This window comes from Mustelus asterias, unplaced genomic scaffold, assembly GCF_964213995.1.
Source record: "Mustelus asterias unplaced genomic scaffold, sMusAst1.hap1.1 HAP1_SCAFFOLD_98, whole genome shotgun sequence".
In the NCBI taxonomy this organism is placed as follows: Eukaryota; Metazoa; Chordata; class Chondrichthyes; order Carcharhiniformes; family Triakidae; genus Mustelus; species Mustelus asterias.
Genome location: NW_027590146.1, coordinates 825930 through 930000, shown reverse-complemented (window position 1 = coordinate 930000; position 104071 = coordinate 825930). Strand labels below are relative to the sequence as shown.

Genomic DNA, 104071 nt, shown 5'->3' with positions numbered 1-104071 from the left:
TTCAAACTGGAGGCCTGTGATCAGCGGCGTCCTCTGGGATCAGTGCTGGGCCCACTGTTATTTGTCATTTATATTAATGATTTGGATGAGAATATAGGGGGCATGGTTAGTAAGTTTGCAGACAACACCAAGATTGGTGGCATTGTGGATAGTGAAGAAAGTTATCTCCAATTGCAACGGGATCTTGATCAATTGGGCCAGTGGGCTGACGAATGGCAGATAGAGTTTAATTTAGACAAATGCGAGGTGATGCATTTTGGTAGATTGATCCAGGGCAGGACTTACTCAGTTACTGGTAGGGCGTTGGGGAGACTTACAGAACAAAGCGATCAAGGGGTACATGTTCTCAGCTCCTTGAAAGTGGAGTCACAGGTGGACAGAGCGGTGAAGAAAGCATTCGGCATGCTTGGTTTCATCGGTCAGAACATTGAATGCAGGAGTTGGGACGTCTTGTTGAAGTTGTACGAGACATTGGGAAGGCCACACATGGAATACTGTGTACAGTTCCGGTCACCCTATTATAGAAAGGATATTATTAAACTAGAATGGTACAGAAAAGATTTACTGGGATGCTACCGGGACTTGATGGATTGAGTTATAAGGAGAGGCTGGATAGACTGGGATTTTGTTCTCTGGAGCGTAGGAGGCTGAGGGATGATCTGATAGATGTTTATAAAATAATGAGGGGCACAGATCAGCTAGATAGTCAATATCTTTTCCCAAAGGTAGGAGAGTCTAAAACTAGAGGACATAGGTTTAAGGTGAGAGGGGAGAGATACAAAAGTGTCCAGAGGGGCAATTTTTTCACACAGAGGGTGCTGAGTGTCTGGAACAAGCTGCCAGAGGTAGTAGTAGAGGCGGGTACAATTTTGTCTGTTAAAAAGCATTTAGATAGTTACATGGGTACGATGGGTACAGAGGGATCTGGGCCAAACGCGGGCAATTGGGATGAGCTTGGGGGTTTAAAAAAAAAGGGCAGCATGGACAAGTTGAGCCGAAGGACCTGTTTCCATGCTGTAAACCTCTATGACTCTAAGCCACGCTCGCTCCAAGACTTGAAAATCCCGCCCCGAGTGTCCAAAGATGCGAAGGTTAGGTTGATTGGCCGTGCCAAAATGATCTCTTCCTGTCCAAAGGTGGGCTATGTGTTCCCGTATTTAGTAAGGGTTTAAGATGATGAGATAGAAAGTTTGCCACAGTGCACACAAACAGGCAGCATTGGCAGCATTGTAGCTGGAAGCTTCAAATGACAAACAAATCTTCATGTCTGAAGTCAATGGATCAAAGAATCATAGAAACCCTACAGTGCAGAAGGAAGCCATTTGGCCCATCGAGTCTGCACCGACCACAATCCCACCCAGGCCCTATCCCCACATATTTTTACCCGCTAATCCCTCTAACCTACACATCTCAGGACTCTAAGGGGCAATTTTTAACCTGGACAATCAACCTAACCCGCACATCTTTGGACTGTGGGAGGAAACCGGAGCACCCGGAGGAAACCCACGCAGACATGAGGAGAATGTGCAAACTCCACACAGACAGTGACCCAAGCCAGGAATCGAACCCGGGACCCTGGAGCTGTGAAGCAGCAGTGCTAACCACTGTGCTACCGTGCCGCCCTATTATAGAAAGGATATTATTAAACTAGAAAGAGTACAGAAAAGATTTACTAGGATGCTACCGGGTTACACTGAGTGAGGATAGGGTGAGGGGAGGGCCTGGATAGGCTGCTCTTTCGGAGAGACAGTGCAGACTCGATGGGCGGAATGGCCTCCTTCTGCACTGTAGGGATTCTATGAAAGACCTTTGCATAGTCCTGCCCTGCCTGTTACAAAGAGTGAAAGATGGATTTCACTGGAGACAATTGTGTGGTCACCCACTTTAAAAAGGATAGAACACATTGCTTTATGAATGGGGAAAAGCTGGAAAGAGTGGAGGCCCAAAGAGACTTGGGGCGGTCACATCAACAGAGAAAATAGGAGGAGGAGGAGGCCATTCAGCCCTTCGAGCCTGACCCACCATTCAACACTATCATGGCCGATCCTCTGTCTCAATGCCATACACCAGCGCTCTCCCCATACACCTCGACACCTTTAGAGTCTAGAAATCTATCTATTTCCTTCTTAAATATATTCAGTGACTTGGTCTCCACAGCTTTCTGTGGGAGAGAATTCCACAGGTTCACCACCCTCTGAGTGAAGAGGTTTCCCCTCATCTCAGTCCCAAATGGCCTCCCCCGTATCCTGAGACTGTGACCCCTTGTTCCAGACACCCCCAGCCGGAGGAAACAATATCCCTGTATCCAGCCTGTCCAACACTGTCAGAATTTTATACCTTTCAATTAGATCCCCGCTCACTCTTCTACATTCCAGTGAATACAGGCCCAGCCGACCCAATCTCCCCTCAGACATCAATGCTGCCATCCCAGGAATCAGTCTGGTGAACATTCACTGCTCTCCCTCTGTGGCAAGTACATCCTTCCTCAGATAAGGAGAGGAACACTGTACACAAGACTCCAGGTGTGGTCTCACCGAGGCTCTGTCCAGCTGCAGTAAGACATCCTTGCTCTTCTACTCCAATCCTCTTGCAATGAAGGCCAACATGGGTGTCACAGTGGTTCGCTCTGCTGCCTCACAGTGCAACGGACCTGGGTTCAATTCTTGTCTCGGGTCACTGTCTGTGTGGAATTTGCATGTTCTCCCCGTGTCTGCATGGGTTTCCTCCGGGTGCTCTGGTTTCCTCCCACACTCCAAAGATGCGCGCGTTAGGTTGATTGGCCATGACAAATTGCCCCTTAATGCCAGGGGGATTAGGATATTGTGAGTGAGACTGTGGGAGTGTTCTCTACCTGTGTGTGTGTGTCTGCGTGTGAGACTGTGCGTGTACCTGTGTGTGTGTGTGTGTGTGTGCGCATCACTGCGTTTGTTGTCAGTGAGTTTGTGTGTGTTTCACTATCTTCCTGTCTCTCAGTCCCCCAGTCCCAGAATCTGCTTCTCTTTACACAGATGCTGCCTGTCCTGCTCAGTATTCCGGCATTGACTATTTCACAATCTGAGGAGTTGTGAATACTGCGATCATCAGCGAACATCTCACCTATGGAGGGAAGGTCAGTGATGGAGCAGCTGAAGATGGTTGGGGCCTCGGACACTCACCAAGAGGAACTCCTGCAGTGATGTCCCGGGACTGAGAGGATCGGCTTTGAGATAATCGGCACATTGGGGGAAAGCTTGGAAAGCAGAGGATGCTGATTTAAGGTAAATGGCGACAGCGGCAACATGAGGCAATAGCTGTGGCTTTGGAGTGATCCTTGTTGTACCCCACTATTAGCTGCTTGCCAACCTGAATATCTCACTGTTACTCTCTGCATTACTATCTCATCCCTATCTCTCAGTGACTCTGCCTCTCTCCATCTCTCCGGGGAAATTATAATGGGGAGCAAAGAAATGGCAGAAGAATTGAACATATACTTTGGTTCTGTCTTCACAAAAGAGGCACAGATAACCTGGCAGAAATGTTAGGGAACCAATGGTTTAGTGAGAGTGCGGAATTGAATTGAAGGAAATCAGTATTAGTAAGAAAATGGTGCTGGGGGAATGAATGGGGTTAAAGGCTGACAAATCCCCAGGGCCTGATAATCTACATCCCAGAGTATTAAAGGAAGCAGCGCTGGAAATATTGGATGCATTGCTGGTCATCTTCCAAAATTCTATGGACTCTGGAGCAGTTCCTACAGATTGGGGGGTGGCAAATGTAACCCCACTATTTAAAATAATCTTTTCACTTGCGTGTAATTTATCACAGAACACGGGCAGCATGGGCTTATCGAGAATGATGGGATAGTGTTGGGGTGGAGAAGTTATTCCTTCAAGTGGAAATCAGTGTAGTTTTGAAATGTGTTGAGGGTTTCTGCCTCTCCCCATTCAATCCTTCTTCACCCTGTCAACATTGTTCATCATTCTGAACACCTCGATAAGGTCACCTCTTAATCTTCTCTGCTCCAAGGAGAATAAGGCCAATTTCTCTCATCTTTCCTTGGATCTAAAATTTCTCATTCCTGGAATCATTCGAGTGAATCTCCTTTGCACTCTCTCTCTCTCTGCCTCTCTCAAGGACTTTAACGAACTTCCTTAAATATGGTGCCCAGAACTGATCACACTGCTCCGAATGTGATCTGTCCAATGATTTGTAGAGGTGTAGCATCACTTCCTTGCTTTTATACTCTATGCCTCTCTTTATAAACCCAAGGATCCTATCAGGCTTCTTAACAACTGTTTCATCTTGCCTGGCCACCTTCAGAGAATGAATCACTTGAAACCCAAGGCCCATCTGCTCCTGTAGTCCCCTCAACGTTGTACCATTGAGTCTGTATCGTCTCCCCATGTTTCTTCCACCTAAATGCATTCCCTCCCATTTCGCTGCATTGAAATTCATCTGCCAGGTGTCTGCCCATTTGGCCAACTTGTCCATGTCCCTCTGAAGTCGCTCAGTGTCATCCTCACAATTCACTCTTCTCCCGAGCTCAGCATCATCTGCAAATTTGGAGATTGTGCGTTCAACCGCCGTCGCTAAGCTGTTAATGTAAATCAGAAAAAGCAAGGATCCCAACACTGATCCCTGGGGAACACCACTTTCAACTCGTCTCCAGTCTGAGAAATGCCCATCTCTACCTCCCCTCTGTTTCCTATCTCTGACCAAACTTCTAATCCATGCTGCCAAGGAATCATCCATCCCAAATATTTCTCATTTGCTGATTTGCATGTTAGTGGAGCGGTGTAAGAGGCATGCGGAACGCTTGCCTTTTTCAGTCGAGGCATAGATTACAAAAGCAGGGTAGTCATGTTGGAGCTGTATAAAACTTTGGTGAGGCCACAGCTGGAGTACTGTGTGCGGTTCTGGTCGCCACATTATAGGAAGGGTGTGAATGCACTGGACAGGATGCAGAGGAGATTCACCAGGATGCATCTGAGCTGGAGTGTTTCAGCTATGAAGAGAGCTGTGGGCCACACGGTGGCACAGTTGTTATCACTGCTGCATCACAGCGCCAGGGACCCAGGTTCGATTCCCGGCTCAGGTCACTGTCTGTGTGGAGTCTGCACGTTCTCTCCGTGTCTGCGTGCCTTTCCTCTGGGTGCTGCGGTTTCCTCCCACAGTGTGAATGATGTGCTGGTTAGGGTGCATTGGCCGTGGTAAATTTTCTCTCAGTGTAACCGAACACCAGAGTGTGGCATCTGGGGAATTTTCACAGTAACTTCACAGTGTTAACGCAAGCCTACTTGTGACACTAATAAACAAAATTAAAAATGAGATGTTGAGTAGGCTTGTGTTGTATTCATTGGAGCAGAGAAGACTGAGGGGGCGACCTGATTGAGGTGGATAAGTTTATGAGAGACATGAAGAGTGTGGATCGGGAGCAGCTGTTCCCCTTAGTTGAAGGGTCAGTCACGAGGGGACATAGGTTCAAGGTGAGGGGCAGGAGGTTTGGGGGGGATGTGAGGAAAATCTGTTTTACCCACAGGGTGGTGCCAGTCTGGAATGCGCTGCCTGGGAGGTTGGCAGAGGCAAGTTGCCTCACATCCTTTAAAAAGTAGCTGGATCAGCACTTGGCACATCATCACATTCAGGGCTATGGGCCAAGTGCTGGTAAATGGGGTGAGGTCGGTATGTTAGGTGGTCCTCACGTGTCGGTGCAGACTCGATGGGCCGAAGGGTCTCTTCTGCACTGTATGAATCTGTGATGAGGAAATGTTTTTAACGTAGTGACTGCTGGTATCTGGAATGTTCTGCCTTGATTCGCTGTAAGGATTCGCATTCCAACCATTATCCATGTAAATTGAGTCTGTGTCTTTATCTGCCCTGTTTGTGAACAGAATTCCCACTCACCTGAAGAAGGGGCTTGGAGCTCCGAAAGCTTGTGTGGCTTTTGCTACCAAATAAAGCTGTTGGACTTTAAGCTGGTGTTGTTAAACTTCTTACTGTGTTCACCCCAGTCCAACGCCGGCATCTCCACATCATGTTCTGCCTGAGTCAGAGGTGGGAGAAGATTCCATCAAGAGGAAATTGAATGGGAAGCTGAAGGGAAAATATTGACAGGGTTACGGGGAGAGGGTGGAGGATTGGGAATAGTGAAACTGCTCTTGCAGTGTGCCGATCCAGGCTTGACGGGCTGAATGGCCTCCTGTGCTGTCCCCATTCTATGATTCACACACAAGTTAACTTCTCAGTGTCTATTAGGCCCCACTCGTTCCTCCATGATCAGTTCCAGCATTTCAAGTTCAGATCCCAGTACTTTTTAGTTGGGGCATTGAGGAGTAAAACAGAAATAGGAATGAGAGTGTCGGTGCGCTTATGTTTTTGTATTTCTGTGTGTGTGTGTGTGTGTGTGTGTGTGTGTGTGTGTGTGTGTGTGTGTGTGTGTGTGTGTGTGTGTGTGTGTGTGAGAGAGAGAGAGAGAGAGAGACAGTTTCTAAGTGTGTGCAAGTGTCTATTTCAATGTGTGTTTCTGTGTGTGTGTGATTGTGTTTCTCTGCGTGTGTCTGTGAGTGAGTGTGTGTCTGTGTGTGTGTCTCTCTCTGTGTCTTTGTGCGTGTGTGTCTGTGAGTGTGTGTTTGTGTCTCTCTGCGTGTGTGTCCGTGAGTGTCTGTGTGTCTCTCTCTTTGTCTGTGTGTGTGTCAATGAGTGTGTGTGTGTGTCTGTGTCTCTGTGAGTGCGTGTGCGTCTGTCTGTGTGTGCATGTGTGTCCGTGAGTGTGTGTTTGTGTCTCTCTGCATGTGTGTCTGTGAGTGTCTGTGTGTCTCTCTCTTTGTCTGTGTGTGTGTGTGTGTCTATGAGTGTGTGTGTGTGTGTGTGTGTCTGTATCTCTGAGTGCGTGTGCGTCTGAGTGCGTGTGTGTGTGTGTGTGTTTGTCATGATCTGTTTGAGTGGGGGAGCAGGCTCGATGGGTCAAATGGCCTCTAACTGCAGATATTTGAGATTCAAATACATTGACACACATGCATGCTGACACACACAGACAGACAGACACACACAGACAGACACACACACACACAGACAGACACACACACACAGACACTCACACAGACACGCACACAGACACACACAGACACACGCACACAGACACACACACACAGACACACACACACAGACAGACACACAGACAGACACACACACACACACAGACACACACACAGACACACACAGACAGACACACTCACACAGACAGACACACTCACACAGACACACACACACACACAGACAGACACACACACACAGACACACACACACACAGACACACTCACACAGACACACACAACACACACACACAGACACACACACAGACACACACACAGACACACACACACAGACACAGACACACAGACACACACACAGACACACACACAGACACACACACACACAGACACACACACACACAGACACACACACACACACACAGACACACACACACAGAGACACAGACACACACACACACAGTGAAATATATACACAGTATTGACATATTTGTTGACCATTTAATGTGACTGAATGCTACACATCCTGGTTTGCCAATGACACAAAACATTAGACAGCATTGTAAGCAGCGCAGCTGGAAACATCAGATTGCAAAGAGTTATTCATATTTTGTACATGGACAAAACTGGTGGAGAGGTTTCAGTGCAGGGAAATGTAATTTGACACAACTTAGATTTAAAAGGGATAGAACAACATACTTTAATAAATGATGAAATGACAGAAACAGTGGAAGCTCCAAATGTCCAGATATTTCACAGCTGAATTCGCACAATACACACAGCAATGGATCTGATATTGCGGAATTGTTGTAAATGTGGTTAATCTCAGTACGGAGGCTGTCTTCATGTTACAATGTTAATCTGATCACTCTCATCAAAACAGACTCAACATTTCTGTACAATGTGAGTGAATCATCAGCTCAAATAGTTCAGGTTCAATGTTTAAAATAACCAGTCACTTTTCTGTGGCTGTTTTGGGAATGTCAGTGGAATGTAGTTCACAGTAAAGTGTGAACAATTGTATTGGGGAATAATTGGAAGCAGTTTCCATTGAGAGCTTCCTGCATTCTGGAAATGTGTGTGATCCATTCAGAGATAGGAAATGGACGGATGAATAAAGATGCAGTTTGTTGTTAATTACATGAGATTGTCTGCCTTGAAGATTCACAAGTTCCATGTGCTGAGAGAAAGGAATGATTAAACAATGTCTATAATTCAAATCCTTCAGACAAGTGAAAAAGCAGGAGAACAACTGAATCCACAAACGCTGCCACAGACAGTATTCGAAGCTTCAACTTCATGTTTGAATGTGAAGGGCTGATTGAAATAAACAGGAGGCCACACTGGGATGCTGAGCAATTTGATTCCTGTTTTTCCTAAACTTCAAAATAAAAATCTGTGCTGAAACATTCCTTGGACAGAGCAGAGGGAATTTTACTCTGTATTTAACCCATTCCAGTATTTGTGTTGGGAACATTCGATGAACAGTGCAGATTAAACATTATTCTTAAACCGCTGGAATTTAAGTTGGGGGCTGATTTAATCAAACATTGAAAATAATGAGGGAAAGGGAGAGGCTGATAAAGAACAGGTTTTTCTGCTGGCTGGGACCTCCAGGATTTGGGAATATTTGAATGTTAGCCTCAGTTTAGAATTTTAGAATTGTAGAAATGGAAACATTGCCAGATGTGGTGTGGAGTTAGTTTGAAACAATCTTCTGCAAATGGCTATTGATGCTCAGTCACTTGTTATTATTTTAAACCTGGGGTTGATAGATTTTCCTTCGTCCAAGGGGTTAAGAGACAGAGAGTTAGATCACAGATCAGCCAGGATCTTATTGAATATTGGAACAGGCTTTCAGGAAGGTTGTTCCAGATTCCAAACACCCTCTTGATGAAGTGCTTTTTCTCACTTCACTTCTGATCCATTTCCCCATCATTTAGAATCTGTGCCCTCTAGTTCATGACCATCTCTTGAGAGGGAAGAGTTTCTCACTCTTTAACCTGTGGATATCCCTTAGGATCTTGAATCTCTCTCTCAAGTCTCACCTCAGCCTTCTTTTCTCCAAGGAAAACAGTCCCAACCTCTCCAATCTACCCTCGTAGCTATGGATCTTATTCCCTGGAATCATTCTTGTGAATCTCCTCTGCACTCTCTCCAATGTCTTCACATCCCTCCTCAAGTACGGTGCCCAGAACTGGGCGCAGTCTCCAGATGAGGCCTAACAAGTGTCTTATACAAGTTCAATATGAACTCCTTACTCTTGTCCTCAATTCCTCCATTAATAAAAGCTGGGATACCATATACTTCATTTACTGCTCTCTCAAAGTGCCCTGCCACCTTCACTGACGTATGTACATATTAGAATCATAGAATCCCTACAGTGCAGAAGGAGGCCATACAGCCCATCGAGCCTGCGCTAACAACATTCCCACCCAGGCCCTATCCCCGTGATGCAACGTATTTACCCTGATAATACTGGCATGAATTGAGAAATGGTTAACGGACAGAAAACAGAGCTTAGGTACAAATGGGTCATTTTCAGGGTGGCAGGCTGTGACCAGCGGCTTATCACAAGGATCAGTACTCGGGAGCCCAGCTATTCACAATCCATATCATTGATTTGGACGTTTGGGATCAAAAGTAATATTTCCGAGTTTGCAGATGACATGAAAGCAGGTGGAAGTGTGAGTTGTGAGGAGGATGTAGACTCTTCAAGGGGATGTGGGAGAGGCTGAATTAGTGGTGAAACCACACACGGAGTGTTGTGGACAGTTTTATCCTCTTACCTAAGGAAAGACATTCTTGTCCAAGAGGGACTTCAATGACATTTCACTGCATTAATTCCTGGGATGGAGGGATTGTCCCCTGAGGAAAGAAAATGGACTTTTACTTTCTGCACTTGAGAAGCATGAGAGGTGACCTCATTCAAACTTGGACAATTCTTACAGGGCTCAGCAGGGTCGAGTCATAGAGGTTTACAGCATGGAAACGCGCTTTGGCCCAACTTGTCCATGCCGCCCAGTTTTTACCATTAAGCTAATCACAATTGCCTGTGTTTCGCCCATATCCCTCTATACCAATCTTACCCATGTAACTGTCTAAATGCTTTTTAAAACATAAAATTGTACCCGCCCCTACTACTGCCCCTGGCAGCTCATTCCAGACACTCACCACCCTCTGTGTGAAAAGAATTGCCCTCTGGACCCTTTTGTATCTCTCCCCTCTCACCTTAAACCTATGCCCTCTAGTTTTCGACTCCCCTACCTTTGGGAGAAGATATTGACTATCGAGCTGATCTGTGCCCCTCATTATTTTATAGACCTCTATAAAATCACCCCTCAGTCTTCTACGCTACAGGGATAAAAGTCCCAGTCTGTGCAACCTCTCCTTAAAACCCAAACCATCATGTCCCGGTAGCATCCTAGTAAATCTTTTTTGCACTCTTTCTCGTTTAATAATATCCATTCTAAAATTGGGTGACCAGAACTGTACACAGTATTCCAAGCGTGGCCTTAACAATGTCTTGTACAACTTCAACAAGACGTCCCAACTCCTGTATTCAATGTTCTGACCAATGAAACCAAGCATGCTGAATGCCTTCTTCACCACTCTGTCCACCTGTGACTCCACTTTCAAGAAGCTATGAACCTGTACCCCGAGATCTCTTTGTCCTATAACTCTCCCCAACCCCCAAACATTAGCTGAGTAGATACAGGAAGGATGTTTCCCCCGGCTGGGGGGGGGGGGGGGGGGGGGCTGGGGGGGGGGGGGGGGGGGGGGGGGGGGGGGGGGGGGGGGGGGGGGGCGGTGGGGGGGGCGGTGGGGGGGGGCGGTGGGGGGGGCGGTGGGGGGGGGTGGGGGTGTCCAGAACCATGGCATAGTCGCAGAGTAAGGGGGCATGACATTTAGGACTGAGATAAGAACATATGAAATATGAGCAGGAGTAGGCCATCTAGCCCCTCGAGCCTGCCCCGCCATTCAATAAGATCATGGCTGATCTGAAGTGGATCGGTTCCACTTACCCGCCTGATCCCTATAACCCCTAATTCCCTTACCGATCAGGAATCCATCTATCCGTGATTTAAACATATTCAACGAGGTAGCCTCCACCACTTCAGTGGGCAGAGAATTCCAGAGATTCACCACCCTCTGAGAGAAGAAGTTCCTCCTCAACTCTGTCCTAAACTGACCCCCCTTTATTTTGAGGCTGTGCCCTCTCGTTCTAGTTTCCTTTCTAAGTGGAAAGAATCTCTCCACCTCTACCCTATCCAGCCCCTTCATTATCTTATAGGTCTCTATAAGATCCCCGCTCAGCCTTCTAAATTCCAACGAGTACAAACCCAATCTGCTCAGTCTCTCCTGATAATCAACACCCCTCATCTCTGGTATCAACCTGGTGAACCTTCTCTGCACTCCCTCCAAGGCCAATATATCCTTCCGCAAATAAGGGGACCAATTCTGCACACAGTATTCCAGCTGCGGCCTCACCAATGCCCTGTACAGATGCAGCAAGACATCTCTGCTTTTATATTCTATCCCCCTTGCGATATAGGCCAACATCCCATTTGCCTTCTTGATCACCTGTTGCACCTGCAGACTGGGTTTTTGCGTCTCATGCACAAGGACCCCCAGGTCCCTCTGCACAGTAGCATGTTGTAATTTTTTTCCATTTAGATCATAATCCAATTTGCTATTATTTCCTCCAAAGTGAATAACCTCGCATTTGTCAACATTATACTCCATCTGCCAGATCCTCGCCCACTCACTCAGCCTGTCCAAATCTCTCTGCAGACCTTCTACGCCCTCCACACGATTCACTTTTCCACTTATCTTTGTGTCGTCTGCAAACTTTGTTACCCTACACTCAGTCCCCTCCTCCAGATCGTGTATATAAATAGTTGAGGCCCCAGTACCGATCCCTGCGGCACGCCACTCGTTACCATCCGCCAACCAGACAAGCACCCATTTATTCCGACTCTCTGCTTCCTGTGAGGAGGAATTTCTTCCCTCAGAGTCATAGAGTGGTACAGTGAAGAAAAGGCCCTTCGACCCATTGAGTCTGCACCAACAGTAACTACCACTAAAGTTGTGCTAATCCAATTTTCCATCTCTTGTACCATATCTTTGAATGTTGTGATGTTTCAAGTGCTCATCCAAATGCTTTTGAAAGGTTGTAAGGTTTCCGACCTCCACTGCCTTCCCAGGCAGTACATTCCTGATTCCCATCACCCTCTGAGTGAATGTTTTTCTCAACTCTCCTCTGAATCTCCTGCCCTTTGCCCTAAAACTATGTCCCCTCATGATTGACCCCTCAACCAAGGGGAACAGCTGTTTCCGATTCACCCTGTCCATACCCCTCATAATCTTACACACCTCAATCAGCCTTCTCTGCTCTAAAGAAAACACTCACCTGAAGAAGGGGCTTAGAGCTTCGAAAGCTTGTGTGGCTTTTGCTACCAAATAAACCTGTTGGACTTTAACCTGGTGTTGTTAAACTTCTTACTGTGTTTACCCCAGTCCAACGCCGGCATCTCCACATCATGACTAAAGAAAACAATCCAAACCTTTCCAGTCTCTCCTTATAGCTCAAATACTCCTTCCCAGGCAACTTGCTGCTGAGCCTCCTCTGTACCCCCTCTAGTGCTATCATATCCTTCCTCTGGTGTGGTGACCAGATCTGCACACGGTACTCCAGCTGTAGCCTAACCAACACTCTGTACAACTCCAACATTAACTCTTTGCTCTTCTACTCTGCACCATGACTGATAAAAGCAAGTGTCTCATTTGCCTTCTTTACCACTTGATTCACCTGCTCTGCTGCCTTCAGGGATCTGTGAATAATTGCCCAAGATCCATATGTTCCTCTGAGCTTCCCAGTGTCCTGCAACTCATTAAATACTCCCTTGCCTTGTTACTGCTTCCAAAGTGCATCACCTCGCACCTATCAGGGTCAAATACCATCTGCCACTGCTCTGCCTATCTGACCAACCCAGCGATATCTTCCTGTAACCTACAACCTTCTTCACTATTAACCATCCTACCAATCTTGGTGTCATCTGGAACCTTGCTTATCATTGCCCCCACATTATCATCTGTCTCATTTATGTGTAACAATAATAAGCCCCCCAGCACGGAGCCTTGTGGTGCACCACTGGACACCGGCCTCCAGCCACTCAAATAGCCTTCCAACACCCACCCTTTGTGTCCAATTACTAAACCAGTTTCCCATCCATCTCGCCAAGTTTTCCTGAATCCCATGTGCTTCCAGGATGGTAAATCTTTGGAATTCCCTTTCCCAGAGGGCTGTGGAGGCTCAGTCATCGTTCACAGACTGAGATGGATAGGTTTCTACAGATTAAACATATTGCAAAGTTTCACCATCTGTGACCCCTTGTTCCAGCCTCTCCGCCCCCCCCCCTCTCCCCACCCCCTCAGCTGGAGGAAACAACATCCCTGTATTCAGTCACTCCAGCCCAGTCAGAATTTATACATTTCAATTCGATCCCCTCTCATTCTTCGGAACTCCAGTGAATACAGGCCCAGTCGACTCAATCTCTCCTCATACGACAATCCTGCCATCCCAGGAATCAGTCTGGTGTGCCTCCGCTGCTCTCCCTCTCTGGTAAATGCAGCATTTCATAGTTACAGAGACAAAAACTGTACACAATATTCCAGGTGTGGTCTCACCGAGGGCCTGTACAGCTGCAGTAAGACATCCTTGCTCCTTTCCTCAAGTTCTCTTGCAATGAAGGCCAACATATCATTTGCCTTCCTAACTGTTTGCTGTAGCTGCATGCTTGCTTTCAGTCTCTGGTGTACTAGGACACCCAGGTCCCTTTGTATATCAACATTTCCCAATCTATCGCCATTTAAATAACCCTCTGCCATTCTGCTTCTCTGTCCGAAGTAGTTAAATTCACGTTTGTCCACGTTATACAGCATCTGCCACGCATTTACCCATTCACTCAATTTTCTGAAGTCACTGTGAAACATTTTAACATCCTTCTCACTCCTCACATTCCCAACAAGTTTCATGGCATCAGCAAACTTGGAAATATTATTTTTGGTTCCCTCATCCAAATCATTGGTGTACATCTCGTGTGTGTCTCAATGTCAGCTCGGAAACATGTACAGCACAATCCCATCCTGTTTCTGTCTTTCTATGGCTCTGTATCTGTATATATCTCTCTCTGAAATTAGAATAAAGAAAATTACAGCACAAGAACAGGCTCTTCGGCCCTCCAAGCCTGCACCAACCATGTGTGAACTAAAAACACCGACCCTTCCAGGGACCATATCCCTCTATTCCCATCCTATTCTTGTATTTCTCCAGACGCCCCTTAAAACTCATTATTGTATCTGCTTCCACTACCTCTCCCAGCAGCGAGTTCCAGGCACCCACCACCCTCTGTGTAAAAAACTTGCCTCGTACATCTCCTTTAAACCTTGTCCCGAGCACCTTAAACCTGTGCCCCCTAGTAATTGACTCTTCAACGCTGGGAAAAAGCTCCTGACTATCTACTCTGTCCATGCCTCTCATAATCTTGTAAACTTCTATCAGGTCACCCCCCCTTGCCTCCGTCATTCCAGTGAGAACAAACCAAGTTTCTCCAAACTCTCCTCATAGCTAATGCCCTCCATACCAGGCAACATCCTGGTAAATCTTTTCTGTATCCTCTCCAAAGCCTCCACATCCTTCTAGTAGTGTGGCGACCAGAATTGAACACTATATTCCAAGTGCGGCCTAACAATGGTTCTATAAAGCTGCAACATGGCTTGCCAATTTTTAAACTCAATGCGTGTGGCGTCAAAAGTTTGCTTATTTCCTAAATAACACTGACAACATTTCAAAACCGCTCCATTGTCGGTCAAACACTTTTGGAAACCCTAAAGCCATGAACAGTACTTTACTAATGTCCATCCCCCAAGTTGCTGTGAGGACATTCAGAGTCAGTGTGTGACTTGGGTCAAAGATAGACCAGCGAGGTCTCTCCCTTACTGACATTGAGTGACTCTTTAGCTTTTTTATGATGAGCAGAAACCTTTCATCTCTCTTGTGTCTAATTCATTCCAATTCTGTCCCTGACATTAATCAGTTGTGACTTTCTGTAGGAGCTGGAATGTTCTCTCTGGCGACAGAGAATCCATTGAGAGGAGGATCAGGTGTGACCTTTCTCTCCTGGAATCCATCTTTCCTGTTTGTGTCTTGTAGATTGTGTGTGGAGAGAGCAGAGGGAAAAGGCTGAGTGGATTTGTAATGAACAGGGGTTTGCTTTCATTCACAAACTGGAGCTGAAGCCAACGTGTGCAGATGTGAAGAATGGAGATCAGAAAAGGACCATGGGTAGAATTGGAGACTATTCTGCCCATCCAGATGTGCTGTCTTTTTGGAAGAGAAATCGAGTTAATCTCTATTTACAGAGGGAGAAGGGATTCCTCCTCCATTGTGCAGGATATTCTAGAGGGTCTGAAAATAGATAAACCCCCTGGTCCGGATGGGATTTATCCAAGGATTCTCTGGGAGGCAAGAGAAGTGATTGCAGAGCCTCTGGCTCTGATCTTCAGGTCGTCGTTGGCCTCTGGTATAGTACCAGAAGATTGGAGGTTAGCGAATGTTGTCCCATTGTTTAAGAAGGGGAACAGAGACTTCCCCGGGAATTATAGACCGGTGAGTCTCACTTCTGTTGTCGGCAAGATGTTGGAAAAAATTATAAGGGATAGGATTTATAGTTATTTGGAGAGTAATGAATTGATAGGTGATAGTCAGCATGGTTTTGTGGCAGGTAGGTCGTGCCTTACTAACCTTATTGAGTTTTTTGAGAAAGTGACCAAGGAGGTGGATGGGGGCAAGGCAGTGGACGTGGTATATATGGATTTTAGTAAGGCGTTTGATAAGGTTCACCATGGTAGGCTTCTGCAGAAAATGCAGATGTATGGGATTGGGGGTGATCTAGGAAATTGGATCAGGAATTGGCTAGCGGATAGGAAACAGAGGGTGGTGGTTGATAGTAAATATTCATCATGGAGTGCGGTTACAAGTGGTGTACCTCAGGGATCTGTTTTGGGGCCACTGCTGTTTGTAATATTTATTAATGATCTGGATGAGGGTATAGTTGGGTGGATTAGCAAATTTGCTGATGACACCAAAGTCGGTGGTGTGGTAGACAGTGAGGAAGGGTGTCGTAGTTTGCAGGAAGACTTAGACAGGTTGCAAAGTTGGGCCGAGAGGTGGCGGATGGAGTTTAATGCGGAGAAGTGTGAGGTAATTCACTTTGGTAGGAATAACAGTTGTGTTGAGTATAGGGCTAACGGGAGGACTTTGAATAGTGTGGAGGAGCAGAGGGATCTAGGTGTATGTGTGCATAGATCCCTGAAAGTTGGGAATCAAGTAGATAAGGTTGTTAAGAAGGCATATGGTGTCTTGGCGTTTATTGGTAGGGGGATTGAATTTAGGAGTCGTAGCGTTATGTTGCAACTGTACACAACTCTGGTGCGGCCGCACTTGGAGTACTGTGTGCAGTTCTGGTCCCCACATTACAGGAAGGATGTGGAGGCTTTGGAGAGGGTGCAGAGGAGGTTTACCAGGATGTTGCCTGGTATGGAGGGGAGATCCTATGAGGAGAGGCTGAGGGATTTGGGATTGTTTTCGCTGGAAAGGCGGCGGCTAAGAGGGGATCTTATTGAAACATATAAGATGATTAGAGGTTTAGATAGGGTGGATAGTGATAGCCTTTTTCCTCTGATGGAGAAATCCAGCACGAGGGGGCATGGCTTTAAATTGAGGGGGGGTAGTTATAGAACCGATGTCAGGGGTAGGTTCTTTACCCAGAGGGTGGTGAGGGATTGGAATGCCCTGCCAGCATCAGTAGTAAATGCGCCTAGTTTGGGGGCGTTTAAGAGATCCGTAGATAGGTTCATGGACGAAAAGAAATTGGTTTAGGTTGGAGGGTCACAGTTTTTTTTTAACTGGTCGGTGCAACATCGTGGGCCGAAGGGCCTGTTCTGCGCTGTAATGTTCTATGTTCTATGTTCTATGTTCTATGTTCTATTCTATATCTGTTTAGTTTTAGGCTGTCTGAGTGTGAGTGTTAGTGTGTGTGCATATTTTTCTCAATCTGCCTGTCTCTCAGTCCCCCTGGTCCCAGAATCTGTTTCTCTCTCCACAGATGCTGCCTGACCTGTTTGGTATGTCCTTATTTTCTGTTTCAGTATCTGAGGAGTTGCGTATGGTGCTGAACATTGTGCAATCATCAGCGAACATCCCCACTTCAGACCTTGTGATGGAGGGAAGGTCAGTGTTGGAGCAGCTGAAGATGGTTGGGGCCTCGGACACTCACCCTGAGGAACTCCTGCAGGGACGTCCCGGGACTGAGAGGATCGTTTTGAGATAATCGGCACATTGGGGGAAAGGTTGAAAACCAGAGGATGCTGAATTCAGGTAAATGGCGACAGCGGCAACATGAGGAAATGTTTCTAACGTAGTGAGTGTCCAGTATCTGGAATGTACTGTCTGAGGGTGAGGTGGAAGCGGATTCCATCAAGGACTTCCAGGAGAAGTTGAATGGGAAGCTGAAGGGGAAATATTTACAGGGTGACGGGGAAAGGGTGGAGGAGTGGGAATAGTGACATTGCTCTTGCAGAGTGTCGCACTGGCTTGATGGGGCTGAATGGCCTCCTGTGCTGTCACCGTTCTATGATTCATATGCAAGTTATCTTCTCAGTGTCTATTAGACCCCACTCTTTCCTCCATGATCAGTTACAGCATTTTAAGTTCAGATCCCAGACGTTTTATTTGGGGATTTGAGGAGTGATTTGTTTTCCAGCCTGGCCGAGAATTTGATGCTGTAACTGAAGCCACAATCGAATGATTCTGAGGTCAGATTATGATCCACTGAGACACAGCTGGCTCCGAGCTTCCCTGAAAAATGTCGCTGTTGTGTTCCCGGCCAGATGATTTCTCCGTCTTGTGTCGGCCGGCTGTGCCACAAGGATCTGGACCTTTTTCCCAGATGTTCACAATGTTTATCAATGATTTGGATGTGGGGACCTAATGTAATATTTCCAAGTTTGCGGATGACACAAAGCTCGGTGGGAATGTGAGTTGTGAGGAAAATGCAAAGTGGCTTCAAGAGGATTTGGACAGACATTGTCTCTCAGTGCCTCTCTCAATCTGGCTCTCTCTTTCTCTCACTCTCCTTGACCCTGTCATCTGTTGGTCTCTGCATCTCTCGCTCTCTCTCTCTCTCTGGGAATCTGTAAAAACATATCCACTAACATGCACACAGACAGAAACATACATACACACACACACACACACACACACACACACACACACACACACACACACACACACACACACATACGCGACTGTGAGAATTGTCACAGATCAATCCCAATATCAGTGAGTAATCTCCAATGCAATAGTTTGTGACCAGGTTGTGCAACATGCATTGAAATGTGGCAATATGGAAGTTGGTTCACTCAGTTGGCTGGACAGCTGGTTTGAGATGCACAAAGTCTCCAACACGTCATGAAAGCCCAACCCTTTCAACCTTACCCCTGGCCTGAGGTGTGGTAAATCACCGCCAGTGAGTTCTCCCCCTCAAAGGGGAGAGCAGCAGATCGTCATCTGGGACTGTGGTCACTTTCCCTTTACCGATGTTCAACTTTATTTCCCTTCCTCAATTTCTGCTCATCTCCAAGAGACTCGAGCGAAATTCACCCAATCTTTCAACACCAATATTACACACACAATACTGGAGCAATTGGACATTTCACACAACACCCAATAGCTGGTAACAAGACCAAACAAAAACCGTTCCAAACAAGAGTGGTGGCACCAGCTGACCCACACAAATATATAACTTTAAAGGAATATTCGTCTATCCATCCAGCTGACTCTCTTTCTCTGTCTACCTAACAGAGAGATTTTTCAGTGCAGTAACAACTGAAACAGGGTAGAATGTAGGAATAAGAAAGACAGGAACTTGTGTAAAATAAAACTGAGACACAGGTGAGTTGAGTAATGAATGAAACAAGGCCGAACACAGCAGTATCTCCGATGATGCTGAATGTAAGAGAAACAGATCAAATCTATTCCTGGGGAAGTGCAGCAACAGCTTAGAAATTGTCGGGTGTGGTGCAGATAGAGGCATGGCTGCGTGCGTTAATAACTGTGACTTCACTGAGTGCATTGGAAACAGTGACAGAGTTGAGTGAAGCAATAACTAAGTAAAGACCAATTGTAGTATATACAGAGGGATGGCCCCATGCATTAAGAAGAGAAACTGTATCTAGTTTCTAGGGGTGGCACAGTGGTTAGCACTGCAGCCTCTCAGCGCCAGGGACCCGGGTTCGATTCCCGACTTGCGTCACTGTCTGTGTGGAGTCTGCATGTTCTCCCCGTGTCTGGGTTTCCTCCGAGTGCTCCGGTTTCCTCCCACAGTCTGAAAGACAAGCTGATCGGTGGATTGGCCATGCTAAATTCTCCCTCAGTGAAGCCGAACAGCGCCGGAGTGTGGCAACTAGGGGATTTTCACAGCAACTTCATTGCAGTGTTAATGTAAGCCTACTTGTGACACTAATAAATAACATTGAAACTGTATAAAGTGTTATATACACAGATACAGTGCTGAGGTAAAGAGAAATGGAGACATGCTCCACATTCATTACCCAGACATGGTCTAGTTTATTTTTTATAAAGAGTGACATGGTTAAATGCAGTGATAATTTAAGCAGGTTCCCTCCCTAACAGCACTGTGGGTGTACCTACACCACATAGACAGCAGCGGGTTCAAGACGGCAGCTCACCACCACCTTCTCCAGGGCAACTAGGAATGGGCAATAAATGCTGACCTAGCCAGTGACACCCACATCACAAGAATCAATAAATATTCATCGAACCCAGCACATTGTCCAATGAAATATCAATCCATACATGGTATTAATACAGTGAGAACTCAGAAAGGGTTGATTGTAGTGTCCACAGCAGCATGGTGTAATGTAGTATTCACTGAGACAACTGAGCGTATAAACAGCGACTGGGTTGAGTGCAGTGATAACTGGGAAAGGAGCTAATGTCCGGGATTCTCCGGCTGTTCACTCGTGGGGAATTCTCTGCTCTCGTTCCCCTGCCTCTGGTTTCCTGCTAGCGTGAGGTGACTTCAATGGGAAATCCCATTGACAGCGACAGGACCAAAAACTCCCTCTGCGAGTGAACGGTGTGTCACCTCTCACTGCCCAGAAAGCTGCTGAGGGGAGACTGGAGGATCCCAGAAACTATGTTAAAAATAGCCATATTGGCAGCAGCAGGAAAATATTAGATCCCAAACTCAGTAATATTCACAATGATATTCTCCAATCAGCTGAAGGGCAGAATTTACTGATACAAGACCGAGATTGTAATAACTGAGGGAGGTTTAGGGCAGAGATTACTGATACCAGGCCCAGATTGTGATAACTGAGAGGTTAAGGGCAGAGATTACTGATACCAGGCCCAGATTGTAATAACTGAGGGAGGTTTAGGGCAGAGATTACTGATACAAGGCCCAGATTGTAATAACTGAGAGAGGTTTCGGGCAGAGATTATTGATTCAAAACCCAGATTGTAATAATTGAGAGAGGTTTAGGGCAGAGATTACTGATACCAGGCCCAGATTGTAATAATTGAGAGAGGTTTCGGGCAGAGATTACTGATACAAGTCCCAGATTGTAATAACTGAGAGAGGTTTAGGGCAGAGATTACTGATACCAGGCCCAGATTGTAATAACTGAGAGAGGTTTCGGGCAGAGATTACTGATACAAGGCCCATATTGTAATAACTGAGAGAGGTTTAGGGCAGAGATTACTGACACCAGGCCCAGATTGTAATAACTGAGAGCGGTTTCGGGCTGAGATTACTGATACAAATCCCAGATTGTAATAACTGAGAGAGGTTTAGGGCAGAGATTACTGATACAAAGCCCAGATTGTAATAACTGAGAGAGGTTTAGGGCAGAGATTACTGATACAAAGCCCAGATTGTAATAACTGAGAGAGGTTTAGGGCAGAGATTACTGATACAAGGCCCATATTGTAATAACTGAGAGCGGTTTCGGGCAGAGATTACTGATAACAGGCCCAGATTGTAATAACTGAGAGAGGTTTCGGGCAGATTTTACTGATTCAAAACCCAGATTGTAATAATTGAGTGAGGTTTCGGGCAGAGTTTACTGATACAAAGCCCAGATTGTAATAACTGAGAGAGGTTTAGGGCAGAGATTACTGATACAAAGCCCAGATTGTAATAGCTGAGAGAGGTTTTTGGCAGAGATTACTGATACAAGGCCCATATTGTAATAACTGAGAGAGGTTTCGGGCAGAGATTACTGATACAAGGTCCAGATTGTAATAACTGAGAGAGGTTTAGGGCAGAGATTACTGATACAAGTCCCGGATTGTAATAACTGAGAGAGGTTTCGGGCAGAGTTTGCTGATACAAGCCCCAGATTGTAATAACTGAGAGAGGTTTCGGGCAGAGATTACTGATACCAGGCCCAGATTGTAATAACTGAGAGAGGTTTCGGGCAGAGTTTACTGATACATGATCCGGCAGGATTTACTGTTTGATAATCCAGCTGTTTGGCCCCGTTATGAGCACACCTTCCATGGCCATCAAGTCCGGAAGTCGGCCTTGAACCCTTGAAGAATGAGAGGCGACCCCATTGAAACAGACTTAAAATTCTTACAGGGTGTGACAGGGTGGATGTAGATTTAAACACTGAAACCTCTTGCCCTTGTTGGGAATATCACTGCGGTTTGAGAAAAGCAAACACTGATCCCACACTAAACACCCCCCCCCCCCCCCCACCCAACACAGGACTGAGCAGAGAGTGTGAAATGTGACTGGTGTCAGAGTGGATTGTCAAACAGAAGGGATTTGAAAAATCTCTAAATGATTCATTGATTAAAAACTCTAACATTAATGTCCCGCATCATAAACATCTGCTTCATTATTGTATCTTTCTTTTACAGATCAAGTGATGGGTTGAATTTTGGACGTTGTAGATTTCCCTCAGCTGATTATTAAGATTCCTGATTGACACAAATACAATATCTGCTGTCGGTGACTCCAACAGTGAAATTCTCTCAGTTTATCATTCTGAATCTGTCACTGAGACAATTGTGGGCGGTAGTTCAGTTTTCAGTGTGAAATGTAGAAGGTAACTTTTGTTGTAATGTAATTGTAGTCAATAGTTTTCCTGTAGTTTAAATCTCAGGTATAAATTAATAACTTTTCTCGTTCCTGATTCACAATTGTTCATTTCCCGTGATGTTGAGCTCTGGTTTTCTCTTTCTGGTGTCTGGTACAGCTGTACAGATATTGGGCAGCTCAGAGCGTCGGGGTTCAGATCTCATTGTGAAGCTCAAAGGTCAGATTCACTTTTGTTAACTTTAAAATCAATTTTCCTGTAAAATATTCTCTGAATTTTTAAATAAATATTGAATGGAAAATTAAATCTGACTTTGCCAAACTCTCTCTCTGTATTTCTCTGTTAGTGTGTTTATGTGTGTGTCTCTCTGTCTCTATCTCTCTGTGTATCTGTGTGTCTCTCTGTCTCTGTACTTCTCTGGATCTGTGTCTCTCTCTCTGCCTCTGTGTGTATATCTCTCTATGTATCTGTGTGTGTCTCTCTGTATCTGTCTCTGTGTTTCTCTGTCTCTGTCTCTGTGTTTCTCTGTCTCTGTGTTTCTCTGTCTCTGTCTCTGTGTTTCTCTGTCTCTGTCTCTGTGTTTCTCTGTCTCTGTGTGTCTCGATGCTATTTCAGGCTCTGAGCGAAGATGACTACATTGAAGGTGTGAGGCCTCATCACTTTCTGTCTGGTTTAGTTTTGTAATGTTTACATGTTTAAACACTGAAACCTCTTGCCCTTGATAAGTTGGGAATATCACTACGGTTTGAGAAAAGCAAACACTGATCCCGCACTAAACACCCCCCAACACAGGACTGAGCAGAGTGTGTGAAATGTGACTGGTGCGAATGTGGATTGTCTTTTAAAAGTGGGTGAGAAACACTTCATTTTCAAATCTTTACCCTGCTTCTGTAGCGTCTCAGATTCCACCTAATCTGCACATCTTTGGACTGTGGAAGGAAACCGGGACACCCGGAGGAAACCCATGCAGACACAGGGAGAATGTGCAAACTCAACTCCCAACCGAGAATTGAATCCTGGTGCTGTGAGGCAGCAGTGCTAAACACTGTCCACCATGTCGCCCTATCCCATGTATTGGGACACGGTGAAAAGTATTGTTTCTTGCACGCTACATAGACAAAACATACCGTTCATAGAGTCCATTCGGGAGAAGGAGAGGAGAGCGTGCAGAATACAGTGTTGCAGTTACCGATAGGGTGTAGAGAAAGATCAGCTTAATGTATGGTAGGTCCACTCAAAAATTAACATTCTGACCAAACACTAAAGCTTTCCACAAAACAAGGCTCACAAATTCAACACCACTTTCCTTTGTCCCCTCTCCCATCATGCTGTGTTCGGAGTCTCTGATCGATGCTAAGGGCCTAGTATTTGAGGCTCTGAGCTGAACCCACAATCTGTCTGATTCTGAGGGAAGATTACTGCCCACTCAGATACAGCTGGCTGCAGTATCCCCTTGAAATATATCTGTTGTGTAAAGAGCCACATGTTTTTTTTTCACTGTGTCTGCTGTCCTTGAAGAACTATTGAATAATCTAAACATCCGCATTAATTATCACAGAACAAGGCCAACATGGGGGAATCGAGTATCAGGTTTAAAAGTTTGTTTATTAGTGTCACAAGTAGGGTTACATTAACACTGCAATGATGTTACTGTGGAAAATCCGTAGTCGCCGTGCTCTGGCGCCTGTTTGGGCAACTTGGGGTGAATTTAGCATGGCTGATACACCTAACCAGCGCGTCTTTCGAACTGTGGGAGGAAACCGCAGCACCCGGTGGAAACCCACGCAGACACGGGGAGAATGTACAAACTCCACACTGACAGTGACCCAAGCCAGGAATCATACCCGGGTCCCTGGCGCTGTGAGGCAGCAGCGCTAACCACTGTGCCGCCCCTCATCGAAACATTGTGCAGTTGTGGAATGCACAGGATAGGAGGGATGTGATAGCACTGGAAAAGGTGCAGAGGAGATTCACCAGGATGTTGCCTGGCCTGGAGAGTTTTAGTTCATAGAATCATAGAACCCCTACAGTCCAGAATGAGGCCATTCGACCCATCAAATCTGCATGGACTCTTACCCAGGCTTACCCCGTAACCCCACGTATGTTCCCGCTAATCCCCCTAACCTATCCATCGTGGGACCCTCAGGGCAATTTTGCATGGACAATGCACCCGGAGGAAACCCACGCAGACACGGGGAGAATGTGTAAACTCCACACAGACAGTAACCTGAGGCCGGAATTGAACCCGGGTCCCTGGCGCTGTGAGGCAGCAGCGCTAACCACTGTGCTACCGTACCGCCACTCGAACTGAAGAGAGATTTTATAGACTGAGGGTGTGATCTTACCACCTGTTGACGCCACACTCCCGCTCAGCGAGGTCGGAGAATCTGGTGAGCAGCCAAATCTCCTTTCACTGCAGTGGGATGGGAAAATCCTGCCGGCCTGAACGGTGATAAGATTCCACCCTGGGGTCGTTTTCCGTGGAGCAGAGGAGGCTGAGGGGGAACATGATGGAGATGGATAAGATTATGAGGGACATCGATAGAGTAGACGGGGAGAAAGCTTGCCCCTTGGTGGTGGGATCAATGACCAGGGGGTATAGATTTAGGGTAAGGGGCAGGAGGTGGGAGTCTGGAACTCTCTGTCTGAAAGGGTGGTGGAGGCAGAGACTCTCAGAACATTTAAGAAGTGCTTAGCTATGCATTTGCAATGCCAAGGCTTACCAGGCCGTGAGCCAAGTTGGGTGATTTGTCTTTGACCGGCACAGATGCAATGGGCCGAAGGGCCTTTTCTGTTCTCTGGACCTCCATTGCTAAAACACAACCTCACTGACCCAGCTTCTGGTCATCCATCCAAATCTCTCCCTCCGCAGCTCGGGGACAAATCCTGCCGCGCAATCTTCCTTTGAAGTGGCTTTGGACATTTCATTCTCCATGAGGACTTGTCCGGATAGTGGCTGCTGTTGTTGTGTTTGTCTCAGTGTCAGCTCAGAAACATGGACAACATGTTAGAAATGGCCGTCTCCCAGTGAGTGTGAGGACAGGGCAGGCTTTGAGCGAGGCCTGGGCCGCTCCCTGAAGGACACAGGGCCACCATTGTGCTTTTTGCTGACAAACAGAAAGCTTTCACCCCCCTCTCTCTCTCTCTCTCTCTCGTGTCTCATCTCACTCACATTCTGCCCCTTCCATTCACTCTGTGCTGCTTTCTGGAGGAGGCTGCCAGCTTTATCCGCCACAGAGCATCTGCCAACAAGAACATCAGATGAAACCTTCCATTCCCCAAGTCCCTCTTTCCTCTCTGCTCCTCGCTGTTTTTCCGGAGGAAATGGGATGGGAAGCTGATGGGAAAAGATTTGCAGGGCTCCAGGGACAAGGTGGAGCAGTGGGACTGGCTCGATTGCTCTAGCAGAGAGTCGACACCAGCTGAATGGGCTGAATGGCCTCCTTCATTCTGTGGCTATTCTATGGTTGACACACAATAGATAGTCAATATCTTTTCCCAAAGGTAGGGGAGTCTAAAACTAGAGGGTTTAAGGTGAGAGGGGGGACATACAAAAGTGTCCAGAGGGGCAATCTTTTCACACAGAGAGTGATGAGCGTCTGGAACAAGCTGCCAGAGGTAGTAGTAGAGACGGACACAATTTTATCTTTAAAAAAGCATTTAGACAGTTACATGGGTAAGATAGATGTAGAGGGATATGGGCCAAATGTGGGGAATTGGGACTAGCTTAGGGGTTAAAAGAAAAAGGGCAGCATGACAAGTTGGGCCAAAGGGCCTGTTTCCATGCTGTAAACATCTATGACACTATGACAACTTGTCATTTGGGTCTCAACTTCAAGTTTCTAGGTGTCCAGATCACCAACAACCTGTCCTGGTCCCCCCATGCCGACACTATAATTGAGAAAGCCCACCAACACGTCTACTTCTTCAGGAGGCTAAGGAAATTGGGCATGTCAGCTACGACTCTCACCAACTTCTACAGATGCACCATAGAAAGCATCCTTTCTGTGTCACGGCTTGGTCTGGTTTCTGCTCTGTCCAAGACTGCAAGAAATTACAAAAGGTCGTGAATGTAGCCCCGTCCATCACGCAGACGAGCCTCCCATTCATTGACTCTGTCTCCACTTCCCGCGGCCTTAGAAAAGCAGCCAGCATAATCAAGGACCTCATGCACACATTCTCTCTTCCACCTTCTTCCGTCAGGAAAAAGATACAAAGTCTGAGATCACGTACCAACCGTCTCAAGAACTTCCCTGCTGCCCTCAGACTTTTGAATGGACCTGCTACACATTAGATTTATCTTTCTCTACACCCTACCTATGACTGCAACACTACATTCTGCACCCTCTCTTTTACTTCTCCCCGATGTACTCTATGAACGGTATGTTTTGTCTGTACAGCATACAAGAAACAATACTTTTCACTGTATCCCAATACACGCAACAATAATAAATCAAATCAAATCAAAATCCTCCCAACTCTTTCCTCCATGATCGATCGTAGCATTTAAAGAACACGCCCAGGGCCCAGTGCTGAGTCTGAGGGTATCTGACTACAGTAAGGTGAGTGATACAGGAGGGTCTCACTGTCTGAGGGAGGTGAGTCTTAGCCGGGGGTGCGTGAGTGACCCAGGTTAATCTGACACTCCAGGGACAGTTGGAATGGAGCTTTCCCCCGGGCTGTCCCCTCCCCGTGTCTGCGTGGGTTTCCTCCGGGTGCTCCGGTTTCCTCCCACAGTCTGAAAGACGTGCTGGTTAGGGTGCATTGGCCGTGCTAAATTCTCCCTCAGTGTAACCCGAACAGGCGCCGGAGTGTGGGCGACTAGGGGATTCTCACAGTAACTTCATTGCAGTGTTAATGTAAGCCTACTTCTGACACTAATAAATAAACTGAAACTGAAGGTCAAGGTGCTGCTGTGACAATGCACTCTTGTTTAAACACTCTGCAATGCTGAGACTGGGAGAAGTGACCAACAGGGGGCAGCATTGCAGCTTCTGTCCCCCTATTGAAACTGGGATTGTTGCTCCATCTGCTGCACAATCCCAACCCCATCCACTGGGGGCAACCTGGACAATGGCTGCAGACAGACCTCACTGCGCACGCGCCGCAATGACACCCCCACCGCCGGCGGCCATTTTGCGTTGCCAAGGGAGACGGCCAGCGGCCATATTCCCTTGCCAAGGGAGGCGGCGGCGGCGACCATCTTGCGGTTGCCAGGGGAGACGGCATCGATGCGGCGGCGTCCCGCGCGCTGACCTCTGGGAGCATTCCCGTCCCGCACATGCGCACAGGCAGCCCCCGGGAGCGTTACAGCGACGCCTGGTGGCCGGGAAGGGCAATAGCAGCAGCACAGTCTCTGCCCAAAGGCTTCCCCAGTTCAGCTGCTCAGAGACACTGGGAATGTCTTCAAGTGGAAACTTCAGCTTCTCACATTCACCCCCTGTGTTCAGTCATTGTTTCCTAGGCAACCTCTGTAGTCACATCACAAACAACCTGTTCACATTGAAGGCCATGGCAATCTGGACCATTCGGCTTCAAAGCCATTGAGCTTTGAAATTTCAATTGAAATGTTGGAGATGAGAGTTTATCGATGCAAGTCATGTTGCATGTGGAACGCTCATGATGCCACAATTAGAGCGGTGCAGACATCTCACAGGGTTGTGTGACTGGAGGAGATGTCAGAGACGGGCTGGTTAAATATAGAGGGACACGGTCTGAAGCTAAGTTTTGGGTAAAAGATGGCAGTAATGTTGTGACATTAATTTAGCTTCAGGTAGTTGCTGGGGAGGGGGGATAGAGAGGCTGGGGGGTGAGGTTTGTATTGGACCAAATAGTTTGCTTTTATCACGAGACGGCGATTTCATGGTCATTATTCCGGAACCTACGTTGTGTAAGGTGACCATGAAACTGTCGTCTGGTGTCATGAACCTCGGCTAACACTCGACAAAATACAGACTATTCCGCATTCCCCACCATATCGATGAACATGTCTGTCAAGCTGCAGCGGGAGGGAGTGAACTCCCAGGCGGAGTTGCATGTCTCACATCACAGGTTGAGTGAATCTAACAACTCAAATGAAAGGGAGTGAATTGTGAAATTCCATTGAGAATTTAGGTCGGCAATTGTTGAAATATAGACTGATTTAATAAAACTTCACGAGAAAACACACATGAATCCGATTATTAACTGGCTTTAACAGCACTTAATTGTGAATAAATACAGTTATACAGGTTGTAAAATGAGGAATATTCGCACCAATTACTGAGCAGCAGGATTAACCTTTTATTTACAAGACTCAATCGCATATAAAACACGTCACATGTGGAACAGATTTAACTTAAAACTAGCGCAGATCAGACAACAGAATCAAGCTAATTGTAAATGAAAATCACAGATAATACGAATGTAACTCCCCTCCCTCCTGTATTTTGTAGTTTGTGTCCAGCTCCTCTCCCCTCCACCCCCTCCACCACCCCCCGGGGGTCACTGTCCCCCGAGTCTTCAATCTCCAACAGTGCTCTTGCTCTCTTGCCGCCAGTTGTGGACATTTTCCTTCACTTGTCCTTTTCCTGGGGCACAAACACCTTGGTGGAGCGGGACAGCAGCTTCTGGCCACTGCTGCCATCTGGCCGCTGATCTTTCCCATGACTCCTTCAGCAATTGGAGCAAACTCCTCAAGACCAGAGAGATTGCGTCTGCGTTGACAGTGGAGACAAAGAACCAGGAGCTCCTCTTCCAGCGGATCACTTGTTTCTGCAACAACTTCCTTCTCATAAACTCTGTCAGCAAAGAGCCAGCCAAGATCTAGAAGCTCCTCTGGTGGATGGTCAGCGTATGTTTCTGTGTCTTCATTATCTCTGTTCCAGCCCGTCTGAGAAAGGAAGGTGAGAGACCTGCAATCTCCTCCTCTGGTCCAGTGGTTACCGGCTGCTCCAACCTTCTTGTGTAGAGCCAGGTTCAGTTATTTTCTCACTCAACGGGCCGATGAACAGATATTGGAAATAAAAAGATTGGCACAACATTAAACATGTGTTCAAAAATAAAGCTCAGATATAAAAAGAAACATCTTGCTGAGCAATGAACACAATTTTGAAGCAATGAATTGATAATGTTAAAACATGAGTAATAAATAATGATGACCATTCGGGGGAGAGTGTGTGTCTGTCCGTCTCACTCCCAATATCAGCGGGTGTGAGTGTGTGTTGGTGTGTGGCAATGAGGGTGGATGTGAACCCTCAGAGTGAGAGTTATCCAAAACATTATCACTCACTCACAAACACCTCCAACTTCCTCACATGTAAACACACACGAACACACTCTTACATTGCACATACAAAGAGATACACACGCAAACATACTTCTCTCTCTTACACACACACACACACTCTCTCGCACACACACACTCTCGCACACACACACACACACATGGACACACTGTCAGACATGCACACACTCTGTCACATGCACACACGTCACTCTCACACACACGCTCACCGTCACACACACTCGCCCTCACACACGCTCTCCCTCACACACGCACTCCCTCTCACACACACAATCAAGCACACTCTCAGGCACACACTCTCTTATGCCCACACTGTCACACACACTCTCTCCCACACACTCAGACAAACTCACACTCACTCTCTCACACACTCTCACACGCACACACTCTCGCACACACTCTCGCACACACTCTCGCACGCACACACTCTGTCATACGCACACACACTCTCTCTCTCACACACACACACATACACTCTCTCACACATGCTCTACCTCACACGCACACTCTTTCTCACACGTACACTCCCTCTCACACTGACTCCAGTCCCTCAACTCTCTCTCTCTCAGACACAAACATACCAGCTCTCTCACACACACACCCTCCTCTTTCTCTCTCACACAAATATGCACGCATGCGCAGACACAGACACACACACTTCCCTCCCTATCTTACATTTACACACACATGCCAAAAATTGACACACTCTCTCTCTCACATACACACACTCCACACTATCTCTCTCTCTCTCTCACACACACACTCCTCTTTCATTCTTTCACACACACACACATCTTGTTTCGCTCACACATACAGGCTCACACACAGACTCCTCTCTCACACACACAAACACACCGCTCCATACTGTCTCTCACACACCACACTCTCCTCTTACACACACAAACTGTGAATGTGTGTGTGAGAGAGACAAGAGTTGCAATGTGTGTGATCGAGAGTGTGAAAGGAGAGTGTGTGTGTGAGAGACAGAGTAGAGCTGATATCTCTGTGTGTGAGAGAGGAGAGAGAGATTGGAATCAGTGTGTGAGCGTACATGTGTGAGAGAAACACTGTGTGTGTGTGTGTGATAGAGAGTTGAGTGCTTCCATGTGTGAGTCAGAATGATGGGTGTGAGTGAGAGAGGGGGAGAGATTCTGTGTATAGGGGTGTGTGTGTGATATAAAGAAAGACTCTCCTCCTTGCTCACACACAAACAGACAGACACTAACAAGCGGATCCCCAGTGTCCCTACCCAACCCGGCGCGCAGCACGGACTGGCCCCCCCACACTCACTCTGTCATCTCTCTCTCACACAGACACACCTCTTTCTTTATTCCACACACACACACAGCCATACACACTGAATCCCTCTCACTCACATCCCTCATTCTGACACATACATGCGCTCACCTCTCTATCACACACACACACAGTGTTTCTCTCACACATGTCTGCTCACAAACTGATCCCAATCTCACTCCTCTCTCTCACACACACACACACACACATAAAGATACCAGCTCTCCTCTATCTCACACACATTCACACTCTCACTCACACACACATTACAACTCTTGTCTCTCTCTCACACACAGACATTCACACTGACTCCACTCTATCTCACAGACACCCACACTCTGACAATTTCTCTATTTCACACACACAGACTCCAGTCCCTCACCTCCCTCTCTCACACACGCAAACATACCAGCTCTCTCACACACACACACACAGCCTCCTCTTTCTCTCTCTCACACACACACAGCCTCCTCTTTCTCTCTCTCACACACACACAGCCTCCTCTTTCTCTCTCTCTCACACACACACAGCCTCCTCTTTCTCTCTCTCTCACACACACACAGCCTCCTCTTTCTCTCTCTCTCACACACACAGCCTCCTCTTTCTCTCTCACACACACACACAGCCTCCACTTTCTCTCTCACACACACATGCACAGATTGAGCTGGCCGAGCGCTAAAGGACACAGAGTGTCTGTGGCAAGTGAAGGAAACAACAAGAGGGAAAACACACAAGACCCCTTCCTCACCAACCTGCCTGCCACAAATACATCTCTCCATGACAGCAGTGGTCGGAGTGACCATTGCACACTCCTTGTGTAGATAAAGTCCCATCTTCACAGTGAGTGTTGTGTGGCACTATCACCGTGCTGTATTGGATAGATTTGGGGTTTAGGATTGAAGTAAAAGTTCAGAATCTTGTTGTAAACTAATTTCTGATGAGAGTTACAGAATGATGGGGAAAGATCACAGACAGTGCTTCTTAAAGGGACTCTGTACTGGTTGGAGTCATACCTGACACATAGGAAGATGGTTGTGGTTGTGGGGCTCAGTCATCTCAGCTCCAAGACATCACTGCAGGAGTTCCTCAGGGTAGTGTCCCAGGCCCAACTATTATGTTTGCATCTAATTATAAACAATAAAAAGACAACTATATAGGTCAGTATAATTAAAACATGGAACAGTTTACTTAACGTCTTCATAGTTGCATAGTCATTCTAATACTGCTTCCCCAGCTTGTTCCCTGGGTCACCTATCCCGGTCTCTTAAAGGGGCATAACACCCCAAACTACATATATAACACTCCTCCCCTTTAATTTCAAAAACTCTCAGTAACAACATATGTACACAATTTTAAACATTATGCAGGCATTGGAACAAACATATAAACATGGTAAGAACTGCTTACAGGAAAACACGGTAACACATGGAAAACAACCACCCTCCACCTTAAGCGTCAGATCCAATCATTGGAGGACTTTGACATAACTGAAACAAGGTCTCTCAGCATCATAGGGCAGGGTGGTTGGGTGTTACTTGTTTCTTCGATTGTAAAGACCAATTCAAAGTATCTGTTCAATTCGCACGTCACATCCTTATTTCCCATTATTAATTCTACAGGCTCACTTTCTGTGGACAAACACTCACTTTCAGTCATTTCTGTTTTAAAATATCTGTGGAAACTCTCAACATCTGTCTTCAGATTTGTGGCGAGCTTTCTACTGAACTCTAAACTTCCCCTCCTTGTTCATCTTTCAGTCATTCTTTACTATTTTTGATAATCTGCCAAATCTTCTGATCTGTCACTCAAATATGTTTTATCTTTAACTTTGATACTGTCTTTATCTGTTCTAACTAACCACAGAGGGTTAGTTCCCCCTCCCCGGGAATTTATCATTCTTGTTTGAATAGATCGAGTCTGTGGATTGTGAAATATTAAACTTATTTCAGTTGAGAATATTAGACTCAGATCCTCCCTCAAAATGAATGCTACATTCCATCACATTCTGATGGCTGTTATCTCAGGGTGCCTCCACTATCAGGTCATTAATTAATCCTTATTTGTGTACTTTCCCAGGTCTAGTATAGGCTGCTCTCTCGTAGGTGGCAAAACATGTTGTTCTAATAGACTATCCTGAAAATATTTATCAATTCCTCACCGAGGCTACCTTTGTCCATCTGATTTTTGTCTTTATCTAGATTAAAATCCGGAATGATAATCGCCATCTCTTTCTGACAAACTCCTTTATACCTTGTTCCTCCTGTGTGGTTACTGTTTAGGGGCCTGTCAATCCCACAAGAGACTTCTTCCCTTTATCGTTTCTCATAAATTTCTTCCTGAACCGTTTCTCCATCCAGGTTTCCTGAGCTTAGTCCATCCCTCTCTATTGTGTTAACACCATCATTAATTAATAGAGCTAGTCCTCCTCCACCTTTTCCTCACTTCCTGTCCTTCCCAAACATCTTGTACCCTTTAATATTCCGGTCCCAATCTATGTCACCCTGCAGCATAAAATGGCTCAGATTATATTCATTTATTTCCATTTTTGTATTAAAAACAATTTAAAAATAAAACAAGAAGCTAAATAACCAAGAAACTGATGCTACTTCACAGTCTCACATTCACTCACTAACTCACTCTAGAAAGGTTACAGGAGTCAAAAAGGAAATGTTCCCACACCACTTCTCTGCTGTAATCTGATGATCGAAGTTGCAGTCCTGATGAGAGATCTCCTTTAGTGAAGGATCAGTGAAGGGGTTTTGACAGCCGGGGTAGAAGATGTTTGTTGGGATCCTCTTGAAGGGATGAAGTTGGTTTCTGGTCGTTTCTTCAATCGATGAACAGTCAGTTCCTGTGTGGGTTGAGGTTCAGGGAGAGATTCGTCTGCTCCTTGGTTTGTCACCAGAATGGACGGATTCTTCTTGTGGTGTCCTGAGGCTTCAGAGACTGTGGCCAGAAAAGCAGTTTAATGTTTTTCCTGATGTGTCGTGTCTGGATCTCTTCCCTGGCTGTAGTCAGAATGAGTTTAATTGTTTTTACTCAAACCAATAACTAACCTCAAACCAGCAGTGGTTGTGCTCAGATTTCTCCAGAATCTGCTGTTTCGCTCGGGCTGCTGTCACCGACAGTCACAATCCCTTCTCTTTGTGAGGCAGTGACTCAGTTCCCTGACTGGGTCCTGGGATCCACACAGCAGTGTCACCGGATGGTCAGAGGCAGCTTTGTGAACGCAGTGACCTCCTTTCTAACCTAACATTTTGACAGTTTCTCTGTGCAATGTCCACACTGAATAAGATCCATATTCTAACTGATGTGAGCCATGCCTTACATGGCAGCATCCTCTGTAGCTGGCATCAGACCAGCCCTGAAACCCAACCTCCCAGAGTGACCCCCAAACTGATTGGCCGTAACCAGGGGTGATGACCTGTCTCCAGGTGACATCACAAAGCAGCCAGCAGCCAATCACACGGCGGCCTGCAATGATGTCCCCAAGCGGCTGCAGTGGCCAGTTTGAATGGACGGGGAGTTTGTGACCGCTCCCAGCTCCAGGCACTGGACCCTTCAACAATCTCAACACCATCAACAACTCAATGCAGCAAGAGGTCCCTCACCCCTGACATTACTGGGGCTGAGTGATGGTGTGTTTCAGAGGTTGCATCATCTCATTCGCTGTCCCAAAAGGAAGAAAAATAAATGAAAATGGATTGAATTAAATTGAAAATTGAGTACAGCCACACAAAAAGCAGCACTCGTCAGCTTTTGATGGCCTCCCTCACAACGGCGCGTAGAGCTCTTGATAGTTTGCTTTCAGAACAACTCAAAGGCCATAGTGAGGGAGTCCATCAAAAGCTGCTGAGTGCTGCTTTTTGTGTCGCTGTACTCAATTTTCAATATCTAATATCTGTACTATGTTATCGATATAGATAATAATATCTATATTATCCATAGGATAAAAACTGAGATTATAAACCCATAATCATCAAACTAGTAGAACAGGGCATTACTCTGGGGACAATCTCCACAGGCTCCTTTACATCATGACTCATGCCCAAGGTCGTGGAGTTGAGGCCATGGTCTTATCTTTCGATGCTGGAAAGGCCTTTGACCAGGAATCATGGGTGTTCCTATTTCAGACTTCAGACGGCCTGGGGTTTGGGCCCAACTTTGTAAGATGGGTCCAGATCCTTTATTCAATTCCACAGGCCTCTGTCAGAGCGAATGGTCAAATTTCTGAAGTCTTTGGACTCAAGAGGAGGACAAGACAGGAGTGTCCTCTGTCCCCCCTTCTGTTCACTATATGCATAGAATCCTGAGCACAAATGGTGAGAGACAGTCAGGACATAAAAGGTGTTCTCGCTGGAGAAGAAGAGCACAAATTGACATATTCTGATGACATCCTGCTATATTTATCAGATCCTACAACATCCATATTCTTTCTGAAAAGAGAATATTATGAAGTTTGGCGATTACTCAGGTTACAAAGTTAATGTTGATAAAACTGAGGAAATGGAAATAACTTCCCTGAAATGAGTTCCCTGCTTTTGGAATCTGTGCCACAATTGATAACTTCCTCTGTAAATTTAGAAACCCGACAGTGCTGAAGGAGGCCATTCGGCCCATTGTGCCTGCACCGACAACAATCCCACCCAGGCCCTATTGCTGTAACCCCACATATTTACCCTGCTAATCCCCCTGACACTAAGGGGCAATTTACCATGGCGAATCAACCTAAACTGCACATCTTTGGACTGTGGGAGGAAACTGGAGCACCCGGAGGAAACCCACACAGACACGGGGATAATTCTCTCTGGACACTCAGTCCAGGTCTAAATAGTGTTTGATATAGCTCAAGCAGAACCTGCCCTGCTCTGGTAGTCTATACATCAGCCAGTAAAGGAAAGTATTCCGTCTGCCAGTCGAAACCACCTTATCGAGCTGTCCTGTTACCCTCAGGAATCACTGGACACTCACTCTGAGATCCCTCTATTCACACACACAGGGAGATCGTATTAGAGAGAGAGGGGGGGATTGTTATGGGGGATTGAAAGGCCCAATGTGTCATATGGTCTCAATCTGATGTCTCTCTGCCTCAGAATTATTAAATACCAGCTCGGAGAGTGTGCATCACCAGAATCAAATACACGCCGCTGTTCTTTACATCCAACTCTGTAGCTCGGCCTGGTGTCCCCTTTGCCACATCAGGGTGTGGTGTGAGTTTGGATCTCTCCATCGAACCCATGTTCCTGGTGCTGTGAGGCAGCAGTGATAACCACTGTGCGACCGTGCCGCCCCCGTCTCGAGTTCAGATCCCAGTACTTTTTAGTTGGAGCATTGAGGAGTCAAAAAAACGGAATGTGTGTGAGCGTCGGTGCGCTTATGTTCCTGTATTTCTGTGTGTCTGTGTGAGAGAGTTTCCAATTGTGTGCATGTGTTTGTGTGTGTGTGAGCGTGTGTGTGTATTTCAATGTGTTTCTGTGTGTGTCTGTATCTGTGTGTGTATTTCTGTGTGCACGTGTGTGTGAATGTGTGTCTGCGCGTGAGTGTGTGTGTGTGTTTATTACTGTGGGTGTCTCTGTGAATGAGTGTGTGTGTGTCCGTGAGTGTGCATCTGTGAATGTGTGTCTGTGAGTGTGTGTCTGTGTGTATGTGTCTGTGAATGTGTGTCTGTGTCTCTCTGTTGTGTGTGTGTCTCCGTGTGTTTGCGTCTGAGTGTGTGTGTCTGTGAATGTGTGTCTGAGTGTGTGTGTGTGAGTGTCTGTCTCTGTGTGTTTATGTCTGTGTGTGTGTGTGTGTGTGAGTGGTGGAGCAGGCTCGATGGGTTAAATGGCCTACACATATTTGAGATTTAAATATATTGATACAGATGCATGCTGTCACCCCCCCTCCCTCCCCACCCAGCCACAGAAAGATATCTGCAGTTTTGTCATATTTTTTGAACCATTTAATGTGACAGAATGCGAAACATCCTGGCCAATGACACAAACAATGATCCAGCATCGTCAGCAGCATCGCTGGAAACATCAAATTGCAAAGTTATTCATATTTTGTAAATTGACAAAACTGATGGAGAGGTTTGAGTTCAGGGAAATGTAAACCGACACAACTTAGATTGAAAAGGGCTGGAACAATGTACTTTAATAAATGATGAAAAGTGGAAGCTCAAAATGTTCCGATATTTCACAGCTGGACTCACACAATACACAGAGCAATGTCTCTGATACTCTGGAATTGCTGCAAATGTGGTTAATCTCAGTACGGAGGCTGCTTTCATGGTTCAATGTTAATCTGATCACTCTCATCAAAACAGGGTCAACATTTCTGTACAATGTGAGGGATTCGTAAGTTAATATAGTTCAGTTTCAATGTTTAAAATAACCAGTCACTTTTCTGTGGCTGCTTTGGGAGTGTCAGTGGAATGTACTTCACAGTAAAGTGTGAACAATTGTATTGGGAAATGATTGGATTCAGTTTCCATTGAGAGCTTCCTGCATTCTGGAAATGTGTGTGATCTATTCAGAGATTGGAAATGACGGATGAATAAAGATACAGTTTGTTAGTTTCATGACATTGTCTCCCTTGAAGATTCACCAGTTCCATGTGCTGAGAGAAAGGAATGATTAAACAATGTCTATAATTCAAATCCTTCAGACAAGTGAAAAAGCGAGAGAAGGAATGAATCCACAAACACTGCCACAGACAGTATTCGAAGCTTCAACTTCATGTTTGAATGTGAAGGGCTGATTGAAATCAACAGGAGGCCACACTGGGATGCTGAGCAATTTGAATCCTGTTTTTCCTAAACTAATAAAAACCTGTGATGAAACATTCCTTGGACAGAGCAGAGGGAATTTTACTCTGTATTTAGGCCATTACAGTATTTGTGTTGGGAACATTTGATGAACAGTGCAGATTAAACATTATTCTTAACCGCTGGAATTTAAATTAGAGCCTGATTTAATCAAACATTTAAAATAATGAGGTAAAGGGAGAGGCTGATAAAGAACAAGTTTTTCTTCTGGCTGGGAACTCCAGGATTTGGGGACATTTGGATGTAGCCTCAGTTTAGGATTTTAGAAATGTGGGAATGAAATCATTGCCAGATGTGGTGTGGAGCTAGTTTGAAACAATCTTCTGCAAATGGCTATTGATGCTCAGTCACTTGTTATTATTTTTAATCTGGGGTTGATAGATTTCCCTTAGTCCAAGGGGTAAAGAGGTAGAGAGTTAGATCACAGATCAGCCATCATCTTATTGAATACTGGAACAGGATTTCAGGAAGATTATTCCAGGTTCCAAGCAGCCTCTCGGTGAAGTGATTTTACTCACTTCACTTCTGATCCATTTCCCCATCATTAAGAATTTGTGCCCTCTAGTTCCTGACCATCTCTTGAGAGGGAAGATTTTCTCACTCTTTAACCAGTCCATACCTCTGAGGATCTTGAATCTCTCTATCAAGTCTCCTCTCAGCCTTGTTTTCTCTGGGGTGCGGGGAGAAAACATTCATTTCCACATCCTTCCCATTATTAAACTCTGACCAAAGGGGAACAGATTTCAAAATGAAATGAAGGTGCAAATGCCTGGTGACTGTCCCAGTATTAAATTAATTAAACACATCAAAACATTTTTGGTGGGGGGAGTGGGTGGGGGCTTTACTCCAGAGGTTGGGCTGTAAAGAAACAGGGGAGGCTCCCCACTCCCCCATCCCTTCCCTGATCTGTGTCTCTCCCTCTGCGTTTAACCCCCACCTCCAGCTGTGTTTCTGACTCATTTTACAAACCACACCAACACTGAGAATCTCCCTCTCTGCACCCCTCCCTCTCCTGCTCTGGATAATCTGTCCTGATCTCTGCTCTGTTTCTCTATCTCAGTGTGAATCTGGATGAAGTGCTCTCTCTGATAAGTTGCTGTCTGACCGTTTAAAATAATGATGTACGCCGTGCATCATGTTTTAAAGCTCAGAATGAGAAGAGAACAGTGGGAGGGGGAGCAGGAAAATCCACAATCCCACCCTGAAGTGGCTGCTGCACATTTTATTGAACCATTGAATTCAGCCACTTCAACCCTGTTCGGGAATTAAGGGAATGCAAAGGTGCCCCTGAGAATAGGCCTTGAATTGAGGCCTAGCCACACAGGCCTTGAATTGAGGCCCAGTCACACAGGCCTTGAATTGAGGCTTACTCACACAGGCCTTGAATTGAGGCCTACTCACACAGGCCTTGAATTGAGGCCTAGTGACACAGGCCTTGAATTGAGGCCTAGTCACACAGGCCTTGAATTGAGGCCTAGTCACACAGGCCATGAATTGAGGCCTAGTCACACAGGCCTTGAATTGAGGCCCAGTGAAACAGAACAATCCTTTCCATCCACAAATCCCAGTGCCCTGTCTAAAAACACAAGGAGGACTCTGGGATGGAGAACAAGCCTTTCCCCAGGCTCAGGAATGTGAATTTCAGCTCCCTCTCCCTCCCGAGTGCTTCGCAGTGAGAGAGGGAGACTGAGAATGTTACAAAGAGAAACTCAGTAAAAGTAGATTGAAGCGCTGCCCTGGGCTCTCACACAGCACCGTGACATTACTGAGAGTAAAACACAGGCACTGTCCAATTGGCCAATTAAACCGGGTCCCAATCGCAGCCTTTTTCATTCCAAGCCCCTGTGAGAACTCGATCGAAACGCCCTCTCTGCAGCTCTGCCTTACCCTGTTCCTCTCCATATCCCACCCTCCTTTCCCTCAATCTTTTATGTTTAAAATGTGGACACTGATATAGTGTTAGGAATATGGGGCAGGGAGGAGGCACAGAGCATGAGTGCACAGCAAGATCCCACACAGTCTGAACATGGCCAGATACAATGTGATATTTAAGTGAGGATTGAGGTGAGGTCAGTGGGAATGAGGGACCACACCTCTCCCTCTCTCCGCCCCTCTTCCTTCCACCCCTCCCCAGTTAAAATAAGGGGACATCACTCCTGGTTTGGTGCTGTTTGTACATTTGACATGAACAGGGAACCTTCCACTTCTAGCACAGTCACTCCTCTCCGATTCCCTCTCTCTTTTACCTCCACCATCTCTGCCCCTATCCACCCCCCTCTTCTCTCTCCTGCACTTGATGATCTATCTCTGTTCTCTCTCTCTCTGCCTGTTTATCTCCCCCGATCTCTGTACGTACCCATCGCCCTCCTCTCTCTCTCACCTGCTCTGGATAATCTCTCTCTCTCTGATGATGAACCTGGATTGAAATGCTCTCTGAAAGGTTTGTGTCTGACCATTTTAAATCATGTCACCCTGTGACCACTGTTTGTGTTGATCACTGATTCACATTGAGAAATGAGGCTGGGGGCAGTGGTGGGAGATGGAAGCAATCACAGTCAGTTGTCAGTACACTGAATTTGGGGAGCGGAACCACGGTCTCCCAGCAGGATAGGCTGCAGGGAAAATACACACAGCAAGATCCCACAAGCAAACTGCTCTGTTACCCTCCCGTTCCCCCCGCCCCTCACTGTTACCCTCCATTTCCCATTTCTCTCACTGATAACTCGCAATCAAAGGAGAACGATGGGAGACAGAGAGAGAGAGAGAGCGAGAGCAGGAAAACCCACAATCACATCCTGAATTAAATGCATTATTTTGTTTTTAACCATCGAGTTCTCCCACTTCAGCACTGGCACTGTTCGGGAATGAAGCAAATACAAAAGGACATTCTGAGGGCCCTCTGAGATTAGGCCTTGAATTGAGGCCTAGTCACAGAGGCTGCATTAAACCTTGGGGACAGAGAACAGTTTTCTCCCCCCCTCCCACAGTGAAACAGAACAATCCTCTCCAGCCCCGGAACTGTCCCAGACACGACTGGAAGGAGTGAGAGGGAAAAGGGAGAGTGGGGATGAGGGTGGAGCCAGTGTTCTCCAGACCCTGCCCCTTCCACCCCCCCCCCCCCCCCCCGCATTAAAACAACAAATCACGTTGGGATTTCCCTCGACTTTATTACAAGGTGCAACACAGAAGCAAATAGGTGGAGCAACGAGGAAGGATTGCAGGAAAGTGAGTGAAAAAACGCCCTCGCCCTCTCTCTCCCCCTCCCTCCTCCTCCACCTCATTCTCTCCCCCTACTCTTGCCCTCCCTCTCGCGACCCACATTCTAGAACCTTTGATCTCTCCCCCTTGCACACTCTGCCTCCCTCACACTTTCCTCTTTTCCACTCCCTCTCCCACTGATTCTCTTCCCCTCACCCTCTCTTCTCCTCACTCCCTTCCTCCTCACTTAATTTCTCCCTCCCCCTCACTCCCTCAATTCCTTCCCTTTCACTCTCTTCCCCCTCAGTCTCTGCCCTCACACTCTCCCATTTACTTTCCATCCCTTAGTCTCTCTCCCTTCACACTTCCCCACTCGCCCTCCCCTCTCTCTCCTCCTCACTCTGTCTTCACTCTCTCCCTTCCCCTTCAGTGTCTTTCCCCCTCAGTCTTTTCCATCACACTATCCCGCCTCAGACCTTCCACTCTCTTCCCCCTCAGTCTTTTCCGTCACACTATCCCGCCTCAGACCTTCCACTCTCTTCCCCCTCAGTCTTTTCCGTCACACTATCCCGCCTCAGACACTCCCCTTCACTATCCGTCCCATCAACCTCTCTCCCGTTTATGCTCTCTCCCCTCAGTTGCTCTTCACTTACTCTCCCCCTTACTCTCTCCTCTGACTCTCTCCCCGTCAGTTCCTCTCCCCGTTCTCTCCCTCCTCTGACTCTCCCCCTCATTCTTCACCTTTCTCCCCCTCACTCCGTCCCTTCACTCCATCTACGCTCACTTTCTCCCCTTCACTCTACCTCTCATTCTCTTCTCTCTCCTCCTCACTTTCATCCCCCACTCTCTCCCTCACTCCGTCCCCTCTATCTCTCCGCTTCACCCTTCTCCTCCCCCTGCGTCCCCCGCACTCCCCTCTCATTCTCTTATCCCTCATGCGCTATCTTCCCGTCACTCTCCCTCCCCCATTCTCTCCCTCATTTTTCACCTATTCTCCCCCTCATTCAACCTCCCATCGCACTCTCCCCTCACACCATCTGCCCTCAACCTCACTCCCCCTCACTCGCTCTTCACTGACCCTCTCCCTCACTCTTTCTGCTCACTCACTCTCTCATTGAGTGTATTTAAGACAGAGATAGATATGTTCTTGATTGGTAAGGGGATCAAATGTTATGAGGGAAATGCGGGAGAATGGGGTTGGAAACTTATCAGCCGTGATTAAATGGTGGAGGAGACTCGATGATCAGAATAGCTGAATTCTGCTCCTGTATCTTATGGTCTTTTCAGTTTCACGCTCACTGTTAGCGTTTACACTATTTACACTATTATTATTACACAATTATTTACACCAGTCCCCCGCTCTTTATTAGCTTGTGTACGTATTAGTTTCAGCATTCCAATGATTCACAATTATTATTTAACTAATTAACCAATAAGCATTTAATTGTAAATAACTACAGTTATTCATATTATAAAATCAGGTATATCCATTACAATTACAGAGCAGCAGCACTAACCCTTTCTGTTCCAAGACTCAATAACATAGATCATGTCACAAACTGAGCAGTATTCAGTTAAAACTAGCACAGACCAGACAACACAATAAAGTTAGTTTAAATTGAAATAATAGATGATATGAATAGTTTGTTCTGAAGAAATGATACTAATTGGAAAGTGATTAATTCATAGTCTTTGAAGAATTTCCCCGATTCAATGTGATGCTTTTAATGGTGTAGAATATCTACCCACTTTTCAGCGCCGGCATCTGCAACTGTAGATGGATGAAAAGCAACAATCCGACAAACACCAGGTAATATCTGGTAAAAAAGGTCATGGTAAAATAACAGTTTGATAAATAATGGCAATATTTGACATCATGCATCTGTCCTGAGATCTTTGGGATAATCCAAAATAAATCATACATTCAGCAATTAAATAAAGCTGAGGTGAGAGTGCAGGAACAGAGTGAAATTGTGAATTCTAGCTTTTTATGCTATAGCTCTGCATCTGCTCAGTGAGATATAAGGAACAAGTAAAGAGGGAATCGCATTTCCGAGGCTCTGATCCTGTGCAATGCTGCGCCAGTGTTCCTGTGTTGCTTTCGTTCGAGGGATGTCTGTTTCAGAGGAAATGTTATCACTTGTTGTCCAACTTAAATGTTATTTGGTTACAGGGCGCTGCGATTTCATTAACCGCTGCAATGCGTGGGTTTGTTGCTTGATAGTGGTTTGTGATGTGCGTTTCTGTGGGTTTATGGCTGCGTGTTGAGAGTATTTAAGAGAGATTCTGTGTTTCTCTCTGTGTCAGTACGTGGATAAGAGTGTACAATTGTCTGTGTTTGTGAGTGTGTGGGTGTCAGTTTGGGCCTGTGTGTCTGGAAATAGGTGCAGGTGTGTTATCTTGGAAACAGGAATTACAGAGTGCAGCAGAGTTTACCCACTCCCATTCTGAATGGGATTAGTGTCTGATAACTGCACCAAATGTACACATTACAGTCTGAGATCATCCCCAACTACAATCTCCAGACAATATCTCCCACAGGGAATGAGGGAACAGAGTTCATGGACAGTGTCTGGTGATAAAAGGGTTAATTCACCAGCCGGGATTCCTGCTGCAAACTCCAATCCCTGTCAATATTGTTCAATATTCACGCTGCAGGAACCGGTTCCCAGATGCAGACATGGGACTTACTGAACTTGTCTGAGGCTCACAGAGAGCAGCGCCTGCAGTAGCTGGGAGCCGCCAGCAGATGGTGGCAGTGTGTCACTTTAATCACCAGACAGTGAAAGAGGTTTTGAGGAGAGGCTGGTGGAGCCTTTAATTCATTCACAGAGACAGAGAGGAAACTCTGACAAGATTGACCAATCTGCCCCCTGCTGGGTACTGTCAGAATCACACACACTGTTCTCTCTCTGGAGAATGATCTCTGCTGCTCCATTTTGAAAGGAGGTTGAAGACTCTGTTGCTGAGAACACTGACAACACATTGCTGCTTAAACAATGGTTTGCAGCAATCTTTCCTTCAATGTGGAGACTAAAACTACAACAGTTTTCCAGCTGGGAAACCAGGTAAGCAGGGAAATCAGTGCCAGGCTGGAGGGGCTGATGGAATAGGGAGGGAGAGGGGCAGGAATGAAGGGTTTGGAAGGAGCTGTCGAAGATCTTCACAATTCAGGATTTCACTGTAACCGGTGGAGCAGCAATGTTTATAGATTGAAATGTTCACACTGTCACTGTCAGTCCCCGTCTGGATCCCTGCAGCGGCTCCAGCTGCCTCTTCCCATTTGGACTGAACTGATTCCACTCCAGCCTGAAACAGATTAAAGATGAAACAGGAAATAAACAGATTGAACAACAGAGTAAATAACAGGAGACTGGAGTTAATGGGACAAATCTTCTGGTCTCTGGATCGCCAGAGACCAGACACACATCCGAAGATGAGCATCGGGACCCTGTGGATGTCCTGACGCACTGATCTACCTGGGAATTGTCCCAGAGATATTAACTACTATTGGGGAACTCCCCTGCTGCAGTTAGAGTCAGATACTTGGGACAGATCCACAAAGTTTACCTGGATAGTTACTCAGGTAATGTTAGACAGCTCACCACCTGGGCTAATACCTGAATAGCACACCCGAGTCCCCCAATCACTTCCCACTGATCCCCATACTCCACCTCCCACAATCCGACTAGACCCACTCATAGAGTCACAGAGGTTTACAGCATGGAAACAGGCCATTTGGCCCAACTTGTCCGTGCCACCTTTTTTAAAAAAAAAACCCGAAACTACAGTTCCACCCATATAGACTCAGTGGCTGAACCCTCGGATATATCCCCTCTCAGTACGGCCGTGATGCTTTCCCTAATCAAAAGTGCAACTCCCCCTCCTCTCTTACCTCCTGTTCTATCTTTCTGATAGCATCTGTACCCTGGAACATTGAGCTGCCAGTCCTGTCCCTCCCTTAGCCATGTTTCAGTAATTGCTATAATATCCCAGTCCCATGTACCCATCAATGCCCTGAGTTCATCTGCCTTGCCCGTCAGGCCTCTTGTATTGAAATAAATGCAGTTTAATCTGGACTTCCCTTGCTCTCTGTCTTGCTTCTGTCTGATCTGTCTGGTACTAGGATTACTGACACTGCCTTTACTAATTAATGTGCTCTCTTTAACTTCCGTGCTGTCCTCAAACTTCTCTTTTGTTTCCCTACTGCTTTGGATCCCACCCCTCTGCCAAACTAGTTTAAACGCTCCCGAGCGGCTCGAGCAAATCTCCCCGCCAGGATGTTAGTCCCCCTCCAGTTCAAATGTAACCCATCCCTCTTGAACAGATCAGCCCTTCCCCAGAAAAGATCCCAATGATCCAAAAATCTAAATCCCTGCCCCCTGCACCAGCTCTCAAGCCAGTCATTCATCTGCCTAATCCTCCTATTCCTACTCTCACTAGCACGTGGTACCGATAGTAGTCCTGAAATTACTACCTTCGAGGTCCTACACGTTAGCCTTCTGCCTAACTCTCTGCATTCACATTTCAGGACCTCATCCCTTTTCCTACCTATATCGTTGGTACCAATATGTACAACGACCTCTGGCTGCTCACCCTCCCCCTTAAGAATGTCCTGCAATCGCTCAGAGACGTCCTTGACCCTGGCACCAGGGAGGCAACACACCATCCTGGAGTCTCGATTGCAGCCACAGAAACGCCTGTCTGTGCCTCTAACTAGCGAGTCCCCTATTACTACTGCTCGCTTGCTCTTTGCCCGACCCTGTCCCACAGCAGAACCAGCTGTGGTGTCACAGGCCTGGCAGGAGGCGGCCATTTGGCCCTTTAAGCCGACTCCACCATCCATCACAATCATGGCTGATCGTCCAACTCAAAAGCCTAATCCTGCTTTCTCCCCATAACCTTTGATCCTGTTCGCCCCAAGTGCTATATGCAGCCGCCTCTTCAATACATTCTTGACTATCTCTCTGACTTAAACTGATTACTCAAAAACCAACCCCAACCCACTACTCTCCAAAGCTATTAACCAATCCCAACCCCCGACCACGTAACCAAATCTAACTAGACACCCAACATTACCAACTCCCAGCCACCATCCAAACTGCTGATTAACCCTCCAACCCAACACAATACAACTCGACCACCCTCCCGACACCCAGAACTAATCCTTGAACCTCTCCTCAGCTCCCTGACTAACCATTCATCCAGCGACACACCAACCCATTCACTCCCACAATCAACTAACACTTATGGAGCTCCCCGGGGTCACTGTGCTGTAAATAAGGTGTGCTCGCTCTACGTGACTCCACTCTGCTCTGATGGAGATCGCCTGGGTCACTGCTGTAAATAGGGTACGTGCTCTCTCTTCCCCGACTCTACTCCGCTATGATGGAGCTCCCCAGGGTCACTGTGCTGTAAGTAGGGTGTGCTCTCTCTCTCTTCTAGGACTGTGCACTGATGGAGTTCCTTGGAGTCACTGTGCTGTAAATAGGGTGTGTGCTCTCTGTTCCCCGACTCTACTCTGGTGGAGTTCCCCGGGGTCACTGTGCTGTAAATAGGGTGTGTGCTCTCTCTTCCCCGACTCTACTCTGGTGGAGTTCCCCGGGGTCACTGTGCTGTAAATAGGGTGTGTGCTCTCTCTTCCCCGACTCTACTCTGGTGGAGTTCCCCGGGGTCACTGTGCTGTAAATAGGGGGTGTGCTCTCTCTTCCCCGACTCTGCTCTGATGGAGTTCCCCGGGATCACTGTGCTGTAAATAGGGTATGTGCTCTCTCTTCCTCGACTCTACTCTGCTCTGATGGAGCTCTTCGGGGTTACTGTGCTGTAAATAGGGTGTGTGCTGTCTCTTCCTCGACTCTACTCTGCTGTGCTGGAGCTCCCCGGGGTCACTGTGCTGTAAATAGGGTGTGTGCTCTCTCTTCCTCGACTCTACTCTGCTCTGATGGAGCTCCCAGGGTCGCAGTACCGAAGATCCTGGGAGAAATATGCAGCAGTTTCAGTTTGGGAGAATTTTCACACATACCATTGCTGCTACTTGGAAGATTCAGGCCCATTTATACTTTAAATCGATTTATATTTTAATTGTTACACTAAAAATTCACACAAACACTCACTCGATCTCCTCCAGACTGCTGCAGGTCAGTATGAGGCGGCGGAGAGCAGGGACAGATTGATCTGTGAAGGAGTTGAATCCCAGGTTCAGAAACCTCAGTGTCTGTTTTGTACTGAGAGCGGAGGCGAGATCCTCAGCACAAGAATCTGTGAGAGCGTTCTTATACAGACTGGAGACCAGAGAGAGGAATAACAGGAATCAGGCTCAATCCCCAGTGTTTTAAACAATACTGTTAATAACAATAATAATGTATTGTATCAGACATTCCAAAAACACAACCTGCATTTCTGTAGAATGAATAAATACTCAATGCTGAAAATGAAATATAAATAAACTGGAAATGCTCAGCAGGTTCGCTAAATACATGTGAAGAGAGAAACAGGGGTAAAGTTTGAGCTTCCATTGGAACTGGGAACGGGCAGTGAATTGACAGGTTTGAAGTGACAGCGGTGGGTGGCTGGGGAAGAAACAAAGAAAGGACGAACTGGAATTACAGGAGTGATTAAATGATAAAAGTGATGATGGGACAGGACCACAATCACAGGATCTCCATGTCCTCACTCGGAGTGGCTCGGGAGGGACATGGGATGGTCAGTGGTTTGGGAATGCAGTTTGTGGTGAGGTTGAAGATAATGGCTGTGATTTTACCAGAAGCTCTGAAGTCCCAGCATGGGGATTGGAAATGGGTGGTGTGTCCGTGTGGGCAGGATAGGCAGAGTTATGAAGGTGATATTGTCAGAGGGGGACAATTAACGGCTGGCAGGCAGGGGGAGCTGCCCACTGAGGCAGCCCTGGCAGGGGGCAGTCCCGGTTCAGGCAATGCCGGCACCATCTCCAAAGGCAGCAGGACTTTCAAACACAGCAGCTCTGGAGGGAGCAGCGAGGGAGCTCTGCTTACTGAATGAAGGACTGAAATGTCAGAAAGCAGAGCAAGGCTTGCACCGCCCTCCCCCCCCCCCCCCCCCCCCCTGGAGGGGCTCCTCCCGGCTGCTCAGGCTCGGAGGGAGGTCCTGTTCCCTCAGGATGGGAGGAGATTATCCCATCGGTACAAGCCAGTCTGGATGGAGATTGCTGGGAGGTGAGCAGGTTTCAGACACGTGGTTACAGAGTGGAAAAGGATCAATGTCCTGATGTGTTCTGCCACGGTGAGTGCAGCACAGCCTGATATGTGAATAAGGATGAGAGGGAAATTGTGGAAAGAACATCTCCACCCAGACACTGGCAATGCAAAGGACTTGCAGAATCTCACTGGCTGTCCTGTCTGGAGACAATACACATCTCTGTAACCTGTGCTTAATGCTGCCTTCTCTCACATTATCTGTCTCTTTAAGACCTGGTTGGCTGTAGGGATTCGCATTCTAATCAGTATTCTGGAACTTGATTTTGTGTCTCTGTGCCCTGTTTGAGAGCAGATTTCCACTCCATCTGACGAAGGAGCAGCGCTCCGAAAGCTAATGGTATTTGCTACCAAATAAACCTGTTGGACTTTAACCTGGTGTTGTTAAAACTCTTACAATGCAAAGGCAGCAGTGTTGACTGTCAGAGACATGTCCGTTAGGCTGGTACCAGCATAGGCTCGAGCAGGGCTGACCAACATATTCACTGGGCAAACACACGTCACTGTTTTTCTCACTCAAGGGGCCGATGAGTAAATTTCAGAATGATAAAGTTTGGCACCGCAGAAATTTCAATTAAAAACTAAACTGAGATATGAAAAGAAACAACTTGCTGAGCACAATAATGAGTAATAAATAAAGATGATTATTAGAGTTTAATCCTCATCAATCACAAATTGTTTCTCTCCCACATTTGCTGCAGATTGGCTCAAAAACCTATCAGCAGCAAACATGGGAAAGAAACGAGATGTGATTGGAGGAGCAGCTCCATGCAGATTCTTCCATTCAAACTGAACTGTGTGACTGAGATTCTGGAAACTCGCTCCGGGGGCCGCATTGAGGGGCTTCGAGGGTCACATTCGCCCCTTGGTCCACACGTTGGACAACCCTGGGCTACTGCATGTGTTTGATGGGTGAGTAACAATTTATGTGTTTGGAAAGAGAGCAAACATCATCAGGGAATGAGTGAAGAAGAGTGGAGACATCCAGGTCTTGCCATCCTTACGCCAATGGAAGATGAAGTGCTGGATCAGGAAGGCCTGGGGGCAGAGTGGGTAATTACTGCTGGTGGGATGGGTTGAGTGGGTGGCCTAATGAATGGGCACAGGAGAGCGTCTGGTGAGGACAAAACATAGAGCTTGTGTATCCATCACTGGTCACAGAGAGCAGTCTGAAGGACGTATTGGGATAGGAACAAAATACCTCGGAACAGCAGAAGGCCATTCAGCCCCTCGAGCATACTCCATCACGGCTGATCTAATTATAGTCTCAACTCTTTTCCCCGTAACCCTTGATTCACTTCTCAATCCAAAATCATTCTTAACTCAGCCTGGAATATATTCAATGACTCTGCCGCCACTCGTCTCCAGGGAAGAGAATTCCACTGACCAGCCACCATCTAAAAATATAAATTTCTCCTCATCTCAGTCTTAAGGGACTAACAATTACATTTTAAAATCTGTCCCCTTGTTCTGGTCTCTCTTACAAGAAGAAACAGCCTCTCAGCAACCACCCTGTCTCATCCCCTCAATGCGATCACCTTTTAATCTTCTGAACTTTCATAGATACTGCTTCAATCTGCTCTAATTTCCCTCGTAAAATAAACCTCTCCATCCCAGGAATCAGCCGAGTGAACTTTCTCTGAACTGGTTCCAATACAATTCTATCCTTTTTTAAGTAAAGAGCTCAACACTGTACACATTACTCCAGTTGTGGAGCCTCCCTGAGCCTCTCCACATCCCCTTGAAACATCTTTGCATCCTCCTCACAATTCAGATTTTCACCTGGTTTTCCATTATTCGCAAATTTGGAAATATTATATTTGATCCCCACATCCATATCATTGATGTAGATTCTGAGTAGCTGAGACCCAAACACTGATCCCTGCCGTACTCCACTAGTTAGAGGCTGTCAACCCAAAAATAACCCATTTATTCCAACTCCTTGTTTCTGTCCATTGATCAGTTCTCAATCCATGCTGGTATATTCCTCCCAATCCCACGTGCTCCAATTTTATTTAATAACCTCTTGTGTGTGAATCATGCAACTGTAGAATCCCTAGTGTAGGAATCGTCATTCGGCCCATCGAGACACACTGACAGAGGAACTTACCACGGTCCACTCCCCATAAACTCACTAATTTACTCGGGCTAATCCACCGAACCTACATATCTTGGGACACGAAGGGCAATTTTACCATGGCCAATCCATCTACCATCCATATCTTTGGAGTGTGGGAGGAAACCGCAGCACCCAGAGGAAACACACGCAGACACGGGGAGAATGTGGAAACTCCACACAGTCACCCAAGGCTGGAATTGAACCCGGGCCCCTGGCTGTGACGCAACAAGGTTAACCACTGTGTCACCGTGCCAGCCTTTCATAAATCCATGTTGGCCCTGTCTAATCCTGCCATTAATTTCGAAGTGTTCTGTTATCACTTCCTTTATTATAGATTATTATAGGATTTCCATACCATCAATGTCAGACTAATAGATCTGCAGTTGCCCGGGTTCCCGTAACCCCACATATTTATGCCGCTAATCCACCTAACCTACACATCTTGGACACTAACGGGCAATTTAACACGACCAATCCACCCAACCTGCACAGTTTGTTTGGACTATGGGAGGAAACAGGAGCAGCCGGAGGAAACCCACACAGACACGGGGAGAACGTGAAAACTCCACAGACAGTCGCTCAAGGCTGGAATGAATCGTGAATCTGACGCTGTGAGGCAGCAGTGCCAACCCCGGTGCCACATCTTCACTTAATCTAATACACTCCTTGAATTAGCAACGGCTGGAACACTTCTGCTGCTGTTTTTCAAATGAAAGGAATGTATTTTTGTTGGAAACGCCACACATTTGCACATCACCATGTCTAAAACAGCTTGTTGTGTGATTGGCACTGGAACGTGCTTCTCCAAGAAATTGCTTGAATAGATTCTGTGAACGAATCTTCTATTCAACTTTTGACAATCTGAGTGATTTATACAGTAAATGGAAGAAGCCACAGGAGCATTGACCTACAGAGGGATCTGTGTACAAGTCTACAGATTCCTGAAAGTGGCAACACAGGTGGATGAGGTGGTCAAGAAGGCAGACAACATGCTTGTCTTCATCGACCGGGGCATCGAGTGTAAAAGTTGTCAAGTTATGTTACAGCTGTATGAAACTTCAGTTGGCCACATTTGAATATTGCTTGCAGTTCCGTTCGCGACACTCCCAGAATGATGTGGATGCTTTGGAGAGGGTGCAAGGAAGGTTTACCAGAATGTTGCCTGGTCAAGGACGGTTAGGTTACGAGGAGACGTTGTATAAACACAGATTGTTTTACTACAAAAAGGGAGGCTGAGGGGTGACCTGATGGAGGTGTCCACAATTATGAGAAGCATCAATATGGTGGATAGTCAGAGACTTTTCTCCAGGGTGGAATGGTCAACTACAAGAGGGCACAGGATGAAGGTGAGAGGAGCAAAGTTTGGAGGGAGGTGTGTGGGGTAAGTTTTCACCCAGAGGGTGGTGGGTGCCTGGAAGGCACTGCCAATGGAGGTGGCAGAAGCAGGCACGTTTCCAATGTCCAAGGTGCATCTTGGTAGATACATGAACAAGAGACAAACAGAGGAATAGAAACCGCAAATTGGCAGTAAGTTCTGGGTCTGAATAAGCGTTAGGAGGCGCCACAGGCTTGGTGGGCTGAAGGGCCTGTTACTGTGCTGTTCTTTGTTCTTCTTTGTACATGAAGATTAAAATCACCCGTGGTTATTGCAATATGTTTTTACAAGGCCCCATTATTTTTCCTGTGTACTGTGTCGGAGATTGTGACTGTTGTTAGGAGCCTATAAATGATTCCCACAAGTGATCTTTTAACTTTGTTAAATCTTATCTCTATCCAAACTGATTCTGCATCTTGAACTAAGTTCACCTCTCGCTGCTGTACTGACATCTGTTCCTAACAGCCAGACTCCACCACCATGTCCTGTCCTCCATTTACTGTCATCTATTCACTCTCCCCCTTTTCACAGATCAATGGATGTTGTGTCCGGGGAGAGCTGTGAGCATCTGAGGAGGAGGAGAGAACCTCAGAGGGTGAAGCATAACATTATTCCCCCACTCCCTCAACATAAGGATTTGTGGGACTGACATCCCATTGCTCAGGGATCAGAGAGAGAAGCAACAGGAGTCAGAGGAAAAGCAGTTTTCCTTATTCATAACTGACGCCAATAGTAATGGGTTTTTTATACAAATACCAGTGGTGAAATTATATTGTTGAATATTCAGTTATTATAAACACAATCTCACACAGTCTGCTACTTACTCCAGTTTCTGTATTTTACATTCCGGATTCCTCAGAGCCACAGACAGCAGTTTCACTCCTGAATCTCCCAGGTTATTGACACCCAGATTCAGATCTATCAGCGAGCGGTTTGTCCTGAGAGCAGAGGCCAGGTCCTCGGCACAAGAATCAGTGAGATCGTTACCACGGAGACTGGAGATCAGAGAGAGAAAGATAACAGGAATCAGGGTAAATCCAGAATGTATTTAAGAATAAGATCATGAACAATAATAATGTACAGTGCGGGATATTCGCGAAACACAACTTCAGTTGATACAGAAGGCAAAATTCTATTGATGCTGTAAATCTGAAATATGAATAAAATATGTGGAAAATCTCAGCAGGACAGGCAGCATCTGTGAAGAAACAGATTTAGTTTCAGTTCAATTAGCTAAAATTAAAACTTGGGAGTAGCAGTGAATTAAATTGTTTGAAGTGACAGGGAGCTGGGGATGGGCGGGTGACAAGAACAAAATGGAAGTGCCGGAGTGATTAAATGACAAAAAGGATGATGGTGAAAGGGAAGAGCACAGGATTCCCATGTCCTTACCCTGAGTCACAGGGAGGGACATGGGATGGCCAGTGGCTCAGGAATGGAGTGTGTGGTGGGGTTCTGGAATGTACAGTCTGGAAGTGTGGTGGGGGCAGGCTGATTCGAGGCATCATAGAGGGCAGTCGATGAACAATCGAATGAAACAATGTGCAAAGATACGAGGAGAAGGCAGGAGAATGAGACAAATTCCTAATCCTAGTTTGGTGAGCCGGTGCAGACACATTTCGCCTCGTGGTGCTCCGCAATAATTCTGTGAAGATAATGGTTGGAAATGTATGGAGATTTTAACTGGAAGCTGGTGATGTTGCAGTGTCAACAGGGTTAGGTAATTTAGCCAGTGTCCACAAAGGGCCATTGGTATCTCTCTCAGGTAGAATCAGAGAATTGTTACAGAGCAGAAGGAGACCATTCGGCCCATGCTCTCTGCACCGACTCTCTGAATGTGCAATTTACTAAGTGTCATTCCCCCAAATTCTCCCCGTAACCCTGCACAATCTTCCTATTCAGATCATAATCCAATTCCCTTCGGAAATTTTCAACTGAACGTGTCTCCACCACACTCCCAGACAGTGAACTCCAGCCCTTAACCACTCGCTGCGGGGGAAGTCCCGGTTCAGGCAATGCTGGCACGGGCAGCACTTTGATAGGCAGCAGCTCTGGAGAGACCAGTGAGGAGGATCTGGTTAAGACCACAGGGCTGGAATGGGAGGAGAAAGGTTAAACTCAATTCAATGATGCACTTGGCAATACTTGGTACTCTTCCCCAAGGCGACGCGAGTCTGGAGCAAATTTCTGTTCTCTCAGGACTGGACAGTATCTGCCACATCAATCCAAGTATATCGGGATGGAGATTACTGGAGACCTGAGAAGGCGTGGGTTATATGGTTGCATGAGGCAAAAGGATGAATAACTTGCCAAGTTCTGACAAGGTGGTGAAGCATTTTACAGCATATAATCTGAGGCATATGGGGTCGAATGAGAATGAAAGTGAAATGGTAGAAAGGCCATCCCCACACAGACACGGGCACTGCCCAGACAGCAGCATCGACTGTCAGAGACATGTCAGCCTCTCTCTGCAGAGTTCTAGTTAGTCAGATAACTCTAGCACTGTGAGAATGGGATGGTCACAGGCAAGAGGCTTTCCCTGCGTAGACATGATGGTCAGTCAGGTTCTCACCAGCATAGGCTTGTGTCTTTGATGGGAGAGTAACAATGGAACTTTATGTGCCTGTAGAAGAGAGCACGAAACGTCAGGGAATGAAGTAAAAATGATGACAGCGTCCAGATCTTGTAATCCTTACACGTAGAATTAGCAGCGCTGGAGCTGGGAGAACAGCAGATAGTGTGGGAAATCGCTGATTGTGATACTGGTTGTGGAGCTGAGAGTGTGCGGTCGAATGGATGGACACAGGAGACTCTCTGGTGCCTGCAACACATAGAGCTTGTGTACCCATCACCGGTCACATGGAACCGGCTGAAGGACGTGTTGGAATGTACATTTTGTTACAAACTATGTCTTGAAGAAATATACTGAATATTGAAGGATATTGAATTTGATGATCAGCCATGAACAAAATGAATGGTGTAGCAGGCTCGAAGGGCCGAATGGCCGACTCCTGCTTCTAGTTTCTATTTTAATCATGTTTCTCTGCAGGTTATGTTGTCGGCACCGTGCTATCTGTAGCCAGTTTCCTTTATTGTTACTGAAGCAGTATAATTGACATCATGTTGATTTTAATCTGAACTAATGCAGTGTTCTGTTGTTTCAGTGTTTCCCCTGGGATGGCAGAGTAGAGCTTGATTGCGGGTGATTGACAGGTTATGTCATGTGACTGAGGGACAGCTATTTTTCACAGAACATTCTAGTTTCAATTCTGCTTTCAGAAGCTGCTTGAAGTTCAGACAAACAGCATTGCTGTTTCCCTCTCTGAAGTTGGAGTTTTTGCTGTTTCAGTGTTGCTGTGTTGGAAGCTGTCAGAGGCTGGGGTTACCTCTCTGCGGTTGGGCTGTTCGGAGGCGACATCCTTCTCTGAAAACAATTGTCTGTTGGCTCTCCGGAAGTGGTAAAAAGCTGGAAATCGGCATCACGTGAGCTTACTTGTTTTTGTGCTAACTAATGTTGGAGAAGGGTGTATGTCTGTGGGTATTGCTTTATATTGGAACAACAGAGATAGCTAGCTGTTAAGAGTTATACTATGTCATGTTTAAGTGCTGCAATTGGTAAAGGTTATGCTAATTCTTGTTGTTATATTCTAACTGCGTTCTTAAATAAAGTGTGTTTGATAAAAGCATCCTAGTGGGTCACTTGATTCATACCTGGAGTGAAACACCTCATGCTCATCAATGCCAAAATCAAATGTAAAACCAAGGGTTCAGGCTAACCTCACAAAACACCTTGGAGTTTCTGGTCTGCATCTTAACAATTGCCTCCATTCACTCTTTACTCTTCCTCACAAATCAAGGGTTGTGTGACTGGGTGACGTGTGTCCCCCTGTAAGCATGTGAACAGGTCCTCAGTCACGGTCACATTATTCCCCTACACCCAGGGCACAAAAATCAATGTGATTGACATTCCACTGCATTGGGATCAGAGAGAGAGAAATCACAGGAATCAGTGAAAATTCAGGTTCTGGTTCATAACTTCCAACCCCTGGGCCTTTATAGAGTTTTTCAGCACAGAAAGAGGCCCTTCGGGCCATCGTGTCTGTGTCAGCCATCAAGCAGCAATCTATTCTAACCCATTTCCAGCACTTGCTCCATGGCCTTGTCTGCTGCGGCATTTCAAGTGCTTGTCTGAATGCTTCTTAAATGTTGCGAGTGTTCCTGACTCCACCGCCCTTTCAGACAGTGAGATCCAGATTCCCACCACCCTCTGGGTGAAAAAACTTTTCCACAGAACCATAGAATCCCCACTCTGCAGAAGACTCCCAATCGCCTCATCGACTCTGCACTGACTGTCCGAAAAAGCCAGGCTCACACAACTGCTTATCACTGGACATTTATCATGGCAAATCCACTGAAACTACATATCTTTGGACATGAAATGATAATTTACCATGGTCGATCCACCTAACCTACACATCTTTGGACTGTGGGAGGAAACCAGAGTACCTGACGGAAACATGCACACACGGGGGGAACATGCAAGCTCCACACAGGCAGTCACCCGAGGCCAGAATTAAACAAAGTTCCCTGACGTTGTGAGGCAGCAATGCTAACCACTGTGCCATCTTCAATTCTCCTCTGAAACTCCTCCCCAATGCCTTAAAGCTATGCCCCTGGTTATTGTCTCCTAAAACAAAGGGGAAAGGTTTATTTCTATAATTTGATACAACTCCACATGGTCGTCCCCCAGCCTTCCCTGTCTGAAAAAAAATAACAGGAGCATTGACATACAGATGGATCTGTGCGTACTTGTCCACTGATCCCTGAAAGTGGTAACACAGGTGGATAACTTGGTCAACAAGGCATGCAGCATGCTTGCTTCATTGGCCAGGGGATCGAGTATAAAAGTTGGCAAGTTATGTTACAGCTGAATTAAACTTTAGTTGGGCCCAACATGGAATATTGCGTGCAGTGCTGATCGCCAGACAACCAGAAGGATGTGGCTGCTTTGGAGAAGGTGTAAAGAAGGTTTACAAGGATGTTGCCTGGTCTGGTTAAGGTATGAAGAGAAGTTGAAGAAACTCGGATTGTTTTCACTGGAAAGACGGAGGCTGAGGGGCGACCTGATAGAGGCAGATATATGGTTGATAGTTGGAGTCTTTTCCCCAGGGTGGAAAGGTCAACTACAAGACGGGACAGTTTGAAGGCAAGAGGGGGAAAGTTTAGAGGAGACGTGCAGGGAAAGTTTTCACAGAGAGAGTGGTGGGTGCCTCGAATGCACAGCCAGTGAAGCTGACGGACGCAGGAACGTTCCCAATGTTCAAGGTTTATCTTGATAGAAACATGAACGGGAGATGAACAGAGGAATAGAAGCTGCGTATGAGCAATAAGTACTGGGTCTAAATAAGAATGAGTAGCCGCAGGCTTGGTGGGCCGAAGGGCCTGTTACTGTGCTGCATGGCTCTTTGTTCTTCTTTGTACATGAATGTTAAAATCAACCGTGATTATTGCAGAATGTTTTTACAAGACCCCATTAATATTCCTGTGTCCTGTGTCGGAGATTCTGAATATTGTTCGGGGCCTATAAATGATTCCCACAAGTGATCATTTAACTTTGTTAATTCTTATCTCTACCCAAACTGATTCTGCATCTTGATCATTGGAACTAAGTTCACCTCTCGCTGCTGTACTGACATCTGTTACTAACAGTGAGACTCCACCACCATGTCCTGTCCTCCATTTACTGTCATCCACTCACTCTCCCCCCTTTCACAAATCAATGGATGCTGTGTCCGGGGAGAGCTGTGCACATCTGAGGAGGAGGAGAGGACCTCAGAGGGTGAATCATAACATTATTCCCCCACTCCCTCAACATAAGGATCTGTGGGACTGACATCCCATTGCTCAGGGATCAGAGAGAGAAGCAACAGGAGTCAGAGGAAAAGCAGTTTTCCTTATTCATAACTGACGCCAATAGTAATGGGCAGTGTTTTTTATACAAATACCAGTGGTGAAATTAGATTGTTGAATATTCAGTGATTATAAACACAATCTCACACAGTCTGCTACTTACTGCAGTTTCTGTATTTTACATTCCGGATTCCTCAGAGCCACAGACAGCAGTTTCACTCCTGAATCTCCCAGTTTATTGTAACCGAGATTCAGATCTATCAGTGAGCGGTTTGTACTGAGAGCAGAGGCCAGGTCCTCGGCACAAGAATCGGTCAGAGCGTTTGCATCGAGACTGGAGATCAGAGAGAGAAAAATAACAGGATTCAGAGTAAATCCACAGTGTTTTTAAGAATAAGGTAATTAACAATAATAATGTACAGCGCGGGACATTCAAGAAACACAACTTCAGTTCATACAGAAGGCAAAATTCTATTGATGCTGTAAATCTGAAATATGAATAAAATATGTTGGGAGACTCTCATCAGGTCAGGCAATATCTGTGAAGAGAGAAACAGATTTAGTTTCAGTTCAATTCGCTAAACTTAGAAATTGGAAATAGCGGTGAATTAAATAGTTTTAAGTGACAGGGAGCTGGGGATGGGCGGGTGACAAGGAAAGAACAAAATGGAAGTGCCGGAGTGATTAAATGATAAAAAGGATGATGGTGAAAGGGAAGAGCACAGGATTCCCATGTCCTTACCCTGAGTCACAGGGAGGGACATGGGATGGTCAGTGGCTCAGGAATGGAGTGTGTGGTGGGGTTGAAGATGATGCGACAGAAACCTTTCTCACACTGCCAGTGGTTCGGGTCTGGAATTCACAGCCGGGAAGTGTGGTGGAGGTCGGCTGCATCGAAGCAGTCAAAAAGGAATTAGATGATTATTTGAATATAAAGAATGAGCGGGGATACGAGAAAAACGCTGGAGAATGACTCAAATTCCTAATGCTAATTTGGTGAGCTGGTACAGACACGATGGGCCAAATGGCCTCATTGTGCACCGTAAGAATTCTGTGGAGACAGTGGTTGGAAATGTATCGATATTTCAACTGGAAGTTGGTGATGTTGCCGTGTGGACAGTGTTAGTCGCCATAGTCCTCAATAAAATGTTAATACTGATAGGCAAAGGGATCTGGGTGTACAGGTCCACAGATCACTGAAAGTGGCAATGCAGGTGGAGAAGGTAGTCAAGAAAGCATACGGCACACTTGCCTTCATCGGCCGGGGCATTGAGTTTAAAAATTGGCAAGTCATGTTGCAGCTTTATAGAACCTTCGTTCGGCCGCACTTAGAATATAGTGTTCAATTCTGGTCTCCACTCTACCAGAAGGATGTGGAGGCTTTGGAGAGGGTACAGAAAAGATTGACCAGGATGTTGCCTGGTATGGAGGGCATTAGCTTTGAGGAGAGGTTGGAGAAACTTGGTTTGTTCTCACTGGAGCGACGGAGGTTGAGGGGAGACCTGATATAGGTCGACAAGATTATGAGAAGCATGGACAGAGTGGATAGTCGGAAGCTTTTTCACAGGGCAGAAGAGTCAATTGCTAGGGGGGCACAGGTTTAAGGTGCGAGGGGCAAGGTTTAAAGGAGATGTACGAGGCAGATTTTTTACACAGAGTAGTGGGCGCCTGGAACTCGTTGCTGGGGGAGGTAGTAGAAGCAGATATGGTGGTGACGTTTAAGGGGCGTCTTGACAAGTACATGAATAGGATGGGAATAGAGGGATATGGTCCCCGGAAGGGTAGGGGGTATTAGTTAAGTCGGGCAGCATGGTCGGTGCAGTCTTGGAGGGCCGAAGGGCCTGTTCCTGTGCTGTAATTTTCTTTGTTCTTTGTGTTTCTCTCCAATAGAGAGAGAGAGACAATTTGTTACATGTAGCTTCAGGGATACAATTTAATAAACGTGCGGCAATGGGAGGAGATGGGATTCCATGAACCCCACAGCCGGTAAGAGGACCAAACCCTCAGATTTAGCATCATCCTACATCACACTCTAAACACCAAACCAAATGAACTCACCAACTCCACATATAACCAAACAGGCACATTAATATCTGACAGGTTCGGGAAATCCGTCCACTCAGGCAGCACAGGCAGAATCACAGAATTGTTACAGAGCAGGAGGCCACTCGGCCCATCGTGTCTGCACTGACTCTCCGAATGAGCAACTCACTAAGTGTCATCCCCGCACCTTCCCCTAAATCCCTGCGCATTCCAGAGCTTAACCACTCGCTGCAGGGGAAGACCCCATTCAGGCAAAGCTGGCACCAGATAAAAAGGCAGCCAGCGGCACTTTTAAAGGCACTGTAGGGAGCAGTGAGGGAGCCCTGGTTAATGAACAAAGGGCTGAAATGGCAGAAGGCAGATTCAACCCAATTCGCTGACACTTCCCTGGAAATTCTCAAGGATATATCGGTTTGGAGGGAGGTTCTGTTCCCTCAGGAGTGGAGGAGGAGACCTGTCACATCAACCCAAGCAATTCTGGATAGAAACTGCCGAGGGCCTGAGCAAGCAGCACGTGGCTGCAGTGAGGCAAAGGATCAATAACCTGATATGTTCTGACAAGGAGAGTGTTAAACTTACAGGCTGATATGTGAATAAGGATGAAAGAGGAATGGTGGAAAGACCATCTCCACCCAGACACTGGCAATGTCCAGACAGCAGCATCAATCTTCAGGAACATGTCAGCCTCTCTGTGAAGGGTTCCGGTCAGTCAGAGATGACTGCTGCACTGCCGACACTGAATGACCATCCTGGTGGTCCCATGATGGGCAGTCTGGCAGCACCATAGGCTTGTGTGTGTCTTTGATGGGTGAGTAACAATGGAAATTTATGTGCTTGTAGAAGAGGGCTCAGAGAGTCAGAGAAGGAGCCAAGAGTGACAGTGTCTGGATTGTGTCATCCTTATGCCAATGGAAGATGCAGTGCTGGAGCTGGGAGACCTGGAGGCTGGGTGGGCAATCGCTGATGGTGAGATGGGTTGTGGATCCAGAGAGAGTGAGTGAGTGAATGGATGGGCACAGGAGAGACTCTGCTGCTGAGTCCATAACTTGGAGCTTGTGTGTTCATCATTGGTCACATGGAGCTCTGGGTTAGGAACAGTCAGAAGTTTAACAACACCAGGTTAAAGTCCAACAGGTTTATTTGGTAGCAAATGCCACTAGCTTTCGGAGCGCTGCCCCTTCGTCAGGTGGAGTGTAGAAATGCTCACAAACAGGGCATACAGAGACACAAACTCAATTTCCAGAATAATGACTGGAATGCAGTCTTTACAGATAATCAAGTCTTAAAGGTACAAACAGTGTGAGTGGAGGGAGCATTAAGCACAGGTTAAAGAGATGTGTATTGTCTCCAGACAGGACAGCCAGTGAGATTCTGCAAGTCCAGACAAGCTGTGGGCCATTCGGCCCATCAATCCTTCACTAACAACAATCCCGCCCAGGCCCTATAACAGTAACCCTACATATTAACTCTGCAAATCCCCCTGACATGAAGTGTCAATTTACCATCGCCGCTCAAACTAGCGTGCACATCTTTGGCATGTGGGAGGAAACTGGAGTAACTGAAGGAAACCTGCGCAGACACGGAGAGTACATGCAAACTCCACACAATCTGTCACCCAAGGCCGGAATTGACACGGGTCTCTGGCGCTCTGAGTCAGCAGTGCTAACAGCTCTACCACCCTGCCGACCATGATCAGCCGTGGTTCGTCCCAATTGCAGTGAGTATAGGACGAATAATTTCTATATTTTTTCATAAGATAAGCCTGGCATGCCATGAAAGACTCAAGCCAACATTTTCTCAAATGTTTATAAAATACGTTCATAATGTGACCAAAACTATATACGTTACTTCAGCTGTGCTGTGACCACAAACCTATCAGATTTGTGACTGGCGACCTTTGCTCCCAGGCGAATTGTCCCTCATTGCCTTTTCTGTTGATTTGTCAAAGCTGTCGGCTCTTATAATATGAAGTCATGTGACTGGATCAGGTTGGGGATTCTGAGAGTCAGCACACCCGAAGGTAGAAATTCAATACAGTTTGCAGTTGCCAATGACTGGACCTCAGAGGGTGAACCATAACATTATTCCCCCACTCCCTCAACATAAGGATCTGTGGGACTGACATCCCATTGCTCAGAGATCAGAGAGAGAAGCAACAGGAGTCAGAGGAAAAGCAGTTTTCCTGATTCATAACTGACGCCAATAGTAATGGGCAGTGTTTTTTATACAAATACCAGTGGTGAAATTATATTGTTGAATATTCAGTTATTATAGACACAATCTCTCACAGTCTGCTACTTACTGCAGTTTCTGAATTTTACATTCCGGATTCCTCAGAGCCACAGACAGCAGTTTCACTCCGGAATCTCCCAGTTTATTGACACCCAGATTCAGATCTATCAGTGAGCGGTTTGTACTGAGAGCAGAGGCCAGGTCCTCGGCACAAGAATCGGTGAGATCGTTACCACGGAGACTGGAGATCAGAGAGAGAAAAATAACAGGAATCAGCGTAAATCCACAGTGTTTTTAAGAATAAGATCATTAACAATAATAATGTAGAGCGCGGGACATTCAATGCGTATTCTAACTGAGTGCAGTTAGACAGAGACACCAGGAGATGGAGACAGTGAGAATTCTAACTGGGGCTCAGGAATGGAGTGTGTGGTGGGGTTGAAGATGATGCGACAGAAACCTTTCTCACACTGCCAGTGGTTCGGGTCTGGAATTCACAGCCGGGAAGTGTGGTGGAGGTCGGCTGCATCGAAGCAGTCAAAAAGGAATTAGATGATTATTTGAATATAAAGAATGAGCGAGGATACGAGAAAAACGCTGGAGAATGACTCAAATTCCTAATGCTAATTTGGTGAGCTGGTGCAGACACGATGGGCCAAATGGCCTCATTGTGCACCGTAAGAATTCTGCAAAAATAATGGTTGGAAATGTATCGATATTTCAACTGGAAGTTGGTGATGTTGCCGTGTGGACAGTGTTAGTCGCCATAGTCCTCAATAAAATGTTAATACTGATAGGCAAAGGGATCTGGGTGTACAGGTCCACAGATCACTGAAAGTGGCAATGCAGGTGGAGAAGGTAGTCAAGAAGTCATACGGCATGCTTGCCTTCATCGGCCGGGGCACTGAGTTTAAAAATTGGCAAGTCATGTTGCAGCTTTATAGAACCTTCGTTCGGCCGCACTTAGAATATAGTGTTCAATTCTGGTCGCCACTCTACCAGAAGGATGTGGAGGCTTTGGAGAGGGTACAGAAAAGATTTACCAGGATGTTGCCTGGTCTGGAGGGCATTAGCTATGATGAGAGGTTGGAGAAACTTGGTTTGTTCTCACTGGAGCGACGGAGGTTGAGGGGAGACCTGATATAGGTCGACAAGATTATGAGAGGCATGGACAGAGTGGATAGTCGGAAGCTTTTTCACAGGGTAGAAGAGTCAATTGCTAGGGGGGCACAGGTTTAAGGTGCGAGGGGCAAGGTTTAAAGGAGATGTACAAGGCAGATTTTTTACACAGAGTAGTGGGCGCCTGGAACTCGTTGCTGGGGGGGGTAGTAGAAGCAGATATGGTGGTGACGTTTAAGGGGCGTCTTGACAAGTACATGAATAGGATGGGAAAAGAGGGATATAGTCCCCGGAAGGGTAGGGGGTATTAGTTAAGTCAGGCAGCATGGTGGGTGCAGTCTTGGAGGGCCGAAGGGCCTGTTCCTGTGCTGTAATTTTCTTTGTTCTTTGTGTTTCTCTCCAATAGAGAGAGAGAGACAATTTGTTACATGTAGCTTCAGGGATACAATTTAATAAACGTGCGGCAATGGGAGGAGATGGGATTCCATGAACCCCACAGCCGGTAAGAGGACCAAACCCTCAGATTTAGCATCATTCTACATCACACTCTAAACACCAAACCAAATGAACTCACCAACTCCACATATAACCAAACAGGCACATTAATATCTGACAGGTTCGGGAAATCCGTGCACTCAGGCAGCACAGGCAGAATCACAGAATTGTTACAGAGCAGGAGGAGGCCATTCGGCCCATTGTGTCTGCACTGACTCTCCGAATGAGCAACTCACTAAGTGTCATCCCCCCACCTTCCCCCAAAACCCTGTGCATTCCAGAGCTTAACCACTGTCTGCAGGGGAAGACCCCATTCTGGCAGAGCTGGCACCAGATTTAAAGGCAGCCAGCAGCACTTTTAAAGGCTCTGAAGGGAGCAGTGAGGGAGCCCTGGTTAATGAACAAAGAGCTGAAATGGCAGAAGGCAGATTCAACCCAATTCGCTGACACTTCCCTGGAAATTCTCAAGGATATATCGGTTTGGAGGGAGGTTCTGTTCCCTCAGGAGTGGAGGAGACCTGTCACATCAACCCAAGCAAGTCTGGATCGAAACTGCCGAGGGCCAGAGCAGGCAGCACGTGGCTGCAGTGAGGCAAAGGATCAATAACCTGATATGTTCTGACAAGGTGAGCGTTAAACTTACAGGCTGATATGTGAATAAGGATGAAAGAGAAATTGTGGAAAGAACATCTCCACCCAGACACAGGCAATGTCCAGACAGCAGCATCAATCTTCAGGAACATGTCAGCCTCTCTGTGAAGGGTTCCGGTCAGTCAGAGACGACTGCTGCACTGCCGACACTGAGTGACCATCCTGGTGGTCCCATGATGGGCAGTCTGGCAGCACCATAGGCTTGTGTGTGTCTTTGATGGGTGAGTAACAATGGAAATTTATGTGCTTGTAGAAGAGGGCACTCAGCGTCAGAGAAGGAGCCAAGAGTGACAGTGTCTGGATTGTGTCATCCTTATGCCAATGGAGGCTCTGCTGCTGAGTCCATAACTTGGAGCTTGTGTGTTCATCATTGGTCACATGGAGCTCTGGGTTAGGAACAGTCAGAAGTTTAACAGCACCAGGTTCAAGTCCAACAGGTTTATTTGGTAGCAAATGCCACTAGCTTTCGGAGCGCTGCCCCTTCGTCAGGTGGAGTGTAGAAATGCTCACAAACAGGGCATACAGAGACACAAACTCAATTTACAGAATAATGACTGGAATGCAGTCTTTACAGATAATCAAGTCTTAAAGGTACAAACAGTGTGAGTGGAGGGAGCATTAAGCACAGGTTAAAGAGATGTGTATTGTCTCCAGACAGGACAGCCAGTGAGATTCTGCAAGTCCAGACAAGCTGTGGGCCATTCGGCCCATCAATCCTTCACTAACAACAATCCCGCCCAGGCCCTATAACAGTAACCCTACATATTAACTCTGCAAATCCCCCTGACATGAAGTGTCAATTTACCATCGCCGCTCAAACTAGCGTGCACATCTTTGGCATGTGGGAGGAAACTGGAGTAACTGAAGGAAACCTGCGCAGACACGGAGAGTACATGCAAACTCCACACAATCTGTCACCCAAGGCCGGAATTGACACGGGTCTCTGGCGCTCTGAGTCAGCAGTGCTAACAGCTCTACCACCCTGCCGACCATGATCAGCCGTGGTTCGTCCCAATTGCAGTGAGTATCGGACGAATAATTTCTATATTTTTTCATAAGATAAGCCTGGCATGCCATGAAAGACTCAAGCCAACATTTTCTCAAATGTTTATAAAATACGTTCATAAGGTGACCAAAACTATATACGTTACTTCAGCTGTGCTGTGACCACAAACCTATCAGATTTGTGACTGGCGACCTTTGCTCCCAGGCGAATTGTCCCTCATTGCCTTTTCTGTTGATTTGTCAAAGCTGTCGGATCTTATAATATGAAGTCATGTGATTGGATCAGGTTGGGGATTCTGAGAGTCAGCACACCCGAAGGTAGAAATTCAATACAGTTTGCAGTTGCCAATGACTGGACCTCAGAGGGTGAACCATAACATTATTCCCCCACTCCCTCAACATAAGGATCTGTGGGACTGACATCCCATTGCTCAGGGATCAGAGAGAGAAGCAACAGGAGTCAGAGGAAAAGCAGTTTTCCTTATTCATAACTGACGCCAATAGTAACGGGCAGTGTTTTGTATACAAATACCAGTGGTGAAATTATATTGTTGAATATTCAGTTATTATAAACACAATCTCACACAGTCTGCTACTTACTGCAGTTTCTGTATTTTACAGTCCGGATTCCTCAGAGCCACAGACAGCAGTTTCACTCCGGAATCTCCCAGTTTATTGCCACCCAGATTCAGATCCATCAGTGAGCGGTTTGTACTGAGAGCAGAGGCCAGGTCCTCGGCACAAGAATCGGTGAGATCGTTACCACGGAGACTGGAGATCAGAGAGAGAAAAATAACAGGAATCAGGGTAAATTCTCAGTGTTTTTAAGAATAAGATCATTAACAATAATAATGTACAGCGCGGGACATTCAAGAAACACAACTTCAGTTGATACAGAAGGCAAAATTCTACTGATGCTGTAAATCTGAAATATGAATAAACATGTTGGAGACTCTCATCAGGTCAGGCAATATCTGTGAAGATAGAAACAGATTTAGTTTCAGTTCAATTAGCTAAAATTAGAAATTGGAAATAGCGGTGAATTAAATAGTTTTAAGTGACAGGGAGCTGGGGATGGGCGGGTGACAAGGAAAGAACAAAATGGAAGTGCCGGAGTGATTAAATGATAAAAAGGATGATGGTGAAAGGGAAGAGCACAGGATTCCCATGTCCTTACCCTGAGTCACAGGGAGGGACATGGGATGGCCAGTGGCTCAGGAATGGAGTGTGTGGTGGGGTTGAAGATGATGCGACAGAAACCTTTCTCACACTGCCAGTGGTTCGGGTCTGGAATTCACAGCCGGGAAGTGTGGTGGAGGTCGGCTGCATCAAAGCAGTCAAAAAGGAATTAGATGATTATTTGAATATCAAGAATGAGCGGGGATACGAGAAAAACGCTGGAGAATGACTCAAATTCCTAATGCTAATTTGGTGAGCTGGTACAGACACGATGGGCCAAATGGCCTCATTGTGCACCGTAAGAATTCTGCGAAGATAGTGGTTGGAAATGTATCGATATTTCAACTGGAAGTTGGTGATGTTGCCGTGTGGACAGTGTTAGTCGCCATAGTCCTCAATAAAATGTTAATACTGATAGGCAAAGGGATCTGGGTGTCCAGGTCCACAGATCACTGAAAGTGGCAATGCAGGTGGAGAAGGTAGTCAAGAAGGCATACGGCATGCTTGCCTTCATCGGCCGGGGCACTGAGTTTAAAAATTGTCAAGTCATGTTGCAGCTTTATAGAACCTTCGTTCGGCCGCACTTGGAATCTAGTGTTCAATTCTGGTCGCCACTCTACCAGAAGGATGTGGAGGCTTTGGAGAGGGTACAGAAAAGATTGACCAGGCTGTTGCCTGGTATGGAGGGCATCAGCTATGAGGAGAGGTTGGAGAAACTTGGTTTGTTCTCACTGGAGCGACGGAGGTTGAGGGGAGACCTGATATAGGTCGACAAGATTATGAGAGGCATGGACAGAGTGGATAGTCGGAAGCTTTTTCACAGGGTAGAAGAGTCAATTGCTAGGGGGGCACAGGTTTAAGGTGCGAGGGGCAAGGTTTAAAGGAGATGTACAAGGCAGATTTTTTACACAGAGTAGTGGGCGCCTGGAACTCGTTGCTGGGGGAGGTAGTAGAAGCAGATATGGTGGTGACGTTTAAGGGGCGTCTTGACAAGTACATGAATAGGATGGGAATAGAGGGATATGGTCCCCGGAAGGGTAGGGGGTATTAGTTAAGTCAGGCAGCATGGTGGGTGCAGTCTTGGAGGGCCGAAGGGCCTGTTCCTGTGCTGTAATTTTCTTTGTTCTTTGTGTTTCTCTCCAATAGAGAGAGAGACAATTTGTTACATGTAGCTTCAGGGATACAATTTAATAAACGTGCGGCAATGGGAGGAGATGGGATTCCATGAACCCCACAGCCGGTAAGAGGACCAAACCCTCAGATTTAGCATCATCCTACATCACACTCTAAACACCAAACCAAATGAACTAACCAACTCCACATATAACCAAACAGGCACATCTGACAGGTTCGGGAAATCCGTCCACTCAGGCAGAATCACAGAATTGTTACAGAGCAGGAGGAGGCCATTCGGCCCATTGTGTCTGCACTGACTCTCCGAATGAGCAACTCACCAAGTGTCATCCCCCCACCTTCCCCCAAATCCCTGCGCATTGCAGAGCTTAACCACTGGCTGCAGGGGACAGCACAATTCTGGCAATACTGGCCCCAGATTAAAAGGCAGCCAGCAGCACTTTTAAAGGCTCTGAAGGGAGCAGTGAGGGAGCCCTGGTTAATGAACAAAGAGCTGAAATGGCAGAAGGCAGATTAAACCCAATTCGCTGACACTTCCCTGGAAATTCTCAAGGCTATATCGGTTTGGAGGGAGGTTCTGTTCCCTCAGGACTGGAGGAGGAGACCTGTCACATCAACCCAAGCAAGTCTGGATAGACACTGCCAAGGGTCTGAGCAGTGGCTGCAATGAGGCAAAAGATGAATAATCTGATATGTTCTGACAAGGTGAGCGTTAAGCCTACAGGCTGATATGTGAATAAGGATGAAAGAGAAATTGTGGAAAGACCATCTCCACCCAGACACTGGCAATGTCCAGACAGCAGCATCAATCTTCAGGAACATGTCAGCCTCTCTGTGAAGGGTTACATGGAACATAGGACATAGAACAGTACAGACCCTTCGGCCCACGATGTTGTGCCGAGCTTTGTCCAAAACCAAGATCAAGCTATCCCACTCCCTATCATTCTAGTGTGCTCCATCTGCCTATCCAATAACCGCTTGAAAGTTCCTAAAGTGTCCGACTTCACTATGACAGCAGGCAGTCCATTCCACACCCCAACCGCTCTCTGAGTAAAGAGTCAGTCAGAGATGGCTGCTGCACTGCCGACACTGAGTGACCATCCTGGTGGTCCCATGATGGGCAGTCTAAATTAGCGTCAGGTTTGTGTGTGTCTTTGATGGGTGAGTAACAAGGGAAATTTATGTTCTTGTAGAAGAGGGCACAGAGCGTCAGAGAAGGAGCCAAGAGTGACAGTGTCTGGATTGTGTCATCCTTATGCCAATGGAAGATGCAGTGCTGGAGCTGGGAGACCTGGAGGCTGGGTGGGCAATCGCTGATAGTGAGATGGGTTGTGGATCCAGAGAGAGTGAGTGAGTGAATGGATGGGCACAGGAGAGGCTCTGCTGCTGAGTCCAAAACCTGGTGCTTGTGTGTCTTCCATTGGTCACATGGAGCTCTGGGTTAGGAACAGTCTGCAGGACGTGTTGGAATGTGCATTACCCTCTAACATTCTTCACTCTCTCACAAATCAACAGCTGCGGTGAGAGGGAGACGGGCGTGCAGCTCTGAAGATGGGGAGGGGTCAGAGGATGGATTGTCACATTATACTCTCTAACGTCCGCCAGAGCAGATAATGTCTCTCACGATTAGCAAAGGGGTTACAATCTGGCAGCACAGGAGAGCACACACAAACCCGAGCAGCTGATGAAGGCAGCAATAGCTGAGTTCACTCACACTCTCGAGAGGACAGGTCATTGTCAGCTTCAGGTAGATGAAATGTGACTGGAGTCTTTAACAATGCAGCAGATACTGGAGCTGCAGCGTAGGATACTTTAACATTTGGTGGAGTTTCCAAAGGCTGTGTGTATCCATACACAAAGGATGGAGGAGTCAATCCAGGCCAGCAGTGTTACCATGTCTCAGGTCTGAGCACAAATAGCATCCTCCACAGAGAGATTGGTGACCTTCATGGAGAGTCACATCCAGCCTCTCACCCACAGGAAATACACATGAGCCTGCATGTTCTCACCACCTCCATGAGCTCTGTGGAACAAGGGCTGTGGGAGGGGTGGGAAAATGTGTCTGGAGTAACTGTCAGGACCTCCCCAGCTGAGCAGGGAGGGTCCAGTTTGCCCTGAATGGATAGAGGAGCGGCTGCCTGCAGTATTCGGGAGCTCCTCTCAGGATGCCCCTGGTGTGGGCAGTGGGTCCCCTTCTGCTCCGACTGTAACACAAGCACCTCACGAAGCTATGATGACAGAGACAACTCCAGCATCTGTGCAGAGGACCCGCAGTTGGCCGGATCCTTCCAGGACTCAGGAAATCCGAGGACAAAGGCCACGGTCATCGAAATTCCCAGAGGAGAGGAGAGAGGTAAGATGCTGCCTGCAGCTCAGCAGAAAGTGCGGGGATGCCGGTGGTTGTCATGGTGGGGTTGCTTCCTTGGGTTTCACAGGATTATACTTTGTTATTACTGGTCACTTTGTTATGTCTGTATTTTGAGTAAATTCAGAGATGGAGCACCACTAAAAAAACTCCTTCACCATATTACTGGGTCTTTAACAGTTCACTGGGAATGTGAGATGGGAAATACAGCACTGAATCAGGTCAATACAATTCCAATACCTTTGTTTCATGTCGTGACGGCTCCAGGGAAATTATAAAACATTCACAGAAACAGCAACAGTGCTGGAGATGGTGAAGATTTATTACACTGAATGGCTGTGAGAGTTAAGGTTCTTGGAAAACATGTCTGCATTACTGAATCTCCATCCTCCCTGACACATATCCCATGTCCCTGGCCTGTGGTCCATGGGGTTCCTCATCATGAAGCATCTGGTCAACATTGTATTGCATCACACTTTCTTCAAAGCTTCTCCACTCTAGATCCAGGTTGTATGGAACACAGCACAACACCTGGACATTTGAGACCCTCGCTGAGTATATTAAATAGTTCCACCAGATCTATCTTTAGAATTCCTCTGGCCTGTGCAATGGTCACACTATTTGTCCTGTCGCAGCTGTTTTTTCTCTCTTCCGTGACTGTGTTTGGGTTACACACAGGCACAATTACCCACCTCTACAGTGGGTAGCGCTTGTCTTTATTAATTCTTTCAAGGGATGATGGTATCACTGGCAATGCAAACACTTGCAGCCCATCCCCAATTGCTTTTGAGAAGGAGGTGGTGAGCCATCTTCTTAAATTCTGCAGAGCATCTGGTACAAAACCGTTAGGAAGGGACATCCGGGATTATGATCCCGCATCAGTGATGGAAAAGCAATATATTCCAAGTCAGAATGGTGTGTGGTTTGGAAAGAAATCTGAAGCTGGTTGGTGTCCCATCCTTCTGATATCCTTGGCCATCTCGGTGATGGATAGTGCCTGTTTGGATGATGCTGGCTCAGGAACCTTGGTGAGCTGTTACATTCCACCTTGTATGTGGTAAAATACTGCCACTGTGCGTCAGTGGTAGAGACAGTCAATGTTTAGTTTGGTGAATGGCCAGCTGATCCAGTGGGCTCATTTTCCATGGATGAGCTTCTTCAGTGTTTTTGAAGCTGCAGACAATCCAGCAAGATGAGCGGATTCCATCACACTGCTGACTTGTGCCTTGGAGATGGTGGGCAAACATTTGGGAGACAGGAGGCGAGTTCCTCATCTCCGAATTCCCAGACTGTGATCTACCCTTGGAGCCATAGTGTTTACAGTTCAGTGTCTGTTCAATGGTCCCAGTGCGCCCCCACCACTCAGGATGTTGATGGTCGAGGATTCAGCAATGGTGCTGCCATTCAATGTAAAGGGAATATGGTTAGATTCCCGTCTGTTGGAGATGGTCCTTGCCTGGCATTTGTGCAGTGAAACATTACTTGCCATTTATCAGGTTAAGCCTGAAAGTTCTTCAGAGCTCAAGGCGCTAGCTCTGTCGAAGAGTCATCCAGATTCGAAGGGTTAGCTGTTCTCTCTCCACAGAAGCTGTCAGACATGCTGAGCCTTTCCACCATTTTCTGTTTTGTTCAGGTCTTGCTGTTTATGGGCATGGACTGCTTCAGTCTCTGAGGAATTGTGAACAGTACTGAGCATTGTGCAATCATTAGTGAGCATCCTCACTACTGACATAATGGAAGGCAGGACATTGATAAAGCAATTGAAGGTGGTTGGGCTTTGGACATCACCCTCAGGAACTCCTGCAGTGATGTTCATGAGGCACTGGAAGGATGACACTTTTCTGACGTTCAAGAGCAGACTGATGGAGCAGCAATTCATCAGATTGGATTTGCCCTGTTTTTTCCCACATTGTCCGGTAGATCCAGTGTTGTAGCTGTACTGGAACAGCTTGGCTAGGGGAATGGCTAGTTATGGAGCACAATTCTTCAGTACCATTGCTGGGGTACAGCCAGGCTGACAGAGTTTGCAGTATGCAGTGCCTTCAGTCATTTCTTTACCTCACATGCAGTGAATCAAATTGTCATCTGGAATGCTGGGGACCTCAGGAGGAGGCCGAGATTAATCATTCTACTCAGCACTTCTGGCTGGAGATGGCACTGATGCTCTGGGTTCCCTCATCAGTAATGATGGAATTCTTGTGGCATGTTTATAGAATCATAGAATTCCCACAGTGTAGAAGGAGGCCCTTTGGCCCATCGAGTCTTCACCAATTCTTTGAAAGAATATCATATCCAGGCCCTATCTCTGTAACTCCACATATATGGCCCACTAATCCCCGTAACCTACACACCCTGAGATACCAAGGGACAACTTAGCATAGCCAATCAACCGAACCTGCACATCTTTGGACTGTGGGAGAAAATTGGAGCACCCAGGGGAAACCCACACAGACACTGGGAGAACGTGCAAACTCTACACATCAAGTCACCCAAGGCCGGAATTGAACCCTGGTCCCTGGCGCTGTGAGGCAGCAGTGCTGACCACTGTGCCACCTTGTCGCCTAATGTAACCGGCATATCGAACATTTTGTGGCATGTCTAACACTATTTATGACTGGATATGGCAAGACAGCAGATCTCTGATCTGATCCATTGGTTTTGGTGTGATTGAGCTCGGTCTATCATATGCTGCGTCCGCTCTGTGGTCTGGTGGCCGTGTGCTGGAGCTTCACATCTCATCTTTAGATAAACCCAAGTCTCATTTTGTAGTACATGTAAAGAAAATTAGTCGTAGTAACACAGTACTGGTTGCTGGGGAAAGCCACTGTCAGCTTCCGATAAATGAAAAGGTACAGTTCACCTCTCCTGCCTGTTTCCTGTCACTCAGATAACTTCATATCCAGGCTGCCTTTGCCTCTTTTATTTCATGGTCTCCAACTTTGCTCCCAAGCTTATTTTGTGTCTACTAATAGCTGACAGTGTTTTTAATAACACGAATACTGATAGCAATGGTATATTTAGTATCATTATTTGTGTTCTTAAAAACAATGTCCATTATTAATAGGGACATCATTCAGATTATTCTGCACTGTGATTATTGCCATTGCCAGCTGAACTGTGCCTTGAACTGCTGGGCTGTAAGCTCTGGAATTCTCTTCATAACCCTCCCCACCTCCATCTCTGCATTCTCTTTTCAGATGCTCCTTCAGCTCCATTTAACGTAAATTTGAGAGTGGATCCCTCGGGGTAAAACTCATCAGAATTCCATGTAGTTTGTAATCTGCCTTACCGATATACTGCAGTTTTCTATGTTTAATCAAACTGAGAAGCCGACAGACATAAACATCTATAATCTGAATGACAAATTAAACTAAATTGAACATGCGACCAGCCATATCTGGGAATTCTATAAACATTTAATTGTTTTGTCCAGCTTTTTTATTCTCATGAATGGATTTGAGAATAATTATAAATGATTAGTTAATTCTTTCACTCCTGAATCTCGCAGCTTATTGTAACTCAGGTTCAGACACATCACTGACTGGTTTGTACTGAGAGCAGAGGTGAGAATATCTGAGGCTGTTACTCTCCAAACTGGAGATCAGAGAGAGAAAGATTTCAGGAATCAGAGCGAATCCATGGTGTTTAACACGAATACTGACAGGAATGATGTGGAATGGTTATTAATGACATTATTACTGACACTGATAATAATTTACAGTGTCAGACCATCCACTGATTATTAACACAATCTCACACAGTCTGATACTTACTCCAGTTTCTGTATTTTACATTCTGGATTCCTCAGAGCCACAGACAATAGTTTCACTCCTGAATCTCCCACTTCATTGCCACCCAGACTAAATGGAGAAAGTGAGAAACACATTAAATTCAGATTAATGTTCAGCAGAAAAAATAGCTGGATCTATTTTTGTGTCAGAAACTTAGCATGAGTGGTGAACTGATTCAAGTTACAATATTATATCTCATCCAAGTTGATCTTTCTCTGCACCCCAGCTGTGACTGTAGCACTGCATTCTGGACTCTTTCCTTTCCTTCCCTATGTACGGTATGCTTTGGCACTAATAAATGTGACAATATTAAATCAAATATCAAACCCTTTCTGTTGAATGGAAAAGGCAATAGTCAGCATTGAAAAATGATGAACAATCAACTCTTTTATACCTCTCAAAATGTATATTTTGTTTAATTGTCCATGGGATATGGGTGTCGCTGGCTGGACCAGCATTTATTTCCCACTGCTAATGGCCCCTCGAGGAGGTGATGCCCACATCCTGTGAACAAGCAAGTAACGTTTAAACATGTCCCATATTCTGGTCTCATTTCCTGATCATCAGAATTACCCTCCTGAATCTCACTGACCCTGCTAAGATTCCAAAAATTCAAATCATTTCTGCTGTTACATAAATCCAGGATTTAATGAGAATTGTACATTTCACAGAGGGTTAAATGATAAAGCTGTGAGAGTGGATCGCTCGGGATTCCCCGTGCTTCTTAACTATTGACATTGTATCATCTGTATAATATCTCAGGGCGAGTTAAAGTGTGAAACTGTGCTAACTGTTGCTTTAAGGTCCATCCCCTAAATTTTTACAACAAGGAAAGATTATTCTCCCATTAGAAAGTTGAAATATTTCTGTTTGATTAGTTTATAGGGGAGGGGTGTCACCCGCTACATTCCACAGTAAACAGGTTCTACATTTTCTGCAGGTCTGGCTCGTGTTCTATCTCCGGGAATTACCATGAGTTCTTACTTCCAGTCGATCCTCACATTGAATCATAGAATCATAGAAACCCTACAGTGCAGAAGGAGGCCATTCGACCCATCGAGTCTGCACCGACCATAATCCCACCCAGGCCCTACCCCCACATATTTACCCACTAATCCCTCTAACCTACGCATCTCAGGACTCTAAGGGGCAATTTTTAAACTGGCCAATCAACCTAACCCGCACATCTTTGGACCGTGGGAGGAAACCAGAGCACCCGGAGGAAACCCACGCAGACACGAGGAGAATGTGCAAACTCCGCACAGAGTGACCCGAGCCGGGAATCGAACCCAGGACCCTGGAGCTGTGAAGCAGCAGTGCTAACCACTGTGCTACTGTGCCGCCCAGGGAAAGGGTTATCCGCAAACCCGGTTTCATATCACTGACAGTTTGACTGGAGATTTTCCAGCAGCAGGTTTCCTCATTCAGGAAATTCTGGTTTCCTCGGCTCAGATGTAAGCTCTGCAGTCCTGTCACATTTAGCTGTGAATGGTAGTGGATGATGAAACAACAGAAGGAGGAGGCTCCACAAATATTCCATCCTCATGACGGAGACGACTAATACATCAGTGCAAAAGATATGGCTCAAATATTAGTAACTAACTTCAGTGGCTAAACCGTTCAGAGGTCCCGAGCATCACAGATATTTATCAGAGAATTCGATTCACTCCACATGATGTCAAGAAATAGCTAAAGGTAATGGATACTGCAAAGACCAGATCTTGACAATATTCCAGTAACTGTACTGAAGATTACTGCTCCAGAAGCTGCTCTGTTCCTCGCCAAGCTGTTCCAGTAGAGCTACAACACTGATGTTTACCTAAAATAGTGGGAAATTGCCCAGATCTGACCGTAAACAAAAAGGAAAGAACAAATCCAATCTGTCCATTTACCACCCCATCAGTCTCCTCTCAATCACCAACAGAGGAAGGCGTCATCGAGACTATCAAGCAGCATTTAATTAGCAATGACCTGCTCGCTGACTCTGAGCTTGTGCTTACTCAGGGTCACTCAGTCCCCTACCTCATTACAGCCTTGATGCAAACACGGACAGCAGAGCTGAACTCAGGATGAGAGGGGAGAGGGTCTGCCCTTGACATCATGGCAGAATATGACCACATGTAGCAAAAAGGAGCCAGAGAAAAACTGAAGTCAATGGAAATGAGAGAAAAAAAACTATCTGCCGGTTGGAGCAACACCAGCACAAAGGAAGTTAGTTATGGTTGTTGGACCATCTGCATGATGCAGTGCAACAACTCACCATGGCTTGTTACACAGCACTGTCCAGTCTGTGATTTCTATCCCTGGAAGGACAAGGGCAGCAGATGAATGGAAACATCTCCACCTGGAAGTTCCCTTCCAAGATACACACCATCCTGACTTGGAAATATATCACCGTTCCTTCACAGTGACTGGGTCAAAATCCTGGAACTCTATTTCTCACAGCACTGTGGGTGCACCTACACCACAGGAGTCACTAAATGCAATTCCAGTGATATAATTGTGAGCATAGTTGCTTTCCAAGCAGTTGATAGGGGTTTAATTCCCAGATATCTCAGTTTGTTGGGAGTGTGTGAAGAGAGGGTCATCTCAACTCCAGGAAATGACAGCAGGAAGTTCTCAGGAGAGTGCCCTCGGCCCAACCATCTTCAGCTACTTCATCAATTAAATTTCATCCATCATAAAGTCAGAAGTGGAGTTGTTTGCTGATGTCTGTACAACGTTCAGCACCATTCTCGACTCCGCAAGATAGTAATGCAGGACCTGTCCATATTTAGCAAGGCTTGAACAATATTCAAGGAAGGCTGACAAGTGCCAGGCGATGACCATCTCCACCAAGAATGAATACAATCAACTCTCCCTTCACATTCAATGGGATTATCATCACCTGAATCCTGAGTATCAGCACCTTCGATGCTACCATTGGCCAGAAACAGACTAGACATATCATTACTGTGGATTTTAGAGAAGATTGAAGGCCAGGAACTCTGCGCAGAGTAACTCACCTCCTGACTTCCAAATACATTTCCACCAATGACAAGACACATGTCAGGAATTTAAATACCATCCACTTGTCTGCATGAGCACAGCTCAAGATTCAGGAAGCTCGCCACCATCCAGGATAACTCTGCTTGTTGACTGGTGCTCCACGTTCAACATTCATTCCATCCACCACAGAGGTACAGAGCGAGCAGTGTGTACCATCTACAAGATGCAGTGCAACAACTCCCAATGGCTCGTTACACAGCACCTTCCAATCTTGTGATTTCTATCCCTTGAAGGACAAGCAGATAAATGGAAACATCTCCACCTGGAAGTTCCCTTCAAGATACACATCATCCTGACTTGGAAAGATATCGCTGTTCCTTCACAGTGACTGGGTCAAACTCCTGGAAATCTCTTTTTCACAGCACTGTGGGTGCACCCACACCACAGGAGTCCCTAAATGCAATGATGGTGATATCATAGCGAGCATAGTTGCTTTCCAAGCAGTTGATACAGGTTTAATTCCCAGCTATCTCAGTTTGTTGGAGTGGATGAAGAGAGGGCCAGGAGGTAGTAACCACAACCGAAAAGACTGGGTCAATCCAATTTAGTCAAGTCTGCGGCTCCAGCCTGGAGCAGTAGTGTTAAACTTAGCTGAGGGTTGGAGGGTCAGTTGATCATTCAGCTACTCTGAGCCGGCCCACGCTGAGTTCAAAAGGGAAATGGTGAATCTAATAGCGACACAGAGGAAACTAAATTCATTGGTTGGTTAAAAAAAAATGCTGTTTTCGACTGGCTTTATATTGCTGTGAACTGGAGGAAGCAACAGAAAGGGTCAGTGATGGTTCTGCTGTTGATGTGGTGTACATGGATATTCAAAAATCATCTGATGCAGTGACACAACAGACTTGTGGCATAAGCTCATAAAATAAATGGGAAAGTAGCAACGTGGATACAAAATTGGATGAACAAAGAGTAATGGATATTTTTAAGGCTGGAGGATGTCGGTAATGGAGAATCCAAGCAGTTGGTATTGGGATCCTTGCTTTTCCCTGACATGTGTGAATGATCTAGGTGTTTGGGCGGCACGGTAGCACAGTGGTTAGCACTGCTGCTTCACAGCTCCAGGGACCTGGGTTCGATTCCCGGCTTGGGTCAGTGTGTGGAGTTTTCACATTCTCCTCGTGTCTGAGTGGGTTTCCTCTGGGTGCTCCAGTTTCCTCCCAGTCTAAAGATGTGCGGGTTAGGTTGATTGGCCATGCTAAAATTGCTCCTTAGTGTCCTGAGATGTGTAGGTTACAGGGATTAGAGGGTAAAACATGTAGGGATATGGGGGTAGGGCCTGGGTGGGATTGTGGTCGGTGCAGACTCGATGGGCCGAATGGCCTCTTCCTGCACTGTAGGGTTTCTATGGTTTGCAGTCTCGAGGAAAATTTCAAAGTTTGTTGATCACAGAACAGTTTGAGGCATTGTAAACTGTGAGGAGAAGAGCTTGGGACTGAAAAACAGACTATGGTGGAGTGTACAGATAGGTGGCAGATTAAGTTCAATGCAGAGACGGGTGAGGTGATACTTTCAGGAAACATGCACATGAGGAAGCAATATAAAATAATCGGTAGAATTGTTCACGGATTGCAGGATCAGAGGGACTGAACACATTGTGCATCGATCATTGCCATTGGCAGGGCAAGTGTAGGTAGCAATTAATAAAGAAAACAGCATCTTGGGCTTCACTGTTATGTAATAGTTTGTGTTTGTGGGCATTACACAGTAATTCATGAGTTTAAGTTTAATTTGTGTTTTTGTGCTTGTGAGCTCAGAAAGGGCCAAAACTTTAATTTCACTTCATGTTAAACAAAGCTACCCGCTTGCGGGTTTTTGGTTTCAATTTAAACTGTCCCTACATTTTAATTTAAGGTTTACGACGTTGTAAGAGTTATAGAGGTTTAAAGAAATGGTTGCTTCTATTCAGAGGCCCACAATGAATGATAGAAGCTCTGAGTTTCAGTTACAACCAGTTAATCCAAGAAGCAAGACGGAGTTCACAGAGGCTGCCAGTAGAGGCAGCGCAACGCAGGCATTCAGAAAGCAACCCGAACTGATGATGTCACCAGTGATCACGTGACTTATAAAGGGACATTGTCCCAATATAACACACACCGACTGTAATACATAACACAGGGAGAGCGCAGTAAAATAATCCTGATCATAATTAAACACAAACTGTAAGCTGCACCGAACAAGAGAAACTAATTTCTGTATAGCATCGTACAGAATCAGATGGTTTCTGTTGGGAGAGGGAATGATCCTTTTTCAGATTTTGGAGGGAGGCCTTTACAGCTCTAATTATTTAAAATTCATCCCAATAATGTTTTTATTCATTCAAGGAATGTGGGCATTGCTGGTTATGCCAACATTTATTGCCCACGCCTATTCCAGGAGAATCTGCCTTCTTGAAACGATGTAGTTTTATCAGAGAATCTAGATTTATTACAGGTTCAGAAGGAGGCCAATCGGCCCATCATATCTGCATCTGCTCTCAAATGAGCATTATTACTTTGTGCCATTCTCCCACACTTTGTGACCATTGGACATTGTTTCTCTCTTGACGTCCTCGAATGAACATGCCTCTGTTTTATTAGAACAAAGGAAATGGCTTCTCAACAATGAAAATATCCGCTCTGAGACCAAACAGTTACCTCAACTCCTGACATTTGTGCAGAATGGGTCCCAGCCGCTGGAGCCCTTCACACTGAATGTAGCATCGCTCCAGATCGAGGTGTTTTATTGCATCACAGAGTCCAATGACATGAGACAGGACCGCACAGTCAATCGGGGTCAGTCGCAATTCACTAAATGAAAGTTTTTCCATAGATCCCACTGTGTTCCGAGCCAGTGCTTTATTCTGAGACTCAAACAGGTAGTGGAATGTGTTCAGGAGCTTCCTCTTCCCAGTTTCAGTCTCTGTGTCTCCAATCTGCCCTTCAACCTTCTCCTTCACCCAGTCAATCACTCGGCAGGTTGTTTGATGAAGAAATGGACCCAGAAACTCCACCAGGGGTCGAGCTGACTGTGGGGAGGACAGACCAGCAACAAAACGGAGAAATATCTCAAATCGCCCATCTTCCTCACTGTGGGCTTCACGGAGGAGTTTCACGATCTCCCCGGGATCTGGAGTCAGGAATTGTGTGAGTGCAGCTACAAACTCTTGGATGGTGAGGTGTGGGAATGTGTAAACCACACTCCGGGCAGAAACATCTCTCTCCAAAAGCTCCATCAGGAACCCAGACAGGAACTTGGAAGGTTGTAGATTGTACTCAATCAAATCTTCATTTCGAAACACAATCTTCTTCTTGGAGACTCCTGTGTAGGCCATCTCACCAAGCTTCAGTAACACATCACGGGGGTTTTCCATCTCTCGGCCATGGTTTTTCAGAATGTTGTAAATATAGTAGGAATATAGTTGGGTGATGGTCTTGGGAACTTGCTGCTGTTTCCTGTTTCTTTGTGTAAAGAAGGGACCCAGTGACAGACCGAGGATCCAGCAGTAGGAAGGGTTGTAACACATGGTGTACAGGATCTCGTTCTCCTCCACGTGTTTGAAAACAGCTGCTGCCACCGTCTGATCTTCAAAAAACTTGTTGAAATATTCCTTCCGTTCATCACCAACAAATCCCAGGATTTCAGCCCAGACGCTGATGTCAGCCTTTTCCAATAAATGTAATGCAGTGGGGCGGCTGGTCACTAGCACTGAACATCCTGGGAGCAGCTTGTGCTGTATTAAACTGTACACAATGTCAGACACTTCACACCAGCATTCGGGATCTGTGCACATGGACTGAGGTTCTGTATTTCTCCGATTGTCAGCAAAATCAATCCTGTCCTTGAATTCATCCAAACCATCGAATATAAACAGCAATGCCTCTGGGTTCTTCCAGAGCTCTCCCAGAATATTCCCAAAGTAAGGATACTGATCCAATATCAGATTCCTCAGGTTTATTCTGCAGTTAAGAGTGTTCAAATCCCGGAATTTAAAACTGAAAACAAATTGAAAGTGTGGGTATATTTTCCCAGTGGCCCAGTCGTAAACAATCTTTTGTACCATTGTTGTTTTTCCAATTCCCGGCACTCCGCTCATTGCTGCTGAACTCCCAGATTTGGATCTTGAATGGGATTGGTGGAATAATCTCCTAATTTTTTGCAGCAAACTGCCCGTCTGGGAAAAGCTGCTCTGGAACAATTGATCAGTTCGGATTTTTTCCAGTTCTTTCCGGAGATCTTTCTCTCTCCATTCTTCATGGTCTTGGCCTCTTGCCAGCAGTTCATGTTCGACAAGTGTCCGATCTCGAACAGTAGAAATAACCGTTAGCTCAGCGTATCGATCAACCAGCTGGAAAATCTTAACCTTCTCCTTTATGAGGATAGTGCTCACTCTCAGTGTTTCAGTTTGTACCCGGAGTGTCTCCTTGTGTTTCTGTTGGAGATCTTCAATCAGAACAGAGAGAACTGTTAGTTGCATTAAAATACCATCTTTGCTGAATTGTTAGACTTACTTTACAGTGTCAGTCAAGGTTTGTGCAGGAATTGAAATTAAGTTATTGGAAACCTCGCTTCACAAGCACCAATTTTCAATTAAAGTTTCAGATCGTGACTTAACTCTAATATTTCCATAACTTTCCATTTTATGAAGGTGATGTTTCCTCTCTGATGGTTAATGCTTTCCAACCTGCCCTTAATACAGACACCTCACTGGGAGTCTGCAAGGATCATGGTTACATGATAGACAATTTTTGAGTCCATTAGTCTGTGAACGAGTCGGTGTTCCCAATCTGCTGCAGAAATGGTAAATGGGATATTGGATATGAATGGGAGATGGAGAGATTGTAATTGTTCAGGAGTCTCACTGTGACTGCATCCCTCCTTCAACAGGTTCCCTTTCATACTGTGTGAGCATTGGAATACCAACAGTTTTGAACATGGAATGTTCTCCTATTCTATCAGGCTGTTGCCTGGTCACCCATGTTACTGGGGAGCCGGTTGGCTCAGTTGGTCAGATTGTGGGCCATATTGTGTCAGCAGCACGGGGTCCGATCCCCGTTGTATCTGGGGCAAATTCCGGACCTCACTCCTTGCCTTATCCGTGCCGGAGATCATTCAGCCGTGGTTCAAACCTGCCTTCAGACAGAGAACTCAAAGAATACCCACCCCTTTGATGTAGTGTATTTCAGTAATCAATAACTATGTTTCAGCAGTTGTACATGTAGATACATTAACTGTGTTTTGATAACCATTCTGCTATGATGGCAACAAGAAAAAGAACAAGGAGCTACTTTACCAAGTGTAATATGAAACCAGGAAACATTCACAGTTCATTTGAACTGTTTAACAATAATTATAATTCATGGTTAATTATGTTTCTTGTTTCCTATCACCTCGTTTTGGGAAATTGAAAATGTATTTATCTTCGTTCTTACATTGGGTTTGAAGGAAACCCCTGAATTAAGGGATTATCCTTTCAGTAGAGTAATGTGCTCTCTTTAACGACCATTAGGAAACTAACCAGTAATTTTGTATTAAGCCTAAATACTCCCTTTTCCTCAGAGACATTCTTCAGATTAATGTTCAATTGTGTGAACACCTGTAGTATCATCATTTTTATCAAAGGTTGTCTGACCTCTCAATCTGTTCTGTGATATGGTAAAGATTATTGGGGGCGATTCTCCCATCCCAGCGCTCTAAATCTTTAGCACGGCGGGCCGGGACAATCGCTTGTGGGCCGATTTGTGGGATTCAAGCATGCATTCCCGATGCGCACGCATCTCCGAGTGCCGGATATCCAGCACAGTGGGGACCACGCTGAAAACCAGTGGGAACAGCAGGTACGAGATTTTAATCTATTTTAACCTTATTTTAAAGTTATTAGCGGGCCTGGGACTGAAGCCTCCGGACCCGCAACATCTCGCACTCCCGTCAGTGCAATTTCACTCCAGTGCCGTTCAGATTCGCTCCCCAGTTTCAGGGAACTAACAGGAGACCCCGCTGGAGTGAAGGGAGGGGTGCAATTGGGGCCCCTCAGGGGGTTGGGTGGCTTCAGGTTGTTCCCCCCTGGGTATGGGCACTGTGGCAGGGCCAGACTGTGCTCCCGGCACTGCCTAATGGGCAAAGTGCCCATGCCCACGGGGCACCTTGGCACTAAGAACCAGGCATGGGGCAGTGCCAAGGGGGCAGGGCCTAGGTGGCCTCCGTGGGCGGGGTGTCTGCTTTCTTTGGTGGTGGGGGGCGTCTGCTGGGTGGGATTAGGGTGTCTGCCTCCCATTGGTGGGGGGGGTGGGTAAGAGAGAGAGAGAGAGAGAGAGATCCGGAGAAGATCGCGGTGCTCCGGGACGGGAGTGGGTCGGGGCTGGCCTGGGAAGTTGGGGGGGGGGCGTTAGGGGCGGTGGACCCAAGGGGCAGCACTACAGGGTCCCGTGGCTGGCCAGCAAACTGCAGGCTGACAGCTCGGGGCCACTGCGCATGCGCAGAGGTCAGGAACTGTCAGCCTCTGGTGTGAATAGACCCCACCCCCCAAACCTTTAATGAGATTCACGCTTGTGACCTCTGCATTGCACAGACTGTGGGAGATTAGAGTTTGAACTCCCACTGAAAAAACAATCGTCATTTATACCAGTTTCCCGCCAATTCAGCACATAGAACAATTTTGGGAGAATCGCCCCCAATGTCCCTCATTTCTTTACCATTTTCCCTACAGTTCAAAATGGAACAAATCTGTGCCCGGGAAATACAGGCCTCTCAGCCTGACCACTGTTATTGGGAAGATACTGGAAGGGATATTAAGAGCTATTCTTTATGAAACATTAGAAATTCACAATAAACTTCCACATTTCGCCCTAACGTGGGGAAAATCAGAGCTAGGGAACTGCAAGTCGACCAGCCAGACGTCCGTAACCAAGTGGACATTGCAAGGGATAATATAAAGTTTTCCTTATGATCACTGGGAAAGGGAAGAGACCATTAGAAATTCACAGAAGAACTGAAAAAGGTCCAACTTGCTGGAGTTTGAGGAAGTGAGCAGAATCATAAATGATGGAAATACGGTGGACATTGTCACCCTAGACTTTTAGAAAGCCGTTGATAGGTTTCCTCACCAAAGAATGTTGTTATATCAGTGGAAATGTGAAACTCTGCTTCAGGAATCGTCTTCAATATTGCAACTAAAACTTAGTGGACCAGATGTAGTTTGGCTTGAAGACATGTCACAAATGATCTGAACAGAAAATGTTGGATAAGATCAGCGTCCATGGAGACAGTAATTATCATTTTGATTCCATATGGCGCTCCCTCAGAACTCAGTCACATTGGACTCAAAATGTTAACTATCGTTCTTTCTCCAGGTACTGCCAAAACTAAGCCTATCACACTTTTTTTTTGTTTTTACAGATTTCCACATCCATAGTTTTATTAAAAATGTTAGCCCGGGACTCTCTACTCCTCACAGTCTGATATTCAAGAGCTGAGCAAGGTTTAACATATGAACTAAGGGCTTGCAGCATTAACGTGATGTCTACAGTAAGTTTGCAGATGCCGACAATACAATGGTTTACATGGTAGAAGGCAGTGAGATAAAGAAAAGTTTAGATCTGTGATAGCAGTGGGCACACATTGTTCATAAGTTAATAACATATAGGAGCAGAAATTGGCCATTCGGCCCATCTAGTCTGCTTCGTCATTCGATCATGGCTGAAATGCTCCTTATCTCAATTTTCCAGCCTTCTCCCCATTACCAATTAAAAATATGTCTCACTCTTCCTTAAATTTACTCACTGCCCCAGCACTTCAGGGTCGCCAATTCCACAGATTCACAAAACAACGTATTAAGACAGATGTATCTCATACATAGTGGTCGAGCTAATATTGAACAGACGGATTCTTTGCGCGAAAGATATTGAGACACAGAGACAGAAAAAGATCTCAGTGCCAGCGTACACATATCACTGGAGGTCTGTGATCAATGTTGAGAATCTGTAGCTAAAGGTAACACGACATTGGGTTACATTCACAGAACCAATCGATATTAGATAAAGAAGCAGTAGCTATAGGAGAGTGAGAGCAGAGGACACCGGGGCAGACATTCAATAGCCCTTAGGGGAGAGAGTGTGAGAAGAGAACACTGGGATACTGAGACAGACAACAGAACATAGAGGAGAGCGGTAGAGGACGACACTGGCACAGACATTCAACAGCACCGAGAGAAGAGTGAGGGGGGAACACTGGAATACTGGGACAGTCAGCAGCACCTAAAGAAGAGGCAGAGAGTAGGACACTGGGACAGACAGTCAGCAGCACCTCGAGGAGAGTGCGAGAGGAAGACACTGGGTCACTGGGACAGACAGTCAGCAGCATCAAGAGAAGATTAAATATACAGCAAAGAGTGCAGTGAGAAATTTAAGCACCAGCTTGGAGTTTGGAGATGCTGTGTTGACATCAGGATTCAAAAATGGTGCGGGGCCAGGGGAAGCAGCTGATTGGGTAAGTTTTTATTGGTTTTATCACTTATGGTTGTTAAAGTCTTTATTTTGTGGTTTCTTGTTTGTCCGTGCCATTATGCAGGAACAAGGAACCGGGAAGAAGCGATGTAGAGTAATTGATATTATTTAATTTTAGATATCTTTCAAAAGGTAAAGGGCTAGGTCATGGCAGGAGATTTCAAAGCTGTGGTGTGCTCCTCGTGTTCCATGTAGGAAGCACACGTGTGCAGTAAGTGTCTCCAGCTGCTGGAAGCCCATGTTTTAGAGCTGGAGGTCGGCTGGGACACTATGGAGCATCCACAAGTATTGAGGATTGCACTTATGGACAGGTGGTGACACCGCAAGGTAAGTCTCAACAGGCAGGAAGGGAATGGGTGACGACCAGGCAGATCAGGAGGACTAGGCAGGCAGTGCAGGAATCTCCTGTAGCCACTCCCCTGCAAATCAGGTATACCGCTTTGGAAATGACCTCTTAGGGGAAAGCAGCAACAGACAAATCTGTTGCACCAGGGTTGGCCCTGCTGCATAGAGGAGGAGAAAAAAGTATGGGAATGCAATCGTTATCGGGGATTCAATTGTAAGAGAAATAGATCGGCCCTTCTGTGGTCACAGACAAAATTCCTGGATGATACGTTGCCTCCCACGTTCTCGAGTCAAACATTTTTCATGGACAAGTTAAAAAAAGACAGTAAGGGGAATAAGAAAAGTGATAGGCAGATAAATCAAGGGCCAAAATCAAACAGTGCCACAATGAACACACAGTGGGAACGGGACAATTGACAAAAAGACTTTGTGCTTTAACGCACAGAAAATTTGAAATAAAGTGGATGAATTAATCGTGCAAATAGATGCAAACAGGTGTGATGTCGTCGGGAATGACTGCAGGGTGACAAGCGATGGGACACCCAGTGGTGTTCACTATCTAGGAAGGAGAGTCAAAAAGGAAAAGATGATAGAGCTGGTTTGCTGGTTAAAGAGGAAATTGGGTAAATAATGAGGTAGAATATTAGCTCTGATGATGTGTAATCCGCATGGGTCGTGCTGAAAAGGCTCAGAAGTTACAAAAGTTTAACTTGGAAAAGTGTGAGGTCATGCACTTTGGTCTCAAAAATAGGAAGGCGACTTAGTATTTAAATGGGGAGAGACTTCGGGGTGTTCCGGTGCTGAGGGATCGGAGTCACAGAAAACTAGCATACAGGTACAGCAGATAATAAAGAAAGTGAATGAAATAGAATATAAAGGTAAGGAAGTTGTTGCAATTATACAAGGCATTGGTGAGGCCGCACCTGGAGTATTGTGCACAGTTTTGGTCCCCGTATTTGAGGAAAGATGTTGTGGCATTGGAGGCAGTTCAGAGGAGGTTCACGAGATTGATTCCAGTAATGAGGGGTTTGTTGTATGAAGAGAGATTTAAAATAGATTCAGCTATACTCTCTGGAATTTATAAGATTGAGGGGAGATCAAATTGGAGCTGTTCAAGATGATAAAAGGTATTGATAAAGTAGACATGGAGTGGATGCTTCCGCTGGTGGGGCATTCTCGGATGAGGATTAGGATAAGGGGCAGCAAATTTAACACAAAGTTGAGGAGAAACTCCTTCTCCCAAAGGGTTGTGAATCTGTGGAATTCGCTGCCCCAAAGTGCGGTCGATGCTGGGACAGTGAGTACATTTAAGGAGTTAGACAGATCTTTAATTGGTAAGGGAGTGAAGGATTATGGGAAGAAGGCATGAAAATGAGGATAAGGAGCATGATCGAACGTTAGAGCGTACTGAATGGGCGGAATGGCCTAACTCTGCTCCTATATTTTATGAACTTATGAAAACTTTAATGGGGATTGTAGATAGACCCACAAACTGTAGTGGTGAGGCTGGGGATGGTATTTAAAAGGAAATTAGTGATGTATGTGATAAAGGAACATCAGTAATTGTGGGTGATTTTAATCTGCATATAGACTGGCCAAGTGAAATCAGATACAATAACGTCGAGTAGGAGTTCCTGGAGTGTACACGGAATAGTTTTCTGGAACATTCTATTGGTAGTGGGGAAAGTGCTATAGTTCATTAATAGCACTTGAAAACAGTGGCAGGATTGGACAGTCAGCATGGATATATGAAGTGGAAGTCTTGCTCGGGCAAATCTACTTGAATTTTTTCCAGGAAGCAACTAGCAGAGGTGACGAAGGTGAGTAAATGGTTGTGATTTATTTGGACTTTCAGAAGGCTTTTGACACGGTCCCAGGTAAGAGATGAGCCTGTAAAATTCAACACATTGATTTGGGAGCAGTGTATTGAGATGGACAGGAAATAAGCTGGCAGGGAGGAAACAGAGTAGCAATAACTGGGTCTTTTTCCAAATAGCAGACTGTGACTAGTGGAATACCGCACGGATCGGTGCTGGGACACCACTGAAAGGGTTAATGTCACACAAGCTGCTATGAAAAAAAAGTTCTTCTAAACGTTTTCACAGATAAGCACCAAAACCAGTTTAAGGGGACTGTGATTGGTTTTAATCTCTGAATGATGTGAGCTTAATTAATAACTGAGTGGATTGAGGTAACTCCTAAAATATGATTGGTATATGCTAATTACCTAGAATTGAATTTGAGGCTATAATTGCTTCTGTATTTAGGAATTCTGTATTCTGGCTAGTTACAGACTGTGACCCGTGACTTTCCAGAGTCTTCGCTACATAGATGATTAAAACAGCTGTTTAAGAGAAGTCTGTGACTTGGTCTAGTTACTTGAAAGATAAAGTTGTGATCAATTAAAAGGCTGATACCAATTACTACAACATCACTTATTCATGATATATATTAATGATTTAGATGAGGGAACTAAATGTAATATCTCCAAATGTGCAGACTACACAAAACTGGGCAGGTGGGTGAGCTGTGTGAAGGATGCAGAGATGCTTCCATGTCATATGGAGAAGCTGATTAAGTGGGGAAATGCAAGGTAGATGTGGTATCATGTGGACAAATGTGAACTTAGCCACTTTGGTAGCAAAAACTGGAAGGCAGATTACTATCTGAATGGCTATAGATTAAGGGAGATGTGCAGCGAGACCTGGGCGTCATCGCACACCAGTCACTGAAGGTAAACATGCTGGTGCAGAAGGCAGTAAAAAGGCAAGTGGTGTGTTGGGCTTCATACCAAGAGGATTCGAGCACAGGAGCAGTGATGTCTTGTTGCAACTACAGGGACTCGGTGAGATTACACCTGGATATTACATGCAGTTTTGGACTCCTTATCTGAGGAAGGTTGTTCTTGCTATAAAGGGGGTGCAGAGAAGGTATACCAGGCTGATTCCTGGGAGTTCCCCACCCCCGCTGACCCGGCCCTGCCCCCGCCGACCTGGCACCGCCCCCGCCGGGGTGCAGAGAAGGTATACCAGGTTGATTCCTGGTATGAGGACGTATGAGGAAAGATTGAGTCAGTTAGGATTATATTCACTGGAGTTCGGAAGAATAACGGAGGGATTTCATAGCAACCTAAATTCTAATAGGACTAGACAGGATAGACGTAGGTAGTATGTACCCGATGGCGGGGATTTCCAGAATGAGGATCACAGTCTGAGGATACAGGGTAGACTATTTCGGACTGAAATGCAGAGAAATGCAGAGTCATGAGTCTATGAAATTGACTACTACAAAAAACCTTGAAGCTGAAACATTGTATGTTTTCAAGAAAGACTTATCTATACCTCCAGGAGCTAAAGGGATCAAACAATTTGCAGGGAAGATGGGATCAGGCTAATGAGTTGAATGTTCAACCATGATCATAATGAACGGTAAAGCAGGTTCGCAGGGCCGAATGGTCTACCCCTGCTCCTACTTTCTATGTTTCTATGACATGATTTTGCCTGCACACTTTCCTGCTCACATCACACCTGGAGAGTGTGCACATCTCTCTGCTCATCCACACTACCAAGTATCTTACCATTAACCCAGTACTCTGTAATCCTGTTACTCCTTCCAAAGTGAATCACCTCACACTCAACATAGAGTGGAAAAGTCACAGACGAAAGCTACAAAAATGGTTAACAACTTTGCGAAGCTCAGCTACATGGTTTATTTACTTTGAAGTACAGATACAAACTCTAATTGAAAGAGGTCTAATCAATATCGGAATGAGTATAGAATCACTTCTGATCGATGATTCCAGTCATCAAATTGTGTGAGACGTGATAACACATGTTTGAACTATGTAAATGCAGGAATAGAGTGGATGTTCAGCGTTTCGTTATCTCCAGAGAACTATGAGCCTCTGTGAGATGTTTCGAGTAGCTGTGCTGACTCTAAAGAGGGAGCCAGACGAATCCTGTCTGGCACAGAGACTGCATCATGTGGAAGAGAAGTGCATATGAGGAACAATGGTTCAACGTGATCTGCACGATTGGAAACAATCAGCTGAGGGATTAGAGGGGAATATTAAACACAGCATTTTTCCATATCAACTCTGGGCATTTCTATTTTTGCTGCTACAAGAAGATTGTGTGGTCATTGTTAGTGGCAGGATTTGGACTGGGAGGCACCAGTGGAAGATGTCTTTCGCCATGATGCTTGAACCCTTGTTATCTTTGTTTGATGGACCTTCTGGGATTTTCCTGCTCAGTATTTTAGTTTGTGTTTGTTTAGAATGATTTCCATAGATCCATAGAATCCCATCAGTGCAGACGGAGCCCATTCAAGTCTGCACCAACTCTTCAATTCAGCATCTTACCAAGGCCTCCGTATCCCTCCCTATCCCCGTAACCCCACACATTTACTACGGCCAATCCACCTAACCTGCGCATCTTCGGATTGAGAGAGAAAACCGGAGCACCCAGAGGTGTTCCACATAGACACGGGGAGAACGTGTAAACTCCACACAGACATCCACCCGAGGCCGGGATTGAACCCAGGTCACTGGCACTCTGAGGCAGCAGTGCTAACCACTTTGCCACCGTGCTGCCCCAGTGTAGACAAGCCTTAACTTCTGGCTCAAGGCTCTACTCTTTATTGCCATCCAGCCCATTCATGCACACACATAAGGTTTGTATAAGATTCATAGTGTAGCAAGATTCTGTAAAGTGTATAAGACATCAGAAATAATAGAAATCAGCAGCTGATTAAGTGAAAAGATGCCATGGCAACGTATTAACAGAATGCAAGAAAAATTCTATGAATTGCAATTTGAATCTCTGCATAGTTGAGGATCAATGACAAACCCCAATCATGTTCAACCCTGTTACCCCAGCCTTTGACTTTCTGATTCTCAGGTTTTTGACAACCTCTTAAACAAAGGCTGTAATTAATCATTCTGATTCTCAGAAGTGAAACGGTTTACATTCTCAATTTCATCCCTTACCTTCCAGGTGACTGGGCAATTCAGATAAACCTTGTGTAATGTTCATGTCATCGAATGCATCAGAACCTGTTTAAATAAATTCATGAAATCAAATCAGTAACACCGGCAGTGTTTAAATGGGAAATTAAAATCGCTGTGTGATTTTACCGTACCAAGCTCCTGTATTTCTTTCAGTATTTTATCCAGTTTTGGGACTCCGTGACGCATTCTCACAAAGGATTCCCACATCACCCTTCGAGCCCGAGATCCTTTTTCCATCACCAGATTGAGGAGAAGTTTGGAACTGTCCGCCCGGTTTCCCTTATCCACGAGCTCAGTGACTTTCTATGAAGAATAGTAATGAAGAATAATGAGACGCAGAGTGAAAGATAAACACTGAGAATGAGATGGAAAGGATCTGCTCGGTGATGGGATTTCCCAGTTGTTTTCAGCTCAGAAATCAGTCACTGGGCCGGGTCCTGATCCATAATAAACACGGACTGAAAATTCACTTCACATCTCATTCCAGTCATTAACGATTAAGAAATGAGAATCAACTAAACTCGAATCAAAAATATATTTCCAGGAGAGTGAGGGATCACTGAGAATCTGCAGTATTTTAATGTAATTAGTCGTCTGTCCTTCAGAGTCCAACATGACATCTGGTTGGTTACTGATTGACAATATGATCCATTTCTTTCTCTCAATTCCTGCTGCATCACTTTGTGATTTACTCCGAAATCCTGAGGTGATGAGGTAGTTTGTTTCTCTGAGGAGGTCATAAGTCTTTGGAACTCTCTTCCTGAAAAGGCCATGGACTAATTCTAAGACGGAGGTAGATGGACACTTGGTAAACAAGGGGGTGATAGTTTATAAGGGATCGGCAAGATGCAGATTTGAACTCACTATGAAATCGGCCACAATGATGTTAAACAGAGGAGTGGAACAGCCCACTCCTGCTCTCTGTATGTAAATAAAACAGTGGCAAGTCAGAACTCAGGTAGCGAGGATAGGATGCTTCTGATTATTACGTTATTTAAATAGAAGAATGGAAATCCTAAAATGAAAATTAGCTGATGAATTAACTTTTGACTAACCCAAACATCGACTCTTGATTTATGTCAGGAGAATGAAGCAATAATAATGGTGAAAAATCTAATCATTTAATCATTTCTACTCATTAACTCAAGTGTCAGATACAGAATGTTATTTGTCAAATTATTTCTGGCATAAAAGCTCAGTAAGGAGGATTGATGAGTTAGATAGTTGAGAGATAAACATGTTGAAGAAGTGGCTGTGCAGAGTCAGAGCAATGGAGAATTTCAGACTGGAGTTTACAAAGGAAAGTTTCAAATTCATTAACTCATTTAAAATAGAATATTGCTGCTGCCTCACAGCGCCAGGGAGCCAGGTTCGATTCTGGCCTGGGTCACTGTCTGTGTGGAGTTTTCACTTCCTCCCTGTGTCTGCGTGGGTTTCCTCCGGGTGCTCCGGTTTCTTCCCACAGTCCAACGATGTGCGGGTTAGGTTGATTGGCCATGCTAAAATTGACCCGAGTGTCAGGGGGAATAGCAAAGTAAACATATAGGGTTACGGGAATAAGGCCTGGGTGGGATTGTGGTCGGTACAGACTCGATAGGCCGAATGGCCTCCTTCTGTATTGCAGGGATTCTATAAATCATTCTATGAATATAGACCGGTTGGAGACTTGGGTGGAGAAATGGCAGATGGAGTTTATTCCGGACAAATGTGAGGTAATGCATTTTGGAAGATACAGCATGTCGGAATTATTTAGTAAATGGTAGAATCCTTAGGAGTATTGAGAGGGAGAGAGGTCTGGGCGAACATGTCCACCGATCACTTAAAGTGGCAACGTAGTCAAGAAGGCATACGGCATGCTTGTCTTCATCAGTCAGGGCACTGAGTTTAGAAATTGACAGGTCATGCTGCAGCTGTACAGAACCTCAGTTAGGCCTCATTTAGAATATTGTGTACAATTCTGATCACCACAGTACCAGAAGGATGTGGATGTTTTGGAGAGGGTAGAGAAGAGGTTTACCAGGATGTTGCCTGGCCTGGAGGGTATTAGCTCTGAACCCGGTTTGCACTCATTGGAACGACAGAGGTTGAGAAGCGACCTGATCGAAGTTTACAAGATTATGAGTGGCATGGACAGAGTGCATAGTCAGATGCTCTTTCCTCAGGTCGAAAAGTCAAGTACTAGGGGACATAGTTTTAAGGTGTGTGGGGAAATGTTCAGAGGAGATGTGCGAGGGAAGTTTTTTTTTTAAACGCAGAGGGTGGTGAATGTCTGGTATGTGCTGCCCAGGGGGTGGGGCGGTGATGGAAGCAGGTACGAAAGCAGCATTTAAAGGGCATCTGGATGAAAACATGAATAGGATGGGAATGGAAGGATACGGACTCTAAGTGCATATGGTTTTAGTTTAGGCAGGCATCATGGTCTGCGCAGGCTTGGAGGGCCGAAGGGTCTATTCCTGTGCTGTACTGTTCTTTGTTCTATCCTGGGTCCCTCCCTCTTACCCCATGCTCTTGTCCAGTGAAAATCCTCTCATATGTTAACGATAAGCTGACTCCATCCACTCCTCCTTCCATTGCCTGTTCTAGTCTGTCCCGGTAGAATTTTGTCAATTTGAACAGTTGGTAATCATCACACTTTGTCAGGAACTGAGGAATTGTGGAGTTTGGATCTGTAAACACAAATGGAGAAAAATAAACACATTTCTGTCAATGAATTCCTATTCATGTTGTTACACTTCCCTTTACAGAGAGCAACTAAAGCCTCCTGTGAGCCACATTATCAAACACCTTCTGGGAACACAGAAACATTCAGTGAAAGCATATTTGACCTGACAACAATCATCTTTGCCCCAAATCCATACCATAAGACATAGGAGCGGAAGTAAGGCCATTCGGCCCATCGAGTCCACTCCACCATTCAATCATGGTTGATTTCAACTCCATTTACCCGCTCTCTCCCCATAGCCCTTAATTCCTCGAGAAATCAAGAATTTATCAATTTCTGTCTTGAAGACGCTCAACGTCTCGGCCTCCACAGCCCTCTGTGGCAATGAATTCCACAGACCCACCACTCTCTGGCTGAAGAAATTTCTCCTCATCTCTGTTCTAAAGTGACTCCCTTTTATTCTAAGGCTGTGCCCCCGCGTCCTAGTCTCCCCTGTTAATGGAAACAACTTCCCTACGTCCATCCTATCTAAGCCCTTGGTTAACAAGAGTCCATCAATTTCAAATATAAAATCAACATTTTTTAAATTGCTCACTGGGTGTGAGGGTTCCAGGCAAGGCCGGAATTTGTTGTCTATCCTTAATTGTTTTTGGAAAGCTGGTGAGACACCGTCTTGAACTGCTGCAATTTACATGCTGTCTATATACACAGTACTGCTGGGAAGGGAATATCAAGACTTCTATACAGGAAAAGTGAAGCAGCAGCAATATTGTTCCAAGTAAGAATGGTGTGTGGATTAAAGGGCAACTTCCAGATGATGGTATCCCCATGTATCTGCTGCCCTTGTCCTTCTAGGGTGGCAGAGGTCTCGGGTTTGGAAAGTGTTGTTGAAGGAGCCTTGGTGAGGTGATGAAATGCACCCTGTAAATGATGCATATTGCTATCACTTGCATCGGTGGCAAAGAGAATGAGGTGATGGATGGGTGGTGTCAATCAATTGAGCTACTTTGTCCTGGGTGATGTAGAGCTTCGAGTGTTCATGGAGCCACAGTAAACAAATTGCAAATTTTCCAGTTGTGCCTTGTACATTGTAGACTTTGGTGAGACAGGAGATGACTTACTCTCCAAAGAATGCTCCACATCTGACTGCTCCTGTATTTATGTGGCTAATCCAGTTCAGTTTCAAGTCAAAGTCACGGTGACCAACCCTGAGGTAAGGAAATACCTCTGGCATTGGAATGGGCAGGGGAGCGGCTACCAAACCTGTAATTGCTGGGGCAGGTTGCTTCTTGATGGGTCAGAGCCAGAAAGGCTGTGCCTGTGCGAATACACACAGCGCATGTGCAGAATTGGAAACACAAAATTACAGGACAAAGAGCATCCTGGCAGGAGACAACCCAGAGATACAGGGCTCAAAAATAGGACAGTGCAGAAAATCTGGATGTTTGATTACCCTGGTCAAAAACAATCTCCAGATCTAGATGAGTATACGGCTTGTAGGAAGGGACTAAAGAAGGAAATTAGGAGAGCCAGAAGGGGTCACGAGAAGGCCTTGGCAGGTAGGATTAAGGAAAACCCTAAGGCGTTCTATAAATATGTGAAGAGTAAAAGGATGAGACGTGAGGGAATAGGGCCGATAAAAGGTGAAGGCGGGAAAGTCTGTACGGAACCAGTAGAAATGGCAGAGGTGCTGAATGAGTATTTTGCCTCGGTTTTCACGGAGGAGAAGGACCTGGGTGGATGTACTGCGGGCTTGCGGTGGACTGAAATGATTGAGCATGCGGACTTTAACAAAGAGGTTGTGCTGGAATCTTTGAATGGCATCAAGATAGATAAGTTGCCGGATCCGGATGGGATGTACCCCAGGTTACTGTGGGAGGCGAGGGAAGAGATTGCAGAGCCTCTGGCAATGATCTTTGCATTGTCGATGGAGACGGGAGAGGTGCCGGAGGATTTGAGTATTGCGGATGTGGTTCCTATTTTCAAGAAGGGGACGAGGGATAGCCCAGGAAATTACCGACCGGTGAGTCTAACCTCAGTGGTTGGTAAGCTGATGGAGAAGATCCTGAGGGACAAGACTTATGAGTATTTAGAGAGGTTTAGTATGCTCAAGAATACTCAGCATGGCTTTGTCAAAGGCAGATCATTCCTTCCGAGCCTGGTGGAGTTCTTCAAAAATGTGACTAAACACATTGACGAAGGGAAAGTGGTAGATGTGGTTTATATGGATTTTAGCAAGGCGTTCGATAAGGTCCCCCATGCAAGCCTTCTAGAAAAAGTGAGAGGGTATGGGATCCAAGGGGCTGCTGCCCTGTGGATCCAAAACTGGCTTGCCCAAAGGAAGAAGTCTCACAACACCAGGTTAAAGTCCAACAGGTATGTTTGGTAGCAAATACCATAAGCTTTCGGAGCGCTGCTCCTTTGTCAGACGGAGTGGAAATGTGCTCTGAAACAGTGCACAGAGTGCACTCACACCCCCTACACACCCCGACACACCCCCCTCAGTCTCTCACTCCCCCACACCCCTCCACTCAGTGCCTCACTCCCACCTTCCCCACCCCACCAATCAATGCCTCACTCCCACTCACTGGTCAGTCTATTCGCAGCGAATGTTGGGGAGATCCAGTCCCACTGCAGTTTGCCCCACCCAGAGATGCCTTTGCTTCTTTCTCACACGAGCCTTCAGCACGCTGTTCACTGCACCACCAATCGTGGTTTGTTTCTCCCAATCACAGTCAATAGTGGACAAATCAGCAGCAATGGGAGAGAGAAATTACCTCTGATTGGAGAATCAGCTCCAAGCAGAATCCCGAATTGAAACTCAGCTTCTTAACAACATTTTGGAAACTTTCTCCGGGACCACGTAGAGGAGCTTTGCGAGTCACACGCAGCCCCCTCGGGCCGAACCTTGGATAAACCTGCTCTAGATGGTCACTCTCTCCCACTTTCCACTCAGTCCCTGTTTGAGCTGCAGACAGGATAGAAATTATATTTGTATTTTTGTGATCCTACCTGTGTCCATTCTCATTTTTGATGAAGCTGTTGGATATTCTCCCCTGTTTGAACCTTCAGCCATGATATTGACAGGCCTTGCCTGATTCTGAGACTCTGTAATGAGGATAACATCAATGTCAGGATCAGGTGTAAATATTGAAATCAGAAGCAGGGCGTTGAGATCTTTACTAATACATAAGAACATAAGAAATAGGAGCAGGAGTAGGCCATCTAGCCCCTCGAGCCCGCCCCGCCATTCAATAAGATCATGGCTGATCTGACGTGGATCAGTACCACTTACCCGCCTGATCCCCATAACCCTTAATTCCCTTACCGCTCAGGAATCCATCCATCCGCGCTTTAAACATATTCAGCGAGGTAGCCTCCACCACCTCAGTGGGCAGAGAATTCCAGAGATTCACCACCCTCTGGGAGAAGAAGTTCCTCCTCAACTCTGTCTTAAACCTACCCCCCTTTATTTTGATTCTGTGTCTTCTAGTTTTAACTTCCTTACGCAAGATATATTTCAGAATATTACAGTCTCATATATGCTACCGTGATATTAGTAACAGTTGTTTCACAAAGTACCAGTTGCCATCATCACGTCCGTTGAAAAATCCTTTTCCCTTTCAATCCTCTGCCCCATTTCCAGTTTCCACTTTTCTCTCCAAAGTTATTGAACATGTTGTTACCTCCCAAATCCAGCACCATTTTTGCAGGAGCTCCATACAGTTAAGTTTGCACCCTGCCGCTGCTGTTGAAATCACAAATACTATCCTATCCAACTCTGACAAAAGTCAATGCAGTATCTTCATTCACCCGTCTGCAGCCTTTAGCATCCTTGACCATGTTATCCTTCTCCAACTCCTCCCTCTTGTCGTCCAGCTGAGTGGAAATGCATCAAAGGCCCCTGGTTCAATTCTTATCTATTACTTTCCATCCAGAGAATCAGTGACATTGCTTTCTCTTGCCACTCCCACATCATTATCTCTATCATTGGCCCTCTTCTATTCCTCATCAACATGCTGCCCCTCGGTAACCTGGCAGCAGGTTCAACATGCAAGCTGCTGATATCCAGCTCGACATTCTCACTGCTCTGAAACTCTGCTTCCTGAATCCTGACTAACTCACACCACGTCTCAGTTCATTCACCCGAGTTCACCAACTCTCACTGTCTCACAGCCTGACAACAGCTCAATTTTAAAATGCTCAAACTAGCTGTTCAATCTCTCCATGGCCCCTCACTTCCTATTCATGCAGCCTACAGCAGCCCCAGAAGCCAACAACATCTCTACCTTGCCCAATCTGACAAGTTGTGTATCTTGAGGATAATTTGTCCACAATCCAGGCCAAGTCCTGAGCTCCGGAATTCCCTCCCGAAGCCTCTCGGCTGCTTTACTTTTCCCCCTTCTCAGATTCACCTTAAAAAGATTAACAATCTGACAAAAATTAGTCACCTGCCCAGCTACCCCTTCGAATGTTTTATCTATTTGTTTTCCCACTGAATTTTTCTCTTGTTGAGTGTTTTGGGATGTTTTGCCACGTTAAAGGTGCTATACAAATGCACGTGGCTCCATATTCTCCACTCGTGTGGGTGTGTCAGTGTCTGTGTCCCTATACCTGTATCCCGAATCAAAGTAAGAAGTTTAACAACACCAGGTTAAAGTCCAACACCAGGTTAAAGCTTGTGTGGCTTTTGCTACCAAGTAAACCTGTTGGACTTTAAGCTGGTGTTGTTAAACTTCTTACTGTGTTTACCCCAGTCCAACGCCGGCATCTCCACATCATCCCTAATCAAACTCAGCTGATGTCCCCTCCTTTCTCCAATATGGAAATGGAAAAGTGATTCAGACATTTAATTTCTTCCAATTAGAATTGGAAGTTAATCAACAGCAATAATTTACAACCAAGGTTTAAAACCAGCAATGTAAAATGCAGTTACCCGTTTCACTCTTAATCTCATGCAACAACTCAGATTTCCAGTGTGTCTGACTTTGTGAAAACAATAGCCCAAAGCACACATTCATTCCCCCTCATGGGTCTCTTCAATTTAACATTAAATTTACAATATCATTCTAGCGAGGCTCTGTAATACACATCTGGTCATCTGAACAGATCCGGATTTATTCCTCATCAACCCCAATGACCCGGCCTCGCCCACACCGAGCCAGCATCAGTTATTGGGTGAAGCCACACTGACTTTCAAGAGGACCCCAGAAATTTATCAGTGCCTCGAAATGGCTGCAATGCAAAAGATATCCAGAAGATCAATGGTGGTGCGCCACAACTCTCTCTCCTTTCTGATTAACATATCTCATCGCCTCTGTCTATCTCCAGAATCTGCCTCACACGGACTGATCCCCTCGCCTGGCCCCCCACCCAGCTGCTTTCTCTCCACCGGTTGGTGTCCACACCTCTGTCTCTGGTACTGAGATCAGTCAGATCGTTACCCTGGCAACACAGGAAATCGCTCAGCAAAAATAACTGAAAACGGAAATAACAAAACCACCATCACACACCCTGTTGGAGAGAAATCAAAGTAAAGGAGACAAAATGGTTACCCGGCACACAAAATGGACTCTGGAAAAAGACATTAAGAGGCACTGACTTTGGGCACAGACATTACATAAAGAGTTAAAACCTTTAGTGTTTAAATTACTGCAGGAAACAGGTCAGACCTTGAGGCACCTTAAACTTGAGATAAAAGCAGACCCAGAACAATGAGTTTGATGACGAGATCAGCCACTGATGAGGGACATAAATGTATAAATGTATATAACAAGATCAGCCATTGATGGAAGACATAACTGCAGATATGTATCTACTCTATGTATAACCATGTGTTAACTGTCGATGTCCATACCCGTCTACTCAACTTGTAACGATGTGCTATCAGCTAATGTCCACACTGTCTATTATCAAACAATGTATAAAAGATGCTCAACTACCATTGTGTAGTTGAGAAGGTGAGTGCCTGTACTGCGGAGTGCCAGCGCTTCTCCCAAAGCTTTGTCGGTATAAAACTGTTTGTTGAACCTCCAAGTCTGACTCCGAAGTGGTGAATTTCCCACAACACACCCTCAGTTCAGTTCAGAGGAAGATTAACCCAGAACAGTCAACCAGTTCTGTTTAACAATGAAACTGCAATTCCAATATTGCGTGTTTTAAACACCAAAACGTGACGCTGTCGGGGGCTTGTGAAATTCAGGCACGGTGTTTCACGAGACACAAACTGCTCCAACTTCATGGTACATCACACAGCCTTACACTGGATAATTGTGCTTGGTGCTCACACACTCCATATCTCACTCAGCATTTCCAACCTCACCTTATCATCTTTTTGTACTTGCTACAGGACCAGAGTAAATGGAACTTCCTCTTACCTTCCTCTCCAGAAAATATATGGAAGCTGTTTGAATGTGAAGGGTTCTCTCTGGCTGGCGCTCTCACAATACTGTGCTGGTTCACCTCTTACAGTTCTTCAGGCCACAATCCCTGCTGAATTGCAACTGTGGATTTTCACAATTAATCCAGCGCTCCCCCGGAGATCTGATTATGCCAAAAGAGAAAGAGAGTCAAATAGAGCCAGTGTGAATCAAAATGACAATTTAGCCACATACCCGACATCAAAAGATGCTGAAGGGGAAGCAGGAGTGTTGGAAATGTTTCAATTACGATATTATCATTCGAAATATGAACAAAGTTCATAAACTATCTGATCTCACTGACTCCATCCTCCCCGGGTTACACACTGTCTGATCTCACTGACTCCATCCTCCCCGGGTTACACACTGTCTGATCTCACTGACTCCATCCTCCCCGGGTTACACACTGTCTGATCTCACTGACTCCATCCTCCCCGGGTTACACACTGTCTGATCTCACTGACTCCATCCTCCCCGGGTTACACACTGTCTGATCTCACTGACTCCATCCTCCCCGGGTTACACACTGTCTGATCTCACTGACTCCATCCTCCCCGGGTTACACACTGCCTGATCTCACTGACTCCATCCTCCCCGGGTTATACACTGCCTGATCTCACTGACTCCATCCCCCTCGTGTTACACACGATCTGATCTTACTGACTCCATCCTCCCCGGGTTACACACTGTCTGATCTCACTGACTCCATCCTCCCCGGGTTACACACTGTCTGATCTCACTGACTCCATCCTCCCCGGGTTACACACTGTCTGATGTCACTGACTCCATCCTCCCCGGGTTACACACTGTCTGATCTCACTGACTCCATCCTCCCCGGGTTACACACTGTCTGATCTCACTGACTCCATCCTCCCCGGGTTACACACTGTCTGATCTGTCTGACTGCATCAAAGAAAATTACAGCACAGGAACAGGCCCTTAGGTCCTCTTAGCCTGACCATGCTGCCTGACTGAACTAAAATCCCCAACCCTTCCAGGGACCCTATCCCTCTATTCCCATCCTATTTACGTATTTGTCCAAATGCCCCTTAAATCTCACTATCGTATCTGCTTCGACTACCTCCCCCGGCAGTGAGTTCCAGACACCCACCACCCTCCGTGTAAAAATACTTGCCTCGTGCATCTCCTTTAAGTCTTGCCCTTCGCACCTTAAACCTGTGCTCCCTAATAATTGACTCTTCCACCCTGGGAAGCAGCTTCTGACTATCCACTCTGTCCATGCCCCTCATAATCTTGTAGACTTCTGTCAGGTCGCCCCTCAACCTCCGCCGTTCCAGTGAGGACAAACCAAGTTTCTCCAAACTCTCTTCATAGCTAATGCCCTCCATACCAGGAACATCCTTTCTGTACCCTCTCCAAAGCCTCCAGATCCTTCTGGTAGTGTGACGACCAGTATTGAACACTATGTTCCCAGCGCAGCCTAACTAAGGTTCTATAAAGCTGCAACATGTCTTGCCAATTTTTAAACTCAATGCCCCAACCGATGAAGGCAAGCGTGCCGTATGCCTTCTTGACTACCTTCTCCACCTGCGTTGCCACTTTCAGTGAACTGTGTACCTGTCCACCCAGATCCCTCTGCCAATCAATAATCTTAAGGGTTCTGTCATTTACTGTATATTTTCTATCTGTATTAGACCTTTCAAAATGCATTACCTCACATATGTCTGGATTAAACTCTATCTGCCATCTCTCCGCCCAAGTCTCCAACTGATCTATATCCTGCTGTATCCTCTGATGGTCATCATCGCTATCCGCAAATCCACCAACTTTTCTGTCGTCCACGAACTTACTAATCAATCTAGTTACATTTTCCTCCAAATCATTTATATATATATGTTACGAACAGCAAAGGTTCAAGCACTGATCCATGAGGAATGTCATTTGTCACAGGCCTCCATTCAGAAACACACCCTTCCACTGCTACCCTCTGTCTTCTTTGACTGAGCCAGTTCTGTATCCACCTTGCCAGCTCACCCCTGATCCCATGCGACTTCACCTCCACCAGTCTGCCATGATGGACCTTGTCAAACGCCTTACTGAAGTCTATATAAACAACATCCACTGCCCTACCCTCAATCATCTTCGTCACTTCCTCAAAAAACTCGATGAAGTTAGTGAGACATGACCTCCCCTTCACAAAACCATGTTGCCTCTCGCTAATCGGTCCATCCTGCCTGGGGTACACACTGTCTGATCTCACTGACTCCATCCCCCCCGGATTACACACCGTCTGATCTCACTGACTCCATCCTCCCCGGGTTACACACTGTCTGTGTGGAGTTTGCACGTTCTCCTCGTGTCTGCGTGGGTTTCCTCCAGGTGCTCCGGTTTCCTCCCACAGTCCAAAGATGTGTGGGTTAGGTTGATTGGCCAGGTTAAAAATTGCCCCTTAGAATCCTAAAATGCGTAGGTTAGAGGGATTAGCGGGTAAATATGTGGGGGTAGGGCCTGGGTGGGATTGTGGTCGGTGCAGACACGATGGGCCGAATGGCCTCCTTCTGCACTGGAGGGATTGTATGATACTATGATTCTATAGAGTTTGGGATTTGGGGCTGCTGTGGCAATACACGTGTTGCACTGTGAATGTGCACATATCCTCGTATTCAATCAACCTCTGTCAGTTTCCTTGCATTTGTTGATTTACAGCCGCACAAAACAATTTAGTTTCATGTGCTGCAAATGCTCATACCGGGCCCAGACTGAAATAATGAAGAGAGATCTGGTGCTGTGTTTACTCAGACAAGCGCATGATTGCAGTAATTTAGATGCTGCAGCAGTGTTTACACAGACACGGCCTGGATTGTAATAACAGATCTTTCTCTGAAACATTGAATCATCCAATTGCTGCAGTGCAGGAGGAGGCCATTTGGTCCATCCAGTCTGTACCGCCCACAATCCCACCCAGACCCTCTCCCCGTGTTGACCCTGCTAATCCCCCTGACACTGAGCAGCAACTGAGCCTGGCCAGTGCCCCTGTGCTGCTGATGTTTGGAGAGTGTGAGGAAAGGGCCGCAGACACGGGGAGAATGTGCAGACTCCACACAGACAGTGAGCCAAGGCCGGGAATTGAAGCCGGCTCCCTGGCGCTGTGAGACCGCAGCACCAACCACTGAGCCACCGCGCCGCCCACAATGTAACTGACCGCTCTGTTAATATGATACAAAGACGGGCTGTATTTACACAGGAAACCGACATTTTAATCCTCAAGCTGAATGTTGTTGGAGTTGAAACTTTTTCTGGGCCGTTAATTCCTCCCCGTGATTCACAAACCCGGAAATACCCGGATACGCAGCGACAAACCGCAGTGCGCCTGCGCGCAGTAGGAAGCGGGCCGCACCCTCCCGGAGTGAAGGTCGCGCAGGCGCACTCGGGGCGGCGAGGGCTGGTTTCCGGCTCGCGGATTGGTCAGCTCCCGGTCACGTGCTGTGAGCGGGCAGTGACTTCAGACCCCCCTCTCCAGCCGCGCGCAGAAACCGTCAACGGCCGCGCCACGTGACCGCGAGCCGCTCTCACTGAGTGGGCGGGACCTCACCGCACCCTCATTCCCCATTGGTGCGTTCCGCTGTCCGTCAAATGAACACAGCCAATAGGAAGCCGCTCCAGCAGAATGATTGGCAGCCAGTGCGGGCGCACTCGGGCAGCTTGTGATGAAGCAGCGACTCGCTGCCACTGGGGACAATCCCAGTCGGCGAGAGTCGGCGCCGCTGAAGCGGAGACTTTTTCTCTTATTTAATTCCTTACCGTTATTGAAAGATTCGGTGTGAGCGCCGCTGGGAAAGCCCCGCACACGCAGTGAGAAACGGCGCGGCGCCTGAACTCCGCACTCGAGACGGCGGCGGGCTGATTGTCCCGCTCGCCGATTGGCCAGATCCAGGTCACGTGCTGTGTCGGCAGTGACGTCAGAACGCCCCCTCCAGCCGCGCGCGGAAATCGTTTAACGGCCGCTTCCAGACACGTCACTGAGTGGGCGGCACCTCATTGCGTCATCATTCAGATTTACATACAGCAGGGAAACAGGCCCTTCAGCCCAACTTGTCCAGGCTGCCCCTGTTTTTAAACCCCTAAACTCGTCCCAATTGCCCACATTTGGCCCATATCCCTCTAGACCCATCTAACTAAATGCTTTTTAAAAGACAACATTGTCCCCACCTCTACTACTCCCTGTGGCAGCTCGTTCCAGACACTCACCACCCTCTGTGTGAAATAATTGCCCCTCTCACCTTCAACCTCTGCCCTCTAAGGTTTAGACTCCCCGACCTTTGGGAAAAGACATGAACTATCCAGCTGATCTGTGCCCTCATTATTTTATAGACCTCGATAAGATCACCCCTCAGCCTCCTACGCTCCAAAGAAAAAAGTCCCAGTCTATCCAACTCCTCCTTAGAACTCAATCCATCAAGTCCCGGTAGCATCCCAGTAAATCTTTTCTGTACCTTTCTAGTTTAATAATATCCTTTCTATAATAGGGTGACCAGAACTGTACACAGTATTCCAAGTGGGGCCTTACCAATGTCTTGTACAACTTTAACAAGACGTCCCAACTCCTGTATTCAATGTTCTGACCGATGAAACCAAGCATGCCGAATGCCTTCTTCACCACCCTGTCCACCTGTGACTCCACTTTCAAGGAG

The 104071-nt window shown here is 46.1% G+C and overlaps 1 protein-coding gene across 1 annotated transcript; it reads right to left on the bottom strand.

Moving 5' to 3' along the window:
* Window positions 1–42229: 42229 nt before the first annotated feature.
* On the bottom strand, window positions 42230–102832 carry LOC144484292 (NACHT, LRR and PYD domains-containing protein 3-like). Its single transcript, XM_078202820.1, has 14 exons — window positions 102634–102832; window positions 99378–99543; window positions 96013–96108; window positions 92838–93004; window positions 90470–90641; window positions 90318–90383; window positions 79142–80927; window positions 73440–73526; window positions 65589–65759; window positions 61789–61959; window positions 57607–57777; window positions 52358–52528; window positions 46924–47091; window positions 42230–44119 (listed from the first exon to the last, which is right to left on the bottom strand). Exons 3-14 carry the CDS (start codon window positions 96074–96076, stop codon window positions 44032–44034), a joined length of 3282 nt encoding a protein of 1093 aa, XP_078058946.1. The 5' UTR covers window positions 96077–96108; window positions 99378–99543; window positions 102634–102832; the 3' UTR covers window positions 42230–44031.
* Window positions 102833–104071: the final 1239 nt, after the last annotated feature.

Coding starts and splice junctions, on each gene's coding strand:
- LOC144484292 (XM_078202820.1), bottom strand. CDS start 96,076: ATGGCTGAAGGTTCAAACAGGGGAGAATATCCAACAGCTTCATCAAAA. Junction 93,005..96,012: donor AAAAATGAGAATGGACACAG/GTAGGATCACAA, acceptor TTGTGTTTACAG/ATCCAAACTCCACAATTCCT. Junction 65,760..73,439: donor TGTAAAATACAGAAACTGGA/GTAAGTATCAGA, acceptor TCTGATCTCCAG/TCTCCGTGGTAACGATCTCA.